Below are 144179 nucleotides of genomic sequence, written 5' to 3' on the forward strand. Positions count from 1 at the left end.
GGGAAAGAGTGCGAAGAGAAATCAGTGAGGCATACCACACAAACGAGACGTGTGAGCCAGCCCCGTTATCAATGCATGAAAAAGCAACCTTTCTTGATGACAAGCGAACAAAATTAGTCTGTGCTTATCCACCTTTTTTAATGCAAATACTGTTTATCGTGATTTTAAGCCTTTGTATTACAACTTCTGCTTTCCCTCTGATAGGACTTGCGCAAGATATAAGCACACATCCAGTTTTATTGTTATTTTGAATCCTTCCATCAAAATAAAAAGTCCCTTTTTAACAGCATTCATGTTGTACGGTCTCCCTTCCCTCTCTGTAAATTATGTCATCAAAAGTTACGTGAACTGACCGGCAAACTCATAAGGATACTACAAATTGCACATAGCCAACACAGCTGATTCTCAGAAAATGCACAAATATGGGGACAGGTATCTGTTGGCATACTGCAGCAATAGTGGGTGCAAGCTTGCTTACACATTGTTGCAATACTTCAGTTGTCACATGGCTACAATGCTTAAGACACCACAGCAGTAAGTGCACAACAAAAACAGGCAGGCACAGCAATCATAAATTTGACTTCAGCAGTCACAACATACGCTCTTTCATGTAGCTAAAATACTACCTAATACGTAGAAAGTATATGTGCAAGTATACTTAGCATAGATACTTGCCTACCCAACTTAACACTATAAGAGTTGCAGTGCATATGGTGCTTATTCTAGACACCGGTATTTTTGTCAAAAATACGTTTAGAATTACATATAGCACTTTGTATTCATACACCCAGTAATAGAAGTCTTACCGATAGCATTATAATTTGGACTTGCTGGTTAACATTTTCCACCTGAACAGCGCCAAGTAGAATGAATAATTTTAAAGGACTGCCCACTGTGCTGATGAAACACAGGATGAAACAGAACACATGGAAAGGACCCCAAAGTATTAGAAATAATTTTTGAGAGCTGTAGAATTAAGCCTTGGCTGACTGATTATCGCTATTAAAATTACACTAGTGTCAATCAATGTTCTGTGTGGTCATGTTGAAATCAAATGCATTTGATGAGCAACATTGCAATAACCAGCAAATGCCATAAGAGCAAGCAGACATTCAAGCACTATGTGCGAAGTAGTGTGTTTCTTTAATGAGACAGTATCAATACACTGAACTATCTACCAGCTAACTCTGTGGTCTATGCTGTATTGACGTAAACTGAAAAACAATGTAACTAGACAGACTCTCAACTGCTACAATGCCACTTGCATGCATCGGAATAGCTTGCCATGAATATAAAATAAAATAGCAAGCTTACTAGAAAACACCTCACTGGTGTAGTAGCTGCAGCACAGTGAATACTGGCTTTCGTCTATCATTTCAAGAAGTTCCAAGCTTGTCAAATGTGCATTTGCCAGTGGTATTTATTCTGGGAACAAGACAAATAATTGTAAATATGTTAAACAATGCTAAGCACTCCGTGTGCTTAGACCTGTGACAAATTTGGCCCACTACACTTTGAATTCTTACATACGCAGATACTGCACGAGCGTGTAGCATAAACAGATGAAAATCGGAAATAAAAGCTACAGCATAAAAAACAGTTTCAGAACAATGAAACCTAAATAAAAAGTAATGAATACACCGTGTACTTAGCAAAAATGAAATGTTAATCGCAGCCAAGTGATTGTTGAAAGAAAAAATACTCATCACAACATGTTGGGTCTAGTTTTCTTATAGAACGTGATAATGTGTGCAAAACAGCTATGAACACAAATAAGCAGCAAGTTGCATAAATATTTAGTCAATTTAGTAAGCTGTGTTGAGTAATACGTCGACTAACTTTTCGACGAATGATACTGAGATCCTACTATTTGGAACACGTACACTTCATACATACCTGACTCGACCATCCAGATTACACGTTGCACCACGGCAGCCATAGCCAAGGAGTCCGCTCCGTTATGTGGTCACAGCCTCGCCACTACAATATAATTTATGTGTTGACTTATAGTAGTAGCCCATTAAAGCTGTCACATGGTGAACACATGCGAGGAGCACTTAAAAATAGTCACGAAAACAATGTTTGCACTAGTGCAGGGTGGCAACAGTGCACATGATAATAGGGCCCCTTCATCTCAGTAAAATTTTCAACACACGCAGGAGCAGCACATCACAAACAAATGTTTCTTTACACAACAATTCATTTCTTTTTCTTTCATAAGCAACTTTCCTGTCATGTTTAGTTGCGTATAAGTTATGTCAACAAACCTTGTCTTAAAAAGTAAGCTGTACTAGTAGCAAGCTGTGATTTTTTCTCATAAACTGCTCGTAAACCGAAAACCTCATAAGCAGATTATTTACGACGTCGAAGCATTTATAAGCGAGGAAACGGGATTGCAGTAAGAATCGGTGAAGCACATGGGTCGCTATTATGCAACTTCAGCAGAAAAGCTCAGGTGCACATGATGATCATGATTATATCCGAACGTAATATTTCTCATCGGAAGAAGACGCTTATCAAGATTTTCAATTTCGCATTGAGGCAATAAACTCGCATAACTAAATTCTGCCAACCGGCGCTCAGCAAGCATCAGCACAGGTATTACTGTTGTCGTGGGAGTACCATTTCCTACGTTCACGCATTCTGTGCACACATGGGGAGCACGCACAATACGCGTGTAGTTAGCAAGCACGATTACTTACCTTTCAAACGGTACGACGCGGTCGAAAAGCGCTCTCCAAGTTCCCGGTGCTGCATCGACGATGTTAGTCCCAGCCAGCGCCTCCTCTATTTTTCTAAAAATAAAGGAGGCGCTGTCGCAGCATACATGCCGCTGCGTAGTGGACGAGCTCAGGCACGCTAATAATTCGCATGCTTTCTTTGCGACATGCACCCAGCACCCAACTTTCCACAACCATGACACAAAGGCAACGCACTACCTGGCACGAAAATCGTTCGTCCACATTTGCCTGGCGCGCCACGCATAAGGCGAGTTTGCAGCAAGACACAAGCTATCTTCTCGCACTATTATTGAAGCTAACTACGTCACATTTCATTACCGCAAACACAAAAACACACGATCAAACGCTGGCACATCCAACAAGCACGTTGTAGACGGAGGAATGACAACGGCGCCACCTGCACACTAGTGAGGCTGTGGTGGCCTCCGTGATACATGAATATTAACTAGCCGTGTTGCGCCCAACTATGTTGCGAGACAAAAAGGTTTAGCGTAGAAATAAATTCTGTAATGTATTTTCGAGGTTCTTAAACGTGCATCCAATGCACTGTACAAGCGTTTTTACTTTCTGCCTAAAAGCGGCCGTCACATCCTCGAGCCCAGCGGTAGGGTGGCTAGCGTCGCAACGCCGTAGCCACGGGACTACGTTAAAACCCTGTAATTAAACTGTTCAAAATTCTCCATCTTTATATTAAAAGGTCTGTGTGCATTGCCTGTACCTATCATCCCACCTAATACGTTTAGGTTTGTCTTACCAACAATTGTTCAACTTGGCAGAAAACTGATTTGCATTCCGGCACAATTGGGGGGTCGCATTTCGTGCCTATATAAGATCGTACGCGAGTGCACAAAGCATGTATAAAAAAAAGATGCAATAAAGAAAAAAAAAAAAAGGTGAACGATGTCGTTATATGCGAATGTGTGCGTGTTCGTTCTGTTAGTACTCCATGAATGGTTGTGTCAATGAATATGTTCATGATTACGTCTGTGTGTAAAATGTCAACGTATGCTTGTTAATGTGACCATGTGTATTTATATATACCGAACAGTGTTGATTCTTAAGTGCTCTATGAACTGAATGCGTATGTGTACAGTTGTATACTGCTCTAAGTGTATATGACCATTGCGTGACCTCTATTAATTAAGTGTTATATTATAATCTCTGAGAATGGATAGAATGTTATATAAAAGATGTGTGTCATAATATTATAATAATACGGTTGACACATGTTTCGCATGTGGCAAAAATGTTTTTGTACATACAATTTTTAAAAATCTTCTATTGTCTGTAGCCTCCGAGACCATAGCTCAGAGCGTGCGAATCTCGAAGCCTTGTATTGGCGCCCCTAGTAGCTTCAATCCTAGTTGTTAAGCCTATAGTCGTGTTGCTGGCTTCACTTGCCTGGAGTCGGCCATGTTGGTTTTGGAGAGGGAGTAACAGTTGCTCCCAGCCATGAGGGAGGAAAGTTCCTCATTTAAAGACGAACATAGGGGACATCGCCGTTCCTCCTTTAAAGGAGCAAGGGTCACTCCTTTTTTTTTTAGAGTGTACTTTCTCAACAGTTCAAATGTAGCATAATACCAACTTCTTGTCAGACAAAACTGATGGATTGATTTTAAGGTGTAGTGAGACCTTATGTGAACTTAGTTTGATTGAGGGATATGTTCTATGTGTATGTGCATGCATGTGTGTGTGTGGTGGTGTTATGTTGTGTGCCATGTGTGATGACTCATCATTAGTGCTGTGTGTATTGAAAATATTGGGAGATGACAGGATGAACATTCAAATAAAACAACACTGTCTTACAATGGGGACAAGTGGTTGAATTTTTATTTTTTGGGCTTACTTTCTAGGTTGTATATCTGTTTTTAGGCAACATTATGTCAACTGGTGGCGTGAAGCAGAGGTAGAACACCCGGCTTCTAATCGGAAGGTCGTAAGTTCGAATCCTTCTCCAGGGCACTACATTTTCAGGCATGGAGTTGCACCTGACACCGGGAAACAAGATACATCGCTGAGAGCTAGTGGGGCTATACTATTCCAGGTGCAACGAAATTAGGAAGGCCCAATAAGCTTCGACAAGGTCACTCCCTCACCAGAACTGTAATTGGCCTCCCTGGTGCAGTATTCGGCCACTAGCTCCCCTCATGACTCCTTCAATTAACCCATGGGCTTCAGTCCCCAGCGGCTGCGGAGCGCCTGACCACTGCGGTGGTCAGACCTAGAGCACTGCACGGGCCTGATTTTTCGGCCCGAGCCCGGCCCGGGCCCGCTTTACGAGGCCCGAGCCGAGCCCGGGCACGTAATACAAAGCCCGAGCACGGCCCGGGCCCGGCCGGGGCCCGGGCGTTCAGTACTGCGCTTTGCTAGCGCCCGCGTGTGCATGACCAGGCCCGGCCTGTAAGAAAAAAAATATTGTTTTTACTTACAGATTGCACCGTATCTGTCAGCCTCACCTTCTCGAGGTTTAATCAGCTGCAGTATATAAGCAATAAAAGACCGAAATCTTTGTTTCTCCCACGGGAACATCAGTAATCCGGCCCATTGCCTGTGCTACTATTTTTCCGCTGGTGCGCATGCACTTACCTTGATTTGTACGATATGGTTCTGTGATGACATTTAGCATGCAAATATACAGGGCGATTCACTTTAGCTAAACGAAATTTTTAAAGATTGCCTGTGCCAGATAGCACAGTTATAATCCTTGACCTAAACTGCTCGATGCGGCGGCCATTACTTCCACGAGAAATCAAAACGCCTAATTGAAGAATTAACATAATTACGCCAATTAACATTTTAAATAATTATTTTATGACACATCTTTCAATCTATGAAATATAGCCGCCGAGTTCGCAAGGCGTATCCACTTGGAACGAATTCTCAGGACTAAACCAGTTTCGAGATAATTTTCAAAGTACCCGACGAAATCAATCAAATCAATTTATTGTCCAGTTTACATGCTGGACGGTCAGTTTGGACTAAAAGCTACATATGTAGCTTGACGTGACGCAAAAGACCAGGTAAGGCAATAGTACAGCAAACAGTGTGCACACATGCACAATAATTCACCTATATTTCCAGCTATCGCTGGAATCCCTCATAGATGAAATAGCTATGAACGCAAAGACAAAAAATAGTTGCGTCACGGCGAGTTAACAGAATTGGAAAACGTTTTAACAGAATACATTTTAAACAACACTACGATAACAATACTAGCTATACAAAACAACGCAACACCAGCTATACAACATAGCATGAGACTGAATTTTACAAGAATAAAATCTGCTAAGAAAACGAAACAGGATTTGCATTATATACTCAGAATCATACACAAACGCAGAATAATAATCACATCAGATACATTACAAGCGACCAAAGTGTCAGCTGAGTTCTTTCTTACTGAAATTACCGCCATTTTTGTATCTGTTCAAAGTGAATGGTAGGTAATGTTTTAACGACTGATGCTTATAGAGTGTTTTGAAGTATGGAATTGACCATATGTCAGGATTTCTTGTGTTCGCATTAATGCGACGGCGCTCTAAGGAGGCTAATTGTTTTATGTAGTTCCAAGCTAATTCTGACATGGATGGCCTAATGGATGGTCAAAACGCCTAATTGAATGTTTAACATAATCACGAGAATTCACTTTTTAATTAATTATTTTACGGCACATCTTTAAAACTACGAATTATAGCCGCTGAGTTCGCAAGGCGTATCCACTTGGAATGAATTTTCAGGACTGAACCAGTTTCGAGAAATTAATTTTCAAAGTGTACGACGAAATGCATGGGCGTTCCAGTTAACTTTTTGAGGAAAACGCTGTTGTATGCATTGAAGCACAAAAGTAACTGGCCTTAGCGCTAAAATAATGCCATAGTATCGACATTGGTAATAGTGCGATCGCAAAAGCGGTAACATAGAAATGGTTTGAGGAGTGGTTCTTTGTATCATTTATTTTTCCTTACGCGGAAACAATGTTCGTTTTTGCGGAAAAAGAAATTAGCGTAGCTTGCACTGGCGGCGCAATCCTAAAGAGACAACAGAGCTGATGGTAACCTAGCTAGTCCTGGCTTTTGGGCTAGACTAAGCACTTCCAAGTCATCCCCAGCATTTCCCGGAATTTATTTATTATTGATTGATTAACGATTAGCTATTGATTGGCTATTAATTGTCTATTGCAAAATATTGGCCACGTATTTGGGTAGGCTAAGCACTATCAAGTTATCCGATTTTATTGATTATTGATCCATTATCGTTTAGCAATTGATTGAGTGTCGATTGGCTATCGCAAGGTATTGGCCACGTATTTGGGCTAGGCTAAGCACTACCAAGTCATCCCCAGCATTTTCGGGAATTTATTGATTATTGATCGATTATCGACTAGCTATTGATTGGCTATCAATTGCCTATCGATAGGAAATTAGTCCCCACCTTTTTTAGCAAGACTTATCTAGGGTCAGCTTCGCTAGTTCACAGGTGTATGTGCCATTGCGCTTTAACCCTTTCTGCACTGCTTCCAGGATCGGCCCACATTTTCGATTCAGCGGCCACATTAGACCCGGCTGAAACAGCTCCGCTGTTAAAAATGAGAACTTCATCTGTTTTACTATTTTCTTTGATAAGATATAGTCATCTAATAAGATATACAGTCAAGAGAGCAGTGTGGATCTGAGAACAAACGGGGATAACCGATACTAGTTGACATTAAGCGGAAAAAATGAAGCTGGGCAGGCCATGTAATGCGTAGGATGGATAACCGATGGACCATTAGAGGTACAGAATAGATACCAAGAGAAGGGAAGCGCAGTCCAGGATGGCCGAAAATTAGGTGGGGTGATGAAGTTAGGAAATTCGCAGGCGCAAATTGGAATCAGCTAGCGCAAGACAGGGTTAATTGGAGATCGCAGGGAGAGGTCTTCGTCCTGCAGTGGACATAAATATAGGCTGATGATGATGATGACAGTAATCTTGCACGTATGCATAACGGTCGCGTGTGCTCGAAGGCCTACTTAGGCTCTTCAATGAGCGGGCCCGAGTCTGGCCCGGGCCCGTGGCTTCAAGCCCGAGCCCGGCCCTGGCCCGCGGCCTCAAGCCCGAGCCCGGCCCGGGCCCGCGGTTTTAAGCTCTGGCCCGCCCGACCCGAGCCTGCCGACAAACGTTTCGGACGGCCCGTGCAGTGCTCTAGTCAGACCTGCGACGCGCCAGGGGGCGCTAGGAATCTCTGGTCCGGACAGGCTACCACTAGAAACTGAAGCTGGCATCGTTCAACACGCGCACCCTATCGAGTGAGGCTAGCTTAGCAGAGCTATTTGAGGAATTATTACGCATTGCCTGGGATAATATTGGGCTTACTCAAGTTCGAACAACTGATGAGAGAGAGAGAAAAAAACATTTATCGAGCTCAAATGACGGCGTGTTCTCAGACGACGGACGGGGTGGTTCCCTGGTTTCGGGACCCATATAAGGCCAGCAGCTCCTGGCCCCTAGCCGCCAGCGCTCATGGGGTGGGGTAGTGGGGGACGGAGGGGGGATGGGGGGTATATAGGGGATTTGAGTGACATGGACTGCATCAGGATGTGGGCGAGGGTGCCTGTGTTATTTTTGCAAAATGGACAAATGTCCTCTTCGGTTTCTGGGTAGAATTTATTCATCAGGGCAGAGTGGGTAAGCGAACCCGCCTGAATGCGCCTGATGATTGTTTGTTGTTCCCTGTTCAGGGTGCGGTGCAGCCCGGGGAAGGTGCGCCGATCCTCCCTATTGACCCTTTTCCCGGCGCTCCCGTGGGCGCCTGCCATGTTTGATCACGTGGTGACGCGTCCATTGCTTGCCTCAGCTGCCGCCGTTGCCTCCGCGTTTACAATGCAAGCGCGCGATGCCGGTGCAGCGTAGCAAACCTCTGTTTCGACGCATATCTTAGACGGTGGCTTTGTGCACGACATGAAGCTTTGACTACAGCTTTAGTGGACATGTAAGTGCTTTCAAAGCTCATTACGACTTGTACAAACGGCGCGAGCAGCATATACAGTGCTTGTATTAAAAGCGGGGCCAGAAATGTATTCCAAGCTGCCCAAACTTTCCGCTTATGAATTAAATCGGGATCTGTGTGCTCTTCGTTCTTTATTTGGCAAACAATTTGAAGCAGTGGCTTGTCATGTTTCTCACTCAGTAAAGTTCCTCGGTGCGGCCATCTGATTGTTTATTTTCAGCCCAATCGCTCGCGGGTGTGCTCTGCTGCGATAGATTTGTTCTTGCTGCGCACAAATCTTGGAATGTAAATGTTCTGTACTTTGTGGTAGCTTGTAGCAAAGACGTATTATCGCTAGTCCATCGCTTACTCTGTGGACCGTCACGAAACGTTCAGCTTCCAACATTCATGTCTTGGTGTAGTCGCCGTCACTCACGCTTCAGCACATTGATTCAAGTGTGCGCACATTCACACTATTATTGATACGTTGGCGATAGGGTGCGTGTAAGTTTGCGTGCGAGTAGGGGTAGATTTGTGTAAATAACATGCGAGCAACACTGTGCCAGTAAGTGGCGTTACTTCCTTTTGTAACGAGCGGTACTAACTCTTAAGTGCTGACGTTGCGAAGTGGAAGCCCTTTCTTTGGAGGTTAGCTATACAGCGCTGGCGGATGAATTATCCTTTTTTATCCTCAAGGAAAGCCGTGCATCGCGAAGGGCCGACAACACAGGCAGTCCTTATGTAGCAGTGGCGACACAGGTTGATTCCATTCATTAATATGCGAATCACTATTTTTGCAGCTAACTACCGCACACGTCTTCCCTTTATCGTTGCACATTTTGCAGCATGAATTGGGCACAGTGCATGAGCGAACACCCACTTGCATTTCCGACAGTTGATCGCATAGTAGCAGGGCAGAAGCAGGAGTGGTTTCGTATTTGGGTGCATTCGCTGAGGCAACGTATGGCGCGCCGCCGATAGCGCCATCTCGTTCCTCTAGAGCAAACTGCTCCACGAAAAGGGTCAATACTCGGAGGCAATCTCTCTGTACGTGAGCACCGGGTTGGTGGTGTCGGCGTCCTGCTCTGCCCGGAGGGTCATCGCTCGGGCATGGTAATCGGCTATGACGTTGCCGGCTACCGCTGTGTGGGCAGGCACCCATACGAGCTCTACGGCTCGCTCCCGTGCCCTTTTCTTCGTTAATATCGCGGCTGCCTCTGACGAGATCACGCCTTTCCTGTAGCCGCCGTAAGCTCTTTTGGAGTCGGTAACCACTACCCTCGCACCCGGTTGGACGAGCGCCAGGGCTATGGCCACTTCCTCTGCTGTCGCTGACTTTCTGGTGTTGACTGCCGCGCTGTTTATCAACCGTTCCCCGTCGGTTACCACCACCGCTGCTTTTCTGCTGCCGTTGACGAGGGACGCAACCACGTATAGGACTCCCTCCAACCGCTGCATTTTGGAATTAATCGCCTGAGCTCTGGCTTCTCTCCTGCCATCATTTTTCTCCGGCGTAATGTTTCGGGGTAAGGGCTTGGTGGTGATTGCCGTCATCCATTCAGTTGGGATGTACCTCTTGATTGTTGCTCTCTCCTTGCGCCACCCTATCTTATCCAGCACCGCACGGCCATAATTTGTCTGGCTCAGGCGGAGTCGCTGGTTAGACAGGTGGGCTTTTATGAGTTCGTCGACTGTGTTGTGTGCCCCGATGGCTTGAAGGCGCTGGGTCGACGAATAGATGGGTAGGCCGAGGGCTTGCTTGGTAGCCTTTCTGATGATGGTATCGAGTGTATTCTTTTGAGTCCTGTCTAGATTGAGATACGGGGCCGAATATGTTATCCTGGATGTTATGAATGCCTGCACTAGTCTGAGGGCGTCGTCTTCCTTGAGTCCTCTGTTTCTAGTTGAAACCCTTCTCAGCATGGCTAAGATCTTCTCCGCGCTGGTCTTTATCTTGGCGATGGCGGCGTCTGCTTTGCCATTGTCTTCTATTAAGAGTCCGAGAATTCTACATGTGTCCGTCGGCTTGACTGTGGTGCCGTCAATTTGGATGCAGATGTCTGGTGGGGGCTGCTTGCGGGGCTCTCCTGCTTGGATTACGAGGAGTTCCGACTTCTGCGGCGCGCAGCTGAGTCCACAGGTCTTCGCGTACTCGTGCACTGTGAGTGCTGCCGCTTGGATTGTCTCCTCCATCCAGCCGTCGGAGCCCGCTTGCTCCGTCCATATTGTAACATCGTCCGCGTAGAACACGTGTCCGATTCCTTCGATTTGGTCTAGCAATCGTGGCAGTGGCAGTAAGGCCAGATTAAACAGGAGTGGTGATAACACTGCTCCCTGTGGGGTGCCCCGCTCCCCCAATTCAATGGGCTCTGATCGCTCTTCACCCATTGAGATTCGTGCCTTGCGGGAGGACAGAAAGTCTTTGACATATCCGAAAGTGCGCCTCCCGCACCTCGTCTCATTGAGGTTGGTGAGTATACTAGCATGAGTAACATTGTCGATCGCCCCTTTGAGATCTAGGGCGAGGATTGCCCTGGGGCTGTTTCGCATAGCTCTTTTGATTACCAGCTCTTGAAGCTGAAGCATGACGTCCTGTGTTGATAGATGCTTGCGGAACCCAAACATCGTCTTCAGAAGTTGGTCGGAGACCTCAAGGTGTTCCTGAAGGCGACGTAGTACCATACGCTCCATCACCTTGCCAACACAGGAGGTCAGCGATATTGGCCTCATACATTGCTGACTAACGGGAACTTCCTCTGCAACACTGGTCTTCCAGATAAGAGAGAATTTGCGGTAGGATTTCTAGTCCATATGGACATAGCGGGCAACATTTATGAATTCCACAGCATTAATTAGAGGGTAGCAGTCGTCGTTATGAAGCTCTATAAGAGGTAGTATAAGCCTACGCGCCAACCTGCAGTCACGATGATGAAAAATAGAAGAGTTTTATGAAGATTTTGAATTAGCAATGAGAAAGGTGCAAACGCAGTATACGGTAGTCATGGGAGGCTTCAATGCAAAAGGGGGGAAAAGCAGGCTGGTGAGCAACCAATTGGCAACTACGGCATCCGTTCTAGGAAGACTAGAGGAGACATGTTTGTAAAATTTGCACTAATGAATAGGCTACGAGTAATGAATACCTTCCTGAGAATTTTTTCGCTGAGCCATTTACATGTTTGCTCACTCGTGGTCATGACTACGACATCTACCATCATCCTTTATTGTTTCCTTCACTTAAAACCCACGTCCGAACCCATTTCAGTGGTTTTTGAGTGTTAATCTTTTTTCGCTGAGTCATTCTCATTTTTGCTGGGTCATGCTTATGACTATGACTTCTACCACCATCCTTTAGTGTTTCCTTCACTCACTACCCACATACGAACCCATTTCAGTGGTTTTTCAGTGTTAATCTTTTTTCGCTGAGTCATTGCCATTATTACTCAGTCATGTCATGACTATGACTTCTACCATCATCCTTTAGTGTTTCCTTCACTTAGTACCCACGTCCGAACGCATTTTAGCGGTTTCTGAGGGTAATTTTTTGTGCTGGGTCATTGTCATGACCAACATGACATGCATATCATGACATTTATGTCATAAAATCATTTATGTTCGCCATATATTCTTGTTATGGTATGCCAATTTTGGTACATACCAAGTTAGCGAAACGACGATGAGAGCACAAAGACGCAAGCGGCTAAATAGATAGATAGATAGATAGATAGATAGATAGATAGATACTGCCAAGTAGCAAATGTTCGCAAAGAAAAAATGCTAGGCGTAACGTTAAAAGACAGGAAGAGTGCGGTGTAGATCACAGTGAAAACGGGGAAAGCCGATATTCTAGCTGACATTAAGAGGCGCCTGCCCTCGCGCCTGTCTGGCATTGACGTTCCGTTGTATTCCGCCAGGTGTTCTGACTTGTAGCAGTTGCATATAGCAGTAACATGCTGCATGTAGCTAGACCTCGATAACACAAGCAGGCTAGGTGACAATTTGTCACTCCCTGTTTTGATGGGGATGCCAATAAAATATTGTCATCATCCTAAAGAACGGCAATGTACCGTGTCATGGGCCAAGGGATGTGACATGTGCACCACGTAGTCTGGATACCTGTGTTTGCTCTTCGGTACATGCTATGGCGCCTCCTCGCATGGCACGGGCCGCTACTGAAGACGCGAACCGCAGAGCTAGGCGCGCGGCTGCAACCAGGCAACATCGGGCTCGAGACAGCTTTGCAGAGGGCAGGACAAGCCGCAGCTCGCCGTCGACGCGGGGCGGACAGTTCAGGTCGTTCTCGTGAAAACGACACCAAGAGATTTCGCCGCGAAGGCCCTGTAGTACGTGGGGCCGGAAATAGTGCTGCAATGGAGCGATCCCTCAGCTTGTGCTGTGACTGTGCTGCGTGTGCCGCGCAGGCCTGTGACTTTTTATTGCGGAAGCAATTATATGGACGCTCCAAAGCGGACTTCTGCCGTCGGCGTCGCCGTCGCTGTCGCCGTGAGGATCCGTATGACGTCAACGGCAATAAAATCGTCGCCGCGCACCGTAAGCTGTATGTGCGAGTGAAAGGGTGCGAGGGACGTGCGCTTTCACGGGGACCGAGCGCACGACGGAGAGCAAACGTGCGTGCGGCGCCGTGCTCCATGAAGGGCTGCAGAATTTAGCGTCTCATTCCTCCTTTACAATAACCATATATACAGAGCAAACGCGACTTCTTCCGTCGCGCGAAAGGCCGTGGGGGGGACGGGAGGGAAGGAGGGGAGGCGACGTTTAGCTGCGGCACCAAATGCCTATTTGTATAAAAACGTTGCGAGGCGAGAAGGTGCTAAAAACTTCCGACGCTGCTCGACGAGTGTCCCGTTCTGATCTCGTCGAAAACCTGAGAGGCGCCCCCAGAGGCACCGGGAACAGTCACCAACGCCGCGCGTGTTCAGTGCGTACGCGGGCAAAACGCCGATGGCGTCGACAACAGTTCTGCGCGGTAATGGTGCTGCTGCAGGTCCAAGTTTACACAGCTGATAAAACTACTATCCTGACTCCGTATAGCTCTCTACTAATTTTCTATCGCAATTGATGCTTCGCCTTTCGGGTGAAACTGCAATAATTTTTCATTCAGAGCGGATTGCAGGTTTCCGAAAATGGTAGAGAGGGTACTGACGTTCCGTCCTAGAATTTAGCAATATATTCATCCAGCGCTTCTTCCAGATTATTTATTATTTTATTATAATTGGCTCTCTTATACATTTATACTTTTCTAATGTCCTAGCTAAGCGGAATTAGATGCGGAAGCATGAACGTAGCAGTGACTATATTGTGGCCGCTAATGCAAGGAAGGACACACACCTTTTCATTTCATTTCATTTCATTTTATTACCTTAAAGACCCCGTTCGGGGTATTACATAAGGGGTGGTTAACATGTTTACACAAGAAAATGCAGGTGTTAAGGTGAAATACAGGTTGGAACAGTTTCCAAGAATTCTGAATGACATGTGATGGCAGCGGCATTGAAGGGTAGGTCGTTCCAGTCTCTGGCAGCCCGAGGAAAAAATGAAGTCTGAAATATGACAGTTCGTGTGCGAGGACGAGCAACTTGCAGTCGATGGCTGGTGCGCTGTGACATGCGTGAGGATGATGGCGTGATGTAAGGTGGGCGGCTTAGCGAGCTGTAAAAGAATTTGTGATAAAGAGAGAGCGTGGCGATACGACGACGAAAAGCAAGAGATGTCAAACTAGATTCTGTCTTTAAGCGTGAAATGCTGATGTTATATGAATATGAAGAATGGATGAATCTAGTCGCACGATTCTGAACTGATTCGAGTGCATTGATGATATATGTTTGGTGAGGGTTCCAGATGGCAGCGGCATATTCCAGTTGTGGTCTGACAAATGATTTGTATGCGAGTACACTCTTAGCATGGTAACGTCTATGTTAACCTATATTTGCGAGTAACTTATAACATAAAGATTACTCGGTGACTAAAAAAATTTGATCTTTGTGTTTTCATGAATTTCCGTCGCGGCTAGAGGTTACATGTGCCGAAGCGTATATTTTAAAGATTACTGCAATGCCAAATGTCTTGTAACCTTTAGATTGTAACCTCTAAACGAGTTGGCATTCGTGCCTCAGGGGACCTACTGTATGGATTGGAAGTCTACTTATTATTGTGTCGTATTGCGATCCTGATGTTGTGTTTTTAGCCGGGACTAATACGATATACGATATGTTGTGCGACCGAGGGAATGAGGCAGGTTGGACTAAATTAATATTTTATTGACACCAGTGGGGATCTTTGGTTTCGCAATGTAAAAAAGAAATTTAAATCTTGCACGAGCGTATGCTCAAGACAGACAGCAGCGATTCATTCATCTCTGATCTCTACTGCATACGTGCCATTATAATTTAAAAGGAAGCCACAGAAACAGTGAACATACATCGGAGAATATTGTGGCGAACGATGTTGTGGCTTGAATTATCACTACGGTTCAATGTGATGGAAAGCCCTCCGCTACCGCTGCAGGCATTTTAGGCTGTGGTATAAAACATTGACTTGTGTACCTGCACAAAAACGATTGAATGTATATTTGTATACGATTGAATACGATTAAGCGATTGAATGTATATTTGTACCCAATATTTTTTTACTATTTCCTTGTGTATCAATGCTCCCTATATTCGCGTTTGTTTTACATTCTCCTGAAACGCGACACCCACTAACAGCGGGCGCACACTGAAGGTCGCACGTGGGCGCCCGCTAGAGTATTGTAAAATCTCGACGACCGACAGAATCAAAGCGTAGAGCAGGTCGAATAACTAATCCGCAGGGCGAGAAAGATGCTTCGCAATCAGACTTACTTGTACGCTGCAAGTGAGGCCACCGCGCTTTCTTTTTAATCTTTTCTTTTTTTTTGTATTTTTGACGTATTAAGGGAGTGGCTCCTAAAAACAGCAAATATTGGGTTCATTAGAGAACGCCAGACACACACCAATTTTGCCCGCTCACTAACACGCGAGAAAGACGCCGTTTCATTCACATGACAGCGGGCGACAGCCGCTCCAGTAAGGTCTCGTAGAGAGATGAACGTGCGCTCGCGGTGGGAGGCCACAATGGCGGCTGGCCAAATGAGCAGGGAGAAAACATACAAATACAAACGAACAGCAACACCCTGAAACATTAGAATATTAGCGTATTGATATATATATGGTCCTGTGATACATTGACGGAACTATAGTTTGATTATTATCTTTAGTTGCGCTAGATGCGGGGCGTAATCAAACGCGATTCAGCTTCAGCCAAACATGAGTGCTGTCATATCTCCTTCGCATTGCGCAGCTCTCGCGATGCATGCCGGTTACAGTATTGCCGGTGGTGTCGTTTTAAAACGGTCGTGTCGCGCTTTGTTTCATCGCTTTAAGCACGTTTTTCCGCTCTAGGATTTGGTGGCGTGCTCTTACCAAGCGTGTTGTGTGTCTGAGTCACTCGTGACGGGTGGTACAGTTACCAAAAGGACTCCTAAAGGCGCGCGCGCCGCTGAAAAGAAGCCGTGACGCCGGGCGTGGAGCAGGGACATGTTTGGCGTGCTGCGTGGCCGCTGCGACGAGACGCATTGCCGATGACCAATGGTAAAAGTTCTTCGCTTACCTGAGAATGGTGAGCATCGTTGGTGTTGTGACTGCTGTAATGAATGCCGAAGACAGCAATAACTGTGACCTAGGTAAGCAATGCTTCCTGTTCAACTATTTATTTGCTGATGTGTGTCTGTCGTAAACTTCACCGTCAAGTCATGCTCATGCTCGCACTCTTCAGTTTTATTTAAGTAAACTACTTGCTCGCTTCATAAACAGTATTGTTTTAATATTTTTTATCACTATCAGTCACCGTGTTGGTTATTCTTACAGCTCAAGTTTATGTTGCACTTTTGTGCGGACGCACAACATTGCCCTCATGCACGGAACTCGTGTTTTGTGCTGATATTCAGTTTGTAATCACTTGATATTGCGTTTTGACTGTTAAACTGTCACATTATTGCGGTGTTGACTTTTGTACTTGTACTGGAGGGGAGTACGAACTGACTTGAGAATTCATTTTCGTTCAGTTTTGTAATCTTTCATTTTTATTGTTACCGACATTTCCTAGACAGAAGAGTATGTTCACCTTAGGCGTGTTTAATTATTTGTTCTGTGGTAGTTTTTCATCTGTTTGTGGTTTATTTATGTCTCTTTCATTACATGGTAATAGCTGTTGTTTGCAGGGCGAGGCTAATAAGTAACTATGAGATTGTGAGATTACTTTTCTGTCGTTGTAGGCTCCACTACACAGCAAGGAGATCGGAGAATTATCAACTGACATACTAGCACCAAAGAGACAGGATTGTGCTCGCAACAGGGATGAGATCGTCCTCCTCGTGGAAGTCTGAAACTTATATGTATTTTTATTTGAACATATTGTACACGAACCTTCAATATTTCTCTTTTTTTGCCTCATTCCTCGTGATGCTGTAGAAATTTGTGCTGCCAGGGAGCGCTGTACTCAGAGGTTTTTTCATTACTGCTTCATGGCCGTGACGAAGAAAACAGACCAAGGCAAAATGTAATTTTGCTTGTGAAGGGAAAGCTTTGAGTTACCTTGTTTTGTATATGCGAATAAAGTAATCATGGCATTTTCACTAAATGTTTTGTGTCAGCTTTCCTTCTCACAGCTGCTACTCACAGCATTTCCAGAATGTGGGTGCTGCCGTCTCATACCTCTAATTTTTTTTTTCGATACAAGAGATGTTACAGTCTGAAATGCGTATTCATTCTAAAATGTGCCGCCTTTTCAGGTATACTTTCCACTTGTGCAAAATATAATTATTAGAAATCTCACTATCATGGGATGACAACAGGATACTTTTTGCAAAAACCTTTCGACATGGCCCTTAGCAAAGAATTATGTTGTGGGACGAACCTGTATACGATGCATTCACCTATACAAAAAGCAACATACTGTGTATTTCATCAATTATTTTGTATGTTGCACATTTATTCCAAAATTACCAAGTATGTGCCAGCTTATTTCAAAAGGTACAACTATCTTGATGCAACGTGCATTCTATACTAATGGAAGCTGCCTTGTGTAAATGACCTGCGCTGTAAAATAGCAAGGTGGCAAAGGTTTACACGTTGTTTACCAGCCTGTCCTTGAATATTAAAAAAAAGAATTTGAGACGAAATGTTGATTTCTGTGGAACAAGTTTTATAGTCATCGCAACAGAATTTCAGCTATAATCATTAGTACGAATTGTGCCAATAAACTCAAAACTCGAATAATCATCATTAGTACGAATACTAGCAGTGTTTGACTGATTAGCATGTAAATAAACAATCGTGGTTAACGGCAGAGCTGGTCAATCAGCACTCCATACCCGGTTGCTGGAAGCATTCTGCCACAGAACAGTCTCAAAAACACATACTGCGAACATGCCATAAAATGCATTGCTGTTCCAGTTGAGGTATTTACAGAATTCTCCGGCAAACATGCCATAAAATTCTTTGCTGTTCTAGCTGAGATATTTCCAGAATTTTGCTGCAGGCTGTGCAGAAAGAATAACTGAAACAGCAACGCACTTCATTGCAGATTCAATTTCTCTAAATTGGTGCCAGGCACAATTATGGCAAATCGGTATTCTTTCAGTACTGGCTGCCTTCAATATGCAATTACATGTCCCCAAAGAAATGAAAAAAGCTAATTAGTAAAATTTTGTCCCCAAATGTATTGACTATCGTGAAAATGCTGTCTGTCGCCGCTATGAAGTTTTCACAGCAATAAAATGTCATTTTTTCCTAATACCTGAATATTTTTTTAGTTTTTGACAATGAGTCATGTCCAAGAAATTAGGGCATAACCCCTGCGGCCATTTTTATGAACCTTTTTTTTTTGTAATCTTTCGTATAGGCATCCAATCTTGCATGTTGTCACCCGCGCGTCCTTCTGCGCATGCACATGAATTCTGCACATTGCTCTTTCGGCCACTCATTGAACTTCACTGCAGGGCACTAGCGTAACTCACTGAGCAGCGTTTTCAGAAAAATTGTATTTCGGAAGATCAGCCGAAGTTCAACAACTTTCCGTTAGCTACGTCGAAAGGATACCTTTTTTCCGATAACATAAGCTTTTATGACACTTAGTCGTAATTTCCCTGCTGAGTTATAGCAGTGCTTTAACCTTCACCAAAGCGCTAATATAACGCAGCAGAGAAGTTATGACTAAGTGCCTTAAAGGCCTATATTTTCAGAGGCGAGTATCCTCCTGACGTTGGTAACCGAAAGTTGTAGAAATTCGGCCGATCATTTGAACTAGAATTTTTATGAAGTTCTTCTCAGTGAGTTACGCTAGTGCATTGCGGTGAAGTTTGGTCGTTGGCTGAAGAATCAATGTCCTAAATTCATGGACATGCGCAGAAGGACGCACGTGTGAAGCCTTGCAAGACTGTATGCCTACACGAAAGGTTACATACATAAAGGCTACGTGTACCTATACTAAAGGTTACTATATAGTAACCTTCAGTATAGGTACACGTAGTCTTTTATTTTATAGGTGCACAAAATTGTGAGAATATGCCCCTTTATTAAACGTTACTTAAGTAAAGGTTACAATTTTATGTCCAACTTATGGGTTACAAATTTGTGAGAGTATGCCGTTTATTAAAGGTTACTTAAATAAAGGTTACTACGTAACATTTCTTTATATGTGCACAAATTTGTGAGAATATACCCCTTTAGTAAACGTTACCGTGTTAAGAGTGTAGTTTGACGTGCTGCGGGGCTTGACGAAGGTGACGTTTCATGAACCCCAGTATCCTCTTAGCTGACGAGATTACGTTAGTCGCATGCGCATTCCAGGAAAGGTTGTGGGACAGGGTTATACCTAAGTATTTATACGCTAGAACTGATTCCACTGGGACGTTTGCGATTGTGTAAGTAGAGAGGTAGGGATTACGACGGCGGGAAATTGACATAAGTTTGCATTTGTTAGGGTTCAAAGACATTTGCCAATGGTTGCACCAATTTTGCACGTTATTAAGGTCATTCTGCAGAGATGCTTGGTCAGAGCGGTTAGTCACAGTTCGATAAATCACACAGTCGTCAGCGAACATACGAATAGAACAAGATACATGCAGCGGAAGTTCGTTAATGTATATTAGGAAAAGAAGCGGTACCAAGACTGAACCTTGAGGGACGCCTGAAGTGACAGGGAGGATTTTGGAGGAGTAGTTATTAACAAGGACGAATTGGGAACGATTTGTTAGGAATTCTTTTATCCACTGTACTACGTGAGGATCTAAGTTCAATCGGGATAACTTTATTAGTAAGCGGTTATGAGGCACTGTGTCAAAAGCTTTAGAGTAGTCCAGAAAGATTACATCGGTTTGAACGTTGTTATCAAGGTTAACGTGTAGATCATGAAGGAAGATAGCTAGTTGTGTTTCGCATGAGAGCCCCTTACGAAAACCATGTTGAGAAGGATGAAAGAAGTTTACTGCGTTTAAAAGTTTATGATATGCGAGTATATGACATGTTGCATGATTTTGCAAGGGACACTAGTTAATGAAATGGGGCGGTAGTTTAAGGGAGAGTCTTTGTTACCTGCTTTGAAGACTGGAACGACCTTCCCCACTTTCCAACCACATGGTAAGGCACCTGTAGACAATGACTGTGAGAATAATAGACTGAAACATGCCGCGGATATATGCTTAGTATTCTTCAGAATCTTTGAGTTAATTTCGTCTACACCAGAAGAACTACTTAATTTGTTTTTTTCGATGATTGACAGTATGCCATCTGTCGAAAACACAATGGGCGGCATATGCGATGATATGTTAGTAGATAGCGGAAAGTCTGGGGGGGGTTGTTTCTTTTGTAAACACTGAAAAAAATGCTTCATTGAAAATATCAGCGCACTCGGCATCTGTGGCTGTTTCGCCTGCTGCATTCGTCACGCTGATAGTGCGAGCTTCTTGAGGATTTAAAACGCGCCAGAATTGCCGAGGATTTCGAGTAAGTAGTTGTGGTAGGTCGATGTTAAAAAAAGATTTTTTAGCAGTGCGAACGGCACTCAGGTAGGCGTTCTCTGCGATGTGGTAGTTTGACCATGCCTCGGTGCTTCCAAGACGCGTGGCTAGTCGGAAGCGACGTTTCTTCTTGTTTTCAAGCGTTCTTAGTGCTTTGGTGAACCATGGCTTATTTTGATTCGTGTGCATAGTTATTCGTGGTATATATTTGTTAACGAGTTCATTAATTTTGTTTCTAAATAGCGTCCAGTTTTCTTGAAGTGAGTGCATAGGGAATAATGTCTCGAAAGTTGAAAAGAAGTCGCCTAACTCAATATTAATAGCTTCGTAGTTTCCTTTACCATATAAGCATATAGTTTTGTTGGATTTTTGTTTTGGTATGGGTTGAAAAGTGAAGGTGGCATGGATTACTTTATGATCGCTTACCTCACGCAGGTAAGTTATCGATGATAGACTGTCGGGATGGCTGGTTAGTATAAGGTCGAGTATATTAGAGGTGTCTTCTGTAACCCGCGTGGGCTCTAGTACAAGTTGAGTTAGACTGAAATTAAGGCACACATTAACAAATTCTTTAGCAGCATCATTCCCTACGATTAGAGCATTATTGTTAGTCCAGTTGATTTGCGGAAAATTAAAATCACCAAAAAGCAGGATCTCTGCGTTAGGGTGTTTTTCACTAATTTCGCTCAGGATGTTATTAAGTTTATGCGAAAAATCGGGAATGTTATGTGGTGGTCTGTAGCAAACGCCCAAAAGAACAGTCTGCGGTGAAGCGCGGCAGATTAGCCATATCATTTCCAAGTCAGTCTCGATGGTTGCTAGCGAGCACGATAAATGATGATGCGCGGCTATGAGCACACCACCGCCTCGTGAGATTTTGCGGTCTTTCCGGTAAAGGCAGAAGTTCCCCTTACAAAAATGTTTGTAGAAAGTCTATATAAAGTGTGTAGACATCTGTCTATGAAGTCAACAGACTTTTTGTAGACATTTCTTTAGACTAGTCTACAGTCTATGGACTTATGGTCATACACTAATTGTAGACTAGTCTACAAAATGTCTGAGTCTATAGACTGACTATAGACTGTCTATAGATCAATGAAATTTCACTTTTGTAGACAAATGTCTATAGAATGTCTATAGACAAATGTCTATAGACTTATACAGTTCTGCTTTTGTAGAAATAAGTCTATAAAATGTCTATAGACAGATGTCTATAGACTATCTATAGACTATTCCTATAGAGCAGTCCATAGACAGTCTATGGACTTATGGCCATACACTATTTGTAGACTAGCCTACAAAATGTCTGAGTCTATAGACTGACTATAGACGGTCTATAGATCAATGAAAATTCACTTTTGTAGACAAATGTCTGCAGAATGTCTATAGACAAAAGTCTATAGGCTTATTTAGTTTTACTTTTGTATACATAAGTCTATAAACTATCTACAAACGTCTATAGAGTATCTATAGACTATTCCTATAGACCAGTCTATGGACAATCTATGGACTTATGGCTGTACACATTTTGTAGACTAGTCTACAAAATGTCTGATCTATAGATTGACTATAGACGGTCTATAGATCAATGAAAATCCACTTTTGTAGACAAATGTCTGCAGAGTGTCCATAGACAAACGTCTATAGGCCTATATAGTTTTACTTTTGTAGACATGTCTATGAAATGTCTACAGACTATAAACTATTCCTATAGACCAGTATATAGTCTGCTATGGACTTATGGCCTTACACTTTTTGTAGAATGTGGTACAGTCTGCCTACAGAGAGTTCCTGTAGATCAGTCTATAGCTAATCTATGGACTTCAGCCTTACAATTTTACAGGGTGTCCCAGCTAACTTAAATTTAGTGAAGCTGTTCAATGAAAAATAATATTAAGAAAAGACGCTGCAATAAGATCCGATTTTAAGACCTACGGCGTGCATTCGGCCGTGAATTCAGAGGTCTGACCTGTAGGTCTTTTTATGATCATATATCTTGCACCGTGTTGTTTTTTAACCTTTCATTTTCATTGACCAGCTTGGCTAAAATTACTGGGACACCATATATACTAGATAATACACCACATTTTGCCAACTATGTTTCGGCAGGCAATGTTATTCTATAAACACTCGCTGCTGGGGTTTGCTAATAAGCAGTTTATTGGAAATGTCTACAAAAATTTATTGTACCCAGTATGCATATGGGAACATACATAGGGAACTGTACATAGAAAAGCATGCATGCAGATGGAAGCAGTCAAAAATCTAAAATGTATGCAGCCGTGAATCATTATGTAAAGCTGCATGAGCATTTGTGTAATTGCACATTGAAGAAAGTTTAGTTGCATGCAATGCATTCACTTGAATGAAATCTACTATCTGCAAGTTAGTTAAAATTTTTGTTTACATGTGGCAGCAACAAAATTTTGGACGTATATTATGCATGTGCACTTGTTGCTTCCCATCTGCATTTATGTATTCATGTTAATAGATTATTAATGATTCTGAACCAGCTGCACTCTCATATGTTGCAGAAACAAATATTTCAAGCAATTCCACTAGTGCAGACTCATGCAGTGCAACAAAGAAAACAAGTGCACCGATATTGAATTAACCGTTTTTATTGAACGATATAATACATTAATTTATTAAAATGCATGTCTTATGCTATCATCACAAGAGAATATTTACATATTTACAGCTGCTTCCCCTTGGCGAGCATGGTTGCCAGGCTGGCCTTGACCTTCGTGTAAGCCGTTCCGAAGGTGCTGCAGGTGCATGCTGCAAATATGTAGATACAACAATGTGAGGCAAAAATAACAAATGTGTATTTTTTTACGTTCATTAAGCAGCCTAATATATTCGCTCAAACCACTTAAGTCAATCCTTAATACGGCTTAACTATACCTAATGGCTGCTTGTCAATACAAAACAGTACCATCGCATAATGTTTCATTCTACCGCATGGTGAAAAATTAAACTGTTACAATTGCTGCTGGTGCCAGCAACAGTATGTTACATCTTTTGACAAGGCCATATGACACATAATGTACTTAATTAGCCCAAATGACCTCTATATTAATTGCTGAAACTAGGCTACCCAGTTGGACTGCTTACGTTTTTGGCTGGTAATTAAATATACCCGCGCGGAATGATATGCTCAGAAGAGTGACTGGAGTATTGAACGTATCATGCCAAAGATTGTAATTTATTTTCCTTAATACACATTTAAATGTCTTTTAAATGTGTATTAAGGAAAATAAATGTCTTTCTCGTACTCTTAACTGATACATCATTGGCCATAACTTCAATACAAGGCAGATGGATTGATTGTGTCGATATGGTCACTTAGTTTCCTATAGATAATCATATCTTTCTGGAATGCTGACACGGTTGCAAGTTAGGTATACCACATGAGCACAAGAAATACCCCGTGAGCACTTTCTATGCTGTGGCATGACACATATGCACCTTCTGGAAAGCAAAACTGAAACTGTCATTACAATGAATGCTATCACAGTAAATAATTGAAGGCGCTCTGTAACATAAGTATTTTTTCTAGAGTTTAGAGGTTCAGGACACTTACGTAATGCAAAAAGATTGAGTAAGAAATGCCCCCCCCCCCATGTCAGCATGCTTCACTTTCAATTCTTTTTCAGAAAATCGTACCTATTTGTAATTTTTGGGAGGTGAAATGCTTCAAAAATATGTTTAAGACAGCGATTCTCTGGCAACATTGTATGGAAATAACAAGACAGCATACCTATGTTGACATTTTCAATTTCCCTGGTGTTTTTCCAAGCTTTCCCTGGCTGTTTTCATGAAAATTCCCTGGCAGTCTATGACACCCGCAGTTTAGGGGAAATAAAAAATATTGTGGTTTAATGCATGCCAAATTACTGCCAGTACATAATTATATTTACAACGAATAACACGTCAGTCACTTGAAATGCACTATTAGATTCAGCTGAGTTGAATCACTTGCTTAATAAAGCTGACAAGGGCTTGGCCAAGTTCTCAATTCATGGCAACACGAGCACAGTACAGAAAATCCTCAAACTCTCCTCAAACCAATGGCTTCAGTTTCAAACGTGTAAAGGGTGCTTCCCCGAACCACTAATTTATTGTTCTCCAATTCTTTCGGTTAAGTTGCGAAGCTGCGATTGACTGGGCTTATCGCGAGTTTCGTGCTCTGAAAGCCTTTGCGGTTATATATATTTATACTGGTTTCCAGGAGCCCCACAAATACTCCTACTTTTGACTTACGAAAACGGCAGCACACGCTGCTGATGCATGCCCCGCAAACACGGCCTTTCATCTGAGTACGCTAGCATTTATTCAACTGTACGTCTCTTTTAGACAATTCGTCACTCTAGCACAATTTCGAGGCATATACATAAAGCGCTTTAGATGAGTTTTATTAGACAGGCAGCGCAGCGTTTATGGCCGCCGATCGAGCCCCACAAAACGACACCTGCCCACAGTACGCCGCTTAACACACACAATCCGCGCTTATTTCTGCTCAGTATCCACGTTAAACATGGTGTATTTCCTTTTTCACGGACATTGACAATGATGGTAAAATGAACAAGCGCGAGCGATCGCTTGCCGTTAAACATTCCCTATAGTGGAATCGAGAACCCGAGCGCGTTTACAAACCAAACGACAAATCGACAGTACGCCCGAGTCGCCTACATTACATGCAGCCGGTTCGCGCTACGAAATACGCTCACCTAGCCATGAGCTAGTGACGGAAAACATCTTCGTTAAAACTTACCGTTCAGTGTAGTTGACGTGTGATGCCACGAAGTCGAGACGAATACACAGACACAAAGGTGCAGGCAGCTCACCAGCAGCAACAAGCGTTGACTTGCCTGGCGCAGCCGTTGAGAATTCGAATCGACGCGGAGAGATCGCGCGCCGCCGTTGCTGCCGCTGCGCATGCGCAAACGCTGAGGCCGCCGACGGCGTACGTGCTCCGAGAAACCCGAGCGCCTTTGCCCTTTTCTTTTCTTCTTCTTCTTTTTTTTTTTTTTATGGTCGCTCTCTCTCTCTCTCTCTCTCTCTCTCTGCGTTCCATGCGCGCGAAACCGGTTGCTTTCACCTTCCATTTTTCAGTTCTTTCCATGGAAGACAGAAATGCCTTGGCGCGCTGTATTACAAACGCTGTGGGCTATCGCATAGAGCAAGAGCGCACACTTGGATGAACGCAGTGTTTGTAAAAACCGTTAGCACGCAAGTCAGGCGCTAGCATTATGGCCAACGACGATGAGTAATGCAGTGCATTTCTAGCATAGCTTCCAACGTACTGCCAAATAAGATACCTGCGCACATGTTAGTGCACATTTGTCTGTTCCGGTGATATGTCAAAGCAATCAATACACTAATGACGTACGCATATGCTCGGCCGCACAGGCATATAGCGCCTGGAAAGGACTGGGTGGGCTCAGAGTATCTGGCGCACATTGTAAGTGAACGAGAAGCTTTAATGAATTTATAGCGCGGGATATCAGTCTGCGAAAAACCACGCGATATTAGTGATGCAGCCTAGATATGGGGAGAACATAAAGAGTATCTGAGAATCAGACGACACATAAGGCGCACACCTCATGCGCGACATCGGTTCATCGCACACTAGCAAATTCTGCGTTGTCAGCTATACACATTACAAGTCTCTGTGCTGTTAGCTTGATGCCTGTTTGTAATCCGCTTCTTGCTAAAACTGGCATTCATAACATCTATTTACATGATTGGATCGGCAGTTTGTTTTCTTTATTTTACTGCCGCAAACGTAATGCTATGAAAAACAACTGTAAAGACTGTCTTGGGATTGCTGAGAGCGACTACGGAGGTCATATAATGTGGTGAACAAATGCGGAAGTACATACACCATATCTATAATAAACTCTACAAAAAGGCTCTAAAGAAATGTCAGCAGTATATACAATCCCAGTGGCTTATATCAAACGTTGCTCCGTATTATCCGCCTGTACCCCCACTTGGTTACAGCGTACACGGGTTGGGCCGAGTTTAACGACTTTTGTCTATAGACGGCAAGTAAATCTGAAGCAATAAGACGTTTACAATATCGGCTGTCCTTTAGTTCATCTCACAGCTTACCGCAATCGGTATACGGTCTGTTCGCTCGAGTTAACATGATCTTTGGTGATGTCCCACCCTATAGCGTTCATCGGGGGGGGGATATAGGAAACCATTAAAGAATAATTTCAATCACATAGAAGTATATATTCCGCCTCCGTGTGGTTCGCAAGGAAAAATTATCGTCGGGGATGCATTCCCGACTGACTAGGGTGCCGGGCCCAGAGGTTACATGTTTAAAATCAGTGCAATACTGGATGAAACTCGGCGCGCAGACTCAAACACCTAATTATCTGGTAAAATAATTATTAAGAACTGCGTAATTCAATGACAGAGATGCCATGGTGACCTTTATTGCTTTTCTCTGTAGACATTCTATAAACTGGCAATCGGCTAAAGAAATAGCAAACAGAAAAACTTTTGCGTATAAACGGTGTATATAGACTAGAGCACTGCACGGGCCGATTTTTTCAGCCCGGGCCCGGCCCGGGCCCGTTTTTACGTTGGGCAGCCCGCCCGAGCCCGATCAAAACTTTTATGGCGAGACCCGGGCCCGGCCCGGGACCGGAAATAATCCATGTTACCCGCCCGGCCCGGCGCGCGCCACCCCTTTAGCTTAGGCTCGAGCCCGGCCCGAGCCCGGCCCGAGCCCGACTCGAAACCGGCCCGAACCCGGCCCGAGATCGAAAAATAATGTTTTTCAGAGTTGAGACGCCCGAGAATAACTCGCTGCACGTTACATGCACACTACCAGAAAGCCCGAGCCCGGCCCGGGCCTGCGTCAAAAAACCCGAGCCCGCCCCGGGCCCGGGTCAAAAAGCACACGCCGTGCCCGAGCCCGTGAAAAAACTGTTCTACCCGGCCCGGCCCGGCCCGTGGGCCGGGCCGGGCTCGGGATTTCGGGTAAGCCCGAGCCCGTGCAGTGCTCTAATATAGACCGCTAATATAACAAAAAACACAATTTAACGACTTTTGTCAAGACTACATTTATAGACGGGGAATAGATAAAAGAAGTAGACACCTTATCAACTTTCGCCTATAGAAAATCTGTAAACCAGGCGTATACAAAAATAATCAACACCTTATCGACTGTCGCCTATAGACAGTCCTTAAACACAGAATGAACAAGAATAATAGACACGGTATCGACTTTGGTCTATACGTAGTCTATAGAGCGGAAGATCACAATAAGAAACAAGCAAATTATCGACTTCTTTCTGTAGACCGACTATAGAATGGAAGTAGACAAAAAGAAACAAAAATCTTAATAACCCTTGTCTATAGACAGTCCATAGACAATGAATAGACAAGAATAAATAGAGACTATATCAACTTTTTTCTATGGATAGTCTATATATAGGAAGTAGACAAAAATAAACAGACAACTTATCAACTTTTTTCTGTAGACCGACTATACAATGGGAGTAGACAAAAAGAAATAAAAATCTTACTAAATTTTGTCTATAGACAGTCTATAGACAATGGATGGACAAAAATAAATAGAAACTGTATCGACTTTTTTCTATAGATAGTCTATAGAGAGGAAGTAGACAAGAAGAAACAAACATCTTATCGACTTTTTTCTATAGACTGTCTATAGAATGTGAGTAGACAAAAATAAATAAAATAATATCAACTTTTGTCTATAGACAATCTATAGACATTGAATGGGCAAGAATAAATAAAGACTGTATCAACTTTTTTCTATAGATAGTCTATAGAGAGGAAGTAGACAAGAAGAAACAAACATCTTATCGACTTTTTTCTATAGACTGTCTATAGAATGTGAGTAGACAAAAATAAATAAAAATAATATCAACGTTTGTCTATAGACAGTCTATAGATTATTTATCAACAAAAGAACAAATCTATAAAAAGGCAAAGTGGTTTACAAGTAGTCTATAGACATTCTACAGACAGTCTAAACTCATTTTTGTAAGGGTCGGCAGATCAGCAAGAACCTCGCTATCAGTAATATCGTCAGTTAGCCAGGATTCAGTTATTATCAGCAAATTACTGTTAGACGATAACACGAGGTTAGACAGAATATCGCGTTTAGGAAGGAAGCTGCGTGCGTTGGTGAAGATAACGGAAAAGCAAAGGTTAGCTCGTGTCGGTACTGTAGGGCAGGGGGGTTTCCCGCGGCGAGGTGGCTGCTATTGCAATTCTTTCACACTCTGTGTGCGTTCTTCAAAAACGTAGCGCTTATTACCCATGAACAGGGTTTTAAAGCGCAAGGAATAAGGTGCCGATTTGCTTTTTGCGAATGCAACTAGATGTCTGCGGGCAAGTTGAACAGGACGTGTAAAATCCTCGCCAACGCTGAAGCCTGTTCCCTTAAACTTGCGGCCGTTGGAAAGGACTTGTTCTTTTGTTTTGTGAAATGTGAATTTCACTATTATGGGGCGGTTACGATTACCTGCACGATTGCCCAAGCGGTGTGCACGCTCGATTTCTTTCGGGTCAAGCGTGATGTTCATATGTTTACGACAGTGGTCAATGATTATGTCCTCCGAGTGCGCGAATGACTCCGCCCCTGAAGACTCAGCAATACCATAGAAAATCAGATTGTTGCGCCGCGAATGGTTCTCGGCATCATCAATACGCGCTTCCAGCCTCTGGATTGTGTGTGCTGTGCGGGAAGCATCACTTTTCACGGTTTCTATATCGGAACGCAGGGGCGCTAGGTTTTGGTAGTGGGTCTCCAGGTCAGTCATACGCACGCTCAGGTCGGATATAGCTTTGTCAGTTGTTAGTAACTGAGACTTGAGACCCTGAATCTCGGCGATTAGTTGCGATTGACCTGCGGATAGATTCTTAAGTTCATTTAGGACGGCTTGAATATCAGGTCCAGGGTTAGTTTCGACGTCACCTGCCAGCAACAATAAAGAGATAACAACATCACAGCACTGAACAATAATGGAAAGGCAGCAATGCGGGCCCGGCAGCTGCAGCAGAAAGTAATTACTTGACCGTTTTGTAAAAAGACTGTATGGTTTACTAACCTGCATGACGAACATAAACGGATTAGCGTGCTGTGTTGACGCACAGCAGCCGGGCCCACAAAGCGCCTCCGTCCGCGCCTGCACTTTTATAGATGACGGGTGAATTGATGTCGGTGGTGATAGGTATTCCTCTCGCAAGTCAAGTGACGCTGCCGGGTGCAGTGGCGCTGCCGGACACAGGAACAGTGCCAGTGGTCTGGGAGCGATGCTGGCATCGCTTCCACAATGTTTGGACAATTAGTAAATATTAAATATAGGATGTAGTTTCCGTGTGTATGCGAAGAAACGTATTGGTCGAGGCCGTATTTATTGGTTACATCATAAACTGGCAAAGAAAGTCCTGCTACTCGTGGTGTCTGTTGATTCCATTGTATGTTCGGTAGGTTGAAGTCTCCTGCAAGGATGTGCGGTAACGGGAAGAGTGGCCAGATTAGATTACAGCAAGCTATTTCATCACTGCGATCCACGAGGACGATAGAATAATCCCAGAGCAGGGGTACTCCCTCTGAAGTCCTCGGGTGACACCATACCAATTCTGTTTCATTAGCGGCAATGTCAATTTTCGTACTGTGCAAGCATTCCTTAACCTTTGCGAATACTCCTCCGGCTCGACGACTCCTGTTGTTTCTATAAACTTGATAGTTTAAAGGAAATATTTCGCCAATCTTAATTGACGCATCTAGCCATGACTCAGTCGCAAAAACAATGTCGGGATTAAGTGCCCCCAGTAGCGCGTTAAAGTCATAAATTTTATTTTTCTTACTTTGACAGTTTAGTAACAGAACTGAACACTCTGTCACACTGTTTCATGGGTTCTTAGCCTGTTGTCCCGTTTGTTTATTTTAGCTACAGTCTGGTCATTGTTATCCCCAGTATAGCCTTCACCATTTATGATCAGCTTATCATGCACAAGTCACACTTTGTCCTTTCCATTATTCTTCCTTCGTTTTTGAAAGGACCACAAGTTGCGTCTAATTTCCCTCACACGTGGCGAAAAGTACATAGAAATGCCGCAATCTGAGTTCTTCAGTTTCATGTCATTGCTGGGAATTGCTGCAACTGCTCCGCGCTCTTCTTAATTGCAATTCCCATGAAGACGGGTAGCGGAGAGGGGGAAAGAGTGTGGTGACGGTGCATATGCACGTGGCCTGCGCTTCCGTAGTTTTATCGATACGCGCGTTGGAGGTGCCGGCGCGCCTGCAACAGCGGTTGCGGCAGATGCATGGCAGGTGCAGTGACCGCAGCGGCGCTTGTGTCGGCGTAGTGTGGTGCCGAATGAAAAAAAAATGAATGCTTTTATAGTGTACACTGCCCATGTATGCAGCCTAAACAGCTTCGCTGGTAATCAGTCCCCATATGAATTTAGCGGCCCCACAATTTTTACAGCGAAGCTCTTTATGCGGACCCCGTGCCGTCGTTGTCGAACTTCGCAAAAAAAGGAGCCACGTGACCTAGCGGGAGAGGAGAGGAAAAGTAGAGGTCAACAGGGGAAATAGGGTTGGAGTGACCCCTTTCCCTCTTTGAGAATGCTATCTTATACGCGAATCTTATACAGCTTTCGGTCAATGATTACACGCTGCCGCGAAAGAAACAAATGTTACGGTGGCGGTTTGCGGCCAGCGAACAGTGCCCAGCTGTTGAAACGCGATTCCAGAAGCGCGTGGCTGCCGGCACTTCGTGCGCCAGCGGCTGGCACTGGGAACACCGAGCTGTATTATGACTGCATTCAGCCCACCGTCGATCACCCACTACTCATTAGTGGAGCAAAAAGCACCGGCCGATATATTATATAGTATTGCGTATCATTCGCTGAACACTGCACGTGAGCCATCGTCCAACGTCGTATGCTGTTCACTGAACTAATAAAACAATCAGGTGGTTTTTATTTCACGCCAAAACTTGCTCTCATTACTGGCGTGCAAGAAAGGGGCGGCGCAACTTTAACGCGAAAAAAAGCACAGCAAAACAGAGAGAAACCTCACCTCAGAAAAAAGAAAACACTGAGAGAACCGAAAAAAACAACACTCCTAAAGCATGGGCACCACGCGCAGCACGCAAAAGCGAAAAGGGGGGAAAAGAATGGCCTAATAGAATATTTACAACATAGACTGCTTGCGAAATGGGACTGGCATGGTGTAACACTCAGTGTAACTAACACAGCTTCGTTGTTCGACCTTTTTCACGGAGTGTAAGGGGTGGTTATTTTTATTTTATAGCGATAACAATTATATGGACACTGTAGGCGAAATTCCGCCGTGAGGTTGCCGTGAGGTTTCGTATGGAGTGCACGGGCGATAAAATCGTCGCCGCGCGCCATACGCTGTATGTTTGATTGAAAGCATGCAACGATGAGCTGGGAATCGTGGCTCGTGCACAGAAGGGCGAGAAGCGGGAAGGAAGCGCAGTCTTGCAGTCGCGCACAACGTTCCTGAGGGAGGTGGAGGGGCCGCGCTTTACTGCAATCGCGCCCTCCCGCCACGCCGGAAGTCTCCCATGGGAGGGTGGGCAGGTGGAGGGGCGATGCTTTACTACGGCCGCGCGCTCCCGCCGGGTCCGAAGGCTTTGAGGGGAGAGGGGGCGTGGGGAGGGGGGCGTCCGGCGCCACGAGCGTCCTCCTGCGCGGCTGTATCTCGAAAGCCATCTGCGGCGGGGCAGAGTCCGCCCTCCCTGTCTTTTCATGGCTAATGGCGAATTCCACTGGGAGAACAGGAGCACTCAAAAGCACGCTGAAAGTGCTCGTTCCAGAGGCGACGTGTTTCAGTGGTCGAACAGGAGTGGGAGAGCCGTCATGCAGTGGTAGAACAAGAACAGTTTCGCTGCGCCGAGAGCAGCCGGGAGCAGTCCGGACTGCTCTCGCCTGAAAAGCGGAGTGCGGAGGAAGTCACGTGATTTAAAACGTCATATCCTCCTCATTTCTTTTTATTTTGCTTCAGCCGGCGCGCGCGGCGGCAATGGCGGCAGCCAAGTGTAGGTGGTGTTTTGGTACCGCTGTTTTTGACGTGGGTGATACGAGCGAGCTTCGCAGCGATTTAGCGACAGATCCTGGCATTTCTAGTCCGCCTTGCTTCTCGTTGGATGCGCGGGGGACAGCGGCAGCAAAGCGTCGTCGCCTTGCTTAAGTGCTTGAGACGCTCGACGGTGAAAGCAGCGAAAGCTGCTGGAGCTCAACTTCAGATTCAAGTTGCAGTTTCAGATGATCTTCGCAGGCGGACACTTTGTGGGATGCGTCAGCGCTGCACAAAAGTATGTAGTACGTGGCCGCAAACGGTGACATGGTTACGCCCGACAGATTACAAGACGATCACGCTTGTTCTGCCGCTGTCCTGCAGAGAGTGGTGGGACGTCGATTTCTTTAGTCACATGGTACATTTCTCCTCACACGTCCCCCTCCCACCTGCTCTCCGAATGCTCGCCGTATTCCAGTGGCGGGTCGAGTGTGCCTGCTCTCACTGCACTGTCGCCCGCCTCCGCACTGCGCGGCGCCCTGCTCCTGTTCTCCCAATGGAATTCGCCATAAGATCGCAGTGATGCGAGCACCGGCACGAAGCTGTATTCGCTCGCTGCTGCTCCTGCTCCTCCAGCATTTTTACAGCCAGTTTCGGCGGTCATCGAGTGAGATGCGTTCATGTTTGCCTGTGGACGCATGACAAGATGCTTGTTAATTTAGTTAGTATGCGTGTGTTTACCAATTTGTACGGCTCATAAAGCTACTATCCTTACTTTCTATAGCTGTCCACTAATTTGCTATCGCACTCGATGCTTCGCCTTTCGGGCGAAATTGCGACTTTTTTGTTCTCAGGTACCCGCTTTTCACCGGCAAACATACTTCGAACGTTAACGCTGAGCGGAGGACGCGTCTGCGTGTATCGGAAGTTTTTCGAATGTTATCGATGGTTCTACTCGCAGTCTGTTGTCCCCGAACCTTGTGTTGTCGGATTGTACGCACAACGCGCGACTTTCTGGAAGATACGCGGGCACCAGATACTACTCTGGAACCTTCGACGACTTATGTGTAAAAGCCAACGCGCTTTACGCGCTGATCATATTTTGACGAGCGCCGACTTTGCTGCCCACTATCGTTGTGTTTGAATGTTACTTGTTTAGCTGGGTACAAGTTCGCCCAATAAAGGGTTAATTTCGCCATGCACAGTTTTGCTACCGTATTCTTGACCGTCACTACAACGTGGCATCTGGTGGAGGAGATTTTAGGTTCATGTGGTGGAGGTTCATGTACTGGACTCCCTGGCAAAGTCGTGAAACAAGCACGAACCGCGAAGACAACACTAACGTCGTTTCGGACCATCGAGCTAGCCTCAGACTACAAAACCAGCCTCCAGAGTACGGAAGACCAGGAAGCGCACGGCCGCGACAGCATCAACAATGACAGCCCCAGTGCGGTCTACAGTGATCGTGTTGCAGCACCCCAGGTAGCCACCGACGTTCCGCGGATCAACACTAGAGGAACCTGAAAGCTGGCTGGAGACGTATGATAGGGTCGCTACGTTACGCAACTGGGACAACGACGACAACCTGCACCATGTCTTCTCATTTGAAGACGCGGCCAGGGCGTGGTTCGAAATTCGGGAAACCACCTTAACAACTTGGGGCCTAGAGACCTTCACGAGCGTCGTGTGCAAATAGCGAGCGCAAGCTCTGCTGGAAGCCCGAGGGCACTGCCCAGTGAAACAATCGCCAACTTCGCGGAAAAGATGACCCGCATTTTCCGGCACGCCGACCCGGAAATGTCCAAGGCGAAGGAAAATCCGCTTTCTGATGTGGGTCGTAAAGCAAGAACTTAATCGACGCACATGATCCAGAACTTGCCGAAGACCGTAGCTGAGTTTTTTTGCAGAGACAAACGGTGACTGAGAAAACTGTAGAAATGCGCACTACACAATATAGCCACCAAGTGATCACGCCACAGTGCGCAATCTAAGTACTGGCCACCGACTACCTCCATGACACCATCAGGGCCATTGTGCGCTAAGAATGTTGGAAGATGTTACTATGGCGAGCTGTCAGCGTTAGGGCGACGACGATGAAGTTAGCAGATAATATAGCAGAGAAGAAGTACACCCGGGAAAGATCGAGGGATACCATGGCTGCCTGCGTTCAAGCGACTATAAATAAAATATGTGGGACAAGGAACGCCTCGCGACTCCACAAAAGTGGTGACCCGGACACCAGACGGCAACGCCCCACCTGCTCATCCCTTTTCCATCACTCTCCGGGTGACGACAGCAAAAACCTTGAGTACCGTCCTTATAGGCAGATCATGGACACAGCGCCCATCAACGGTGCGACGCCGAAAGTCACGGCAACCGACCCTGTCGTCGCTACAATAAGGTTACCAGAATTCTGGTAATCGGACTCGGAAATCTGGTTTCTGAGCGTTGAGACACTTTTCTGATGACACCGCATGACTTCCGATGCCAGAGCAGAGAAGAGAGAGAGAGAGACAAGTTTATTCGTCACAGTGCAGAGTTAGTTCATGGGCTTCTCAGGAAGGCCAGATGGCCGTCAGGCGATGCGTGACGGCGACCTCTTCGGTTCGCTCCACGGCTCGGAGATGCACGCCCGCGCTGGAGCTAAGCAGAACTTCCTCCCACGACGAAGATCGGGTGGAGGGGGATCCTTCTCGCAGTCCCAGAGGATGTGACTGCGCGTAGCTAGCTCGCCGCACAGGTGACAGTACGGACTCAATCTGTCCGGGTGAATGCAATAGTATACGTAGGGGTTCAGCTATGAGTGTGTCTATAACCTGCGCCAGGTGACCTCCTGACGCTTGTTTAGTTTACTGTGTGGTGCGGGCCTAGAGTGCGTGTACGATGGTAGTACTGGGTTATGTCGTGATATGAGTGCAGGAATTCATTTGAGGTCTCTGGGTACGGGAGGCCCACCGCTCGGCTGACGAATGCTCGAGCATGTTGGTGGGCCACTTCGTTCCCTGCATACCCCGCGTGAGCCGGGACCCATATCTGCTCCACTGAGCATGGTTTTTCACTGTTTTGTAGCGACTGTAGGAGCTTTAGTGTAGTGTGTGCCACTATTCCTCGCGCAAAGTTTGTTATGGCGGTTTTGGAGTCGCTCATAACTATACAGGTGTCAGTTGAGGCCACGGCCAATGCAATGCCGGCTTCTTCTCCTTCGGTAGGTGTGGCTGCGCTTGGCGTGCTCGTAGTTGTCTGCACCTTGAGCTCTGGGTCTGCAACGGCGCAAACGGCATAGGTGTGGGGTAGATCAGAGTACTGAGCTGCGTCGACGTACACCACGACGGAGTAGGTCCCGTACGTCACGCGTAGTGCCTGGGCCCTCGCTCTTCTGCCGTTGTGGTGGCCCGCGAGTGTGTTTTACAGCGTAAGCAGTTATGGGTTCATTGTAACAGCCGTTTCGCTTGGCGATGCTCTCTGCCGCCGCCGCCGCCACCGGTGATGTCCGCTGTTCGTAGCAGCTATCGCCGGAATTGACAAAAAGAATTACCCAGTTCCCGCCGGGCTCGAGCCCCGGCCCGCTGCGTGGCAGTCAGCTACTCTTCCACTGAGCCGCGGCAACGCTTCTAGCATGCAGTGGGAAATGCCCTATAAACACGCCCTAGCGCGTGAGGAAATACGCGATGAGACTAGCACGCTGCGTGGCGTCGATACGTGCACACTGTGCGTTGCATTCGCATGTTATTACTTCAGGTGGCACGCCATGTAGCAGATGCACACATAGAGTTAGTATACTCTCTCTAGTGAAAAAGCTGGGCGGGAAAAAAAGCTGGAGCCGCAAAAACGCCGACATGTTGCTAGGACTCGATTTTGTAGAACTAAAATATTCAAAATTTTACACAAAAGCAAGCACTTACACGAAGCACGTAGGCCCGGACAACCGTATGACGTTTATTCCGTATATTTTTCAGAAAGATCAGATGGCTATTTAGAAAATTTTGATGTAAAATTTACGATGTTTAAAACGCTGCGTTTGCAGGCGCCTTAACCAGATGGCGCTACCATACTGACAGACGCTCGGGATCGCGTTCATAACGTGCTCGTCTGAATCGCATCTCGTCGTCTGTGCCCGCGCGCCTGCATAGGGTATAGCAACATGGCCGCGCCCTTGCGGTTCCCGATTTCAATATATGGGTACTATGGGGAGCTTATTCTGTAGAGTTAGTTATACTAACTCTATGGATGCATAGGTAGCGGTACAAGGTATAAGGTTTGAGAAAGGAAAATAAGTTTATTGATATGTGTACAAAATTTACAGCAAATATATATATTGTGTACCTGATTAAATCAATCTGGCATTGTCCCCGCCGCGTTTTAAAGGGTATGCCAATAAATATTAATCATATTCATGACTAGCTGGCTAGGTGACTCTTTGTCACTGCTTTGTTTCAAATCTGATGCCAATAATTTCATCATTATCTCATCATTAGCAACGTAGCGCGCCTGTGGTCATCCGATGTGAGAAGCGCGCCGCATAGCGACGTTGCGTGAACAAATTATAGCCCTGTTGCATATTAATACACCAGGCGCGTATGGACGTGGAGCAAGGAAGAGCCGAGCCAACAGCGGCTATCGAGCGGGAGCATGGGGTGCGCGCACATCGGCGACAAACTCGGTGACATTGGAAAGCCTCGCGTTTGACCTTCGTTCCGAGAGGCGGAAGAAGCGGTTCGCATTAAAAATATTGGAGAGCTGACACACATGTTGTAATCAATCTGAAGCCGAGCTTTCGTCAAACGGTTAATGAAATGCTGCACATTTACTCATTTCATTCCTGCTCCTTTGGCGTAAATTATCCCGCGCATGCGCTCTTGTGTACATTTTCTACGCAATGCGAAAAATCTTAGATTGGCATACGTTGCAACATCTTTCCAACACTTATTCATTCTAACATGAAATTTGGCATGCTTACGTTTTAGCATGTCCTGAATTCAGACAAACAACTTTCAGAGCTTTACACAAAAATATTCAGTAAGATAATTTCAAAAGCTTCTTCGTGGAGTATAGTTAAACTGAAACTCTGCGTTGCAATTTTTCTCTAGACTAAAACACAAGAGTTACATTATGCTTTTTTTTGCTTTATTGAATTCTACTAATTATTGGGAGCAATATGAGCTGTTATTTAGTGTTTTTTTGTGTTCACTACAGTCGCCTAAGCTTGCACAAGAGTGCTGGCATTTTACAAATGCATGGTGTGCGAAAAATTAACTAAATAAGCTGTCGCAAAACTTAAAGCAGTATTAAAAAGATGAGTTCAAACTCTGTGAATGGTGAAAGTTTCATTGAACTTCCAGAAATATTAAAAAAAGGGGTTTACTAGTAGCAACTGCCCTAATAAAGAGTGTGGTGGGGGATAATGCTGCCTCCCTAATCTGTAGAGTTTGGTGATTTCATTACATTAACCATGCGGTCTCTCCCAGCACTCGGACCCCGCGCTGTTCCGTTGATTTTATTTATCGGCGTGGCGACAATGACATGAGGACAATGGGCTGAGGACGTGTAGGAAGACGATGGCATGAAGACGACGGTGCGATGGTATGTCGGCGCCTGCTCGGCTTGCGAATTCTCGAGCGAGGGTGTGTGCGGCTTCGTGGCCCGGGAGGGAGAATGGGCGGGCGTCCATATCACATGAACGTCACGCTCCCCGCGAAAGTTAGTCGTGATCCTTAGCACCTCTTTCGAGACCCTTCCCTTAGCGAAGTTATGAAACGCGGTTTTAGAGTCATTGATTACGACGCTGTACATTGTGGAGGCGAGCGCAAGCGCTTTGGAAATCTTTCTCCGCGAATTTCGAATCTCCTGTTTCAATGGTGCCGCTCGACAACGGGTGACCCGCTTCATTTGAGGCGACCACTTCCATGGTTCGACCGTCTGCATATTCCACCGCGTCTACAAAGACCACATCCGCATCGCTTAGAAATATTCGCTCTTGCATTCCTCAGCTTTGGGTGATGTTCGGGGTTCATGTTTCTGGGTAAAGGGGGTATAATAATGCGCTCTCTTGTTTCTCTTATGGGACGTCGTATTTATACCCGCTTTGCCCAGCGTACGTGATACCGCGCTTGTGTAGTGTGTCTCTTCCCGTGTTGTTTTGCGCGAGTCTTTCGCAATGTGCTATTGTATGACCCTCGATGAGTTCGTCTAGCGTGTTGTGCATTCTATCGCTTTGAACTTCTCGTTAGACGTGGTTATTGGAAGGCCGAGGGCTTGTTTATATGTCTTTTTGATGATGAATTCTATCTTTTGTTTTTCCGCCACGTGTTACTTGAGTTATGGGGTCACATGCACTATGCGGCTGACGACGAAGGCTTGGATGAGCTGCACGAGGTTGAGTTCTTTCATAGCGTAGTTGTTGTTAGCGATTCTTCGAATCAAACTGATGGTTTGCTGGGTGCTGTGTTATCCAGTATTCTTATTGCTTCTCCGTTATGTCCGCTCTCAGCTATTTGAAGTCCCAGTAATCTTAGGTGCTGTATGTGGGGAATTGGGAGACCGCTTACCGAGAGTGTGATGTTGGGTCGTTCTTAATTGCGCTTGCGTCCTCTGCTTGTAGGTTTGTAGAGCCTGTGAAACTTGCAAACACGCTCCCATTTTTGGGTAGAGTATTTTAGTACCTTTCTCTCCACGTATCTCTCTACCGCATTGACTGCTTGCTGTAAAATCTCTTCGGTGTGGCCAGCGCTTCAGCCCGTCACGCACAGGGTGATGTCACCCGCATACATACTGTGCCGAAGTCCATCGATACGTTCCAGCTCTGCCAGCAGGCCGGGCTTCGCCACATAACATAGGAAGGGGGAAAGCACCGAACCTTGTTGTGCTCCCTTCTTGTCTAGTTCTATTCGGATTTCGCGTCCCCGACTGTGAATATGGCTTTACGGTTAGCGAGGAAATCTGTCACGTAGTCGTATGCCCCTTGGTCTACGTGGAGGTTTTGCAACTCGTGACAATCGTCGTCGTTTTAGTGCACAAAGTAAAGTCCTCAGCACCACGATCGACAAGATAGACAAAAATTCCGCCCCTATACGGAAGCCAGAATTTTTGGTCGCGCTGGTCCCAGCCGACGTCGGAACGAACTGCTTTAAAAGCGCTAGTACGCTTTTTAAAAGGTACAGGACTTAGTGAAAAACTATAGAACGTGCGGACTGATGTGTTTCTTTTTCTTTTTAATCTGCTCTTGTTTTCTAATCATTTCTTCTCTTACCCCATCCCCCTGTGCAGTGTAGCCAACCGGACACTTAACCTGGTTAACCTCTCTGCCTTTCACCTCTGATTTTCCTTCCTTCCTTGCAACTTGCGCAACATGGCCCCTTGGGTGACGTTATCAAAATGTGTTCTTTACGTCGAGACCCAGGATGGCTTTTGTATCCAGGGTGTGTTTCAGCGTCCGTGATTTAGTTCTTTAGTTGCACCATGACGTCTTGCGTCGAGAGTTTTGGTCTGAAGCCAATCATGGAGTGTGGCTATTTGGGGCGAGCTGCACCACTAGAAAAGCTGGCGCCATCATCGGCGTGACGTGGAATGAGGGATCACGTGGACACAGCGGCCGCGTCGTCTGCTTCGGAAGAGCCGAGGCGAAGTGAAAACGAAACAGTCCCACTTGCGCTACAATAGTGATTAAGTGGGGATGTTTTCCCACTTCGGCTGTCTGCTTGACAACCCTTGAAAGCACTATAATAGGTGATGGCTGCCTTTGAAGGTGTTCGACATGGTACGCTATTGTTGCTCGGTACCGCAGGGCCGGGCGCGTACTCAAGGGAGCCCAGTGTCAGCCTTCACAGGCACCCGCAGGCCAAGAAGCTGTGTACAGCTTGGATTTCAAAACTTAGAACCGGCAATCAGCCATCGGCTACAACTCGGGTGTGTATACCAAGCACTTGCGCGAGGAAGATTACTGCTATGGCATCGGGGCTGCGATGTTCAGTGAGTAGGTGAAAGCGCGCACTAAGAATTAAGCTCACCCGCGCGCACTGCCTCGTTATTGTCATGAAGGTTTGGTCTATGAACTTGTTGATGTTAGATGCTGTCAAGTTCAGCAGAATGGAAAGGGAACTATATGAAGCGCATTAAAAAAAGGCATGGCATATTCTCATGTTTGTGTTAGCACCAAAGAATGAATGTACTGGAGTAACAAAAAAAAAAAAAAAAAACTAAAAACACCGTGCGGCCAAGCCGTCACTTATATTATTGTAGGACATGCTTGATGATGCCTTTCACCATGAAGTATTAGCATTTCTTACTCTCCCTCAGCAATGCGGCCATTATAGACGCCTTTCTTACTGTTTTAGTTTTTATTAGTTGTTACAGTTAGCACGAGTTAAGTCGTAGGCTCGATTTAAGCGATGCATTATATTTAATGCGTAATTGTCAAATGACCCAGTGAACTAAATTCGGTTCCACTAACGTGAAACATGGGGGGGTGCGAAGCATGCAGTCATGCACCGCTAATGCACCCATTGCCTTAAGCAATGGCTCATAACCCCGTAAGCGCGGCCTCCCCATTACGACGACAGAAGAGAAGTGAAATGGAATGGAGTAGCCGCAACGATGACAGCTGTGGCAGACGATGACGACGACGAACGCGGGAGCGCTCGGCACGCGCTTGTGACGACGACGACAGGAGACGCCGATAGCGTGGGCGCATAAGGTGCTTCGCACCTAAAAGAAGCATAGGAAATTTCCTCGCTGAGAAGACCGATAAACTTACTGTGCGACGCAACTTGATAAATAACGATACTGAAACGTCCAAGAATTTAGAAGAAAAGAAAAAAATTATTGAATCGTCGCGATGGCACATGACGAGCCGCCGTATAGCGTCGAAGTCCCTAGTTATAACGAAATTATTTTTGAACAGCACTGATAGCGTCCACGCAACAATGGTTGCATGTGTACTGTCCTATGTTCATATGCTGCGGCCCAAAGCTCACGCCACGGTGCGCAAACGCGCTCGCAGCGAAAGCGAAACTTTGTGCGCGGACATTTATGCAGACGCGCAGTCGGTCGCTGGGAACCCGTGCGATGGCTGCATTGAGGCTTCATTCTGTTATGCTCCATTTGGTTATACAAACAGCACAGTATAAGAACATATTTCTCAGCGACTGCCTTCCTTTCACGTAAGAAGCTGGTTTGGAGGACTCCATCGCGGCGACCGCGCGCAGCGGGCGTTCACTGTACGTATTGGGTAAAGATATAGCGCCTGTAAACTATTCTGCGCGTCCTGTTTGCGCAAGATTATTATTTTAACAGTAAGAAACTTCCTTCGTTTGGAGAGTACTTACACAAATGGCCAGGAGGGCTCCCGCGTCATTTTTTTATAGAGCGCAGAGAGCCAAACCTATGAGGAGCGCGCCGCGTTATCCCTCATCTACGCAAGCTAGGCGCTGCCGACAGATGGCGACTCCGTAAGTCCTCGCCCCCAATAGCCCGTTGTCGTCCATGTATCTGGCGAGACGCGTTATAACTACTTTTTCCATAAGCTTTCTGATGCTGGACGTAAGTGAGATGGGCCTGAGATTTTCTATGTGACGCCTTTCTATGTGTCCCTTTTCTTTATTATTTTCTACATTCCAATTTCAAAACACTCAATTTCCCCGATGCTTTCCTTGACTTCATTGTCTGTTGGCTTTATGTGGTTATGATTAACAAAATCGAGTCCCTCGGTTCCCCTTCTTCTTTCGTTTATTCATAGCGAGCGTCTCGAATCTGGCAGCCTTGATATCATTAGGTAGCATCCGAGGGTTTATTAGCCACATGCCTGTTCCCCAAGGTCACGTGTTACGTGACGCTATCGGGGTGAAAAGGATGTTCCACATCCGCCCACCATGGTCTTGAGTGGCGCTGGTTGACACACCTAGGGCTAGATCTAGTAAACGTAAATACCCAAGTTAGAGGACGAATTGATGGCCGTCACCGTAGCACAATTGGTAGTGCAACGCCCACGTAATGCGGTGTTGCGGGTTCGGCTACCGCCGGCGACAAGTTATATTTTCGTCCACTTTCATTCCCCTTTTGTTCATTAATTTCTACATTGCAATTTCAACCACAATTAATTTCGCCCATGGTTTCCTTGACTTCATTGTCTGTTCACTTTATGAGAAAATATTTAGCAAAATCGAGCCCCTCAGTTCCCCTTCTTCTTTCGTTTTTTCCCAGGTTTGTGTTTTAGCATGATTTGGGCGGTTTTCCATTGCAGGGGCATGGTCCCCTTCTCCAAACATTCGTTTATGCACTTTGTGAGAGCGTTGACCGATTCGTCGTCTAATTTGCGTAGTGCTTTACTTGTTACACCGTCGGGACCCAGGACAGACTTCGGATTGAGTCGGCCGAGTTCGTATCGAATCTCTGCCTCCGTTACGGGATCGTTGAGGTCGACGTTATCCTTCCGTGGGTGCTCTGCAAGTCGTGTTGTTGTTGCATCTCCTACGTCTATCTGGCGTAGCTCTCATAGGAGCTCTACCTCTGAGCCTGCGTGGCTGTGTAGTATCCGTTGAAGGTTTTGTCTTTGAATTGTTTTCGTGCCTTCTTGGTCGATGAGGCCTCGGAGCATGTTCCAAGTTTTGGGCATTCCGAACTGTCGGTCCATTAGAATGCACGTGGCTTCCCACTGCTGCTGAGATAGCCGATTCACGTGGTCTCCTCTCAGCCGAGCGCTTCGATTGTCTTTCTTAGGCGCCGGTTGTGCTTATGACCTTTGCAGCGCTTTTGTAAGCTGCGTTTTGGCTCCCACGTGTGTAGGAGTTTGCTATCTATTTCCTCCATGTCTATTTCTTCGGGAACGTTTTTGGTGGCCTTCTGCACGCTACGCTGGAGTGTGTTTGTCCACTTCTGTATGCGTTCGATGGTTTCTCTCGCATCGTCCTCACGGAGCTTACGAAAGGTGTCCCACTAGGTTAGCGTTATTTTCCTTTTTTTTTTTTACGCGGGCCTGCTTGTAGCATTGTGTTCACAATGTAGTGATCGCTGCCAAGAAGCCCATTTCGGTTGGCTATGTTCTTTATGAATGTCAGGTCCAACGTAGTGTCTCTGTTGACGCAATTGCCCATTGCGCTAGGGTTCTGTCGGTTAGTTATTAGCGTGAGCCACTCGTGCTGCGCATTGTTCCACAGGTTGCGACCTTTAATGTTCTCGATGATGTAACCCCAGGCCACATGTGGTGCGTTAAAATCACCAGCGATTATAAGTGCACGTCTGCCAATCACGTATAACAATTTGTGGAAAAGCGAGCAAAACTTTACCTTTTGTCGTTTTGCGCTGTATACTTTCAGCACGAATAGGCTTCCCTCCTTTTTTCGGGAGGGTATGACTTCGAGTAGTACGTGGAGTATGTTTCGTACGCTGGTGTGGTGTTCTACAGCAGCTATGTTTCGGTGCATCAGTGTGGTTACTGTTGCTTTTTCATCTAAAGTCCTATAGTAGTTGTATCATGATAATTTTGCAGTCCCCCCATTTTTCTGTAGGGTGATTACGTCCGGCGCTTGCTTCGTTTTTAGGAATTGCTGCAGGTTACACCTGTTACGGTGAAACCTACGACAATTCCACTGCCACATCATGCACTCGTTACGCAGCGCCATGTTGGTTACTCGCGTTCTCCATGCAGCTGTTCTCAGCCACAGGTGGTCTGCTGTACGGCTTGCTCTTTACCGGCCGCGTTCCTGCGGGTTGGGCGTCTTTCGACGCGTTTTCCAGCTGCGCTACTCTACCCTCGAGGACGTCGAACCGCTGCGACATTTCTGCTCGCATCTGAGTTATCTGCTATTGTAGATCCGGGCGCATCTGCATAAATTTCTGTTGTAGCCCTGCGAACATTTCCTGGAACATTCATTTACTTCTCCGAGTGTAGAGTCGCTATGCTCGTCTGCATTTGCCTTTGCCCTTTGCTTATGCGGCGGCGTCTCTCCACTCATAGGCCTGGGTGCGGCGTCGGCGGAGCTTGATTTGGTGCGGACGCCTTACTAGCTGTGGGCATCTTAGAGGTTATTTATGTCTTTTTTAGATTCTTATGTTTTGCGTTTTCCTCTTTAAGCGTTTTAAGTGCGAAGCATTTTAGGGGCCCGAGCTGTCGGCATCACCGCAAGTCGCGCGTGATCAGTCGTGTCCGTTCTCAGAAACAAGTGCTCAAAACAGTGTCAAAACAAGGGCAGAATTGAGCAAAAACCGGTCCAAAATAAACTAAATTGATTCAGAATAATTCAAAAAACAGGAACAATGAATCATTAGGCGCAATAATTAGCAAGAACTTGTTAAGATCGCTTACGAAACGCCAGGATGGTACCAGCGTAGCGCAAGAGAGGACGCCACCACTCCACAAGCGCTCGATTGCTTCTCCCACCAGCGCTACTCCAGCACCAGGGCATCACTGCTTCGCAATTGCCCAGGTTTCACGTTAGTGGAGTTTCATTAGCGCTGAATTTGAACTACACAAGCGCAGGATTTTTTATCTCCTGCCTTAGCGTCGCGTTTTCTCGCGTTGTTTCTTGTGACATCTGTCTGATCTGTGCTATTTCCTGTTCTAAGGTGGACCCCGCGCGTTATATGGAGCAGCAGTGCAAGAGACCGCGCCTACCCAGCTCACCTTTACCCGGGTCGCTGGCCTCTCCTCGGGTGGATCCATATCTTGGACGTGTCTTGGATCTCGATTGGGTTCTCGAACGGGTTCTAGACAGGGTCCTCGACCTGGCCCTGGGACCGAGCGGTCCCCGACTATTCCCCCCGTGTAGTTCCGTTCCACGCGTGTTTCGAATTCTGCTTCTTTCCTTCATCGCTCCCAGCGCCTCCGCCGGACCAAAAACGGTATCTTCTTTTTTGCCTTGCAGCGTCTGTCTCCCATAATGTAACCTTGCCCGCATAGCTGACATCTTGCTTCACACTTATGTTCTTGCATCGCCTTGGCCACGCCACATTCTCTACATACTTTTTCCTCTGGGTTGGGGCAGACGTTTGCTCTGTGGCCCAGCCTTCCGCATTTCTATCTAATGTCAATATGCTTCCTGTAGAGCGAGCACCAGACGATGAGTGCTCTGTAATTCACGTATCTCGTGCCCGGGAAGTTCGTCGAAGAATACCATTAAATTATCTGTGTTGCCCATACTCTTCGCCTGTAATATCTTTTGGTTTCTTGCAGTCACTGGGCTGTCGATCTGCGCTTTCTTCTTTAAATATCTCTCATATGAGTCCCTTAGACGTGTTTTCCGGTGCGGCTCTGTAGGCGCTGGCTTTGTGTTCTTGCTATCCCACTCGCATCTTTGAGATGGCTCAGTACCGCCTCGCTCGCTCTTCAGACATCCAGCTTACGACTATGATATGTCGATTGTAGTTTATGCATAGGCTGTCTTCTTGCGCTCCTTCGTGGCCGACGCCAGCGGCGTTTCTCAGGCAGCAGTTTATGCGTGCCTGCCTGTGGTCCAACCCGCCGTGGTTGCTCAGTGGCTATGGTGTTGGGCTGCTGAGTACAAGGTCGCGGGATCGACTCCCGGCCACGGCGGCCGCATTTCGATGGGGACTAAATGCGAAAACACCCGTGTACTTAGATTTAGGTGCACGTTAAAGAACCCCAGCTGGTCCAAATTTCCGGAGTCCCCCACTACGGCGTGCCTCATAATCAGATTGTGGTTTTGGCAGGTAAAGCCCCATAATTTAAATAATTTAATTTTAATTGCCTGTGGTCCGAAACGTTCAGTCCTCCTCTGTTGTCTTCGGCCGGTAGATGAGGTAGCCGGCTTGCCTTGTTAAGCTGGCGTATGCTTCGTTCACCTTTCCACTTGCTGTCCCCAGGCGCGCGCTTCGACACAGCTTAGTCTCTTCGCACGCTTTTCGTCAGGCCTGATATCACTCCGGATATTCTTGCGATGTTTCTTCTGCGGTTTTCACACCATCGCGCGTCATTGTTAAGGTCCTCCTGTTGCATAACTTCTCCGCCCACGCGTATGACCTCCATCGTTGCGCTAGACGTGCTGTCAAGGCGTTCCGGGGGACCTCTGGGCGTCCTCGATGCGCGGTAAACCTAGCTCTCCTTCCCACCTCGGCAGCGGCGGAGGCAATGGCCAATCGGCGTGGCGACTCAGAATTGTCAGTGTAAGTGCCGAAAAAGCAGGCCCACCTTGTAAAAGTTGGTATCCAGGTGTTCCGCTGAACTTACTTCGCCGATCGGAGCAGATATTTTATCCAAGTTCTGCGAAGTACTGCGGAGCCGACACGGCGTCTGTCTGTCTGTCAGTCTCCCAAACTTTGACTCGTGCCCACAACGGGGGGTCGGGCTAACGCCAATTAGCTCATGAGGTGGTCGCCGCGTGTTGATGAAGATTACTATTTCCATACGATGGAGTATACCCCCAACCGCGGATCGGCCAAGAAGCGCACACGACATGCGTCCGCACTACGTGGCCTTCTTCCATAGTATGCAAGTAAGAATAATGATAAAAACTTGGTGATCCTCTCAAAGTGCGTGTTGGCACGATGTGTACCGTCTGCTTCTTGGACAATCCCCCATTGTGGGTATGGACCATTGTACGTAAATCATCATCATAGCTTTTACATGAATTTAGGTGCAAATAAATTGAAGAACTGTAGGCTCGAAAGGAAGTGCTAGGCGAAAGCGATATCCTATTCGGCAAAACATACGCTACATCCAGAGAACAAGAACAAATTATGGGGAAAATGCTTTTGCTTAAAATAAATTTATATTTTAAGCATTCTTCAATAAAAGATAAACTTGAACTGCCCAGAAAAAGCGTTGAACAGGCATGTTAATGAAATCTTAATGCAGGAAAATATAAATTGTTATGCTAGAACGCAAGATTATATTTAGGCACAGTACCTAGGCGCGATACTATATATAGGCAAAATAGCATTTATGTATCTAGGTATGCAAGGTGGTATGATGTATTCAGTTAGTTTTGGTATTTTCAGTGTTACTACGTGAGATCGGGTTCCACGTTATATGGGTAAGCTATGTGACCTACGTGTATTGTATTCATTATACTAACTCTATATTACTTTTCTTCGTTTTGTCTCATTTTATTTGTCATTTGCTGAGTTCCTTTTTGTTTTTGAACTAGATAAACCTTTTCTATTGCCCCGGTTGTATATATGATATTGCGTCGGTACATTTGGGTTTGCACGCGAGAACATGCGCTCTGCAAGCGGTTTAAACTGTTTTACTGAAAAAAAAAACCTATTATGCTACCTATACCTATTTTCTACATATACCTAACTGTTGGCATTGGCCTCATTCAAAGGAAGTGCATGAATATGGCAAGCGAGAATTTGCCAGATATTTATCGGCCAATGCGTTTGTTGATAAAGGTTTAGCGTTGAAAAGCAGCAGAGTTTCGCCTATCTTTCTTCTACTCATGCTTACTTGCAAGAGCTTAGTCACTGGTTTCTGTTGTCTCCAGACTCAGGCTTGCGCTAATTTTTCACTGTTTCTCTTGTCAGTTGAAGCCACCTATGCAAACTCACCGATTTGATTCTGCATATAGCCGCTGCTTATGGTGTAGACTAAAGTACGCAATAAAAGGCTTGTTTGTTTGAATTATTTCTCTGTTCACTGGTGTAGCAAAAATGGTTCACTTCTAATCACTGTTAAAGTGCAAAGAACTTCATTCGTAGTAGACATTTCCAACCCTCGGCAAGAGTATGCATTACGTCTTTTTTAATTTCAGTAATGTGGGTACGCTACACACCACTCGACAATTCTAGTTCTTTTACTTCCGATGTGTACGACATTCATGATACTACTTCAGCCAAATTCCGCAAAGAAAATGTCTTCTGAATGGGTTATTTCACCTACACGGCATTAACTGGTCCTCTTTCATATGTCTTTCGCTTCTCCAAGGAATTATTTGACGTCACTCTTGACATTTTCTAAGCAAAGCTATTTCTCCAAGGAATTAGTTGACGTCATCCTTGACATTTTCTAAGCAAAGCTAATCGACGCATCAAGAGGTGCTAGCACCCTCGCCACCATTCTAACGTCAAAACCCACGGGTTCTAGTGCCCTCTCCGTTAATAGATGGAAAGAATAGCGTTGTTGTTAAATCAGAAGTTTGCAGTTTCAGCAGTAATCAGATTGCAATAAACTGAACATTCCTTATTGTTTAGGGATGTCACGATTTCGTGAGACGGCGGCATCTCTACACCACATAGGAGCCTGTGGAAAAATGCAGCCTGAGCAGCCCAACAAGGAATCTGATCTGCTTGCTTTGACAAGGTGTGGTGAAAACGATCACTGCCGTTTATGAGTTCTAGGTTCTGTTGGTATAATTCGTACCTGCCATCGGTCCTGAATCTTTTGTTGAGATTTACCAATTTGGGCTAATTCTGCAATTTTACCATTGTTGCATTGAGGTATGAGAATGAAATTCTATTGGGGATATGTTTTAAGAATCTTGAAAGATGGGGTGATATGAGATTGCGAAATTGCATGTAAAACAATTATTAAATTGTAATGGCACTCGTGCTGCTTTATTAGCAATGCAATATCTCTAGCGAGTATACCAGAGGGGCACTTCCTTAATACCGGTGGCACACGTACACTTCTGACCGCGATCAAGCCCGATCCAAATCGAAATTATACTGCAATTGGCTTCCTCGCACAGCTTGCGCAAAGGAACCAATCAGAAGCGAGAAATTTGATCCGGAGTGGACTTATTCGAGATGACAAGTTCACTGTATGACACCCGTATTAGACGAGCTTATTGAGATGAGTTGGTGAAGCCGGCTAAATGGGCAACAGCAAAAGCACTGAAAATAGCTCACTGGTCTAAAAACAATGTTGTCAGTTTCTGCTGTTCCAAGTTAATGGTTAACAATGTGTCTGTTGAACATTGTAGGCGCTGAGAGAAAGTTTTAAGAAAATACGTGCTGACTTTCCAAGACAGGATTGTGTCTAGGATTTTAGCAAAATATAAAGTTCACAGGCTGGCAGGTTTAGTACAATGTGCAACACTTTTGCTTTACATGCCATATTCATAACTTGCAGTTTCAATATACGATTCAAGTACTACTTGAAGTGCATATTTTAAAGTATCGCCTACCTTCAGTTTAATCAATATACCTAAGTAGCCTCCTCTGAGTTAAGCCTAATTGAGGGCTTGAGTAGATATGCATGATATGCTTCTTACTGAGTGTATAGTGACATATTTTTTAGGAACTGTGTTTTGAGGCAAACATATCCTTTTATGGCTTGTTATGAGTTCCTTGACGAAAGCAGACGGGCATTCCAAGATATTGCAAGTATTGCATCTAATTCCTAACATACATGCCTTCACAGATTGTGTGTTCCTCGATTTATTTCTTTTAGTAGTCAAAAATCATGTCTTACACTTTTTTTTTTGGGGGGGGGGGGGCTATTCATTTATTCCCATTCCGAAAGGGACGTCGAAAGAAAAAGCCACGAAAGGTGGCTTGAAAGTGCTTCAATCTTCTATTTAATATCTTATTATTTCATCTTCTAAAGCAAAACCAGCATGGAAACATTTCTACTCACTTTTATAAGCTAGCTGCCATATGAGTAATCACAGTGTGAAAAAGTATTTATTTCTTTTTTTTACTTGTTTTATTGAATATTCTTTTTTGGCTCACAATGTTCTTCCTACCACCTTATGCAGTACTCCAGCTTGAGCCTGTGAGGTTTGTTTATAAATAAATAAGTAATTTCCTGAAGCTTGCAACAAACCATAAAGCATAACATTTAAATGTAGTCAGTTCGTAATACATCCCTAGAGCTGCCTAGCATCAAGCTTGAAGCTGATCTCTGATGTCACATAAATTACAGGTTTGATAATGTGGTATCACAAACTGCTGGTTAAGCATGTCAGTCAGCCTTGTGCTGTGGTCGCAGGTGAGAGAGTAACCGAAAGCTGGGTATGCTTTGCCCTTCCGCATATGACATGGGAGAGAGCTTGAACTCTGCTATTGCTTCTCTTATAGTGGGGACCATCTCTCTCACCTTCTGCTTATTATTCTGTCAACTTGCTAATATGCACTTCTACAAGCTTAGTTATGATGTTGACTGCTGAACTTCGATGATGTGCGTTTCGATAGTTGGCGGTAGCCTCGAAACCATGCTGTACTTTGCGTGCATTTCAAATGGTCGATTTGAAATATGCGATTGTCTGACATAATCAATGAAACAAGGTTTTTGTTGTGAATAAGGCGTAGACTGCTCCCCGAAAGAGTACCAGAAACAATACTTTCTCACCTAACAAAAGTGTTTAGGCGAAAAATGTACGAGAAATGTATGCGATTATTGCTGCGTAGACTGTACGAGTTCTCATAGACTTAACGAGTTTTCGCGGACTGAACGAGTTTCTCGCACACTCTAAGGAGCAATAATCGCATACAACTATTTTTAGTACATTCTCGTTCACATTTTTGCAACTGGGTAGGATGCTGACGTCATTTAGTAGAGTTCATTTGCTCTATGCGTATAGAGTGCTGCTCAAAGGTTGACGCTTGGTGACGTTCGCGATTGCAAGCGCATCCTGACCTCTGGACAAGAACTACAGCTGCCGTTTGAAGACCCTTGCATATATTTATCTGTCCACGTATAGGTATCTGACAACGTATAACTGTCTACGTGTGTACGAGTTTGTGTGTGTGTGTAAGTGTATATATATAAAGAGGGTGGCAGCAATTGGTAAACGAGAAGTACGACGCCCACCAAATAAGGATCAGCGTATATATCCGAGAAAACAGCTTATTTTGAGTGGAAATCGGCACACATATACACAGGTATTTTTTTGTATTTTTTCTGAACAAAAGAGTACTTACTGTCTTATATGAGTACTGTGTTAAATGAATACTTGCTATCTTATACCACAACCACCGCTGCTGCTGCTCTTCGCCCTTGTGTTTTCACCAGGTTTCCAACTTGTGCATTCGCAATGCCTACGCAAATCGGATTAGGTAAGAGAATAGATGGCCTTGAAGCAAAACTTGGCGATCGAATGACAGACAAAATTGACAAAATAGTAGTTGATGTCAAAATAAGCTTCGAGAATCGGTATTTGATCGGAGTTCTTTCAAATCGGAAGTTACGAACATAGGATGCCAGACTCAAACTGCTTAATGACATTTTTTAGCCAGCCCGTCATCCACAGCAAGAGCTTTGTTCTGCTAACGCAGCTTTGAAAAATGAGAATGAGGCTCTCAGAAGGAAGGTGGCTGACCTCGAACAGCATAGTCGACTCAACAATGTTGAGATCAAGGGTGTCCGCTCAATGCAAGGGGAGGACTCTTTTGCCATAATGCAGTCTCTTGGAAACAAAATTACCTGTCCTGTATCAAACACTGATATTAATGTTGTTCGCCGAGTGCCAGCACAGTCCGGACAACAAAATAATGTGGGCCGTTTCTGCTATCGTTAGAAAAAGATTGCCTTTGTTAGGAAGGCACTTAAAGCTCGGCATAACTACCGTTCCATTGGATTGCCAGGGCAAAATACCCAGGCTGTCTTTGTCAACGATCACCTTTCGCCAGACAATAAGAAGCATTTCGCTAAAGCCTACCATTAAAAAGAAACATTGGGCGTCTCTCTGCGTAGATAACTGTCAGAAAAAAGCAAGGAAGTCTGCTGACAGCAGGGTATTTCGCATCAAGATCGGATCTCGGCGTATCTATATTCTGCTAGATATATTTACAACCCAGCGTCTGTAGCCTGTAATCAAACGATGGCTTATGTTTCAACTACTGCACTTGCTTCGCAACAGCCTCTACCACGTCGGCCATTCGCCCATTTGAATTCTCGAAGTGTAAGAAGAAACTCTGATAATATAACAAACTTCTTGTCGTTCATTGGTCGCCATTTCTCCATTATAAATATTAGTGAAGCATGGCTGTGTGAAAGTGATAAAGACCCATCTACGTTTCCTTCTTATGCTTCTGAATTTTGTCACCGGAGTGATGATGCTCATGGTAGTGCAGCTGTTCTAAATCAACATGCCTGCCATCTCATTGGCCACCAGTTTTGGCATTAAATGTTCACATAGAGTCCGTGTGGATAGAACTTCATGAACTGCACTTTTTGCAAACCAGTAAGAATTTACTTGTTGCCTGCATCTATCGCTCGCCGTTATCCTCTATCACAGGTTTCTGCTTTAGCTTTAGGTGATGTGTTACTAGAAGGAAAAATTCAGAGCCCCTCCACTACAGTGAAGATAGAAGTCAGCAAAGCTGTGACAATTATTTGTTCGCTGTAGTGAATATTGCTATAGTGAATTTGTATATGATCATTATTGATTATATCGAGCATCTTCGTCATGTTCGTAAAAGAGCAAGGATACCGGCGTCTTGTTCTCGCCCGGCGCAATGGAAGTAGTGTGTTTGCTGCGCCAAGTCCGCCCCGTCGTCATAGACTAGCGTATGAGCCACAACAGTCATAGCCGCGGCACACTGCACGACAGCTCAGGATCCTGTGAGTTATCTCCCGCTCGGGCTCTCGGCGGTTCATACCCGCATACCCAAAGAGAGTATGAGCCACACGTGATTTCTTTCCTACCTTGCTTCTTTCTTTCTCTGTTTCTTTCTCTCTTTATTTGTTTCCTTCCTCTTTCTTTCTTTCTTCTTTCTTTCTTGTCCCTCGCTCATACCCGCATATCCAATGTGGGTATGCGACACACGTGACTTTATTACCGTTAATCGTGACGTAACTGACGAGCATGCGATGTTATTGATGTCATGACCTATGAGTCGAGCGTTTTGACACTTGTGCTAAGGCACGAATGGCGGGAAACCGCCAAGCACGTGTAGCCGAAATGCTGATGATGATAGTCTTTTTCTACACGCACACACGAGTATGAGGGAACAAGCCCTTAACAGCTTCACTGCAAAAGGGTAATTATTTTAGGTGCGCCCAAGCTTCTAGGTGCACCGAGAGCCAATAGCTTCACGTACGCTACAGCACCCATATAGCTTGCGCGTTACCCGCGTTCAAGAAGTGAAACGTCACTGTACACTTTTTACGTGCAAGCATGCATTGCTCGTCAGTGAATTTTTCGGCCCTGTTGCGAGTGCGAAAAGGCTCGTCACTTCTCAGAGACCACGCCGACCACGCTGCGAGCTGGCCGCAGCCTAGTTTAACAAAAACGGACTCTCCGTGTGCCATGGGTCGCAATGCTGGAAGCAGAAGGAATCGGCGACGCCGATCCGCATAGACCTAGCTCAGCGGCAAAAAAGCGTCACCGTCGTTACTTCGTGAGCTGCCGCGAGCAAAAAGGCCTGAATCCCAACGTCAGATTCTACCGTTTTCTTTCAAGGCCTCACGAAGCAGAGCGTCGGGCGCGCTGAATAACTTCATTACCCCACTATGAGCAGCACAGATTTTAGAGTTCAATGTGCTCATCCTTGACCTCACGCCAGCACGTTCGAGGCAGCGCAGCAAGGCAGTACCGATTACAGCAGATAGATGTTCGAGCGCTGTCATTAAAAGCTACATCAAGCGAGCAGCGCACGAGCTCGCGCTGCCGCGCGATTCGCACGTTGTACGTTACTGCGAGCTCATATGCATTGCATCAGTTACTTATCAGTTGCTAAAGGGACAGATGGCCCTTACTACAGCGCAGGCATGACTACTTGTTTAACGGCATGCAGTCAACAAATATTGCAGGAGACCCGCCGTTTCGCGGCATGCTGAAGGAGCGGTCGCGGCGCGTATGATCGTGCGCTCGAGACCCACATGATGTCTGCATGATGTACACATAATGTCTGCTTATCGCTGCTGTCAATTCATTTATAGCAAGCATTTCCTCGCGTTTTTGCGCCGGAATCTAGCAGTGTGAAAACCTTACCTGAAGTTCAACTTCGTACGTGAATCGCTTCACTTGCAATTGATTGACACCGCGCTAAAACTTCGCCGCTTATTGCTTGAACGGCGTACACGTATTCGGCGTTGCATAATTTCTTGCCTTTACGCAGCGTGCCACCCCTTAAAAAATCTTCGGCACCCCATATTCGCTGCAAGCCGTGGTACAACACAGCCGAAAGTGGCGGGTCCATATTGTAAACGTGCTTTCCGAAGCAGACGGCCGAGCTTGGTACTACCCAGTTTCGGATTGAGGGCGCTTTTTAGCACCATTTTTGCACCGCCCCCTGGGCAACGCAGAAGGCCCATTCGGCGCGGCTTCCTTTTCTTTGCTTCTACTGTTGAAGGGTGCGAATCTGTGTAGCGAGCACTTTCATAACGTAGACACAAGACGTCTTGTGAAATGACGAGGTATTTATTTTGCTCCATATAAATGCTTGTCTCGAGCTTTTTGTGTATTCATCCTATGTTGTGGCACCAGGTAAGCAACTGTAGTTTCCATAAGAAGCTCTACCGGACGGCATCTACTGAAAAAAGTAAAAACAAGCATGTGTCATTTTTGTATTTAGATCTTGTTGGAATACAGTGTTGCCAGGTCCGACGAGGTGGTGTATCCAAAAGCTAGAGAAGTTGTAGCCCAAATGTAGCCGAACACAAAAAAGTGCAAAATATTTCGTAGCCAAATATAGCCATTTTTGTTTCAAGTTTTCTTTGTGCATGCATTTTCACATTCGACTACGGCAATCCTTTCTTGCACAACCCGTCGTAACAAAATTTCCATGCCACCGTGACGGTCGGCCCTTGACATCGTCAACAGCGACATCACGCTTGCACAGAACACTTTTTGGTTCGGCCCGGAAGCTCTTAAGTTCCAGCGAATCGCTGCAGAGGGCGAAATCAGTGCTTTTATTTTATGGCAGATAGTACTAAGTTATTATTTTTAGTTATTTACAGTAATAATAACTACGAACACTGCTTTTTAGCTGTCGTGAGCGCAAAATAATGTTTAGCAACATCGAACTCTCGCGTCATATCTGCCTACGGCGTAAAAGTTAAGATGTTCAGCGATCTGCGACCTGCTCACGGCTTCTTTTTTTATGAGTTAAAACAAGTCGCTCGCGCTATCATATCTCTTGTTATTTGGCTCATCGTCCTATCTCGTTTTCTCGTTTTGTTTTCAATTAGCTTGGCCAGGGCACCGCTGTCTGAATCGGTGTAAGCGAAGCTTTAAAAGATTACTGCGCAAACGGCACACCAGTGTAAGAAGCGCGCAGTCGTTTTCGGCGACGAGCACGTCCCGAACGTAACTCGTTCGAAATGGTAAAAGCCGCGACGGCGCACAAAGAGCAAAGGTAAACAGCAAACTGATAACAGTGGTTATGCTGTGAAAACCGGTTACTGTCAAAAAGCGAACCATGTTGATGTGCTAATAAAGATTTAGAATAGGGGCCCCCAAAGTTAGGGGCCCCAAAGAGCTTTGCGGGTGTAAGCGTTGGGGCATAAATATTAAAATAAAACATACCATTTCTTGATAAGAAGACTAATTAAAATTTTCGTGTTTAATTACAATTTAGAACTTAATCTATTGGCAGCAAGCAACTTGTTGCTTTTAGTTTTGAGTAACCAACTTTACATACCTTCACCCAGCCAAGTCAATCCGTGTTAGGCCTACGAGCCATGAAATCGACAATTGAATGCGGAGTCTAATGAATCAAACTTCATTACACATGTTAGTTGAGAGAAAGCGATAACCGCAATCACTTCTCCATTACGAACTTCACGCGTTACCATGAATCGAGCACAGTTGGGTGCTAGGTTAGAGCCGTCGCTTCGATGGGCACTGCCATGTTTGTTAACGAAAGCTTTTGGGGCAGCTTCTGGGTTTCCCGCTAAATCAATGAAATAGCGTGCCCGATGCAAAACCCAAACACAGTTCGCGTCTTGGGCATGCGCAGTGGTTTCGACGCTATTTCTTTGGGGCCCCAAAACGTTTGAGCCCCCTGTTCGAACTTCGTCTTTCATAAGCCTAGCAGATGATCGTTCATCATCATCGTTTTGCGCCTCACGAGCTCCGCTCGCTCGAGGGCATGAAACCATTCTTTTTCATAATTTGCTGTTCCATTAAAAGAAGAGTACGCGCTTAAGATGTGACGTCTCTGCTTGATAAAGACAGCGTGGTAGCCGGCGGACCTTGAGGTCCAATAACACCCCCTATTCTAAAACTCTCCAATAATTGCTGGGGTTTTACGGACCAAAACCACGGTATGATTAGGTGGCATGACGCAGTGGGGGACTCCGGATTAATTTTGGCCACCTCGGGTTCTTTAACGTGCACCTAAATCTAAGTACACGGGTGTTCCTGTATGTCACCTTGATCGAAATGCGGCCGCCATGGCCTGCAATCAAACCCGCGTTCTCGAGCTAGCAGCGCGACGCCTCACAGCTAAGCTAACACGGTGGGTGAAGTTCATGTGACGTGGTGAACTCATGTCATCGTGGCAAACATGTTTTGATAATCGCAGAATGGGTATCTTCATCCGTGACGTTACGGGCAAACCATGCATCTAGAAGTAAAAGCACCAGAACCCACATTTGGCTCGGGGTCTTGCTCCCATTTTTTTTATACGTTCTCGCATACTTCGCCCACTTACCCATGGTTGGATTCTCCTCTTGGAGGAGGATCCAATCTTACGTCTAACTTATCGAAATGAATCTCGAATGTAAGCACGGAACAAAAATTCATCTAGCAGGAGAAGAAAAATGGCAGTAAAGCTTCGCGCGAGATACGTGAAGTAGGTCGAAAGCTGTGCCCGGCGCGATATTTCACCCAGAATTAAGACATGGCAATGAACACACTGGGGCGTGTCATGCACCTGTGCTTCCCTTCTTTCACGTCGGCGCCACGATCGCCCGACGGCCCCGACCCTATGTTACTGCTCTCCCTTCCTGAGCATAGCCATGTTAGTACAGTGTACTGTTAAAAACCCACTACTCCCAGGTTTATCCCGATGCCCTGCGATCTGGTGCATAACGGTCAAGCGGGGTGTAAGTTTAAGTGCATCAAAGATCAACGCCACCGGCTCAGACAACGGCGCAGAGAGGGATGGGAAGGGGAGGGGGGGGGGGGGTCATTACGCGCACGCACACACGCACAGCCACGCGGCCGGCCCAGCCAGCTAAAACACAGCTTTCGAGATTTGCTTCTACCCGATCAGAGCCACTTCTGGAGCGTGGATTAGGGCGCCACTTATAGCCCAAACAAAGCCAAGTCGCAGATTTTCAGTAGCCCAAATACAGCCACATAGCCAACTCGTCCAAGTTGACGCCACTTTTTTTTTTCTGTAGCCCAATTTGGCTATATATACCCAAACCTGGCAACACTGCCCACGATAAGAATGGGCGTGTCGTCGTTCGGCATCAGACCACCAAATATGTCTGTTATGAATGTTTCGATGTCTTTCGTAGGCGTTGCAGGGGGAACGCACACACTCGCTATCACCGTACCATCAAAGCGTTTTATTAAAGACGGCTACGCCAATCCCGACGCACACACAAACGCTAACGCGCTCACGTGGTCGCCAGGGTGACCTAGGTCACGTAATGAAGAAGCAAACGCAAGATCCGTCGAAACCCGCGGTATAATGCACACTTTTTCACAATCATAAGTTTGAAAACGCCGTCATCTCGGCGTTTGCATACGATCCAGGAGGTGGCGCGTCGTGACTGAAATTTTTGCTGAACGCTACACTTCCGGTTTTCTACGGACGCATTCTCCTCGAACCTGGCCTATTAACAGCATCGTTTTAAAACAGCTGTAAAGAGTGCCTGGGGTGGCTCGTTAACAAGGCGTGTCCAAGGATCGAAGGAAGGGGGGAAGGGTACTTCACGCTTTATAAGAGTTATTAATGCGATAGCATTACATGGCCGATGAAGCGATAAATACGGCGTAGTTGTCAGCGTTGGTGTGATGACGACGTCCAAAAAGGCCACGAACCCTCAACTTTTGGTGATAGTCGAACCCGCGACCTTGCGTTGTGGCATAATGTCCAAGCATCGCGCGGTGGTCGCAATGCTTTCGCATTCATCTACGTGGGGATAACTAAGTGCTGCCTTGAATTTTTTTTTAAATCGGACCCCGACGTGAATACCCGGGGCGTGTCAGCGACCCCACCGAAGGTGCGGTGTGACTCACGCGGACATTGCGTCACGCGCATCCGGCCGTCGTGTGTGGTTGTCAATAGTGGATAAGCCGACTCACAAGTTCTATATCTTTTGTCCCCGCACGGACTGCGTCTGAAGGCCGTATAAGCAGATAGATAGCAGCGAAAGACGCCAGTATACCGTGAGAACAGAGAAAAGGGCTGTCTAAATCATACTCAAATCGCAGAGGGCCTTTCTCTGTTGTCTTTCTGCTATGTAGGCCCAAAATGGCACCTTTTAATCAGCCTCGATAGAAAACATTTTTAAATACCATCCCAGCACGAATGAAAACAAGGGCGGGAAGTGTGAAGCGTGCTCAGGCAGTCGAAGAAGATAAGACAGAATTCGTAGTAAGGGGGCTAGGGGGCAGAGTAGAATAAAGGAGAAGTTAGCAATGGCGACGTGAAGAGTATACTGTTCATTGTGAGCGGGCTGGTTAAAAAATATAGTCAGTAACTGTCCCAGTGCATTGCGAAAGTCGCCTACATTAAGAAAACTGAGTAGCGGTTACGTGATGGTCAGTGGAAGAAGCTCTGCTATGACGGGAGGAAATGGGATGGAGAATAGGGACGATGCGGAAAAAGAGGCTTCGTTGCATAAAATCAGGGCCTCCTGCAACTGAGCATATTTTTTATGTGTGCGACCGTTATATCCAACAATACAATCCCTGCCTTCCAACATGAACATCGTCCTTTCCGCCCCGCATGAACTGTGTGACCTCTCGATACTCTGTCGTGCTACTACCCTCCTCGACTTCTTGAACGAAGGGGGGGGGGGGGGGGGGGTTGCGATAGGAGTTGAGAATAATATTTGAATTTCGCGGTCGAATGCGCGTGACTATTGTGGTGCGGCGACGGACGAAGAAGAGGAGAAGCCGGTGTCTGGCGCTGAAGGGGCAGTCCATAGATATTCAGAAATTCATCCTCCATATTAATTTGGAATAATCCACCCATTTCTTGGCCAATCCCTCACCGTGGGTAGGAGCCACATACGTGATAGGCACCACCACCAACAACAAGAATAGTCATGCCACCAGCCTGAGGTGCCTGGTCTGTGCTTTCGTGCCGAACTAACCGAGCAGTCCATCTATCCAAGGCCGGTGTTCCTGGGTGAGCTGGGAAAGCAGGTCGGGCTGTCCCTGTGCCTAAACCGGCCTGCTGCACTGCTGTGCGAGCATCCGATGCCGACGTGTCCCGATGCAGCCGAGCCTCCGAACGGTCTTCCATCCTGTGGTGGACAGACGTTCCGACCCAGCTTTCAGGCAATTGGCTCGTCCTGTGCCAAGCCTCCACGCCGGCTCCCATCCCCTGCGCCAACCACTGCTAGATTAATTGTTGCGGCACCTCGTGCCGTGAGTGTGTGGTAACGACACGCGATCAGACGTCATCCTACAGTGACGCTGTGCATGGCTATCTAAGCGACACGCAACCATGAACTGAATTGTGTGTGGTATAGGTGTACGTTGCCCTAGTCCCGTCTCCGTGTCCCGTGTCCCGTCAATATTTGGAATTGTTATTAAGAGAAACTGTTAACCATGTTTCATACAGCTTTCACAGTTGCATTTGTGTCCCGACCTTGCTACAGCCATATATATAAAGGCTAGCAGTATGTATTAAACAAATAAACTTAATTAATTAATTAAAGCCTATATGTGTTCATTGTGCCATCCTTGTATGTTTGAGGCATGGGCCCACATCATCATCACAATTTACCATCTACCGTAACCGTGGGATGGGTTCTCGTCGAACTAAGGTGGATCAGCTTGAAATCAGCATGCGAAATCAGCTCTAGTCACCTGATGTCTTGGTTCGAACACAAGTTTACCTTTGACTTGCCTTTCACTACTGAATCAATAAAATATGCCGTGCGCAACTGTACTCTATAAAACGCAGCTGTGCCCGACGAGAACGGTATCCACATGCTGCGACATTTACAATTACGACAGCCCGTGAGCTTGCTACAACAATGGCACGTAGATAGGAAGACGAGAAACCAATATTGAGAACAGCTTTCTCAAAGCGAACCTCGAGTCTTATCATGTCCGTGTCACTCTGTCTCTTAATTAAGAAGGCTTCATTTTGCATTTTAAGTTATCCTAATATAAACGCGTGTTGTTACAGATGTATTGCAATATTCGGGTTATTCTCGTAGTCTCGACCCGTCTTTCTAGTATATGTGAGTACAGTAATGGACATGCAGTAATCTCTGATATGGCGAGTGCATTTTAGGCAATTACACGAGTGTGATAGCACATATCTTGTCTAATATAGAAAATGTAAGGTACACATACACTTCCCTTTATTACGCTTAGCCCCAATGCCAAAAAAAAGCACGACGGAAAGATTACGGAATATTCTATCAACGAAGAGGTTATACATAAAACAAAAAAGAACATGCCCAGAAGTTAGCACCAATAACACTCTTAGGTATGCCATAGTATACACAAATATTATGACTGTGACATCTCGGTAGCTTCGCACGCTCACGTCATGGGCGCGCTTGCATGATCTCCTTTAGGAAAGTCACGTTCCTATAACATAATATCTTATAATCGTGCGATTTAGTGCACACTGCGCCGTGAGCGCGTACGCTGAACAGACCACAATTTACCTGCTTGATACCTCTAAGATGGGTGAGGCCGGCCTCAATTCTATAAGTAGATGTGCGACTTATGATGGCATGAAAACGAGATGTCTTCCAGCAAAACGTCCCAGTGTGATAAACAATAGGCCACCCATGCACGCATGTTCTTTCTCGTGCCAAAGCCGCTCTTTGAAACGCCTGGCACGTACATCACGTACCACTTTTCTTCATTCTTCCCTGGTGACAGCTTTCGCTTTCGCGACCGCGGAGAACGCGTGTGGAGGGAGCATACAGCTCTAAAGTTCGCGCTGTGTGCTTCGGTCGCACAATACTGTGCCAGAGCCAGCAAATCATTAACCATAAGAACTGTGGTCATACTGCCAAAGCCGATGATTCCTTGGGTGGGATATAAGGTTCGTTTAAAAAAAAAGCACTTTGTAGCTGGCGCAACAGCCAATATATGCTGGATGGGATTAGAGCCGATGTCAGTAGACGGCACCGGGGGTCCACGTTAGGGGGTATATATTTCTTACAGCGAAGCTGTATACCTCTCGTTGGTCAGAAAATTTCGTGGCGTAAACACAAAACTCCATACCCCATACCAGCTGTGCGATAGCTTCGCCGAGCTGGGAGAGAGAGAGCTGAGAGAGAGTGAAAGCAGAGTAGAAAAACAGCATAGCGCAGAATAGCAGATACGAGGTGGAGAGGGGGACTGAAGATATGTAGTATTTTAACGCGTAGAGCTGCTGCCGACGCCGATCGCGTTTCCCCGCGTTCGCGCCTAACGCTCCCGGCGTCCGTGACTGCAGCCGATGCCTCTGGCGGCGGCTCTGCAGGTTTCGACCAGACAACTGGACACTAGTTGTTTACGAAAGGCTAAAGCGAGAGCTAGGGTAGCTGAAACCAAGCGTCGCAGAAGAGAACATCCTGAGTTTAGATTGAGGAAAGCCGAGAGTTCGCGAAGGCGAAGAAATGAAGATCCGGAGGCTTGTGAACCTGGCCGGTTGAATTCATCGTGATACTACGCAGAACATCGCGAAGAAACCCTGAGAGCCAAGAAAAACTAAGTCTGTGGTTTTCCACTACTTTACTACGCTTTCCCAAGTTCCGCTTGTCTCTGGTGTTTGTGGTAGCAGAGTCACGCATAATTTAACGCGATAGCGTTAAGGGCCCCATGTCGCAGAAAATCCGGCGTCGGCAACCGGCGTCGGCGTGTGATGTCGGTGGGTGGCGGAGAAAGTTATCCCCGACTACGCAAGCCCTCCGGTTATGTTTCATCACCATCATCATCATGATCATCACCATCATCATCAGCCTTTATTTATGTACACTGCAAGACGAAGGCCTCTCCTTTCGATCTAAAATTACCTATTACCAATTGCGCTAGCTGATTACAAATTGCGCCTGCGAATTTCCTAACTTCATCACTCCACCTCATACACCGGCAGCCTATGTAGACACGGCCTAATATTAAGACCGGCCAGCTTTCGCATTAGCCGTTGTAGACGGATTCCAAAACCCCATTGTATGTGCGTCGATTCCCAATTTGACCGAATCCCTAGAAGCGGAAGAGGCAGCAATTGCCTTAACAACTACTCACTCCTCCTCTAAGTACATTTTCTCAGATTCTAAACCCGAAATCAGTAATTATGCCAATCGCAAAATCCACTCCCCGGCTGCTCAAATACTCGAATTAACTCCCCCTGCTAATCGCCTTATCACCCTCCTTTGGGTCCCTGCACACAGCGAACACCCAGGTAACATGGCCGCTAACACCCAGGCCCGAGCACTCGTCCACCGGCGGAGAGCGACCCGCCTTCGTCTCCCAGTGCCAGGGACCGACTCCTCAGCTACCATGACCTCACCCTGTTTTACAGAAATTCCCGCCTAATCTAGCCCCCCCCCCCCCCCCCCCGCATAAATCTCTTCCCAGAAGTGACCAGGCTTTGTGGCGCAGACTTCAAACGGCCACAGTTACAACCCCTTTCCTTTGACCACATCTTTCTAAATTGCCTGAACAAGGCCAAGCCCCCGAGGTGAGGGTCAGAACACCAGGAGCGATGGAAGGCTGCTCTGCGCAGCTCGCAACCGGAGCTACAGCTTCGGACAGTGGGCTGGGTCAGAGGGGTCGCCGAAACACAAATGTGCCCGGCCACCTAGAGCAGCCCGAGGGCCCATCGTCGTCCTGCTTCCTTTTCTCCCCCCTCCTCATATGATTCTCGCGTGAATCTATAAAGTTTACCCATCCTCCCACCTGGTTTTGTGCCGTCCTCGACTGCGCTTCCCTTCTCTTGGTATCCATTCTGTAACTCTAATGGTCCACCGGTTATCCATCCTAACCATTACATAACCTGCCCAGCTCCACTTTTCCCGCTTAATGCCAACTAGAATATCTGCTATCCCCGTTTGTTCTCTGATCCACACCACTCCCTTCCTGTCTCTTAAAGTTAGAGCTTCCATTTTTCGTTCCATCGCTCTTTGTGCGGCCCTTAACTTGATATCGAGCTTCTTTGTTCACATACAAGTTTCTGCCGCATATGTTAGCGCCGTTAGAATGTAATGATTTTACACTTTTATTTTCAACGACAGTAGTAATCTCCCATCACGATTTAGCAGTGCCTGCCGTATGCACTCCAACTCAATTTTATTCTTCTGTAAATTTCTTTCTCATGATCAGGGTCCCCTGTGAGTAAATGACCTAGATAGACGTACTCCTTTACAGAATCTAGAGGCTGACTGGTGATCCTGAATTCTTGTTCTATTGCCAGGTCATAGAACATTATGTTTGTCTTCTGCATATTAATCTTCATTCCCACTCTTACACTTTCTCGGTTAAGGTCCTGAATCATTTGCTGTAATTTGTTCCCGTTATTGCCGAATAGGACAATGTAATCTGCAAACTGAAGGTTGCTGAGGTATTCGCTGTTGATCCTCACGCCTAAGCCTCACTCCTAAGTGAATACTTCTAAGCATGGAGTGATAGCATTGGAGAGATTGTCTCTCCTTGACTGACCACTGTCTTGATAGGTAACTTTCTACTTTTCTTGTGGAGAACCAAGGTAGCTGTGGAATCGCTGTGGATATTTGCCAAGATATTCACGTATGCCTCCTGTACACCTCCATTACTCTATGTCTTTATGAGTGCTGATATCTGTACTGAATCAAATGCTTTTGCATAATCTATAAAAGCCATATAGAGAGGTTTATTGTACTCCGCAGATTTCCCTATTACCTGGTTGATGACATTGATATGATCCATCGTTGAATATCCCTTTCTGAAGCAAGCTTGTTCCCTTGGGTGGCTGAAGTCAAGTGTTGCCTTCCTTCTATATGAAATTACCTTGGTAAATATTTTATACAATACTGAGAGCAAGCTAATCGGGCTATAATTCTTCAATTCTTTAACGTTTCCCTTCTTGTGGGTGAGTAGAATTTTGGCGTTCTTCTAGCTTTCTGGTACACTTGAAGTCGTGAGTCATTGCGTATAAAGGGCCGCAAACTTTTCAAGTATGATCTCTCCTCCATCCTTAATTAAATGGACTGTTATTCCACCTTCTCCAGCAGCTCTTCCCCTGATCATGTCTTTCAAGGCTCTTCTAACTTCATCGCTAATTATAGAAAGGGCCTCTGTATCCTGTTCATCAACACTTCGAATGAAAGTAGCTTGGCGGCTCTGGGAACTGTAACATTCCACTTATTCAAACATAATTAATCTGGTCGCCTCTTCTACCTCTTCTATTGATCTTCCTTGTGCGCTTCTTCATTCTTTTTCACGAGCGTTACACGGGCCTCCCCTCTGTCGTCAACCCTCCTTGGTTGATATGGTGCCACGTTGTTCACAGATGATGTTTCAATAACACCTAGTGACCCACTGAAGCAAAATGTCGTTAAAATGCCTTGCTGATGGGTGGTCTTCACAACCTTGTAGGATCCTGTAAAAGGAGCCTCTGATCCTTGCAGACCGCTCCGAACAAGCACGTATGTATGTAGCTTGTATGTAGCTTGTATGTCCGGAGATTTGACTGAATGCCGGCGGTCGTAATTTCTTTTCATTGCGGACTTGTATATAGCACGTTGATCTTCAGACTTCTTTCGTTCTTGCAGCACCAAGAGATTCGTGATTCCCAACAGGTGGTCTGCGGGAAGCCATTTCGATTTGCCAGGGTACGCGAAGTACGGTGTGCACCCCAATCCAGCCGTGTGTGAGCGATTGTGGTGGTTGACAGCAGCTTCAAGGGTACATTTCCAATCACCTGGAAATCCCGGGTAGATCGCAGTGAACGGTTTGACATCTCGTATCGCTCTGTCGGCGAGTCCATTCGCTTCTGGATGGTATGGTGCAGCGAAACGAAGCTCTATGTTCCTCTCGTCAGTCCAATGTCTCAAGCGATCTCTTATAAAAGCTGGCACCATTGTCAGGTATGATTACTTTGGCGTGTTTGAACATGTCTCGGTTAAGCAGCGAGATAACGCTGTTGGAATCTTTTTTTCCGGGCTCAGAAATATTGTCACAGACCCCGGTGAACGAGGCGCAGACGCCGGACCAAATTCCAAAGCCGACTTATCAGCTTCCGAAAATAATCCCACGAAAGCAAGGACAATTAATAGTGGGCCCTCTGGTGCGCCAGCGAACGCCGGTTATTATATATTCACACAAGGCAGTTACTATAGGTTATTATATTACATTAGTTACAAGGTTATTATATTCACACAAGGCAGTTACACACACACTTGCACACTTAGGCTAGACACAACACAATACAAATCAGATGGGTATTAACAAACACAAGAAAATAATTCACGACAAGCACTAAGAGTCCAACACGTAAAGTACAAAATAAATAGGAACACTAAGTGTCCAATCGTATTCACCGTGCTGGTCTTGTCAGACGATCTCGGCGTGGCTCGGGGCAAATCTCGATGAAGGAACTTCTTCCGGAAATGCAGACGCTCGATGAACTCGTCGACTAGCTTGCCGGGGAATCCCCTTCTTCCGCAGACGCTCGGTCTTCACGTTACATCACTTCACCGGTGCGGACTGAACTCCTGAATTCCACTAAACGATGCTCGTACGGCGGTTATATAGCTTCCACAGGCGTTCTCGAACATTCTTAGCGGCAGGCGCGGATCCAGGGGGGGTGTCCGGATGTCCTGACCCCCGCCCCCCCCCTCAGATTTCTGTATCGCCCCCTCGCTGATAGGGGTATGGCCCTGTCACAAAAAATATGGCCACCAGCATTCTTCAAAATTATTTTTCGTGAGTACCAGTGGTAATAGCCATGTAGAAGTAAAGTTAGCTCGCTCACAAGCTTAGTTGTACTCCGTAGGCGTGTGGTGTCGCGAAGCTGCCGTAGTTATTTTTTCTCATGAACACCTTGGACCTCCTGGCGCCGGCCGTGCCTTACTCGTCCCGTCGGTGGCGTCGAATGAACGAGGGGACGTCCCTTTTGCTAAGCACGCCGATGTCCGCGCGAACGCTTTCGCGCTTGATCAACTTAGTTCCGCATTGGGGTGTCATCGGTTGCCTCATTTGCTGTCATCGGTCCTGCGACCAACCTGCTTAATGAAAGAGATCTCTCGCTGAAGTGTTCATATATAAATAATAACAACTAAGAGCAAAACTAAGAACTACGCATAGGCAACTTTTTTTTTAAACTGTAGCACTCATTGTGATCACAGTTACACGTTGACAATATCCAGTACGAGCACAGTACCGTTCGTACGCTACAAGTTTTTCATTGTAACTTCGCAGTTTTATTGTCGTACATTAAGCATAGGAAGCTCAAAGCCGCCGGATCCGTTTATCTGAGTGGGCGTTCTCGCGGAGCGGGGTGAAGCCTCGAGCAGCGGCTGGATGTGGGGGAGCGTGACGTCAGCGGCCAACGCCAGCGCACGGGCCTAGGATGGCGTCGCGTGGTTAGAGAAACGGGAGCAGATATGCGCCTTGTGTAAAAGGATGACGTCGCGTGGGAAACAAAACATGAAGACGCTGGCTCGCGCTCTCGGCTACTACGCCACATCGTTCTTATTGTAGGTGGCGTCGTGAGTCTTCATACGCGGTTGTTCGCATATCGTAAACAACAAGCGTAGTGGTTGCCGCGTTGGAGCGGAGCGTTACGCCCGTATTCAAGAACGTTCCTCTAGTCAACACAACACCTCGACTCAAGAGGAAAGATAGCACCGCCATCCCTCCAAAGAAGTGATCACTGAGCTTCATGATCATTCATGGGAATTCTTGAGAATTGTCACGTCTTTATCACTCGAGAGGCGGCGCTGTGCTCAACAAGGTGGTGTGGAGGAAGAGCTTCGGGTCGAGGGCTGTTTGAGAATTAGGAAGTTAGTCCTCCAAAGCAAACGAAGGTGTCTCAGCGTAACACAAAGAATCTTCTTAAGGAAATCAAGGTGTCCCAACAGAACTCCAAAGATGGACCCGTGCTTAGCATTTATAACGAACCTGCGACATATCATCCCAAATTTTACTTTAAGAAACAAAACAGGCTGGATATACCGGGTGTTGAAAATTAAGCTTTATGGTTTTCTTAAAATTAGGCACTGGGAGGCACGTGTAGACCACCTGCGCAAATAAGTTGTGTGGCCAGGGGGACACAAAGTGAGATAATTATAGCTGTCAGCAGCCGAATTAACTAAAATTGAATAATTAACTTTTTATTGACTGCAGTAAGTGTGTATGTTTGTATTCAAAAGTTAGATGCAGTCGTGTTTCTACACAGTTTCACTTGGAAGAATTCTTCTAGCATGTCTATGCTCCGAGATATACAACTCCAAATTTTAATTGTCGTTCACATGATTAAGCATGCAAGAAAGTGAGGATCGGCGCAAAGCTCCTCCCTGATGTGACGCGGCTGTTGGGTGCGGCGTTTAGTCTGACAACGCGGCGGAGGCATTGGCAAAAATAATAACTGCCCCCCTTCCCCTCACGTCTCGCGAAATAAAAAAAAATCGAAGAACTCGTAACCGCTGTCGTAACACGCGACCGCGCAGCCTGTAAAGATGGCGGCAGCTGCCATGCCGAGATAATGGCGCGAGCGGAGAAGCCGGAGGGCAGTGCGCGCGCGTGGGCATGGTCCTTGTTTGGGCTACGCAAATAAAGTGACTGCTGATTTCCAAGTATTGTAAGTTTTTTATTGCGATAGCAATTATATGGACACTTCAACCGGATTTCTGCCGTCGGCGTCGTCGTCGCCGTCGTCGTCGCCGTGAGGTTCCGTATAGATAAAATCTTCACCGCGCGCCGTATGCCCCAGCGGAAGCGTGCGGGGACGCGCGCTACCACGGAGAGCGAACGCACTTAATCTCCCACGCGCAGGCAAGGAAGCGGAAAGCCAGCGCCGGAGGGAGCAGGGGGAGGGGGGGGGGGGGCACTTCTCTGCCAACAACCGCGCTCGTCGCTCGTCCGCACAGTCTCTTATCTCTCCCACGCGCAAGCAAGGAAGCGGGAAGCCAGCGCCGGAGGGAGCTGGGGGGCGCACTTCTACACTGCCAACAACTGCGCTTCGTCTCACCCGCACCGTCTCTTATCTCCCCACGGCTCTGGCCTTTATGCGCCGTACATTCGCCGCTCAGTTTCCGTTGAAGCGATAGACCGCACGTACCTTCGCCGCTGCGGCGTATATATGCGCTTGCTGCCAGCGTTTTGACAGTCGTTGTCTGCAGTCATTCAGTGTGGTCTCTTCATGTTTGTTTGTGCGCGCTCACACCATGCTTGTTCATTCAGTTAGTAATAGTCGGGCCACATTTTCCAACGCACGCTACACATGCAATGCTGCCCGGATCGGCAGTGCAGCGCTACAGGTGTGTCCCTTCGCACGCGTTGCCCACGGGAAGCGCTTCTCATCAACACCACCGTTTCACACGCGCCTTCTCGTGGTCATCGAGTCTCTCTTCATGTCGCTCTACTTACGCCGCAGCACACCTGCTTACTTAATCAGCTCATGATTACTACAATTTATATTGCTACCAGAGCCGCTCACCTTACATCGTATGACATTACTGTGTTGCTATCGCATTCATTGCTTCGCCCTTTGGGCGAAACTGTGACCTTTTTATTGAAATCAAAAGCAACAACTGCACCATCAACAGCAGAAACCTTTTTAACTATGCTAACGAATATTTCATACTGCCGCTTTAACTTTGGTGTTGTCATGCACAAATGTCATGACAACACTTCACCCATCAAGATGTCAATGCCCTAAAAATGTTCAAAATGCCTCCCTTCCGCAGCAACGCAAAGCCTAAACCGCTCTCGCGTCGAGTCGATAACTGTGCGCAGTACAATTGAAATTTGGAGTCAGATATCTCGGAGCACGAACACGCTAGAATAATTCTTCTGACTGATACTGACACACGACTGCCTCTAAGTTTTTAATACAAACATACCCACTTACTGCAGTCGACAAACAATAATTGTTCAATTTTAGTTAATTGGGCTGCTCACAGCGTAATTATCACCTCACTTTGTGCCCCCCTGGCCACATAACTTATTTGCACAGGTGGTCTTCGCGTGCCTCCCAGTGCCTAATTTTAAGAAAACCATAAATCTTAGTTTTGAACAAGCTGTATTATCAGGCACAGCCGCCAAGCACATGGCTGTATTGGGTAACGTCCTTTTCCTATAAGCTCGGAGAAACCGATAGCTGGCTTCGCTATAGGGCTTCTTCCTCTTTCTGGGGTTTTACGTGCCAAAACCAGTTCTGATTATGAGGCACGCCGTAGTGGAAGACTCCGGATTAATTTTGACCACCTGCGGTTCTTTAACGTGCACTACAACGCAAGCACACGGGCGTTTTTGCATTTCGCCTCCATCGAAATGCGGCCGCCGCGGCAGGGATTCGATCGCGCGATCTCGTGCTCAGCAGCGCAACGCCTGAGCTGACATGAGCCACCACGGCGGGCTACAGGTGTTGCTCTAGCCGTATAAAACGCGGGTTTATCGTGAGCAGAAACGGTGAATTTCGGTAAATGATAAAGGCTACTATCATCATCAGCAGCAGCAGCATCATCATCATTGACCGAAGCTGACCCCCCCCCCCCCCCTCAGAAAAAACCTGGATCCGCCCCTGCTTAGCGGAGTCGTGATCTCGTAGCATGGCCAAAGCTTGGGAAGCTTCTACTCTTTTTCTCGCACCTTCGACCGCCGCTGTTAGAGTGTTGAGGGGGGGGGGGGGGGGGGTTGATGATGACTCATGCTGTTGGCGCGCGCTCACGCTGTAGTTATCTGTTTGGACTCGCCGGGTGAGAAGGTGTCTCGGCGCGCGCGTGTGCTCTCTCTCTCTCTCCATCCGGTTAACATCGCTTCGTCGAGGCTCTTCTATAGACGTCCAGGCGCCGTTCGCGTTGTTGTTTGAGGCGTCTGAGCTCTCCCCCTCTGTTGAAGTTGCCGCGGGGCCGGCGTGTTCTTTCGCTGGCTTGCGTGACACGCGGCGCGCGCTTGGATTACGCGCTCTTTTGTGTCACATGCCACCATGCGTGTGCGCTCATCAGTCGCCAGTAAAAAAGCTTGCGTAGTTCGTACTCCCTCCGCCTTTTTTCTGAGCTCCGCGAAGTCAAGGTGTGTAGTCTCGATTGGCTTTTCTGAATGTTTTTGGATAATCATTGCGCTTCCATGGGGCCTGAACTTCGCTTAGCAGAGCTGGAATTGATGGCACTGCTTCACATATTCTGAAATATCTTGTTTCATCGTCTTCCAGTAAAATATTTGTTTAATATTCCAGGAGGTCCTCCAAAATCCGTCATGGCCACCGGATTCCGGAGAATCATGACACAGGCTTAAAATTTTTCCTACACTCGTTGTAGGCACGTGTAGCCTACCATTTTTGAGAGTCATCTCTTCCGTGCCGTCCCACAACACTTGGATGACATACTTGTCGTTATCTTGGTTCCTAATTAGCAGTCTTGACAAGGCGTCTGCATCTGTAAATTTTTCTCCTGGCCTGAGGGCGGCATCGAAGGCTGACTGTTGTACTTCGCTCACCCACCTGGCCAATCTTCCCTTAGGTTGCGAGAGATTAAGAATGTATGTCAGTGCTTCGTTGTCGGTGAATAGGCTGAAGTGTTTGACTTCCAGGTACGTCCTGAAAAAAATGGAAGGCCATTACGACTGCCAATTATTCTTTTTCCGTCGTTCGGTAGTTAACTTCTGCCTTGGTGAATGCGCATGAATAATAGATGATCACTTTGAGCTGTCTCTTCGGATGCTCACTCTCGTCCCGCTGGTATAGTACAGCGCCAGTACCATAATGGGAAGCGTCGGTGTTTAGCTCGAACGGCTTCGAGAAATCCAGTACTGTCAGCACAGGGTCAGATGATATAATCTTTACAAGCTTCTGATACTTCTCTTCGCATTCATTAGTCCACACAAATGGAGTATCTTTTTGTGTCAGCAACGTTAGGCATTTGGTCTTCAGGGTGTAGTCTTTTATAAAAGCCGTAAAATGTCCAGCGAGACCCAGGAACATGCAAATCGTGCGGTTTTGTCAGCTGGAAGATGCATTAGACGGACTCTTCTTTCGTGCTTTTTTTTGTCCGTCAAATGTTCTACCTAGGAAGACAACACTGTTCTTAAAGAATTCGCTCTTCTTAACCCCTTAAGGTACGCGAGAAATATGTGTCCCCAAATTTTAACCATGTCTCGATAAATACGTTTTTACCCCTACAAACCTGCTGAGGGCAATTTACCAAACTAAACAGATTCCATTAACGAAATATATAATTTCGGTTGACAAATCCATGACAAAACACTGACGAGGCTTGGGTGAAGTCGCACCTTAAAGGTGCGCTTCACCGCCGTCGTATTAAGTACATGTTTTGTAGATTTTTCTCACCAATAAAGGAATAGAACATGTGGAATATAAAGTGTCGTTATCAAGGGTTTGTAACAAACCAACCTTTTTGATTTTAAGCGAGTAAAAAGCACTTTTTTTTAGCGACAAAGAGGTGTTGGGACATATGTGTCCCAGTGTACCGTGACGGAATTCTGGATGCCATTTGTCGGCGTTACCTTGAGGGCAGCACTTCCATGTTCCAATAGCTGCTTGAAATGAATAAACTTGTATACGTTGTGCCTTTACGTATAGCCTGGTTTATTTAGATAGAAGCTTCTATTTTCCGGAATTATGGCAGAAAAAAACGATGGAAATTCCTAATATCGGAAGAAAACATTCTTTAAGATTTTGTTTCATGACAACGATGATGAGTCTGTTTTACAGCACAACGAAGAATATGTTGACAACGTTAGTGCAGCATAAACGCAAAACACCGAAGAAAGCCATAACATTCACAGCCACCGATAAAGCGAATAAGGGAAGGTCAGTTACTGCTCCCAAAATTTCGTGTTCCGTAAAAAGGTCATTAAATAGAAGAGGACGTGCAAAACTGCGAGTCACAGCTGATTCCGGCGTGAAACAATGGGAAATGAAGTGTATTCAACCATGCAAGGAACCAGCGGATCTTATAAAACTAAAATATTTTCTGTTTTGAAGTTGTAGATCTTCGTAAAAAATGCTTGTGAAAGAAAGCACTCGTTATACTGAGAAAAATGCGAACGGCAGAAGAAATAAAGTCCTTTCTAGTTATACTTTTGATGAGCCAATCACGTCCTGCCAGCTCAAAGAAGGTAACCTACGATGTTGACCGTAAGTCAAAAATTACATACTACCTCCGAGTGTTCTAGAAATTCCGGGAAATTGAAGCAAACATCGCGTACATTATGTAGGCGATGACGAGACCACTATGCCCGCTCTGACCTCCCTGCATTTCTGCCAATCAGTCGCATGGATTCTTTGTGAAATTTTTTGAGCCGAGATCGAAGCACAAGTCTTGAGAAAATATGCAAGCGCATAAAAATGTGTGCAAGGCAAGACACTCCTGCACACTAAAATACAGAATCTCCCGCTCGAAAAAGGTGCCCGGATTGCTCCAACTGAACGCTTGAAATCCCCACATTTCCCTGCTGCAGCATTTGCAATTTCACTTGTGCTTTCCTACCGCAAGCAATTGCTTGATGCAGTCTTACGGTGGAAGCAGCTAAGAAGCCCACGTAATTTCTCGGTTCCCTTAAGGTACATAGGGACACATATGTACCATAGTGTAACTTATAAGCTATCAGAAATATACTTTTGAAAAGTGTTTCAATGTTGTTTGAAAGGCCAAAATAAAGCAAAAAATGCAATGCATCGATAATTTCGCGGCCGATTGGCTTATGTACCTGAGGGGGTTAAAGTTAGTCTTTAGCCCAGCTTTGCTGAGTGCTTTTAGTACCCGTGATAGGTGCGAGCAGTGGTCGTCACGAGTCTTCGAATAAATGGTTATGGCATGCACATACACGTTGCAGAAGATTCCGGTAAATTGGTTAAGTACGCTGTTCCTGATCTTCTGAAACCATGCGCCAGAATTGTCCCAACCAAAAGGCAGTCGGTTGCATTAAAAAATGTTGAAAGGAGTAACAAACGCCGTGAATGGTTTGTAGTCTTCTCGTAGCGGTATCTGCCCATATCCTTTGCAAAGGTCGATGCGGGAAAGCCATGTACATCCGCCTGTCTCGTCAATAATATCGTCGATCCTTGGCATCAGGTATGGGAATGAATCAGTCTGACGCTTTACAAGTCTGTAATCAGTGCACATCCTGAAAGTGTCATCATCTTTGGGCACAATTGTAATCGGAGATGCAAAGTTAGATGTTGATGGTCGAATAATTTGAGCATCTAGCAAGCCTTGTAACTCTTCTTTTCGCCATTTCTTTTCTTCATAGGACATCCCATAAGGCTTTCTTTTAACATCTGTTGTGTCACTGAACTTGATGGGACCTTCACTTTTGCTGCAGGAGAGTAAACTTCGATGCATGTGAGCTCCGGGAAATGTGTCGGTACATGCGAACTCTCTCTGGCCACTTTGAGACGTGTTTCAGAGCCTGCACACACATTCAACTGGGATGTCTGAACCGGAATGTCAACAACGACTTCATCGCGCCATGAGATGTTTATCTTTAATTTCTTCATGGCATCGCGTGCCAGTATAAAATTAAATGCGGCGTCATGAACAAGCAGTGCTTCTACAGTTGTTTTGCTTGTGTTAAACTCCACACACACGCGTGCCCACTTGTTTAGCACTCGAGCACTCCCATCGTAACTGTGTACTTTACAACTATTCCACTGAATATTTCATCTTGCGCAATCAATAGCGAATTAACTGCGCTAACTGATGCTCCAGTGTCAATTAATACTTCAATAATGTTTCCATTGACGCTCATCTGCGCGTACAGTAGGCCTGCCGCAGACTTCACCAAGTAGACGCTTTCTTTCGGTGTCTCCAAAATTAGAAAAAATCGGGGCTTACCAGCTCTTTTAGTTGTTTCGGGTGTGGGTTCCTCTCTTTGGCTGACTCAATTTAAGCATAATTCACTATACTGCTTTCGCCATAGGAACACGGTCTTCCGGGGATCCGATGGCAGAGCTTCGGCTACTGATGTTGCTCTCTTGGTCGTTGGTTAGTAAAAGGTTGTCGGGAACGTCTTTCAGTGACTGTAGGAGTTCATACAATGTGCTAGGTTGTCTCATCATGATTAGACGCGGATAATCCTTTGTCATGCCCAGAATAACCAGTGGCACGATTTATGATTCCCGCAGGTCAGGGCCGGCGCATTGCAGAAGCAAACGTTTCTCGTAAAGATAGTCGATAACCGATCCTTCTCGCTGCTTGTATGCAATGGCCTTTTCCCAGCATTCTATGCCATAGATGCCGTAGTTGCCAATTGCTTGCTCGCGAGCCTGCTTTTTCCCCACTTTTGCATGGAAGTTGCCCATGACTACAGAATACTGAGTTTGCACCTTTCTAATTGCTCATTCAACATCTTTATAAAACTGTTCCATTTATTCGTCATCGTGACTGGAGGTTAGGGCGTAGGGTTGTACAACCCTCATTCTATACTTCCTATTCAGCTTTATTACGACAACTGCTACCATCTCATTAATACAGTAGAATTCATCAATGTTGCCTGCTATATCCTTACGGACTAGAAGTCCCACTCCGAATGCGCTTCTATCTGGAAGACCTCTGTAGCAGAGAACGTGGCTGTTACTCAGCACTTTATAAGCCTCACCAGTTCTTCTCACCTCACTAAGGCCAATAATATCCCAGACAATACCTGATAATTCTTCAAATAGCCCTGCTAAGCTAGCCTCACTCGATATGGTGCACGTGCTCAACGTTGCCGGGTTCTGTTTCCATTGGCGGCCTGTCCGGACCCAGAGATTCTTAGCACCCTCTGCCGCGTCGCAGGTCTGACCGCCACCCGAATATATTTAGGTACATGTATATGCCCCGCCTTCTTATATGACATGCGGTATATGCGAGTTATACTGCCACACCACTGTATAATTAATGTTGCTCATACCTTGTCTTACATTCTTGGCACAGCTATTCCTCGGAATTTGGGGAATAACAACCCACAAACAAATGTCATGAAACAAAACACCCACAGCGCATACCTTTGATGTTAAATCTTCTCAGACTGAAATATTAAAAGTAAGAAACAAAAATGGAAACCAGAAAGTTATGCAATTTTTTGGCGCGGCTCGCCCCACGCAAGAGACTGCGTTTCTACCAGAAAGCTCGCCTTCGTGCATAGCGTTCGCCGCCAGTCTATTCCGGCAACTGTTACGGTTGCTTAAGCTGCAGTTGTCGGGAAGCGTTAGAAGCAGTCAGGGAACTTTGAATGCTATCGCGTTCCGCTCTTAAAAGTGAAGCTTAAGCGTCCTCCAAGTTTTTTACAGGGAAACTGTATACCTCTCGTTGATCGGAAAATTTGGTGGCGTAAACAAAAACGCAGGTGAGCAATTGAAGGCAAACGGCTGGTCTTCGTTTACTATCAGGCATATATATATATATATATATATATATATATATATATATATATATAGTGAGCATTATTCATACGCTTCCTATTCTCATCTGTACATTCTCACCATCACCGTTAGTGGGGATCTCACTCAAGAGATTAAATGAGAGTCTGACTGCCTAAACCTCGTCTCACAACTGGTGGAGTGTGCTGTCCGGTTCCTTCGTCCTCTCGCTGTCGGTCTCTCTCCAGCTTCACCTACGCTACATCCCTGGAGCTCCGCTCGGGTGGCCGCCTCTACCAACTGCACCACCAGGCCACTACCGCGACATCCACCTTGCCTGCTCCGGCGGGAACCCCTGCTTGGACGGTCACCACCCCTCACAAGGATCCACCGGTGTTTGCTGGACTTCCCGGTGAAGACGTTGAAGACTGGTTGGAGCTATACGAGCGCGTGAGTGACTTTAACCACTGGAACGAATCTGAAAAACTTAGGCACGTCGCCTTCTGCCTCACCGGCGTCGCAAGAACTTGGTTTTATAACCATGAGCTCGGTTTCGTCAATTGGAGCACCTTTAAACACCACCTACGCCAGATTTTCGCGAACTCTTCTGTCCGCTCAGATATCGCCAGGAATAAGCTTGCTGAGCGTGTCCAGCGCTCGGGCGAGTCGTACACTCAGTCGTACACCGAGGACGTGCTCACCCTCTGCCGCCGCGTGAACACCTCGATGCCAGAGAGTGACCGTGTACGCCACCTGCTCAAGGGTATTGGGACTCTGGCATTCAATGCTCTTGTAGTGCTGAACCCCACTACCATCGCTAACATTATCAGTACGTGTCAGCGCCTCGATGAGCTTAATATGCTTCGCTTACACCCTGACGCATCTGATTTCAAGGCATCCAACGACAGCGAACTACGTGCTCTAATTCGCTCCATCATCCGTGAGGAACTGCACGCCCACGCATCGTCTACCTTTCCTGAGGTCCATATGACCCCATATATATATATATATATATATATATATATATATATATAGGAAAATCAGAAGCACAACTTCGCGGTTATCTTAGGTTTATTATTTTCCCAACAGTTTCGGTCGGTGGACCGACCGGTCCACCGACCGAAACTGTTGGGAAAATAATAAACCTAAGATAACCGCGAAGTTGTGCTTCTGATTTTCCTAAATACGCTTGGCCCATTGAAAAATCCAGTTACTACTATATATATATATATATATATATATATATATAATAAGTGAGGTTATGCCCGGATCCGGTAGTTGAACAGAAACGTGTAGGTTCAGGACGCATCGTGTTTTTTTTTCGTACGTGGGTCCTCAACCTACAAGTTCCTGTATATATATATATATATATATATATATATATATACAGGAACTTGTATCTATATATATATATATATGTATATATATATATATATATATATACAGGAACTTGTAGGTTGAGGACCCACGTACGAAAAAAAAACACGATGCGTCCTGAACCTACATATATATATATATATATATATATATATATATCATGAGAAGCCAATAAAAATTGACACCAAGGACAACATAGGGGAAATTATTTGTACTTTTCTAATTGAATTAAAGAAATGATAAATTAACGGGGAAAAAATTGATGAAAAAACAACTGTCCGCAGGTGGGGAACGAACCCACGTCTTCGCATTACGAGGGGAGGTGAAGAGCATGAGGGGTGGGACGGGGGGGAAGATAGGGTGTTACGTATCAGGGGTGGCAGAAAACTATCGTCTTTCGACGTCATTTGCAGCAAAGCAAGCATATATGCGGCCAATGTTTTTATTTGATATTTGCACTACATTTGCGTGCGTTTGACTTTTGTTTCGACGCCTATGCGCTTTCAAGCAGCGCACTGGGCACATTTCCCGCGTCACATGACTTGGGATATTGGGAATACAATCAACGAATACAGTGAAAACGGAAGAAAAGTGTCAACTGTTGAGAGTGCGGTTAGTGCAGTACCCCAATTGATGTTTGTAATGAACCCCTGTACGATAATGCCCAACTCAGGCGCTGTAGGTATTTGCTAAAAATAAATACTAAATAAATTAGAAAAAATAAATATTATTACCGTCCTCCAAACTACTGCGTTTTTCAAGCATTTCCACAGAAAAACAAATGTGCAACTGGCCGTTGGGTTTTAAACTTAAAAAGTGCACCTTCATATTGCAAATAAAACTTACTTGTTGAGAAATATTTCAGAATTTGTTACTGTAAAGCATTATATAGCCATCGTGTATACATCGCTATTATTAAATCCGCTATTTTGCCTAGAAGCATAAAAAATAAACAATGGCACATCTTTCTATATGCGACTACTTTATTCGAGCTGCGGAAATCTCTGATATTGCGAGTGCATTTTACGCAATTACACGAATGTGATTACGTACTTGCACGGGCACCCTTGCATTATGTCCTTTGGGAAAGTTACGTTCCCATAACATCCTGCTGCGTTATTGAAGCCCTTCTACAGAAAAACAAATGTGCGAGTGGCAACTAGTTAAGGAACTTACTCGAACTGTCGGTAAACAAAAACCCAAATTTGAAGCAGTTTCCGGGTTGTCAAGTGACAGCTATAAAATGAAAAGGCTCAGTTTTCAATACTAGGTGTATTTCTACGCAATCACCAGTTTTCGTTCAAATGTTTTCACATGCGCAGTTTATCACCTGAAAATGAAAACAAAGTCTATGACTATATTTTGATGGTGTTTAACTATGTAAGGCGCAAAGTATCACAAATCTTACACTGGTTTTGCTACCTCGAAATTCTCATTTAAACGAAGGAAACCAAGTGCATAGCCCATAGTAAGACTTTTGACTTCCGGAGCCACTTTTCCCCTTCTGGATAGTTCACCAAACGAATTCCCCGCAGGGGCGTCTGCGTAAGCAGGCGTTTGGTGTGTTGCGACACCACGGACCCGAGCACATGAGGGTCGGACCCTTATCGCGTTTAACCGTACGTGGCTTAGCCGTGTCCGGGGAAAAGATGATCCTGGGGGTTGAGCCAATGCCGGGTGTTCGGACCTTTATGGCCCCTCGGCGGAGGCAACACACCTCTTTGGCCTCGGCTTCACGTAGACGGCACCCCGGAGTGACCCACCCGGGGGAAATCGGTAGTTACCTTTTCCTGTCTCTCTCTCCCTCCAACCTTCGTCTTTCTCTCTCACTTTCCATCTCTCCGTCTTCCCTTCACTTCGTTTTACTTCCAATTTTCCAGGCAGCAAGGGTTAACCTGGTGTAGTTTAGCCTTTATCCAGCCTTGGGTCTATTATTTTAGGTTATAGTAGCTATGTACAGCTGGCGTCTGCGTCTCCTTCAGGTCTCGTAGTGTCCCCTTGTTGGGCTCGGTGGTGGGCGGCGGGCATAGTTACCGAAATCATTGTTACCTTTATGGCTCTTTCGTCATTCCCCCGACTCCCTGATCGCTCTCACAAACGAGGGCGCACCGAAGATATTTTTCAATTTTATGGCAACCGAACAAAGAACTTTCCACGTTTTCAGGTCATCCACTCTGAGAAACTTGAAAAGACAGTGAGAATAATCTCACCCTTCCTCGTCTCGAAATCTCTAACCGAAGTTTTCGGTCCGGGATACAAAGCATCGAAAATGGCCAGTGGTGATCTGCTACTCGAGCTCCGTGATCACAAACAACATGAAAAACTGCCCAATCTAGTGTCCTTTGGGGATGTTCCAGTAACAGCAACCCCGCACCGTACCATGAATACCACCCGCGGCGTCGTATCCGATGCTGATTTGTTGGAGCTATCTGAAGCTGAACTCCTGGAGGGCTGGAGTGATCAGAACGTCATCAGTGTCAAACGAATTAAGATGAGGCGAGATGGTAAAGAAATTCAGACCAAACACCTAGTACTTACTTTCGACTCAAGTGTTCTGCCCGAGTCCATCGAGACCGGGTACCTTAAGATTCGAGTTAGACCATATGTGCCAAATCCTCTCAGATGCTTCAAGTGCCAAAGGTTTGGTCACAGTTCGCAGAACTGTCGAGGCCAGCCGACTTGCGCCAAGTGCATTGACAACGAACATTCCACTGAAACATGCCAAAACACTCCACACTGTGTCAACTGTGATGGCAAACATGCCGCATACTCTCGGTCGTGCCCGTATTGGAAAAAAGAGAAAGAAATTGTGAAAATCAAAGTAAAATAAAATATTTCATTCAAGGAGGCACGCAGGCGGGTGTCACACCTGCCGAAGAGCAGCTTTGCCGAAGTGGCGCGTCAGGGGGCAGCGTCGCAACGCCTTCCGGCGGCTGTACGGCCCACACACAGTGAGACGGCAGTGACGCCATCCGCCCCCTCGGTGGCTGTAGCTAGCGCTGCTCCGCCAACTCACAAGGCGCTATCGACCTCCGGGCTGGTGGGCTCCAGGGCCTCGTCCCTCGAGACGAGGCCTTCCCGTCACACCAACCGCTCGGCAAGGCCTTCCCGTCAGACGAGGCCTTCCCGTCACACCAAGAGCGCGTGTCCAGTGCCTCGCAAGAGGAGATGGACACGACAACCGGCCAGACGGCGCCGCAAGCGCCTCATGAGCGGCGAGAATCCTGCGATCGCTCCAAAAAAGAAAAAGCCCGCATCACAGGGCCCGACAAGGGCTCTGTAAGTTAAGTTAGTTTCTTTCAAAGACACAGCACAAAAAACACTTTCAACATGAATACACGAATAATACAATGGAACGTCACAGGACTCCTACACAACCTCGATGATGTCAAAGAAATCCTACGCAAGTTTAATCCTAAGGTGCTGTGTGTTCAAGAAACACACCTCAAACATACACAAACAAATTTCCTTAGACAATATGCTACTTTTCGCAAAGACCGCGATGACACTGTTGCACTGTTGCGTCATCCGGTGGTGTGGCTATCGTAGTCGACAGAGGTGTTGCCTGTCGGGAAATAAAACTTCGTACGCCCCTAGAGGCAGTTGCTGTCCAAGCGGTGCTGTTTGGAAAGCTAGTCACTATCAGTTCTATATACATCCCTCCCAGTTATCAACTTAATAAAACCGAATTTCAAAACTACATAGATGCACTTCCGGCTCCATACATAGTTGTCGGAGATTTAAATGCACATAACTCATTGTGGGGAGACTCTCGTTGCGATTCGAAAGGTCGCCTGATCGAAAACTTTCTTTTTTCCTCAGGAGCATGTATACTTAATAAGAAAGAGCCAACGCACTATACAGCGTGGCGCACAACACATACTTCTCTATAGATTTATGTATCACGTCGACGGTGCGAGCACGAATGGGCTGATATGGCCCATATACTTTGGGAATGTCAACGCCCTGAAGAAGAAGGACCAAGAGGAAGGGGGAAGATAACAGCAGGACCCTCTGAAGCGGGGCGCCTCGCTGAGAGATGGCAAGCCGCCCTCCTCAGCGAGGCACCCGAGGACCAGGAGTGGGCCGTCCAGCGGGCCAGGGCCATTGCCGAGGATCTCGAAAGATTTTTCTCCGGCGATGGACCCCTGGCAGCCTAGCCCCGGGCACCAACAGCCTTAACCGCTGGACAAATAAAGTTTATTCCTATCCTATCCTATCACGTCGAGTACACTAATGCCGTACCTGGAGTGGTCCGTTCTCAAGAACCCTTTTGGCAGCGACCACTTCCCAAACTTAACAAAACAAGACATATGCTCACCACACACTTCCCGAGGGAAGGCTGGCACAGCTAAATGGGAACGTTTCCAAGAAATTACATATTTAAGCACGGATGATATTGCCTCATTTAATATAGAAGACACTGTGGCGTATATAACAGCTTTATAATTGACGCTGCCACGAAATGCATCCGTCAAACTAACGGACTTACGAATAAACGTCGCATCCCGTGGTGGAATGAAGAATGTAAACAAGCACGGAAAAATCAAAACAAAGCTTGGGGACGACTTCGAGACTCTCCAACTGCCGAAAACTTGATTAGTTTCAAACAAATAAAATCCCAGGGTAGAAGAACGCGTCGACGTGCTAAAAGAGAGAGTTGGGAGAAGTACATCTCCGATATAAATTCTTACACAGATGAGACAAAAGTCTGGAATCGACTTAATAAATTAAAAGGCCGGGAGGTACACCCATTACCCTTAGTCAGTACCCATGGTGAGAGCCTGGAAGACCCGGCAGGTTGTCTGGGCGAACATTTTGTACATGTATCCAGTGCGTGCCATTACGCACAAACATTTCTCAGGTTCAAAGAACACGCAGAGCGAAAGCCCCTTGATCGAAAATGTTCACAAAATGAAGATTACAACTGCCCATTCAGCCTAGTTTAACTTAAAGCTTCTCTTACTTGCTGCAACAACTCGGCGCCAGGTGGCGATCGCGTCATGTATGAAATGATTAAGTACCTGCATCCTGAAGCGCTGAAAACACTCCTGTCTCTTTTTAATGCCATGTGGGCGGCTGGGTATATCCCGTCCTCGTGGAAGGAGGCTATAGTCATCCCCGTGCTTAAACAAGGCAAAGACCCGTCCCTAGCCAGCAGCTATAGGCCAATAGCGCTGACAAGCTGTCTGTGCAAACTGTTTGAAAAAATGATCAACAGGCGCCTAATCTGTTTCCATGAAAATAACAAACTACTAGACCCCTTCCAATGTGGTTTCAGGGAAGGTATGTCCACAACAGACCACCTTGTTCGCATTGAGTCTTGTATCAGGGATGCATTTATACATAAACAGCTCTGTCTTTCAGTGTTTCTTGACCTAGAGAAAGCTTACGATACAACATGGCGCTACGGCATTCTTCGAGATCTTTCTGCGATGGGTGTCCGTGGCAACATGTTAAACGTAATCGAAAGTTAACTATCTAATCGCGCATTCCGCGTAAGAGTAGGTAACGCTTTGTCTAAGTCATTTACCCAAGAGACAGGTGTGCCACAGGGAGGCGCGCTTAGTTGCACACTATTTATTGTAAAAATGAATTCCCTGCACACAGCCATTCCACGGACAATGTTTTATTCCGTTTATGTCGACGATGTGCAAATTGCCTTCAAGTTATGCAATATTGCCATCTGCGAACGACAAGTGCAGCTTGTAATAAACAAATTGTCCAAATGGGCAGATGAGAACGGTTTTAAAGTAAACGCCCAATAGAGCACTTGCGTACTCCACACAAACAAGAGAGGCATAACGCCAGTTAAGTTCTGAACAAAACGTCGCTTTATGCATCGAAGAACCAAATTAACTGGAACGCCAATGCATTTCTCCGCATAGTTCGGGAATTAATATCTCGAAACTGGCGTCATCCCGAGAATTCGTTCCAAGTGGATCCGCCTTGTGAACTCCACGGCTACAATTTGTAAATTGCAATATGGGTCATCAGGTAATTAGTTAAAAACATAATTAGTGAATTTCTGTTAATTACTCGATTATGCATTTCAAATTTTGTGCAACTAATTTCCGCCTCTTTGAGTTGACCAGCGCATTAGCTAGAATTGGGCTATCTGCCACAGGCAACCTTAAATAAATTTTGAAAGTGTTCGCTGAAACACCCTGTATATACAGACTCTCAAAGTGTCGTGAAAGCCTTGATGTCACTCTGCAAACTAAGAAATCCTGTGCTGATTGAGCTCTATTCTGTTCTTTGTAGAGCTTACGCAACTAACCAGCATGTCATTATATGCTGGGTGCCTGGGCATAGAGGCATCGAGGGCAATGTTCATGCCAACCAAATGGCCACATCAGTGACATCACCCGCTATTAACTCTACAGCTGCTGTTTCTGCAACAGATTCGAAACCTTTCTTGCGAAAGAAACTGCGAAGCCACTGGCAACGCTTGTGGGACACAGAAACAAGTAATAAGCTTCATTTGATTAAGCCACAGTTAGGTTACTGGCCCCCTATAACAATAACACGACGAATTGATGTCCTGTTCTGCCGTCTAAGAATAGGACATACATATGGCACCCACAAGTTTTTGCTTATTGGTGATGAACCACCAACCTGTGGTAGATGTGGTGAGAGGCTGACCGTCCTCCATGTCCTCGTGGAGTGTCGGGAAGCCGAAGCCGAGAGAAGGAAACATTTTCCTGTAGCATACCGCTACAATATCGCTCTGCATCCCAGGATGTTTATTGGTGAAGAACCGCTTTTTAATGCCAAAGCAGTCCTCGATTTTTTGAATGATGTTGTGCTACATGTTATTAGCCCAATAAGTTCGTAGCGCATCCTCTCTCCAGAGGATGTTGCTGTGATAGTTTTTTATAGCACATGCCTCCAGGCCCTTGTGGTTCAAGGGCTTTGTTTAGGTAGTAGTGCTTCTTGTCAATTACTGCATGTATCTTAAATATTTTAAATATATTATTCTTCTTTGTCAATGCATTCCTCATTTCATAGTACGCATAATTAGTCATTGCCATAGTTTTAGTACATGTATATTTTACGCACTTTACAGCGATTATTTTAGGCCCCTTTACAGCCACGTTTGATCTACTTCTCAGAATTCATTGCTCGACTGCACACTCACAAACACTGGCATGGCGCTCTTTGGCCATTACTGGCCCTTGCGCCATAAAACACCATACATAATCATCAGCAAACGAATTGCTAGTACATTATGCACTTTACAAATTAGATGTTATTTATTCTAACATTTTATGTTTTTTTATACAGATGAACTCGATCTTCATGGCCTAAAAGAGTTGTGCTAATGTTCGCTAATCGAACTATGTTTGTGCACTATGGCCTAAAAATTACGAGCTGTCAAAATAAAACTGGAGGCTGTGACGGTAGTAATGCGACATTTCTTACGTGAGCTGAAGGTTTAATCATCATTTCGTGATTTCAAAAGGTGCGCTATCCTGTTTACTATTTATTACAAGAAAGGTCATTCGTCCGATTCAAATTGGCGGGCTTTCACTAGGAGCGCTGGTTACCTAGTGTCCAAGAAACCCCTACGTTGTCCAAGTTCTTGCCATTAGAAGCCATTTAGGCCACTATCTCGGATCTATCACATGTTTCAGTCGATTAATTCTCTCGCATAATTTTGCTTATGTATCTCTGCCAGAAACTCAAGACGTCTGCATTATAAGCCTCTGGAATGTATCGTTTCTATAGTGCCCTGCTACCCTTGCTGCTGTGTCTTTTCCTGTTCGCTCAACGGTAAGAACAAAATTTATGTAATAGATGTATCTTAATAGGTGAAGTAAAAAATACGATAGCTGCAGAAAGCTAAATTTTGAAAAAGAAATGCTTTTCGTACCTTATGAACCAGTGCCTGGTTATGCTTGGGTTGGTAAGTCAGTCACGTTGTCGTCCTCCTCACTCTTAAAAAAAATAAACAAGCGCGTCCAAAGGCGGGAATCAAACTTGGACCTTCCAGCGCACCATCCCGACTCTGTAACGATTAGACCACAATCGCAAGTATGCTCACCTCGCTGCAGCACCTACTCGCTCATACAGAAGGTCCACCACGTGTTGAATATGATGATGGTTTGATGTCCAAAACAGGCGATCGACCAAGAAGCGGGTGGTACATGTCATGACTATATACGCCAACGATCTTTTTCAGGTGATTGTGGCGGGTGGATGATTATAACTTCCATACTATGGCACATGCTTACAAAGGTGGTTCGACGAAGAAGCGTGTCCCCGTGTTTAATATTATTGTCATTTCCGTAATCTGTCGCGAAACCACAACGGAAGATGGTTCAAGAAGCACGCGGTACAAATCGCAAGTTGAGAATATCGCGAGGCGTAATGATGATGATCATTTGCATACCCACAAGAAGGTTTTGCCTAAGAAGCAGGCACTACAATGGCACAGTCGCTGATTGGTCAAAGAAGTCGCAGTTTCGCCCGAGAGGCGAAGCATCACTTGCGATCGCAAAGTTGCTATTAGAGTATACGGAGTAAGGATAGTAGTTTTATCGGCTGCATAAACTTAGACACATTAGCTTACTATCTGAATTAACATGCATGGTGTCAGCGCGCACAAGCAAACATGAATAGATCACACTCGATGACTGCAGACAAGCACTGTCAAAACGCTGGCGTGAGCAAGCACGCCCGCGGCAGCGGCCTGTCGCTTCAACGGAAAGTAAGCGCCGAAAGCAAAGTGCATACAAAGGTCAGGACCGTGTGTAGGTCGCTTTCAAGATACGGTGCGCGCGACAGCCGTCAGCCGCACAAAGTACAATTACGCAGTTGCTGGCAGAGTAGAAGCCGTGCCCCCTCTCTCACGCGCTGCCTTCCTGCTTTCCTGCTTTCGCGTGGGAAATAGAGTCGCTGTTCCCATTCGAGTGGTCGCAAGATACGCATTTAGGTGCCGCAGCTAAACGTTGCCTCCCCTCCTTCCTTCCCATTAGAGCACTGCATGGGCTGATTTTTCAGCCGGGACCCGCCCCGGGCCCGGTTTTACGTTGGGCTTCCCGCCCAAGTCCGACCAAATGTTGGGTGGCGAGACCCGGGCCCAGGCCGGCCCGAGCCCGGCTGGAAACCGGCCCGAACAAAGCCCGAGACCGAAAAAAACATTGAGCGTCAAGGATTGCTACGTGAACTGCGCTCTCCTGGGAATACTAATATATTTCTCATCTACGAGGCGACCTGGGGCTCCGGAAACAGAGGGGGGGGGGGGGGGGGGGGCGTCGAGCTCATCCTGGTCTTGTAACGGTTTGACAAGTCATGGCTAAAAACACAAATGCTGGCTGTAGTGGTGCAGAGCTCGAGGCGCAATACGATTGAGTCATTTCGACAGAGCACACGTCCCGCTTTCCAAGGCTATTCGTTATTTAATGTCCTTGCTACTGACGCCTTACTCTCACTGCAATTTTGCTGTTCCTGTATGGGAAGTAAATGATTGCCTTGAATTTGCTTCCCATAATTCCATTCACGATTTCGATTATGTAACACGTGAAGGCGCTTGCAGGGGAATTTCGAGTGCCACGCATAGAGTATACGATTGCTCTTCTCCAACCAAAATTGTGCGAGGGCGCTGCGACCGAACTGGATTGGGGCCGAGACGCGCTCCGGGGCACATTCAACGTACTTTCGCTGCGGGCGCCGAGGCCGATTGCGCACAGTATGCTCTTAAAACAGTGCTTTACTTCAATTGCCAATTTATGTTTACACCATTTTGCTGTCTGTCTGAAAAACTTTATTGAATGTACACGGAGGAAGCTTGAGGTGGCCAGGAGGGGGCCACCTCTCACACTCACTAGGTGGGCTCCTCATTACAGGCGCGGCTTGTGCTCGGTCGACCAGGGCTTCTGACTCGCCAGATCGGAGCAGCCGAGCAGGGCTGCCTCCCAGTCCTCCCGGGTGGGGCTTGGTTTTGGGGTGAGGTTCGGGGTTGATTGGCATGCCCACACCATGTGGAAGATGTCCGAAGACTTCTCTGCATAGTGCGGGCATTTTCCTGTACAGGCAGAATCAAAGTGCTTTAAAACTGCCGGGCACAGCAGTGTTTTGGTGTAAAGGCGGAGGAGTGTACGTTCCTCTGCCTTTGTAAGGCCCTTACAGGGCTTAGGACAAATTGCGTGGCCGAATTGGTATAGTTGAGTAATTTCTCGAAAAGTTAGGGCCGGATTGGGTTCGGGTTCCATTTCGGAAGGGTCTGAAGGCGTTGCCCGGAGAGTGAGCGCGCGGGCAGCGGCGTCTGCCGTTTCGTTGCCTTCGAGGCCCATATGAGCAGGAGCTCATACGATCGTTCGAGACCCGGGGGCCCCGAGGTAGTCACTGTTTTGAATGATGCGAGACGCAATGAGAGGAATGTACCCTTGTTCAATATTTCTGCAGGCCCTTCTCGAGTCGGTAATGATGACGCGCGAGTCCTGGTCTGCGGCAGCTAGCGTGATGGCGACTTCCTCCGCATGTTATGTCTTGAGCTCTGAATGTTAGGCCATTCACCGCGACGTTTTCATGGACGACTGTGGCCGTGTACCACCCCTCATGGTGAGGACCGGAGGCGTCCACGTAGAAGATTCCGTGTTTGTTCCCATAGTAGCGGGCCAGTGCCCCCGCCCGCGCAAGGCGCCTGCCACTGTGGTCGTCTCGTGTCAAGTTGGCCGGAAGAGGCCGCACATGCAGGGCGTATCTCCAGACTTCGGGGATGCGTACGCGCTCTTCCGTCTGTGTTGGGTGCTGGATGTGTAGTCAGGCTAATAGGCGGCGTCCCGACGGCGCCTTTGAATGTCTTGTATATTGATTGGTCAAGTGTGCCTCCTGGAGCTCCGCGAAAGTGTTTACCATCCCCAGACCCATGAGGAGGTGGTTGGACGTGGTTATCGGGAGATCAAGGGCACGCTTGTACATCTTCCTGAGAATCACCTCGAGGGCGTTCTCGTCATACTTGCGCAGGTGGAGGTAAGGAGTCGAGTAGAGGACTCGACTGGTCACGAATGCATGCGCCAGCCGCAAGGCGTCTTTGCACAGTAACCCCCCGCGTTTGTTGGAAACCCGGCGGACCATCCGGCCCACCTGGTCCCCCACCTTACGCAATTTGGCTGTTGTCGTATCAACTCGTTTGTGTTTGTGTATAATGAGATCACGCACTCGAATCTCATCGTGTTCGGGTATCGGGCCGCTGGCCAGGAATAGCTCCATTTTGGTTGTGCACTTAGGCGACGGGCGAATGTGCACAAATTCGGATTTGAATGGGGAGCACTGAAGGCCACAGCGGCGGGCGTAGGCGTCCACGATGTCCGCCGCTTGCTGTAGGTTTACCTCAATGTCTCCAACCGATCCGCGTTTGGCCCAGATGGTTATGTCGTCGGCGTACAGTGCGTGCTGGTCGCCTTCGACCTTCGCCAGCTGAGCCGGAAGCTTCATCATGGTCAGATTGAAAAGTAACGGCGAGAGGACCAGCGCCCTGTGGGGTACCTCTCGTTCCCAGTTGATAGGGGCCATGTTCTTCGTCTTGTATTCGAATGAAAGATTGTCGATCCGAGAGCAATTGCTTGACATACTGGAATGTGTTTTGTCCACAGTTGGTCTGGGAGAGATGTTGCAGGATAATTTCGTGTGTGACATTGTCGAAAGCCCCCTTCAAGTCTAAGGCGAGTATAGCCTTATCGTTAAGGGGGTTTTCGACAAGGTTGAGAATTTCTCGGTCGAGTTGATGTAGAACATCTTGTGCGGACCGGTGCGGGCGGAAACCAAACATGGTGTCTGCGAATGCATTTTGGGTTTCCAGAAACCCAGACAGCCTGTCCCGCACCATGGTCTCTATCAGGTTTCCCGCACAAGACGTGAGGGAGATGGGGCGGAGGTTGTCTGTGTTTATGGCTTTGCCGGCTTGTGGAATGAAAGTTACCAGAGCGGTCTTCCATTCGATTGGGAGGGGTGCCTCACGAAGCCAGATCGAGTTGATGAAAGCGAGGAGGGTATCGTAGGTGGGGTCGGGAAGATTGGCAAGCAGTTTCACGGTTATCTTGTCCCGTCCCCGTGCCGTTCCTCGTTTCATTTTAGCTAGGGCCGCCTTCAGGTCATGCAGCTGGAACGGCTGATCCAGCTCCGCATTCTCTGAACCTGCATACGAGTACGCGGGCCCTCGGGGGTCCTGTTGAGTGCAAAGGTACTGGTCGCGTAATTTGTACACTAATTTTGAGGTATCTCCATCAAAGCTATGAATCGCTCGTTGGAGATGTTTTTGTGTCTCGGAGCGTGTTTGAGTCGGGTCTATTAGGGCGCGGAAGAGGCGCCACGTGCTCTGGCTAGACATTTGTCTGGCCGCCGTGTTACAGCGGTCCACCCAGTTCGAGTCGGCGAGCTGGGCCGCGTACTCTGCCGCTCGCTGGGTGAGCTCGGCAATGCGAATTTTAAGCTTTCTATTATGTTTTTGGCGGCGCCATCTGCGGACGAGGCTGTGCCGCGCCTCCCAGAGGTGCAGTCGGTGGTTGTCTGCCTCCGGCGTTGCCTCCGAGAGTTGAATTTGGGTTTCCGTCGAACGAAGGTGTGTAACCAATTCTTGTGCCCACGCGTGGTATCTTTGTTCGCGGATAGAGGCCGAATTGATGTATCCTTGCCGGAACTTATTCCAGTCGGGGAGCCCAGCTTCTGCGTTGTGGTCTTGCTAATGGTTTAGTCATTACGGTGCGGTAGTGATAAAGCAGTGGTGACTCCCGAGGGTTTCCTCGGTGTTGGCCCATTCTGCGTGTAATGTTTTTGGTAAAGGTAAGATCCGGACACGTATCCCGGGTCACGGAGTTCCAACCAACTAGTCCAATTCCAATGTACCAACTCGCCCAAAAAGAAGTATTGATGGAGTTACCCAACTGCGTTGGATATGCAGGGTCGATGTGGAGAGTCAGGACCAGCGTGGACGCAAGTTCCGCTAGCTTGCGTCCACGCTTCTCCTCACGCACTTACCCCCAGAGAGTACTGTGGCCCACAGTACTCTCTGGGGGTAATCGCCCACAAATCACCCACAAATATCAGGGGGTCCCTGCCCGCAGCCTTAAGAGCGCGGCTAAAGAGCGCTGCGAACGTTAAATTTTTGAGTCTGGGGGGAACAGTATATGTTGAGTATGTGTAGTGGTGCATCGTGTTTCTTCAGCGGAAGAAGTGTCACCATCACATACGAACATTCAGTTTCAAGTTCCAAGTCGACTAGATTAGCTGTATAATTTTTATGCACACAGACGCAGGAAGAGGGGTCCTGCTGGAAGGTGGTGTAGCTTGTAAGGGTGGCGCAGCTACCTGGCTCCTGGAGGGCAACCACCGCCGGAAGCGAGTCGAGAGTTGAAAGGAAAAGTCGGAGATTCGCCGGCTTCGCACGGGACCGGAAGCCCCGAGAGTTCCACGGGACAATCTGAACAGGGGTGGCCGAATTGGTTTTTGGGAAGCACCTGATCTTAGGGCTGCTCGCCATGGTCAGTAAGGCTGAGGTTGGATGGTAGTGACGCTGCTCCGAAGCTAGCACTCACAAGGAGGGCGAGTCCTCCATACCGGAGAGCGAGCAGCTGTCGTCATCGTCTACCTCGGGGGTGCGTCTAGAAGTTTTGAGAGGGAGGCCGGATACGTCCTTCTAGGGACCGCCAGACCTGCGCGAGGGGCGCGAGGAGTGCGCAATTTGTTGGGCAATCATCGCGGGGATTGTGTCTTGCAATTTTGAGATGGCGGTAACCATCATTTTGATTTCGTTTTCCAAGGCGGCGAATCGAGCGTCTAAGGCCCCGAAACGGGCCTCGAAACGGGCCTTGAATGCGGCCTGTTTCCGCCTTCGGCTCCACGAGCTCAGTTTCCATTACCTCAGTCGTGGGGAGGGAGGGAGGAGAAATAGGCTGGTTGATTTTGGATTCCAATTCGTTAATTTTCTTTAGCAGCATCTCGTTTTGGGCCCTGAGTGCTGCTATTTGATCTTGCTCGGCGTTACGCGCGCTTGGGAGGGGATTAAGAGGTGGGGAAGAAGCAGCCCCGCCCGAATTGCTCACCTGGCGTCCGTTTTTGACGGCATTGACACAGGCCCCGGTTTTGCCGTGCGTCTCCGGCGCTCGTGTCTCCAGGCCACCGTGTGGTGGCGGCTGGTCTCTGGGTTTCCCAAGATGGCGGATTTTGTTCTTGGGTTACTTGGGCGTCATTTTCTTTTTCCCGCCCTTTTTGGCGGTCATCTTGGGTGTGCGGAATTTTGCCGCACAGTCGCGAGAGTTGGTGGCATGGGCACCACCACACACAGAACAACGGGGAACACAGTTGTGAGGGCCCCGCACTCCCTCCACTAGTGGAGCATGGAGTCCGCAGAGTCCACACGTGTTCAGCTGCAGGTTTGGACATGCATCCGCGCGGTGTCCGACGGCCCCATACTGACCGCAGGCCGGGATAGTGACAGAGACGACCATGTTGTCGTAATGCACGTAACGGGGCTTCTCCTTACCCGCGAAGGTGATGCGTGCCTTATTGGATGTTCCAAATTTTCGGATTTCCACGATGGTACCGGCACGCCAGCACACTCGGTGTTGTAGAGTTTCCGTGGTGTCCGTGTTACGGACCACGTTCACTCCGTGGCACCTGTTGTCGCCGTCTTGTCTCAGGTAACCGCGAAGCGGGACCGATCCCTTCTCGGTATTCACTGCAAAGTCCGCGATGAGCCGGTCGGCCGCCTCGATGTCCGGGGTATGCACGATAATGATGTTTTGGTCTCGCGATGGCAGAACGGAGGTGGCGCGGGCCCTTTCCGGCCCGAGGTACGCCGAGAGGCGGTGCCGGAGCCGGTTTCCGTGAATGCCTCGTGAAGAGAAACATGTTCTCAGGGCTTGATGACTAGAACGTAGTCTTCGGGAGCAGGTTTGATCATTGGGCGCGGCTTCCACTTCGTGAACGCCTTGCCCTTGCGTCCCGTGGCGCGCGTCGCGGGAGCGTTCGTGTCTCCGACCGATGAGCCGGCGGCGGGGGTGGCGTTGGACGCCGTCATCTTGGCTTTGTCCTGGGAGTGGTGTTCGGCCGCTTGAAGTAAAGCTTGACTCCGAATTTTCGGAAAACCGTCGAATTTGCACCACCGGTGGTGGGAACCGGGGTCCACGCCATCGCCTCAGGGTCGTACGCGCGCAATTGGAGCGCGGATGCCGCCATTTTGCTCTCGGAGAGCCGATTCCACCCGGCTGGGCGTCGGCGTCGCTAACGTCGGCGTCGCTAACGACGGCGCCGACGTGGTTGGTCGAAAAACGGCCGTAAACTTGGAGAACCACCTGGAAGAATTTGGTATCCAGTTGTTCAGCTCGATGTTCCGGATCGCTTGATGCCAGTTTTGCCTAGGTAGGGTGATTTGGGCCGCGGCCCCAACCCAAAATCGGCGGAGCCGACACAACACACGTTTGCTGGCGTCACGCGCTCGCAGCTCTCCCCCACCATTTTGCCAAACATATATATTTGAGGCACGGATTATAGAACGCGACGTCTTCAATTTTGCTGTCCTTGTCAAGCGCGGCGTCTGCTAACGAGCGCGCGTTCGCTACGCGGACGCTGGCGGATGCCCATTTTTTTAGGGGCGAAGCTCCTTAAGGCGGCACCCGTTCCTCCCTCGTCGTAGTAGTAGTGTGTAACTAGTCTGGGAAAAATGAGAAAAAAAATTCCGAAGTTGTGTCCGTAGCGCGGAATCGAACCAGGGACCCCTCGCTTCCGAGCGCGCGGCGTTAGCCCACTACGCCACGAAGCACACATAGACACAAGCACCACGATGGCAATAAATACCCAACATTAACGAAAGGCAGCGTTTTTAGCGCGTTTCTAACGCGTTTGTGCTAGCGCGTTACGGCCCGTGTAAGAAGCTGGTGTAAGACGCTGTGGCCTCTCCGCCTTACCTTCAACGCGTTTCGAACGCGCTGCCCAAGGCGGTGGCAAGTCAAGTTCAAGTCGAGGAGCGTTTATGAATACGGGGGGTATACTCTCTCAGCAGTCATGTGATGGTGTCGGCAAACGCGGTGCACGTTCCGGCATGTGTAAATGGCTGCGTAAGACGCTGTGGCCGCTCCCCCTTACTAGAGAGTACTGCACGTCTCTAACGCGTTTGTGCTAGCGTCCCCTTAAGCGGGAGATCCGATGATTCCCTCCGGAGCTTCGCCCACTCATCATCATTCACCCCGTGGATATGCTGTGATTTTTTTTTCGCAGACCGTCTGTGCAGTACATTTTATTGCGATAGCAATTATATGGACACTCCAAAGCAGATTACTGCCGTCGTCGTCGTCGTCAACGTGACGTTCCGTATGACGTCAATGGAGATTAAATCGTCGCCGCGCGCCGAACGCGGTATGTGCGAGTGAAAGGGCGCGAGGGACGCGCGCTTTCACGGGGAGTGAACCCACGGCGGAGAACAAACGCGCGTTCTGCGCCGTGCTCACAGACCGTGGCTGAGTCTTACTGGGAGACTCTTTTATTGCGATAGCAATTATATGGACACTCAAAAGCAGATTTCTGCCGTCGGCGTCGCCGTCGCCGTAGCCGTCGCCGTCGCCGTGAGGTTCCGTATGACGTCAATGGAGATGAAATCGTCGCCGCGCGCCGCCGAACGCTGTATGTGCGAGTGAAAGGGAGCGAGGGACGCGCGCTTTCACGGGGAGTGAACGCACGGCGGAGAACAAACGCGCGTTCTGTGCCGTGCTCCCTTAAGGGCTGCAGAAGTAGGCGTCTCTTTCCTCCTTTACAATCAGCATATATGTAGAGCAAACGCAGCTTCTTCTGACGCACGAAAGCCCGTGGGGGGGGGGGGGGGGGGGCAGGGAAGGGAGGCGACGTTTAGCTGCGGCACTAAGTGCCTATTTATATCAGAGGCTCCGGCAACAGTCACCAACGCCGCACGCATTTTGTGCGAACGCGGGCAAAACGCCGACGGCGTCGACAACAGTGCTGTGTGTTGCCGGTGCTGCTGCATGTCCAAGTTTGTACAGCGGATAAAACTACTATCCTTACTCCGTATAGCGCTCTACTAAGTTGCTATCGCAATTGATGCTTCGCCTTTCGGGTGAAACTGCGACAACTTTTTGACCTGCACTTCCCCTCAAGACCAGTGCTGGATCATCTCCAGTGCTATGAGAAGGATTGCGCTCCAAGGGCTCTCCTTCGCTTTGTAAGGGTGCGTCCTCACAGTAAGGGAGCACCCAAGTGCCATGTAGGGGTCTTCGCCCCCACCATCAATGGCAATAAAAGTTTCTACCACCACCCTTAAGGGCTGCAGAAGTAGGCGTCTCTTTCCTCCTTTACAATCACCATATATGTAGAGCAAACGCGCCTTCTTCCGACGCGCGAAAGACCGTGGGGGGGGGGGGGGGGGGGAGGGAGGCGACGTTTAGCTGCGGCACCAAGTGCCTATTATTGCGATAGCAATTATATGGACACTCCAAAGCAGATTTCTGCCGTCGGCGTCGCCGTCGCCGTGAGGTTCCGTATGACGTCAACGGCGATGAAATAGTCGCCGCGCTCCGGACGCTGTATGTGCAGGTGAAAGGGCGTGAGGGACGCGCGCTTTCAGGGGGAGCGAACGCACGTCGGAGAGCAAACGCGCGTTCTGCGCCGTGCTCCCTGAAGGGTTGCAGTATTAAGCGTCTCTTTCCTCCTTTCCATAGATAGAGAGCAAACGCAACTTTTTCGGTAACGCGAAAGGCTGTGGGGGGACGGGAGGGAGGGAGGGGAGGCGACGTTTAGCTACGGCACCAAATGCGTATTTATATAAAAAAGTTGTCGCAGTTTCACCTGAAAGGCGAATCATCAATTGCGATAGCAAACTTGTAGAGAGCTATACGGAGTAATGATATTAGCTTTATCAGCTGTATAAACTTGGACATGCAGCAGCATCGGCAACACGCAGAACTGTTGTCGATGCCATCGGCGTTTTGCCCGCGTTCGCTCAAAATGCGTGCGGCGTTGGTGACTGTTGCCGGAGCCTCTGATATAAATAGGCACTGCGTGCCGCAGCTAAACGTCGCCTCCCTTCCCTCCCCCTCCCCCACGGCCTCTCGCTCGTCGGAAGAAGGCGCGTTTGCTCTACATGCATGGTGATTGTGAAGGTGAACAGAGACGCCTACTTCTGCAGCCCTTAAGCGAGCACGGCGCAGAACGCGCGTTTGTTCTCCGCCGTGCGTTCACTCCCCGTGAAAGACGCGCCCCTCGCGCCCTTTCACTCGCACATACAGCGTTCGGCGCGCGGCGACGATTTCTTCTCCAAATGACGTCATACGGAACCTCACGGCGACGGCGACGGCAGAAATCTGCTTTTGAGTGTCCATATAATTGCTATCGCAATAAAACGTTGCGAGGCGAGAAGGTGCGTAAGATTTCCGACGCAGCTCGACGAGTGTCCCATTCTGATCTGGTCGAAACATTGAGGGGCTTAAGGTCGAAAACCTCCGAGCCGCTCGCCCCTAGAGGCACCGGCAACAGTCACCAACGCCGCACGCGTTTTGTGCGAAGCAAAACGCCGACGGCGTCCACAGCAGTTCTGCGCGTTGCTGGTGCTGCTTCATGTCCAAGTTTATACAGCTGATAAAACTACTATCCTTACTCAGTATAGCTCTCTACTAATTTGCTATCGCAATTGATGCTTCGCCTTTCGGGTGAAACTGCGACAATTTAAAAAAAAAACGTTCTGAGGCGAGAAGGTGGTAAAGACTTCCGACGCTGCTCGACGAGTGTCCCGTTCTGATATAATCGAAAACCTCCGAGCCGCCCCCAGAGGCTCCGGCAACAGTCACCAACGCCGCACGCGTTTTGATTGATGCTTCGCCTTTCGGGTGAAACTGCGACAACTTTTTTTTAATGTTTTAGTTGATTTGGTGCGCCCATTACTCTTCACGGCCGGCGCAGCTGGTTAACGGGTTTTTCAGAGTCGAGACGCGCGAGGATAACACGCTGCACTTTTCTTTACATGCACACCACCAGAAAGTCCGTGCCCGGCCCGGGCCCGGGTCGAAAAGCACATGCCGTGCCCGGCCCCAGCCCGTGAAAAAACTGCCCGACCCGGGCTTTCGGGTAAGCCCGAGCCCGTGCAGTGCTCTACCTCCCATCCCCCCCACAGCCTTTCGCACGACGAGAGACGTCATGCTCTCCGCCGTGCATTCCCTCTCCGTTAATGCGTGCGTCCCTCGCGCGCTTTCACTCGCACATACAGCATACGGTGCGCGGCGACGATTTTATTGCCGTTGGACTTTATACGGAACATCACGGCGACAACGACGGCGACGGCAGGAATTCGCATAGACTGTCCATATAATTTTTCTCGCCATTTAAGATGGCTGTACATATTGTATCAATGCCAACTGGCTTCCTGAAATTATAGCGCCGTGTATATTGACAAATTTTGCCGTGCTATGGCACATACCCACAAGGAGGGGGGGGGGTCTCTGCCAAGAAGCTGCCAGTGGATTTCCATATCTGCCAACAGGGTATTCCTTAGCTCTCTGCAGAAACGCGTGATGTGCGCCTCGATTCCGCACTGCCCACACATGGCGGCGCACCGCCGTTGTGGGCAGTCTCTCGGCGCAGTATAACCTTTGGGCTCATCTCATGCACCCCAGCGATGTGAACTAAGGTAAGGCTCCTTTTTGCGTCTCGGAAATGCAGCTTTTCATCCAAACGGCGTTCCTCCCAATCACTGGGAGAGGACGCCGGTCGCCACAGCGAACAGACGCGACTCCACATCGCTCCGTCCATTTCGCCCTATTTATGCCGCAAATCTACAGGATTTCCACCGAAGTTTGTTTGCAGAGACTTCCTTACATCTGGAGACCAAGTGGATCAAGTCTGAAGCCAGCTGTGCTGCCCCAACCATTTCTTCGGCATGTTTCACCAGAACCGCCTGGGTTAACCCTGACGAAGAACAGGGAACGCTGCGACGCTCTTGCGAGCGCGGCCCCGACGCGCGCCGCGTCGATACAGCATGCCTCCTAAACTCGTCACAGACGCCGACGGCTGGACCTCCAAGGCCCCGCGCACACCGAAGGGTAAGCCCAACCCCCAGAATTTCCTGACTCTTATCTTGCGGCCACCAGCAGCTAGTCTGGCCCTATCGGCAGGCCTCACGAATTCTGAAGAAAGCTCGACCACCCTCAAAATACGCAACGAGAAGAACTTGGGCGTGATAGAATGTGCCGATGTAGCCGCAGCCAGGAAGTTGCAAAACGCTGAATCATTCACCTACGACAATCAAACGTACCCTTCGAGGATCTATGCCATGCCGCCACCTGACTCATGCAAGGGAATTGTACGCAATATCGAACCCACCACATCATCGGCGGATCTAATGGAAGGACTCCGAGCTCCCAACTACGAAAAAAGTTGTCGCAGTTTCAGCTGAAAGGCGAAGCATCAATTGCGATAGCAAATTTGAAGAGAGCTATACGGAGTAATGATAGCAGCTTTATCAGCTGTATAAACTTGGACATGCAGCAGCACCGGCAACACGCAGAACTGTTGTCGACGCCGTCGGCGTTTTGCCCGCGTTCGCTCAAAATGTGTGCGGCGTTGGTGACTGTTGCCGGAGCCTCTGATATACATAGGCACTTGGTGCCGCAGCTAAACGTCGCCTCCCTTCCCTCCCCTCCCCCCCCTCCCCCACGGCCTTTCGCGCGTCGGAAGAAGGTACGTTTACTCTACATATATGGTCCTTGTAGAGGAGGAAAGAGACGCCTACTTCTGCAGCCCTTAAGGGAGCACACCCCTCCCCGTTGGCGCTGAGCCGTGCTCCCTCAAGGGCTGCAGAAGATAGCGCCAACCTTTCCCTTTCCCTCAAGAACCACTTATCATCACAGCGCAGAACGCGCGTTTGTTCTCCGCCGTGCGTTCACTCCCCGTGAAAGCGCGCGTCCCTCGCGTCCTTTCACTCGCACATACAGCGTTCGGCGCGCGGCGACGATTTCATCTCCATTGACGTCATACGGAACCTCACGGCGACGGCGACGGCGACGCCGATGGCAGAAATCTGCTTTTGAGTGTCCATATAATTGCTATCGCAATAAAACTTAGTGCATGCATGATGGGTGCCACCGCAACGGCCCTCGTCACGTTTCGAGGCACGTACATCCCATATGAAGTTATCTACAGAGTGGGCATCCTCCGCTGCGTTCCACACCAACCCCGAGCCCAATTTTGCACCGCCTGCTTAGCTATCGGCCACAGACTGGATGTCTGCCCCAACAGCAATGTTAACCGTTGCAAGATTTGTGGGCACACAACGACCGACTCGAACAGCGCACACCACTGCAAACCTGGCTGTCCCAACTGCGGAAAGGACCATGCGGCAGATGATCCAGATTGCGAGACCCGTAAGGCAGCAGACCAAGCGGTGCGCCGGGCAGCCTACCTCAAGCGACTAAGACATAGACAACATGCCAACCCAGAGATCCATGTTCAAGGTGAAACACCACCTGCACCTACCCACAAAGTCGTCATTGTTCGAGAGGAAAGCCAGAGCCCAGAACGCAACAGGAACCGCCACAAGAGCCGCCACAGGAGCCCCAGTAGCAGCCGCAGTAGAAGCTGCAGCAGAACCGGCCCCGCTGTCCAGGGACCCATAGTGCGCAACACCTCTATAGCCTCTGTGAAGGCCCTCTCTGGGAGCCCCAGTACAACAAGGGAAGCTAAGGTGAGTCAGCCACTCGATACCCCTCCTTCCCAAGGCCCCTCTTCAACCCGTACTGTTAAATCACTCACAAAGCAAGAAACACTCGACTATCGACGCGCTCTCATGAAAACGAAAGTCGCACCGCCACACCCTAATACACAAGAGGCACGAGCTTTATCCAACACAGCGGACACGCCATCAGACAGCATGGACACAACAAACACAGACAACCCGACAAATTCTACTGCTGAAACTGCACTGCCTGCACAAGAGGTTGATGTAGATACACAATCGCCGGCACCAAAACGAGCACGATGCCAAGCTACAACGAGTCAGACACTCGAACAGCGCCTTGAACAGTTCGACGCCATGATAGATGCTAAGATTACAGCAGCCTTAGAAGAGTTCATGACGCGCCTTATGCCAAAGATCGAATCCCTCATCGACACCATTATAACCAGGAAGTTAGATGCTCTACTCATGCCGCAGTTAGAAATCGCACTCCAGCCAATAACAGCACAACTGGACGTGTGCAGCAGCAAACTGAAACGCTACGACGAAGCAGAACTTACTAGGTCGCGTAGGCAAACAAGCGCTACGCGCACCACTCCATACCCCTCACCGAATGCAATCCAAAATGAGTGATAGCACCATGGCCGATGATCTCACTGTGTGGCAGTGGAACTGCAGGGGCTTCTCTAAGAAGCGAGGCTTGCTCACGCAGTACATTGCCGCACAGGATCGTCGCCCAGACGTTTTACTCATTCAGGAAGCAAACCACACACCCAACTTATAAGGCTATAGAACTTTCTGCACCCATAAAGAAAATGCGCCCATCGCTATCATGGTTCGTAAAGACCTCACGGCAGCACATGTTCATGACACACCGCAAAGCCTAACCATTAGGATATATCCCACACAAACAAATAAGCCAAGTAGCTCTCATCACCTGTACATAACAAATGTGTACAGTTCACCAAAACAGAAAGCAGATTTTCTCGCGGAAGTAACACATATGCGCCCTGCAAGACATTTCACACATTTAATTGCTGGATATTTTAACGCGGCCCATACGTCTTGGGGGTACTCAAAAAATACCGAAAAAGGCACCTACGTCAACCGGATCATACAACAGGAAAACTTCACGGTGCTAAATGATGTCGACTCACCCACGCGACACGGAAACTCTGTCGAGCGCGACACCACCCCAGACCTAACACTACTTACAAGCCCCATAAATGCATCGTGGATCAATACACACGACACGCTTTCCAGTGACCATACCCTGATAAAAATAATACTGCACACAGGATGTTATAAACGAAGAACACGCAAGCGCCGCTTAACAGACTGGACTAGCTTTAGAAAAGAACAATTGGGAGATATAACGAAGCATACACTACAGTCATGGAGCGAGTCTCTGAAGAAGCGCGTGAAAGCACATACCACAGAAATTAGTGAAACAGAACACACACCCAACATAGATACGCATCTTCTTCACATGTGGGAGGCGCGACAGGGCCTGATAAAAAGATGGAAAAGAAGCAAAACAAATAGGCGACTCCGAAGGCGCATAGGGCTACTAAACGAAGAGATTGCTGCGTATTCAGACCATCTCACCCTCGAAAGCTGGCATACTACATGTGAGAATCTGAGCAATACACTACACCTGGGGTCGGCCTGGCACCTTATAAGGGCTCTTTTAGACCCAGCACAGACCAAAACCGAAACAACAAGCTCACTCTGCAAGCTGCTTAATGGCTACCAAACACCGGAGGATCTATTCCAAGAACTACATAATAAGCACATAGCCACAGCATGTAAACCTCAGTATGCCGATTACACAGGCCCAGAGCCCACTAACCCTAACCTTAGTGGGGAAATTACACTTGAGGAGCTCAAGCAAGCGATAGCCGAGACAAAATCCAATAAAACTCCCGGACCCGATCAAATCACAACATCGCAGCTTCGAAATCTCACCAATGACGACTATGAATTCCTCCTTCAACAAATGAACAAAGCATGGAATACAGATCAGCTCCCACAGGAATGGAAGACGGCTAGGATAGTGTTCATACCGAAACCGGGAAAACCCCTAGCGGTTGAAAATCTCAGACCAATTTCTCTTACCTCTTGTGTGGGGAAACTATTAGAGCGTATAATACTCAATAGGCTCCGTACACATCTAGATAGAACGGCATATTTGCCACACTCCCTTATAGGATACCGGCAGCACATATCTACACAGGACGTGTTGCTCCAACTACAGGAAGATATCACCCGAGAACCCAGCATGGCCCAGCTAAGAGCCATCCTTGCAATAGATCTTAGAAAGGCTTTCGATTATGTTACACACGACAGCATGCTACAGGAAATTGCAGGTACTGCATGTGGCACAAAACTATACAATTACATCCGTAGCTTTCTGGAGGAACGCACCTTCACGATTAGCGTAGGCAGCATGACGTCAAAGGCTTACCCGCACCCTCAGAAAGGCATACCGCAAGGATCAGTCATATCCCCCACGCTGTTCAACCTTGCATTGTGTGGAATACACAGGGCACTACAACAAGTTCCAGACATAAAATACACAATTTATGCCGATGACATCACAATCTGGATAAAAAGAGGATCCCCAGGTTTTATACAAGACACCCTTCAACAGGCTTTCAACAACGTTCAGGCTGCGGCGGCACAAATCGGACTTGGATGCGCTCCCGAAAAATCAGGACTTCTCCTAGTGCACAACCCCAGGTGGAAACCCCCATGCATCACAATTATGTCTGAGAACACACCCATACCTCAGCCCAAATGTCTAAGGATTCTAGGGCTCCATGTACAGAAAGACGGTGGCCCCGCCGCTACAATACAACACTTGCCTAGACAAGGAGAGCAAGTTCTTCACATGATGCGAAGGGTATCTAATAGAAACCGGGGACTAAAAGAAGCAGACAAGCTACGCCTTCGCGACGCGTTACTGATATCCAGACTTCGATACCATTTGCCTTACACCAATCTCCGCAAACAAGATACGGCACGCATCGATGCGTTAATTCGCAAGGCTACCAAGCTAGCATTGGGACTCCCCGTCAGCACGAGCACACAACTACTTACCGACACGGGTTGTCACAATACCATCACCGAAATAATCACCATTCACAAACGGAGGCAAGAACTCCGACTGCAACAGACTGCGCAGGGCAGACACATACTTGACAGTGTGGGCTTTCAACCATCACCCACACCCATACCAGCCACACTGTCACTTCCACCGTAAACTAGGTCACTGCTCAAGATCGCGCCACTCCCCAGACACATGCACCCCTTGATTAATAAGGCTAGGCGGACACAGCGAGTAGCATACTTCAAAAGATACATAGGACGCAACCCACATGGCACATATTACTATACAGATGCTAGTGTTCAAGACAAAGGCACTGCTATAGCGGTGGTAGATAACACACTTCGGACGATACACAGTGAATTAATTCCAAACACTGATACGACCACAGCAGAACTACAAGCGGTAGTAGCAGCGATACAACATCTCCCAGTAACACTCATCACTACACCCATCATATTTACTGGTTCAATGTCAGCATGTAGAAAACTCATACATGACGACTTACCTAAACATATCACACAACAGTTACAAGAATGTCTCCATCGGCAGGTAGAGATTGTCTCGATTCCTGGTCATGAGGGGATGTTGGGGAATGAACGAGCTAACCTGCTTGCCTGCGATATGATACTCCAGGCTCCCAACATCCCCCGGCCAAATCTATTCATCTCACCAACGCCTCCACCACAATTGCACCCATTTAGGGACGAGCGCAGGATATACCCTAAGCTACACCAAGACATTACAAGGACACAGGGCACACTCATCAGACAAGCCCAGACGAACACCCTGCTCACTCCAGCACGGAAACACCTCCTCCAAGGCATAATTACTGAAGACCTCCCTTGCTGCAGCCACTGTGGTGCCTATCCTCCCAACACATCACATATCCTATGGCAATGCCATCCAAAACTACCCCCCCCCCTACCCAAACCTTCATCCCTCCCACCTACCCCTTCCTCCGACTGGCTGATCGCTGCAACCACCCTTCACGACCAACGATTCCTTGCGGACTTCATCGGCCTAGCGCTGAAGCACGCCGCAAGTGACGCCCTGGACTGATGGCGTCGATGCTTTTGTTTTTTTTAATCGCAGAATAAAGTGATTTCTCTCTTCTCTCTCTCCCAATCACTGCTGGTCGCATGGTGTGGTGGATCCGGCGAAGTTGCGTTGCTGCTCGCTCTCGGTGCGTTCGAACTCGGCTATGTCGTGGAGCAGATCGTCGAAGTCGTCGTGTCACCTACGCGTTAACATCGCCCTCAAGGTACGGGAACGAAGTGTAATGATCACCTGCTCTCGGCAGCAACAAAAATGCAGAATATCCAACGAGTTGGAATCTATATACAGCGAAGCTTTGTGTGAGCGCATAAAGAGTCGAAGCACGAGTACACGCGCGCGCGCGCGCGCGCGCGCGCACGCACGCACGCACGCACGCACGCACGCACGCACGCACGCACGCACGCACGCACGCACACACGTATGCACGCACAAGCGCGGGCGCACACAACATATACCGAGCCTTTTGTTAATCGGCGTTGCTGACTACTAGCAAATACGGCGGACGCCTCGAACGCGTCATGGTTTCAAAGGCAGCATGCGCCTACATATGTTGCGCAATCGGATTGCATTCTATCCGCAAGGAGAGCTTACTTCAACATTACCCTGCAGCCGCGGATGTGCGAAGGCGAGCTCTCTGGTTATTTTTCCCCCGCACAGCCGCAGCCGCCACTTCCGCGGATTGATCTTAAAGATGATTATCATTTAATGGCATCCCCTTTGAAACGGGGCGGTGACAAATAGTCACCTAGCCTGCTTGCTTTAATCAGGTTTGCTATACAGCTAGCATTTTTGTAGACATTTCATTAGGCTTTTTTTTCCCTAATTATCTACCTTGTACCGCTATCTATGACTGTAAGAGATCAAATCAGGTCGTATCAATCTCTTCCCCGCTTTTTTTCCACCAATGCTGTAAACGTCCCTTGCTTATCTCGACTGCTGTCCGGTTGACGCTTCCGTCCACTGTAAACCCAAGCGCTTCTGAACGATGTACGTTACTTACAGGTGTCAATGGATGAATCTCTTCACATCCCATTAGGATGTGTCTGAGTGGTCTCCGGAGTTTTGTTGTAGCATACACATGTCTCATTTAGTTCCGAATATAGGTTGTAGTATGTTTGGTCCTTAGGCAACGGCTCGAGCCTCAAATAGCAAGGCACTGCCGTTTGTGTATTCATACAAATTTTCCTTTCTAATTTATTTCTTCTCATTCTGGTAAATATCTATGGTCATTTTTTCTCCAATTTTTTTAATCTAATTCACTGTCTCTATTTGTCTCTCTTTCCTATATCTCAGTCTTTCCTTAAGTCTCCGCAGATGCGCGCAAGTCTCAGTAAGTCTCTGTAATGCGCGTAAGCCTCCGCGGATGCGCGGATGCGAGTGCCATCTGGTGGTGGTGCAAGCAACCCAGCGGCGCGTGCTCTCCGCTGTCATTGGTTTGCTTATTCGGCAAGAGAACAACGAGGCTGCCGCCAAGGTCACGAAATGCGGCGAGGTTCCCAAAGAAAAGCTGTGCGTTTAGCATGTTCCGTGCGAAGAGATGTACGATTTGAGCCCGGGGACGTGGCAAGATCACTGAATGTCGCAGCGGAGGACGTGGAGGGGCTGTCATCATTAACATGGTCATTGCATTCAAAACCGGCAGATTCAGCTCCAGCTGACATCTCCGTAAAGCGAAGCAATCTTGGTGGGAGTGGCCTACATGAATGGTGGTATACGTGGAAATGATGTTGTTTTGAGTAAACTTTAGAGACAGGTTGGATGGTATATGCACATATTTACATATCATTTATATATATATATATATATATATATATATATATATTGTAGTGGGGAATATGCATGTAGGCGCCGTGGGCACTGCCATCGCTTCGGCGCGAGACCCGAGCTCGAGCTGCGGATGCCAACAGCTAGGACTGTGGCTAAAAAGCCACTTGCGATCCCTCGGACGAGTTTCAATAAATCCCCCTTTCATTTGGTGGAAGTGCTGGGTAACCTCGAAAACTGGAACTCCGAAGCCGGACGCTACCCACTGCTACGACCATGCCTGACGACACCGCCCAGGAAGATACACCTCAGCCTCCAGCGGTCATCGTTTCTAGTGTGTTGCGCCAGCGTGATCCTGCCGTCTTTAGCGGCACCGATGATCATGACGTGGAGGATTGGTTGTCATCGTACGAGCTGGTAAGCCGGCACAATAACTGGGACGACGCCACCAAGTTGCACAACGTGTTGTTTTACCTTACGGGCGTCGCGAACCTCTGGTTCCGAAACCACCAGGGGCGTAGCCAGGGGGGGGGGGTGGTTGGGGGGTTCAACCCCCCCCCCCGAAATTTTTTCCGCAACCCCCCCCCCCCCCAACCCCACTTACCCGCCCTTTGTTTTCGTTGCTTCGCGCTGACATAATTCATGAAACCGGTGCTACTATCCATTTCATTCCTGGGCGCTTCCGTTTGGGTTGGTAATTTACAGCGAATCATGTCTGCATATGGAAAAAACTGTCACGGTTTTTGTCAAGGCTTTGACACTCTGTGAAGTTTTGGGCGAGAATGTGGCGGCCGCATTCTGAAGCAACAAATGCGCAACAAATGCGGCAGCCACATTTTAGATGATGGCGAAAACGCTCGAGGCCCGTTTACTTAGATTTAGGTGCACGTTAAAAACCCCAGGTGGTCGAAATCTCCGGTATACATTTCCGCCGCTTCCCTACAGGTGCCGATTAGGCCGCGCTCGCGCAGGATCTTAGGCTACGTTCACACTTGGTCTCGAAGCTGTAGGAAGAGGCAAAATCTTGCAAAAATCCGCCCGCCTAGGCGGCAAAACAGGCAGAAAAACAGGCTGCGAGCCAAAGCGGTCTGGGGCCGATTTTTTCGCCATGGCGATGCGGACACGCGGCGGAAAGTCGTTCTGCTTCACTGGAAGCTACACTAGCATGTAAACAACCGGTCGTAAAATTGAACATGGCTCCAAAAGTGTAGGCTGTATATAATGCTGATCGACGCGATCAAGAACCAGCCCTTGCTCTACGACAAGAGTGGCACTAAAACGTATGTCAGCAACACTGGCGATAGTATTCAAGGTCGTGCGACCGGAGGTGCGGCAACGAAGCCTTGGCGTGATCTAACTTCTCGCGCTTTTGCAAAGCCAGGCGAACCCACCAGCGCCGTTTCCGAGGTGTCCGCGTCTTCCGTTTATTCATTGTCCATTTCTAGAAAACAAGTAGGTAGAAGTATAAAAGCCATTTCTTCTTCCACTTCCACGGCAGACAATAGTTAGGCAGATTCCTCGTTGGCGCTCCATAATTCTCCTCGCACGTGTACGGTATGTTGCAGAAGTCGCGGGATGCTTTTCTCGTCGCGACGATAGATTGGGAGCGTAGGTCTCACGTAGGACGCACAGGCTTTGGCGAGCCCCAACACAAGGGCCAGCCCGGGTTTTAGCTGTGGTGTTCCCATTGCCCCTTTGGTGTCCTGGAGGCGCCGACAATACGAAATGATGAAATGTTATTACAACTTGTAAATAAAAGCTATTAAAGAAATATTATCACGCCTAGGCACCAACCTGTGACTCAGCGCTACCGCGCCCGTGTGCGGAGAATTACGGAACGCCAACGAGGAATTTACCGAAGGTCGCAGATGACACTGGAAGTTGCGTAACATGATCACTTTTGAGGACGGTACGTGGGTGAAAGAATGAACATACCGCTCGAAATAATGCGATAATGAGCGCCACCACGCCGACAAACTTACACAGACTAGATGGATCTGGACGAAAAGGGCAGCGGCGGCCGCGGCGGTAGCAAAACAAATGTGAACAATTTGGACAGGCGCGGAAAAAATTTTCCGGCCGCTTTGGCCTTTCCGCCCGCTTGCCGCTTCCCAAGTGTGAACGTAGGCTTAGCCTGCGCGAGAAACGTCTCTTGTTTGCGATTGCGCCCCTACGGAAGGCTGGTAATTACTCTTGTGTTGTTGAATCCCAAACCAGCAATTACGGAAGGCTGGTAGTTGCTGTTTTGCTGTGGAATCCCAAACCAGCAATGTATACACGAAGGGGTTGATGACAGCAGTGAAATTCCACCGACTCGCAATAGAATGCACGAAACAGACAGCCGACAAGCATGAATTACTGCTGGGCGCAGTACAGCGTAAGCAAACTCTTGTTGCAGGCGCTGACAGTTCTCTTCGAAGTTCACGCGTCCTGAGAAATTAATTATGTGCACTATGCACTGAACAATACTGGAGTTCATTCCTGCATCCTTAGTACACCAATCAGTCGAGATTCTGTGAGGTACAAGGCCGCTTCCTGTTTGCACCGGCGTTAGTGAAGCAGAAATGAGTTGCACGCACTACTTAAAATGCGTACTCATGCCATATCTATGCTGTGCGGTGAAATATTCTGTACAATTCTGAATCTGTTGACGTAAAGGCAAATGACGGCTGCACGCTCGCACACAGCGAAAGACACAGCGGCCCATGCACTTGCCGCAGGAAATGCAACCCACTCGTATGAGGGAGCAGGGCGACGAAAGCTTCGAAAAAAAAATTCTTACGCGTTTTTGCGCGCATTTAAGTTTTCTAGCGCAAAGACGCAGCGAACAAGCTATTGCTATGGGAGTAGGTATAGCCTGGTCACACGTGCATTTTCACGCGTATAGCCGTCCTTGACTTGTGAAACGCACTTCGCCCCGACGAGGACGACGCCATCTACGCTTAACGGAAATTAAGAATTAATGATGTCTTCTCCGATCGCACAGGTCGTCTCAATGATGCGTTTTCGAAGACTGGTCCATTCAGTGGCGCGATGAGAGACCGTTGCTCCAAACGCCCACTGTGCCTGTTGTACTTACTGTATTTACTGAGCTTGCTTTACTTTTTACTTAATTTCTTCACAAGCACACGCACATGCGAGGGGGTCCCATGTCTTTGATATACATGTATAGAGTCTGCTTCAACTACCGATATTTATTATCGATCACGTGACCTAGAGGAAAGCAGAACATTCCCCCCCCCCCCTGTCTGGCCGGCGAAACCCCCCCCCCCCCCCCGAAAAAAAGTTTCTGACTACGCCCCTGGAAACCACGAACACGATTTCAGGACATGGACTGCATTCAAGACCAGTTTTGCAGAAGTGTTCGGGCGTCCCGCTGTGCGCAAGCTTCGCGCTGAGCAACGCATACGTGGGCGCGCGCAACTTCACGGTGAAACGTTCACCAGCTATATCGAAGATGTCATTGACCTGTGTAGGCGGGTGAATTCGTCAATGGCAGAACACGACAAGATAAAACACATTATGAAAGGCATTGATGAGGACGCCTTTCAAATGTTGTTAGCGAAGGATCCGCGTACTGTGGCTGACGTCATCAACTTGTGCCAAAAATTTGACGAGCTACGGAAACAACGCATCTTAGCTCGACGCCCACCACCCACGGAAGATTCGCTAGCAGCATTGGTGATTGGCGACAACCAGACAACTTTGCTGACTCAGATAAAAGAATTTGTGCGGGAGGAGGTTGCGCGACAGCTCTCCATTTTGCCGACCACGGAGAAGCTTTCTCACTCTTTGGCTCCAGCGATCCGGCAGATGATTCAAGAGCAAGTGAGCGAAGCTCTTCCATCTTCGTCTCAGCCGGCTCCCGTGGCCGCACCTCTGACGTATGCTGAGGCGGCTGCACGGGCTCCTCGCCTACCGGTGTTCTCTCCTCCGCCTTCAGCGCCTCGCCCAGCCGCTGTTCTCTCCTGCGCCTTTGCCTCGGCAGCCGGCGGCTCACTTCTTCGGTGCACAACAGCAGGATACAAATGCTTGGCGCACTGCTGATAACCGCCCCATATGCTACGCCTGCGGCACCCCGGGACATGTAGCGCGCTTCTGGCGCCGGCGTTTCCCCGCCTTCATGGGCACCACGCGAGCCCCCAACTACGGATTCCGACCATTTCGTATGCCACAACAGCCGCCACCGGAAGTCTACGTTGCTGATGACGTACCAGCTCCGGAGTACCAGCCCTTTGGTGCTCGTCGCTCGCCTTCCCCTCGCCGCCGCTCCCTCTCACCTATGCGTCGTCGGCCCAGTGCCAGTACTGAGGCGGAAAACTGATTTCCGCAGTTCCTGAGACACGAACTGCGTCGTCGTCGGAAAATCGAAGTCCTCGCTTCTCCCCCGCTAACGTTATTGAAGTGTCAGTGGATGGCATCAAATCTTTTGCGCTCGTCGATACAGGTGCCGCCATATCCGTGATTAGTAAAAAGCTTTGTCGTTTATTACGTAAATGTGACCATGACGCCTTCGGTACTATCGCTTCGAACAGCCACCGCTCAACAAGTTCAGCCCGTCGCTATGTGCACTGCCAGGGTGCTGATTCGAGACATTTTGTACTCTATTGGATTCTTTGTGCTAACCTGTTGCTACCACGATGTGATTCTCGGCTCGGATTTTCTGTCGCGCCATCATGCCGTCATTGACTGTGCACGTGCTGAGGTTCAGTTCTCCGTTCTGTGCGATTTGTCATCTCACGACTTGCAAGTTCCTGATGTTAGCAGGATCTGTGTAGCTTCAGATAGTGACCATCCTCCACACAGTGCTGTATTTGTGTCTCATGCACATCGTTGGCCGACGCGACGGTCTTGTTCAAACCCGCTGCCGTCTTCAGTCGCCGCCACCCTATATCGTTGCCTTTCGCCCTCCTCACGGTTCACCATGGTGCTGTGGAAATACTGGTTTCTAACCCAATTCGCACGTTTTGGCTTTGTGCTGTGGCGAGACTATTGGCACCATCCAGACTGTGGACGATGAAGTTATTGTGTCTTTCCCTGCTGCCGACGACCAGGCTACAACTAACGTAACAGCACTGACGCCCCATGTGCCATCTGACCGGATCTCACCAGATCTTTTTTGTCGCTCTATTGCCGATGACCTCGACCAGACACAACGTGAGCACCTACTTACCCTTTTAACTGACTTTCACGCCTCTTTTGACTTGAACCAAGCGTCATTAGGCCGCACTAGTACCGTTTCTCAACACATTCATACGGGCGACACGCACCATTACGCCAGCGGCCGTACCGCGTGTCATCCACCCAGCGTCGTGTCATTACTGAGCAAGTTGCGGACATGCTTGAACGTGGCGTTATCAGACCTTCATGTAGTCCTTGGTCGTCTCCCGTGGTACTAGTTAAGAAAAAAGATGGCTCGAGTCGTTTCTGTGTGGACTATCGTCGCCTTAACAAGATTACACGAAAAGATGTCTACCCTCTACCGCGTATAGATGACGCCCTGGATTGTCTACATGGTGCCGAATTCTTTCTTCTTTGGACTTGCGATCGAGTTATTGGCAAGTCCCGATGGATGAGTCCGACCGCTCGAAGATAGCTTTCATTACGCCTGACGGCCTGTATGAATTTATGGTGATGCCATTCGGCCTATGCAATGCACCTGCGACATTCGAAAGAATGATGGACAATCTTTTGCGAGACCTCAATTGGAAGACGTGTTTGTGTTACTTAGACGACGTAGTAGTTTTCTCCCCTGATTTCACCACTCACCTCACTCGTCTACGCGAAGTTCTGACTTGCCTTGCCACCGCCGGCCTTCAACTTAACTTGAAAAAGTGCCGCTTCGCAGCCCGCCAGTTGACCATACTTGGTGACGTCGTTTCCAAAGACGGCGTCCGCCCCGACCCTGACAAGCTTCGTGCTGTCGCAGAATTTCCGCGGCCGACTACAGTGAAAGAGCTCACAAGTTTTGTCGGTCTCCGCTCTTATTTTCGTCGCTTTGTGCGCAATTTCGCCTGCATCGTCGCACCTCTGACGAAGCTCCTGGCTGGGCCTGGTGACCTTCGTGATTGAACTCCGGCATCTGAACAAGCCTTCATCACTCTGCGTCGTCTACTTACCTCACCGCCCATTCTCCGTGACTACGACCCGAGTGCTCCGACCGAAGTTGACACGGACGCCAGCGGCGTTGGTCTTGGAGCCGTCCTTGCGCAACTCAAGCCTGGCTTCCCGGAATATGTGGTTGCCTACGCTAGTCGTGCCCTCACAAAGGCAGAAACCAATTATTCTGTAACAGAAAAAGAGTGTTTGGCTATAGTTTGGGCTTCAAGCAAATTTCGCCCTTACTTGTATGGCCATCCCTTTGACGTTGCGACAGACCACCACGCGCTGTGCTGGCTTGCGTCACTGAAAGACCCGTCGGGGCGTCTTGGACGTCGGGCTCTTCGACTCCAGGAATTTGACATTCGCGTCATCTATCGCTCCGGGCGTCAACATTCTGACACGATGCCCTCTCCCGGTCACCCATGCGATCCGACGACACGCAACCCGCATCCACAGACTGCCCGGTTGCTGCACTTACTGTTTCTGACATCCCTTCTGAACAGAGAAAGGATCCGTGGATTGCGTCTCTCATTGACATTCTAACTACTTCTTCAACGGATACATGCCCTCGAGCCCTTCGCCGCGAAGCCACCCATTTTGTGCTGCGGAACGCCATCTTGTACCGCCGGAACTATCAGCCAGACGGTCGCAAATGGCTGCTCGTCTTCCCTCGCCATTTGCGTTCCGACATATGCACTTATTTCCACGCCGACCCACAACAAGCACATGCTGGCGTCCTGAAAACGTACGAGCGGCTCCGCCAGCGGTACTACTGGAGAGGCATGTATTCTTATGTGCGCAAATACATTTGGTCATGTGCAGCCTGTCAGCGACGCAAGACAACTCCTTATACGACAGGCCCACTGCAACATTTACCGTGTCCTGCACGTCCTTTTGACCGAATCGGGATCGACCTTTATGGGCCCCTTCCATGCACTGCTAACGGAAATCGTTGGATAATTGTCGCAGTAGACCACCTTGAAGATACGCCGAAACTGCTGCACTTGCTTCGGCTGCTGCTCGCGATGTCGCAGCATTCCTTTTACGGCATTTCATCTTACGGCACGGCGCACCGCGAGAGCTGCTCAGCGACCGAGGCCGCGTCTTCTTGTCGGACGTTATTAATGAGCTACTGGCAGCGTGCCGCACTATTCACCGCACCACTACGGCGTATCACCCACAAACTAACGCTCTAACGGAACGGTTCAACCGCACTCTTGGTGACATGCTCACAATGTACGTTGCGTCGGATCAGTCCAATTGGGACGACGTCCTCCCTTTTGTGACTTACGCGTACAATACCTCCACTCAGGCTACCACAGGCTTCTCACCATTTTTTCTTCTTTATGGACGTGAAACATCATCTACCCTTGACACCGTACTTCCGTATCACGCGGACGCCTCTGAATTTACCCCGCTTTCAGAAGTTGCTCGACATGCTGAAGAGTGCCGTCAACTGGCTCGCTTATTCACGTCGGATACCCAAGGCATCCAAAAAGATCGCCGCGACCACGATGAGCCAACACAGTCCTTCGCCGTGGATTCTCACGTTTGGCTTCGGCTGCCATTCCAATCTCCAGGCCTTAGCCCAAAGCTTGCTCCAAAATATCAGGGTCCGTACCGGATCGTCGAATGTACATCGCTGTCAACTACGTGGTCGAACCGGTGACACCAACTTCGGACAAGCGCCGCCGTGGCCGCGAGACGGTTCACATCAGCCGCCTGAAGCCGTACCACGACCCCCTCATCGTGTAATCACCTTAGGTCGCCAGGATGGCTCATCTTTGCAGCGGGGGCAATTGTAGTGGGGAATATGCATGTAGGTGCCGTGGGCACTGCCATCGCTTCGGCGCGAGACTCGAGCTCGAGCTGCGGATGCCAACAGCTAGGACTGTGCCTAAAAAGCCACTTGCGATCCCGCGGACGAGTTTCAATAAATCCCCCTTTCAATATATATATATATATATATATATATATATTGTAGTGGGGAAGACAGTCACGAGCTACTGAGAGAGGATGAGGAAGTCCGGCAACCCGGAGAGCGCAAGACAGCGGCCGACGCTCTTGGGCTAAGGCTGTTGTTAAGTAGCCCTGCTTGTAAGTAAACCCCCTTACAGTTTGGTAGAGGTGCCGGGGTACGACTTCGTAGTTCCAGGTTGGGAGACTACCCAGCACCTTTCCAGCACACTGCAAGGGGGTTTATTTACAAGCAGGGCTACGTATATATATATATCGCTATTTGTTTGAATTTTCAGCGGTGATTTATAGTGTCTTGTTGCACTCTAGATGTTTCTGGTGTGACGGTTTCTTCTAGTGCAATTGTGGATCGAAATGCGCCAAGTGGCTGAACGCGCTGGCTTGCCCGAGAGAAAGGGTGTTCTGTGAAGGTTGTCGATGAATGCGCCCTTGACGTAATGGTTGCAATAGCAGGCTTGTGTGCTAGAGGTCTTCTGTTCGAATTTTAACGTCGGACAATTTTAATACTGTTTATTTAATTATTTATAAAAGCCTATCTTATGGAAAATGATTGGTTTGGAAATCACAATCGTTTGAAGCCGTAATGACCAAGTTTAGGCAAATTCATGTACTAACCGTTATACCCATGCTGGCTTAATTGCCCTGCTTCTAGCACCCGTAGACACTACAGTCACAGTTACCTTTGTGCTCGCTGTGCTGCAAGTGTGCGTCAAATAGCTTTTTCGAACAGTGGTGCCTACCCAATCCCACATCTACAGTGACGGTGTGAAAGTGCTGCGTTGAAGAGAGGCACCTATGGCACACACTCAGTGACGGAAGTCACTTCAATGGTTGGTGTGGAACCATGCTACCTCAGCACAGCAGTCCGAAGCGCTAACCATTCCATCGCGGATTATCAAGCGGCCTATCTAGGCGGGAGAATGGTTAGATGAACCAGGCACACATAAATAGACACCTAGATAGATAGACAGATACAAACATACATACGTATAAATTAAATACATTGACAGATACCGCATTATCATTTTTCAATGTTCAGATATTATCGCAGGAAGTTCTCTTTTCACAATATAACGTATTCAGTACACAACCCAATTTTTTTTACTACTCCTTGGACAATCTTTCTTGTCGCGATCAAACACAGACAAGTGGTTTGTATAAAGAATGCACAGTGAATTCACACCTGCTATAAAGACGAGACTTTCAGCATAGAAGTTGCATTCTCAATAATCTCACATACTGACCATGCGTCCCCTTGTACGTCACTTTATGCGTCACTATGCAGAATTGTGGTAGTAGGGCGATATTTCGAGTGCTTGTGCTGCAGTGTTTGTTTTTCGGTCTGTCTGCGCGATGACCCCCGGCATCCATTACGAATTACAGGTAATAAATTGCTGAGAACCGGACAACGTCTAGCAGCAGTGCATCAAAGACAGCGACAATCACCGAATTCCCCGGACTGCAGTTATTGCTGTATCGCGGGTCTGCAATAATAGCAAGAAACAGAGACAAGAGCAGTTTGTGCTTTTTGCGTATTAAGACAGAGTAATAGGGCAAAAAGTACGAGAGGTCAGGGCTGGAGTATGGTGTGTCCCATCTTCTTTGTCCAGGGTTCATTTTTGCCCATTACTCTGTTACTTCTGCGAAGAGATAATGCAGGTACGTTTTATAATGTCGAAGCTTTACAAGGATTCACGCGATGAACTGTACTTGCGGTGCAATTTTCCTTTCTATGAAATTTATCCATTCGATGCTTCATATTATTTCACTTACTACGGCGACAATTGAAACTGGTACGTACTTCCAACGAACATCAGCTACTTTCTTATATAATGTGAACGGTTGCCCGAACCTACATATTTGTTTGAAAGGGCGCTATGTTAATATTTTTCGCTGAGCCTTCTCTAAACTTGTGTTGTTATATAATTGTGTTTCAGACTTCAACATAATTTCTTAATTTAGAAGGAAACTAATATATATATATATATATATATATATATATATATATATTGTTGCGGATGAGATGGGTTTATTTACAAGATGATACAGGGGGCATAGAGACGGGATCGCAGGCAGTCAGGCATTCTCTAACACACACGCAGTTCTTCGATCTCCTCTTCTTCGGCTCCACCGCGCAGCGTAACATCTTCCTCCGGCGTAGACGAAGCTCGCCGAGCGAGTTAAGGAACCACATGGTTGGTATCGCTTGATTCGGGAACCCTATGATGGTAGGGCTTCAGGCGGGCCACATGAACCACTTGTGTCTTCCACGACCGGCGATTACTGGAGGTCAGTTTTGCTATGACGTAGTTGACGTCACTTAATCGGTTTAGTATCACGAATGGACCGCTGCACGTTGAGATAAACTTGCGATACAAGCGTTTCTTCCGTAGAGGTGTCCACCGTAAAATGTGATCGCCTGGAGCGAAAGTGACAGGTATATGCCGGGCGTCATAGCGTGCCTTGGTTGAAACTTGCGAAGAAAGTGTTCGTAGTCGAGCAAGCCGGCGTGCTTGTTGAGCACGACACAATGTTTCTGCAATGGATGTGTATTCGTTGAGTGTGAATGGCAAAATTGTGTCCAAGAAACTTTGGGGAGTGCGAGCATACAGCAGATAGAAAGGCGCATACCCGGTTACTTCGTGCTTGGCTGTATTGTATGCGTACGTGATGAAGGGCAGCACGGCATCCCAATTCTTGTGATCAGCCGAGACGTACAATGACAACATGTTGGTAAGAGTATGATTTGTGCGTTCGGTGAGGTCATTTGTTTGTGGGTGGTATGGCGTTGAATGGCGATAAGCAGAACCGCAAAGGCGCAGCAAATCTTCAACAACGTCGGCGGTGAATTGCCGTCCACGGTCACTTATCACAACACGTGGAGCGCCGTGGCGCAGAATAACAGAATGAAGGAGAAAGCACGACACATCGGCGGCAGTGGCATAGGTAAGAGCCGCAGTCTCAGTATAGCGCGTCAAGTAGTCGACGCACACAATAATCCAGCCACGGCCAGTAGAGCTCTTGGGAAAGGGGCCCAGCAAGTCTATACCAACTTTTTCAAAGGGTAAAGCAGGAGGTTTCACTGGTTTCAATAAGCCTGCAGGAGGCGTCGCCTGATTCTTATGACATTGGCAACCTGGACAACTGGCAACGTATTGTCTTGTGCTCTTCCATAGATTCGGCCAATAAAAGCGCTGGCGTAATCGATGAAGCGTGCGGGCAAAGCCCAGATGACCCGATGTGATATCGTCATGCATAGCGCGAAGAATCGCAGTACGCAGTCACTCGGGAACGACTAGGAGCAACGAAGCGCCGTCAGCAGAGTAATTCTTTTTGTAAAGCAGGCCGTCACACAACGTGAACGGCGTGGTCTGACCTGACGTGCGGGCAGCCTCCAATAGGGGTATTAATGTAGGATCTCGACGTTGTTCACATTTAAAGGTACCAACGTCAGGAAACTCGGTAATGCTGGCAAGATAGTCGTCGAAGTCGTCGTCGTTAGCATTGGAGTGTGGCGACTGGAAACGAGACAAACAGTCGGCATCGGTATGACACCGACCACTCTTGTAGGCGACAGAAAAGTTGTACTCCTGAAGGCGCAACGCCCAGCGTGCCAGCCGTCCAGAAGGATCCCGCAGTCCAACAAGCCAGCAAAGGGAATGATGGTCCGTCACTATCTGGAAATGGCGACCGTACAGATATGGCCGAAACTTCTGGATGGCGAAGACTACTGCCAGGCATTCCAATTCGGTGACAGTGTAATTTCGCTCCGCTCTCGTCAGTGTCCGACTTGCGTATGCAACGACGTGCTGGCGCCCATGGTGAAGTTGAGCGAGGACGGCGCCAACGCTCACACCGCTAGCATCAGTGTGTAGCTCAGTCATGGCCTCAGGATCGAAATGGCGCAAGACTGGCCCAGAGGTGAGTAAGTACTTCAGCTGACGGAACGCGTCCTTGCACTCTGTAGTCCATACGTACGGAATGTCTTTGTGAAGGAGGCACGTGAGTGGGTGAGCAAGTTGGGCGAAGTTCTGAATAAACTGGCGGAAATACGAACAAAGGCCCAGAAAACTTCGGAGGTCTTTCGCTGTCTTCGGTTGGCTGAAATCGCGCACTGCAGCAGTCTTGTCAGGGTCAGGTCGTATACCATCTTTCTCGACGAGAAAACCGAGAACGAGAGTCTGGCGCTCACCGAAGTGACACTTCTTTGAGTTTAAAACCAGCCCTGCGTTTTGTATGCGGTCCAGTACGACGCCAAGTCGCTGATTGTGCTCCTCGAGTGTTTTTCCAAAAATGATTACATCATCGAGATAGCACATGCAGATCTCCTATTTTAATCCGCGTAGCACTGTGTCCATAAACCTTTCAAAAGATGCTGGCGCGTTGCATAAACCGAAAGGCATGACATTAAACTCGAGGAGTCCGTCCGGGGTCACAAAGGCAGTTTTCTCCTTATCAGTCGGGTGCATCGGTATTTGCCAGTATCTCGATCGTAAGTCAACGGAGGAAAAATAGGAGGCTGCATGAAGGCAATCGATAGCATCGTCGATGCGTGGCAGAGGGTATACGTCCTTCTTCGTGGCGGCGTTAAGTGTTCGATAATCAACGCAGAACCTCCAAGAATTGTCCTTTTTCTTAACTAGTATCACTGGAGCTGCCCAGGGACTGCAAGACTCCTGGACAACACCTTTCCGTAGCATTTCTTGAACTTGCTCGTCAATTAATTTTCGTTCTGCAGGAGAGACGCGGTACGGCTTCTGGCGAATAGGCGTCGCTTGGCCCATGTTTATGCGGTGTTACATTCGTGAATCAGGAAGCGAAATGAGACGCTGGTCTTGCGCGAAATCGAATACTTGCGCATAGCGGACAAACACCTTTTGCAATTCTGTCCGCTCAGAAGAGGATAGCGACTTGTTCGTCATCCGGGAGAATTCCAAGGTGTAGTCGCGATTCGCTGCACTCGCGTCGGTAGAAACGTCAACGGCATCAATAGTGACAGTTGCCTCTGAGTCAAAGGTGGCCAGCTTGAGTCCAGTCGGCAGTAAAACTTGCTCCATAGACGTGTTCACCGCCCACACGTGAGCACGACCATATACATTCGATAATGGATCGAAGAACCAGTGTATTTTTCTTCAACATGGTAGGGGAGTAAGGCTCAAATAAACCATGACAGCGATGCGGAGGGCCATCCGTCAAAATCACTGGAACAAATGCCGCAGCTTGAGCCGGTAAAAGGATGTCATGGGACACGGAAAAGACTCCCTGCGTGTCCACGTCAGATACTTCTGGTATTGGTGATATCACATGACTTCGAAGAGAAATTTCACCAGCCCCACAATCTAACAATGCACCACATTCACCAAGAAAGTCAATCCCAAGGATGATGTTGTGGGTGGTGTGTTCAAAAACAATAAATTCAGTTGGAAAATCTTGTCCACCAACACTCACTAGAGCAGAGCAAACACCAACGGGCCGCAGGGTTTCACCCCCAACTCCATGAAAAGTAGTCTTTCGGTCCCACGCGAACATAACCTTGTGTCCAAGACGATTTTTAAACAACACACTCATCACTGAAACTGTAGCACCGGTATCCACTAAGGCATGAGTACTTAAACCATCAACAGAGACACACACTTTGTTTTTGAGCATGGCGACAGGTGAAGGACTACGTGACCGTCCTGCGACCTCACCTCCATCGGTCGCACCAGCTAGTTTCCCAGCTGGAGTGGTGGTGAAAGTGAGCGACGGCGAGGCGATGGCGAGCGGTGATAGCCGGTCGGAGGTGGAGTAAGGCTGCGGTCGGAAGCTGGAGACTCACGCCGAGATACATGTTCACGCAGATGTCGTCGAAGAGGCGCAGCGGTCTGCCACGGCGTACTGTAGTGCACTCCAGATTGATACTCGGGGATGGCCGAAACGTGCTGCTGCCGTCTGCGACAATACCTGGCGATATGTCCACGGATTCCGCAGCTAAAGCAAATGGGTGGCTCGCGGTACACAGGGTTGTCATAAAATGGGGTCTGAGGCTGGTTGTATCGGGGTGAAATGCGTTGGGGTGGTGCGGACTGACGGCGTCCGAAGTTACGCAAAGGATGCCGGAACTCCGTCGTGTCGACGCGGACACGTTCGTCAAGCAAAGGCCGATTTTCGTTGTTAGTTTGCAGTTGGCAAAGTACCGGCTCTTCAGGACAGCGTGCGTGAAGTGTACATTGCTAGTACTCCCGTCCTGTGTCTCTTCCTCCATCTGGTGCTTGAAAGTGCGCCAGTTCTTCCTTAACGAGTTGGCGTACCAACAAAGCGATGTCGTGGGAGGTGGAGACGTTCACACTTGCGACCGTGGTGACGTTGTCAAGTCTACCAAATTTTGACAATACTCGTCGCGTCTTCAGCGCCTCAAAAGCACGACAGTGACGTCTTAGATCAGAAGCAGTACGCAGGTCTTCCTTGGAGATAAGAAAATTGTAGACATCTTCAGCGATGCCCTTCAGGAGATGTCCAACCTTATCTTCATCCGACGTGCCCGTGTTGACAATTCTGCACAGTTTCAATACTTCTTCGATGCAAGTTGTGCATGTTTACCCGGGAACTGCGCTCTCCGCGAAAGCGTGTGTTGAGCCTTCTTTCTTTTTGAAAGTGAGTCCCCGAAGCAGCACTTGATTTCCTCAACGAACCTTTCCCATGTAGTCATCGTGCTCTCGTTGTTATCGAACCAGAGAAGTGCGGTTCCGGTAAGAAAGAAACGACGTTAGCAAGTCGCGCCGAAGAGTTCCATCCATTGTGACCGCTTACCCTGTGATAATACTTGAGCCAATCGTCGACATCCTCATCAGCTTTGCCGGAAAATGTGCGTGGTTCTTTCTGAGGAATCCAGCAGATGACTTGCCTTGGGCGCTCACTATCATCTTGCATGCTTGTGTCATGGCTGGCGCCAGCTGCTTGCGGTTCGTTCATGTCCGTGTCTTCAGGCGGTAGTCCGACCAAGCGCCGGCTTCGTCGGAGGGTGCATAGAAGAAGGTTGTCCAGAGCGATTACCCCGCACCGTCCACCAAAGTTGTTGCGGATGAGATGGATTTATTTACAAGATGATAGAGGGGGCACAGAGACGGGATCGCAGGCAGTCAGGCATTCTCTAACACACGCGCAGTTCTTCGGTCTCCTCTTCCTCGGCTCCACCGCGCAGCGTAACAATATATATATATATACAGGGTGTTTCATTTTAGCTGCACCAAATTTTTAAAAATTGCCTGTGGCAGATAGCACAACTATAATCCTTGATCTAAACTACTCGATGAGGCGGCCATTACTTCCACGAGAAATCAAAACGCCTAATTGAGTAATTAGCATAATTACGCTAGTTAACTTTCTAATTAATGATTTTACGGCACATCTTTCAATCTACGAATTATAGCCGCTGAGTTCGCAAGGCGTATCCGCTTGGAACGAATTCTCAGGACTGAACCAGTTTCGAGATATTAATTTTTAACGTCTCCGACGAAATGTATGGGCGCTCCAGTTAACTTTTTGAGGAAAACGCTGTTTTATGCATTGAAGCAAGAAGTTAACTGGAACGCCCATGCATTTCGTCGGACACTTTGAAAATTATTATCTCGAAACTGGTTAGGTCCTGAGAATTCGTTCCAAGCGAATACGCCTTGCGAACTCAGCGGCTATAATGCGTAGATTGAAAGATGTGCCATAAAATCATTAATTAAAAAGTTAACTAGCGTAATTATGCTAATTACTCAATTAGGCGTTTTGATTTCTCGTGGAAGTAATGGCCGCCTCATCGCGTAGTTTAGATCAAGGATTATAATTGTGCTATCTGCCACAGGCTATTTTTAAAGATTTGGTGCAGCTAAAATGAAACACCCTGTATATATGGGACAGACAACAAGCGAAGTTATTGGATTCTGGCTATGGAAGAAAACAAGTCTATTAATTGCTTTATGTCATTGCCATCAATCACCTATCTTGAATGACCACTTAATTACATTCTGATGAGCATATTGTCACGTTTAATGAAGAGGCGACTTCTAAAAGAGGCCGTTAAGGTAAGTCCGAGTCGCCAAAGGGGCAGCGCAGCACCGACAAAAGACCAAGGCGCTAGCTCGTGCACAAGACTGTCCTCGTCTTCTTCTGGGAGCAAGTGGCACAAGCGCGTGGCATTACCCCTCCTCCCAGAAGAGCATCGACTCGATGCTAAACAAAGCATGGACGGGCAGAAAGACTTGTCCCAGGAGAAACGTAATGGTCCGGAAACCACGACTATTGTGGTGTGCAATATGGTTTTAACCGCACTACGTGCACAATCTCGGGCCGCGGTTGTCGGCGTCGTGCTGGCTGGGTGCCGTCAGGAAGGACTTCATAATTGAGGTCACTTACTCGCCGAAGCACTTTGTAAGGGCCGAAGTACCGACTGATAAGTTTTTCCGAAAGGCCTTTACGGCGGACGGGGGTCCAAACTAGCACTTGGTCACCCGGTTGGTACTCAACTTGTCGGTGGCGAAGGTTGTAGTGTCGCGCGTCAATACACTGTTGTTTCCTGATGTTCACGCGAGCCAGTTGGCGTGCTTCCTCGGCACGTTGCACGAAACGCTCAGTGTCTTCATCAAGATTGTCAGAAGTGTCACATGGTAACATGGCTTCTAACATCGTCTGCACTTCACGACCGTAAACAAGATCAAAAGGCGTGAAGCGTGTGGTCTATTGCGTAGCGGTGTTGTACGCAAACGTGACGTATGGTAGGACTTCGTCCCACGTCTTATGCTGCACGTCTATGTACATCGACAGCATGTCGGTCATTGTTTTGTTAAGCCTTTCAGTCAAGCCATTTGCTTGAGGGTGATAGGCAGTTGTCTTTCGGTGCGTGGTGTAACTCAGCTGAAAAACTTCTTCAAGCAGCCTTGCCGTAAACGCCGCTCCTCGATCCGTGATGACACAGGATGGGGCGCCATGACGTAGTACGATGTTCTGTACGAAAAACTGTGCAACCTCAGAAGCTGTGCCTTTAGGAAGTGCCTTTGTTTCAGCATAGCGGGTTAAATAGTCCGTGGCGATAATTATCCACTTGTTTCTGGAAGTAGACAACGGAAACGGGCCCAGGAGGTCCATGCCGACTTGATCGAAGGGCCCTCGAGGCGGTTCGATAGGATTCAGCAATCCCGCAGGCTTCACATTCGGCGACTTTCGGCGTTGGCATTCACGGCAGGCTTGGACGTATCGTTTAACACAAGTGGCGCGTTTCGGCCAGTAGTAAGATTTTCGTACCCTGGCAAGGGTTCGAGTGAAACCCAAGTGGCCAGAAGCAGGCTCGTCGTGGCATGCGAACAGGATTTCATCACGAAGCGCTGTGGGTACGACCAAAAGATAGGTGTTGTTGCTGGCAGCAGAATTCTTCTTGTATAGGATGCCCTGCCGTAAACAAAACTACGACAAACCTCGAGCAATTTGCGGGGGCAGAGTGACGTTGCGGCCTTCTAGATGTTCAATTATGGGGTGCAATTCACAGTCTGCTCGCTGCCGTGTCGATACGTCTGTCCCGCTTATGGCGCCAAGAAAAGCGCTGTCGTCTTCGATGTGTTGATCGGCAGATTCAACAGGTGCGCGCGACAATGTGTCGGCATCGTCGTGTGTGCGGCCGGACTTGTACACGATGGTCACGTCGTATTCCTGCAGGCGCAGGCTCCACCGTGCCAGTCGTCCAGAAGGGTCTCTTAGGTTTGCCAGCCAGCATAAGGAGTGATGATCCGTCACGACCTTGAATGGGCGGCCATAGAGGTAAGGTCGAAACTTGGCAAGTGCCCATACGACGGCAAGACACTCTTTCTCCGTGGTAGTGTAATTGGACTCGGGTCGTGATAGGGTGCGCCTGGCGTAAGCTATGACCCTTTCGTCGTTCTCCTGCCGCTGTACGAGCACCGCACCCAGACCGACGTTACTGGCGTCGGTATGAATTTCTGTTTCGGCGTCCTCGTCGAAATGTCCAAGAACCGCGGGTGATGCCAGGCGATGTCGAAGCTCGGCGAAAGCTGCTTCTTGTGCAGAGCTCCAGATGAACGGCGTGTCTTCTCTAGTGAGACGAGTAAGTGGTGCAGCAATTTTAGAGAAATTGCGTATAAAGCGCCGGTAGTATGCGCACAATCCCAGGAAGCGTCGAACGCTTTTCTTGTCAGTAGGAGTCGGAAAAGCAGCTACAGCGGCAGTTTTCTCGGGATCGGGACGGACGCCTTCCGCACTCACGACATGACCAAGAAACTTCAATTCTTCATAACCGAAGTGACATTTCTGAGGCTTTAACGTGAGGTTAGCCGATCGGATTGCCTCGAGCACTTTCCGCAGTCGCTTAAGATGTCCGGAGAAGCTGCCTGAAAATACGACCACATCATCCAGGTAGACGAGACAGGTTTGCCATTTTAGGTCAGCGAGCACCGTGTCCATCATCCGTTGGAAGGTTGCCGGAGCAGAGCACAACCCGAACGGAAGTCGCGGAACTCGTAAAATCCATCCGGAGTGACAAAGGCTGTTTTCTCCCGCTCGCGCTCGTCTACCTCTATTTGCCAGTACCCACTTTTCAAGTCAAGGGAGGAAAAATACTTGGCTCGCCGTAGCCGGTCAAGAGAGTCATCTATGCGCGGCAACGGATAAACGTCCTTCTTTGTGACGTTGTTGAGTTTTCTGTAATCAACACAGAAGCGGAGAGTGCCGTCCTACTTCTTTACCAGGACAACCGGTGACGACCACGGACTGTTTGAAGGCTGGATGACGCCATCGTCAATCATTTCCTTGACTTGTCGTTGAATTGCTTCTCGTTGTTTCTGCGAAACACGATATGGCTGCTGGTGAATAGGACGTGCATCCTCGTAAGTAATTATCCTATGCTGCGTGATGGGTGTCTGACTGACTTTCGACGATCGAGCAAAGCAGTCCTTGAATTCACGCAACAGTCCCCGCAGTGCCGCCTTATTGTCCTCCGACAGCTCGTTATTGATGTCGATATCTGGGACGCATTCTACATCGCTGTCGCTTTCTCCACACGCGAAACACTCAATGACGTCCTCCCAGGCCTCAGCGTAAGCGACGGCAGTGCCCTGGAAGAGGTGTCGGTGCTCATTTGTGAAATTGGTGATCAAGACGTCAGCTTGGCCATCCCTAACGTCAATGATTCCTCGAGCCACGCTAATTCCGAGCGTAAGTAGAAGGGAGACGTTACACTCTGCGAGGACTTCGCCTTCACGTATGCCCTCGGACGTTACCGCAATCATTACACTAGCACGAGGTGGTATCGTGACGCTGTCGTCGGAAATTCGAAGAGCGGCTGTGCGGCGGCTGGCATCTCGTGTCGTCGCTTTCTTTGTAGAGAAAGAGATACAGCGTCGGCGGAGGTCGATGATGGCGCCCTACTCTCGAAGAAAGTCTATGCCGAGTATTAATTCACGGGAGCATTCTCGGAGAACAAGGGAGCTGACCGGAAATGTAGAATTTTGAATTTGCACCCGAGAAGTGCACACACCAAGCGGTTTGACGCCATGTCCGCCAGCTGTCCGTACGTGCGTCCCTGTCCATGGCGTAATGACTTTCTTTAAATGGCTTGACAGTTTTCCGCTGATAATCGAATAGTCAGCGCCAGTGTCGATTAAGGCAGTAACATTTCGACCGTCGATCAGCACAGGTATGTTCATGGAGAAGTCTCCAGCCTGAGATACTGGCGTCGTCAAGTCTCCGTCGGTCTGAGGTCGCTTCGATTGGAGGTCTTCGGCACGTCCAGTATCAGCGGCCTCGCCTCGAAAGGTCGCTGACGTTAGTTTTCCAGGCGAGGGCTCGGAGATCGTCCTTGCGACATCCGCCTTGCACCTCCCGAATAGGATGGTCGTGGTGACGGCGATCGCGACTGGCGCCTTGATGACGGTGGCGCACGCTGTCGGGCGAGAAAATCTTCAATCTCGAGTGGCCGTTGTCCGAAACGGGGTCGGGGTGAATTGACAGGAAACCCCTGGAGTCCAAGGCGGCGGTACTGGCACTCTCGGTATAAATGTCCCGCCTCACCACAGTGGTAACAGAGCGGTCGACGATCAGGCATGCGCCAAATGTCCGATTTACGCGCGGATGGCCGAGCCTCTCCAAAATAAGGAACCGCCTGCGCTGACTGAAGCGTCGCATACGGGGTGACGGCAGGTAGGGGCGCTGGTGCAGGGATAGGGGGCCTGAATGCGTCGGCATAAGCCGCACGCTGGTAGTCGCTCATGGTAGGAGGTGTCACCGGCGACGGGGCGGGGCATCTTAAAACGTCAGCGTATGTTGCCCGTCGAGGTTCACTTGATGTTGTGAAGGCCTCAACTGGTGGAGCGGCCTGAAGTGCTGCTTCGTAACGTGGTGCGCCGAGCGCATGCTGCACTTCGTCACGCACGACGCTAGCTATGAAGTTGGCTGAAGGCTGTTGCGTCTGATGCAGCTGTCGCAGCTCGTCGCGGACTACCGCTCGGATAATCTCGCGAAGCGACTCGACGTCGGTCGTGAGAGCTCCTAGGCCACTGGTAGCAGAGGAGAGATTCACTTGCCGATCGTATTGGTGCGAGCGCTGGTGCAATATTATGCGTGAATAAAGCAGCGAGCGAAGCGAAAGTGGCGCCAGTAACCTTCAAGCACTCGTGCATTTTATGTGGTATTGGCCTCGTGCGCTAGCGATGGCAGCACTGCGAACGGCGCTCTCGTGAGAGAGGACTCGATCGCCTTTGTCTTCTGCTACGCTCCGGCTAGAATAGCTTCATTTTATTGCGATAGCAATTATATGGACACTTCCACCGTATTTCTGCCGTCGGCGTCGCCGTCGCCGTCGCCGTGAGGTTCCGTATAGATAAAATCTCTGCCGCGCGCCGCATGCCCGAGCGGAAGCGTGCGGGGACGCACGCTGTCACGGAGAGCGAACGCACTCAATCTTCCACGCGCAAGCAAGGAAGCGGGAAGCGAGCGCCGGAGGGAGCGGGGAGGGGGGGGGCGCACTTCTACTCTGCCAACAACCGCGCTCGTCGCTCGCTCGCACCGTCTCTTATCTCCACACGGCTCTGACCTTTATGCCCGTGTATTCGCCGCTCAGTTTCCGTTGAAGCGATAGACCGCACGTACCTTCGCCGCTGCGGCGTATCCGCTTGCTGCCAGAGTTTTGACGGTCGTTGTCTGCAGTCTATCAGTGTGATCTATTCATGTTTGTTTGTGCGCGCTCACACCACGCTTGTACATTCAGTTAGTAATAGTCGGGCCACATTTTCCAACGCACGCTACACATGCAATGCTGCCCGGATCGGCAGTGCAGCGCTACAGGTGTGTCCCTTCGCACGCGCTGCCCACGGGAAGCGCTTCTCATCAACACCACCGTTTCACACGCGCCTTCTCGTGGTCATCGAGTCTCTCTTCATGTCGGTCTAATTACGCCGCAGCACAGCTGCTTACTTAATCAGGTCATGTTTACTACAATTCATATTGCTACCAAAGCCGCTCACCTTACGTCGTATGACATTGCTTTGTTGCATCGCATTCATTGCTTCGCCCTTAGGGCGAAACTGTGACATTTTTTATGCGTTTGCTCGCGCTCTTACTGCGTGTTCGCGTAGCACGGCGCACTCTGACTGCCATATGTATGCTTTTCTAGTGTTAATTTTATCATTGCCAGCATTATGAAGACAAAAAAACCACCCGATGTGATCGCCCAGTGGATCTGGCGTTGCATTGCCAAGCTCGAGGTCGCTGATTCGACCTCTTCCGTGGCGGCTGCATTTAAATGGGGGCGAATTGCAAACGCCCTCGTGTGTACTTAGATTTAGGTTCACGGCAAAGACCCCAGGGGGTCCAAAATTACTCCGAAGTCCTCCACTACATACATGATAATCATATGGTGGTTCTGGCACGTAAAATTTCTGAATTTGTTTTTTACATGTGTTTTTATTTTTCATATGACCCCATATCTCGCGGACAGGGACACGATCTCGTGACACAGACGCAAAACATCACGCCGAGCCAGTAAATGAGAGTCTACGCAACTCTGGAAATGAAGCACGATCGCAGGGCTCACGCGCAAAATGAACGCCTCGGGCAGCCCGGGACTGTCATGGACGGATAATTGAACAGGCCAGAGCAGCTTCCTCTGAGTAACAGGAATTGACCAATTTTAGAGGCAATGCTTTAGCGTCATTTGTAGGACGAAAGCATTAGGTAGTGTCCTAATATCACCCGCAGTGATGGTTACCTCTATGAGAACGCCGAAGACCATGATTGTTAGCGCCAGAAACGACTACAACAACCGAAAACGCGTCACGCAACCATAACATTACAGGTGCCAATGTCTGTGTCACTATGCGACTGCGTACCAGGGAGAGTAGAACGTGTGTGACGTCATACAGTTCGCACGGGAACGCTTCAAGTGAAGTCATAGTGGTGCAAGAACGGCGTGCAGTGAGTTTATTGTTCTGAAACTGTATACACCGCTTCGGCTATGAGAAAGCATGCAAGTATGTGGCAGACATTATCAAAGAACGTCAGCTCGTCATTATGGTGAATTGTGATAGGATAATGTTCGGGTGAGCGGTCACAGGGTTACCTCGTCCAGTTCTTCCGCTGCGCAACTGGTCCAGGAGGGCTGGCGGTCCTGAGCCTGGCTGATCGAGCGTTCGGGTGAGCGGCCACGGGGCTACCTCGCCAGCTGTGGACGTGACCTGGTGGGCTGCCGCAGTGTTCTCCGGAACGCAAACCCCGCCATCGAGTAATCGGGCACGCGGAGGCTCCGGTACATCGACTGTGGCGCAGGGTCACCTGAGCTCCTCGAGGCGATCTGACCCTGTAGTTAGACCCTGCTGTCCAACCAGCTGTCCGACACTGCTGTCCGAGACCGGTTCTCCGACGACTCCGACATGGCGGCAACTACTTCTACATGAACTGTAGGCCGACTACCTTTTGACTAATCTATATTAGCTGTATATCTTCTTGAACATATTTTGGGGAACTGTTGTATATGTGCTGTTTTAATGTATTACGTGTGTCCAATATACGTCTGATGTGTGTTTGTGCTCCCGCGTACTGCTCCTATCTCTTTCTGGAGTGATCCTGCACCCAATAACATCACAGCCTGATAACATTTGTTTTGTTCTGTTATTTTTGTTTGGCATCAGTGCAGCAGAAAAGTACACGTCTATATATCTCGTCTTTTTATTCTTTATTTTCGCGTCAAAAAATTCCAATTGTTGGTTTGCTGCACCGTGGCTACATCCTTGGCTACAAATTAAAGCTTTTGCCGCAGTTGGCGACTTTCTTGGCTACTATTCGGAATCTTTCGGCTACTTTTTCTCTCTATGACCTGGCAACCCTAACAACGAGACAAGGTCTGGTCCAATCAGGAACGCAGGCGCAAGATCGGACCATAAATGGGCACAACCGTGTCAACCGCCTGCAAGCACCTGGCGCGAACTTGTCGCGTTGGCAGACGGGAAGAAGGGGTGAGTGTCCGAAGGAAGAGAAGGCGCCGTTGGTAAACACACGCACGCGCACACATACCTCGCGTGAGTTCGAATGGTCGTGTCTCGCCGACTCGTCGGAGCCTCCCTAAAGCCGACGAGCCTTACGCATCACGGCACTTTGGCGCCGTCTGCAAACGGCTTCGGATGCCTGATTTTTTATGTCTGCGCTTTGCGCTGGCACTAACGGTTGCCAGAGAAGCGCAGTGTAACATTAGCTATGGTGGAAATGAATGGACATGCTGAGCAGTTTCTGTGGAACAATTTCTTTTAAAACCTGTATCGGGATTTTTGTTGAATAATCTGATCGCATCATGCGCATCCTATCATTCTGGTGATTTACATATTTTACTCATACCAAGCTACTAATGATTTCATGTATATAATTCTGCTAGTGTTTTCGTGCTTTCCATGTATAAATTACTTGATTGTGCTTCTTTTGTGTTTATATGTATGCCCTCACTGCAATGATATCTCGAGATTAACTAATAAATAAACGCTACGCGACTTCTGTTCGCCTGCTTGAGTGCATTTCAGCCGCGCTCTTTTCGCTGCAGGAATGAAAATATTCTTCCAACCTTGTCCCGCCTAACAACGTGAAGGATTCTGTGGAAGACCCATTCGCACAATAAATGCCGAGAACAAGACATAACTATAAACTACACCAATGTAGAACGCGCAAGTTTTGCAGGGCTGGAGAAAGCGACCTGGCGTCAAAACACTTCCGAGTTGCAGCAGATAGCAATCACAATTGGACAAAAAAAAAAAAAAACACGCAGATATTTTGCTTAAATACACTAAACTCACTTGCTTCACGCACGTCCAAAGCGTTTTCTCACTGTTTCTGAAGTATTACACAATATAAAATATAATCTACGCCAAAATCGTGAGAGACTTGAACGGTTCTTGGAAAGCACCGAGAGGACGTCTGGAACCTTATCCATGGTGCAAACCCATGCGCAAACCGTACAGCTTGTTTAATGTCCAAACTTACGAAACTTTATGGTAGCGGCTTCACGCTTCCCGAGCAAGCGCCGAAACTGGGAGGGCGAGTGTCAAGTGACGAGCGGAAGCGGGGTCCCGCTACCGCTCGTCACTTGACACTCGCCCTCCCAGTTTAGGATGAAGTTTAGGATGAGGGTGTCTCTGTGCTTAGTTTTTTTCAGCCCTCAAGGAACTAGTGAATTGGAACATTTTGCTGATTTTATTTCACTTTGCTACCAAAGCAGTTTTGGGGGGAAATGTCACAAACATGATGAACTGCCCAGAATACCTGTAATCCTAGAATTTACACCAGTAGACACGTTAAATTGAGCGTAACAAAATCCGCCGGCTATTGGCTTTTGTGTTTTTGCGATCTTATGGGATTATCCTTAAGGTTCTGCCAATTAAGCGCCATTACATATGAAAAGTAGCACTGCTAGGCTCATGGACATGGGATCGATCCGCGGCCGCGGCCCCCATTTTGGCCCCCACTTCGATGGGGGCCGAATGCCAGAACCCCAGGTGCTCAAAGTTAATCCGGAGTCCGCCACTACGGCGTGCCTCTTAATCATATATTGTAGTTTTGATGAGTAAAACCCCGGAAATTATTTGAGAAGTTCGCTGAATCATGTGTAATTATTCATGCACCACAAATGCCAACATTTAAAATACTTTAAAGGACATTTTTTAATATCACTCCGGTTAATAAAGGTATAAGGACGGGATCTGTCATTTCCTTCAAGGGCCCCTAAACCACCCAGAGGTCGAAATTTAGTTGTGGTGTTGCAGCTGTGCACGAGTCTACAACGAACACGTGGCCGCGAGAATTTTTCGAAACGGTGCCATAATAGCGGAGTTACATACGTTTGATGATCAAAAAACGGCCCTCGCTCGTTTCGCTCTTTCCTTTGCTACTCTCCTCGTCGGCTGCTCTCTCCTCCTCGCCGAGTGCTGCTCCAAATGTCACGTGACATACGTCATCGCCAACGCGCTTCTCAAAAACTCTCCACTTCCGGTTAAGGCACGTCCACGCTAGCGGCAAATATACCGACGGCGAACCGGCCTCCAGTGCCGTAGAACGTCTACCGCGTGAGAGGTGTCCAAAGTAGACGGGAGTTGCACCGCCCGCAGCACGATCAGCGAGCCAGTGGACGACCACGAAGCTGCGCGCCTCCGCCACTGACGACGAAAACATCGGCTGCAGCTCAGCTACAGTGCACGGCTACCGACGGGAGACAACCGGCTCGGCTGTGCTCGAATCGCGGCCGACGGCGCCGCTAATATCAGCGTATCTTTCTTCTTTGTGTACACTTATTGCGAAGAGCGATAACAACGATAAGAAAATATTGCGGCTTGTGAGCGTCCGTTATTAAATCCGTTGCGCCGTCCGCGTTAGCTTTGAAATGAGCCGGAAAAGGCCTAGCGACGGTATCGGCGCTGTCTAGCGCTGTCTAGTGGCAGTGAGGCTACCGCACAAATGGGTCCCGTTCTCATCCTCTCCACGGCAAGGAAATCTCCAGCCGCGACCATACGCACTGCCGCGCGGCCGGCTCAGCCAGCTAACACAGCCTTTGACATTTGTTTCTACTCCATCAGAGCCATCTCTGGAGCGGGGAATAGGCCACAACGTATATAGCCCAAACAAAGCCAAGTCGCCGATTTTTAGTTGCCCAAATATCGCCACATAGCCAGCTCGTCCAAGTCGACGCCAAAATTTTTTTCTGTAGCCCAATTTGGCTATATATAGCCAAACCTGGTAATGACCCTTTTCACGGCGATCCCGTGGGCGCTGCCATTGCTTGCCTGAACTGCCTCCGTTGCCTCCTTGTTTACAGTGGTAGTGTCTGATGCCTGCGCGGCTTAGAAAACCCCTGTTTTCGGAGATATGGTAGACGGTGACTATAGGTAGACGACACGAAGCTTTGATCACAGCTTCAGAGAACATGTAAAAGCGCTTTGGGAGCTGATTAAGTTATGTTCAAACGGCGCAAGCAGCGTATATGGTGCTTGTTCTAAAAGAGGGGGCTAAATATGTTTTCCAAGCTATCCAAGCTTTCCGATTATGAATTCAGTCAGGATTAGTGTGTAACGAGACACGAGGTGTTCCTCCCAAATAGAAGATGACATTCGCTAGCATAATGGTAGGGTCCCAGCGGTTGTTTCGGCTAACACGCTCATACAAGCTGAGCCAGTAATAAACATCGACATTATCTTGGCTGGAGAATATGCCAGGATCGCGGGGAGTGGCAACCGTGACGCACGTTGTGTTATAAGTCGCAGGAGTAAAAGCAGACGAGGTGTGGTCACCGGGAGCCATGGTGGAAAGCTGGACGGTGCGGCCGCTGCGGAGTTCTGTGGCGAAGACGGGGAACGGTGCTCTCCACCAAAATGTTACGCGAACAAAGGATTAAGCACTGGAGGCTATTTACAATGTATATTTACAAACGACAACTGGAGCGCTGGCCAGCTCAGCCGACAGCTCGAGAGCAAGGAGCAGTTCGTCTTTTTCGTCTGGTACCCGCGCGCATCGTCCACAAGAAGCACGCAATATGCATGTATCAATATCATGGCCCACATAAGATTGTAGATGCCTACAGCGCGGAACCGAGGAAGACGAAGACAGGACAGGCACACAACAAACACAGACACAGCGCTGAATTTCAACAATAATGTATATTTTGCCGGAGTACAGGTAAGTTTATAGTGAACACTTGACAAAAAAGAAAAAAAAAAAACAAGAAGATCACACATGGACACAGAACCTGCTTATAACGCTGTCGTAGCCTAGCCTTTGAATCTAGGAAGGTCAGCTCTTTTTTTACACAATGATATCAATGGACCGCTGACGCACTTATTTCCCGCATGTGCAATTGCGGCAGCGTCGATAATTTCTCTAGACAGGCTGTATTTGCTTCTAGATAGAATTTAAAATTTTTTGATGACAGGTCTGCACCAACAGTGGCGACAGTGCACACCAAGACGACCTTGAATTGTGTTGTAAACATTGTTGTGGTGTTCTCTTAACCTATTGTTAATGCATCGGTCGGTTTGCCCGATGTACACTTTACCACATGAGAAAGGTGTCTCATAAACGACGCACTGGGTACATCGTGTAGGGCGCTGTCTGTGCATGGTTTTACACTGGACCATCTCTTGGAAGACCGCGCATGTTTGCTTACTTGGTGACACCAGCTTTCTAGGTGCCGAAAAAAACAACAACATTTACATTTGCACACCGGCCAACCTTCTTAAGGGTGTGTGAAATTCCGTGAAAATACGGGATAACGGCTTTCTTGGCGTTATCAAGACCTTGCCCTTCTGTAACCTATGTCCGTGCGCAACCAGGTCTTTTCACTTTCTTAAGTATGCTTTCCGCGACACTAACCTGCAAACATAAGGCATATCCAGCTGCACGGGGGGGGGGGGGGGGGACGAACTATAGAAATCTTAGTCCTAGGGCTTCTTCAGTCGATTTAAATGACGTCTTTTATAGCCTGCCCCGCAACGGGCTTTTGTCTTGCGTAGAAGAGCCAATTGACACACATGGCGTTGTTGCCTTTCAAAATGACGCAGGAATCAGTGCCGTTAGGTTTTTGGAATTGTTGAACGTGTACTTGACGTCTACCTATGCAAATTGGGACAAAGGAACTTACCTACAGAAGTAGGGCATCTGTATTGGTTCGTCGATAGCGCCGGTACTGAGTGACCTATTTTTAGCCCAAATGTAATAGACATCTTAACAACCAGTTGCGTGGTGTAAATGTTGTTCGTATTTTTAGATACGTCGAAGATATTTTAGTTCTTTGTGACGTTCCAAATAACACCGGTGATTTTACTGTAGCAGTAGAAGGTGTGCTTCATGTTTTTAAAGAAGTCTTAAGTTCACTAACCGATACGCATGAGCTCTCTAAACAAAGTAACATTCGGTTTTTAGACCTGCGCCTTCAGTTTTTGAGATAACACGTGTGCTGGTTGTTTGAGCCTAGGACGAATAAGCCTTCACTTCCATATTGGTCTGCACACTCAAAACTCGTGAAGAGAAGTATCGTTGTCTCTTGCGACACAAATGCCTTGAAAAAGTCCTGTGTCCATTGGGTGGAATAAAGCTTTCGCTCGCAGATCTCCCGCCTCAGTCCAGCTGGAGATGCCTTATGTTTGTAGGTTAGTGTCGTGGAAGGCATACTTAAGAAAGTGAAAAGACCTGGTTGCGCACGGAGACAGGTTACAGAAGGGTGATAACGCCAAGAAGGCAGTTATCCCGTATTTTCACGGAATTTCACACAACCTTGAGAAGGTAGGATGGTGTGCAAATGTAAATATTGTTTTTTTTCCGCACCTAGAAAGCTGGTGTCACTAAGTAAGCAAACCTGCGCGGTCTTCCAAGAGAAGGTCCAGTGTAAAACCACGCACAGACAGCCCCCCACACAATCTGCCCAGTGAGTCATTTATGACATACCTATCTCATGTAAAGTCTACATCGGCAAACCGGCCGATGCATTAACAATCGGCTAAGAGAACTCCACAGTAATGTTTACAACACAATCCAAGGTCATCTTGGTGTGCACTGTCGCGACTGTTGCTGCAGACCTGTCGTCAAAAAATTTTAAATTCTATCTAGAAGCAAATCCAGCCTGTCTATGGAAATTATCAACGCTGCCGCAATTGCACGTGCGAGAAATAAGTGCATCAGCCGTCCATTGATATCATTGTGTAAAAAAGAGCTGACATTCTAGATTCAAATGCCAAGGTACGATAGCGTTTTAAACAGGTTCTCTGCGCCGGTCTTCGTCAGTGCCGTGCTGTAGGCATCTACAATGTGCAACCAACAAGCCCAACTGGTTACTCTGCCCACATAAGATGTCATGAAATCCATGTCATTCATGTCATATCGCGCATGTCATTGATCTTGTGATTATGTCAGGTCAACCATGCATCTCATTTATATTTTGATATATATTGCGTTAAAGAAAAGACCACGACAGCAGCATGTCATTCATGCCATTGATGTCATGACGTATCATTCATGATATATATGTATGCATGCCATGCCATGCCCCACCCCCCTATACCTCTTCTTATATAAACCCAGTTGAAGAGACGACCACAATATTTCACGCATTTTTTAGCATCACGACGTAGAAGGATAGATATATAAATAGACTCAATGCCGCTGAAATTGGCAGTGCTTCGCTTTAAAATTTGTGAAGAAGTCGGAGATCGTAAACTTTGTGGTATATATTGCTAGAAGTCTAGCAGTTTGGTGTAAGACTGTACTTGGGTCGCCTATGACGTGTGACATTTCACACATAGTGGAAGGTGGTCAGTTGTACCCTAATAATGTTAGCAATCCCGAAGCACCATTTTTTTAGAGCAAAAGTGGCATTAGGCGGTGTTATTTTCTATAGTTTAATTTGTGAGACTTGCCATCTATTTGCATTAATACATCATCCTGTATATGTAAACACATGTATGCGACAATGAAACCAACCGGCCCCTTTTTTTTTTACAGTGCGGGATCCAGCTGTGTCGATAAAGAGAATCCACCAAGCGATATCAAGTATTGTAGGAATGACAATGGAGATCGCGTGGTATGGTCTATTGCACTTATACAGTTGCTAATACGTGATGCATGTATACTAGCAACTCTAGCACTTGAAGAGTACAAATTGGGCTAGTTGGTAAGTATTCATTTTTCTTCCCCTAAGTACTGTAAGACGCAATAGGGAGCGTTCATATCCATTGTTCATTTCATCCCTGTTGCATCCTACAGTACTTAGCGCAAGAAAAATCACATAAGAGTAGCACTTGAACTACCCCTATTTACGTATAGTTATCACATACGTTTCCCTAAATGGAATGAAGTGAGGCCAGCGAAGCAGTTCCACTTCCGACCACGTGCGCTACCCGTGTATTTCGAACATCAGTCCGAAATAACATCGTCCCGATGCTGTAAACAAGTATTCAGGTAAATATATAGCACACTGGACTTTGTGAGGAACACAAAGTACGCAAAGAAAGAAAACGTGCAAAACAAGCTTTCTAACGTGCGTAATAAGGCTTCAGGCGCACAACATGAACAATTTCAGCCCGTGCGTGCCGTCGCTGAGAGTTCTTAATCTGGTCAGGAATAGCCTCATAGTTCATTGCACCCACGCGGCGGACAATCTTGTATGGGCCGAAATAACGTCGAAGGAGCTTCTCGCAAAGGCCTCTTCGGCGAACTGGTGCCCATACCCAAACATGCTCGCCAGGCGTGAATTCGTGATGGCAGTGTCGAAAGTTGTAGTGCCGGGCGTCAGTCGCTCGCTTTCTTGTGGTTCGGACTCTAGCGAGCTGCCGGGCTTCTTCGGCGCGCTGCTCAAAAGTCACCACGTCGGGATTTGGGTCGCCGTCATTTACATGTGGTTGCACGGCATCGATTTTTGTTGTCGCTTCCCGGCCGTAAACAAGAGCGAACGGTGTCAGCCCAGTTGTCTCCTGAATGGATGTGTTATAGGCGAAAGTTATATAAGAAAGTATTTCATCCCACGTTTTATGTTCAACGTCAACGTACATCGACATCATTGTCCGCCAGGGTTTTGTTTAATCGTTTCCTGAGACCATTATATTGCGGATGGTATGCGGTAGTTCTGCGGTTAATGGTGTCGCTGTACCTCAAAATGGCCTACATCAGGTAACTACAAAATGCTGTCTCCCTGTCAGTTATAATGGCCTTTGGCGCACCGTGGCGCAGGACAAATAAAAAATTTGGTGGCTTCCTCAGCGGTGGCTCTTGAAAGTGCGCACCTTCCTGCGTAACGCGTCAAGTAGTCCGTCGCAACAAAAATCCATTTGTTCCCTGCGGTAGATGTCGGGAAAGGCCCAAGAAAATTAATTCCAACTTGCTGGAACGGTCTTGTCGAGGGTTCGATCGGTTGCAGGAGTCCGGCAGGCTTCGTTGGGGGAGTCTTGTGGCGCGGACAGTCTCTGCACGTACGTACGTAGTGCTTGACTTCTTCGGCAATGCGGGGCCAGTAATAACATCTGGAATACGCGTGAGTGTTCGTGTACAGCCGAGGGGTCCGGTTGTTGCTTCATCATGAGATGCCAGGAAAATGTGTTGACGTAAGGACGATGACACAACAAGCAGATAGGCCTTCTTCGTAGGATGGAAGTTATTTTTGATTAGAACACCATCTCTCAAACAGAATGCGGACACACTGAGCTTGCAAATTTGTGAGACGCTGTCACTTTGTGCGTCAAAGTAATCAATGAGGTCACTCAGTCCAGGTGAGACCCGTTATGCGTGGCGAAATCGGAGGGGGTGACCATGCCTAGAAAAGTTGAATTGTCGTGTGTACACGGTGGTGGTTGCTCGACGGGGGCTTGGGACAGACAATCTGCATCTGAATGCTTTCTTCCATTCTTGTAAACTACATAAATGTGTAACGCCTGCAGCCACAAACTCCATCTTGCCAGGCGTCCAGACGGGTCCTTCAGGTTTGCAAGCCAGCACAAAGCATGGTGATCGGTAATGACAGTAAACGATGTGCCGTACACATATGGGCGGAATTTTTATGTTATGTTGCCCAAACATTCTTTTTCCGTTGTGGAATAGTTTGACTCTGCCTTCGATAAAGAGCGACTGGCCTAGTCGATGACCTGTTCTCGTCCGCTCTGTCTCTGAACAAGAACGGCGCCGATACCGATACTGCAGGCGTCGGTGTGGATTTCAGTTTCCGCATTGTGATCGAAGTTCGCCAAAATGGGCGGCGATTGGCAACGGCTCTGGAGCTCTCGAAACGCTTCCTCTTGTGGTGCATGCCATACAAATGGGACGTCCTCTTTTGTCAGGCATGTCAGCGGCTCAGCGATCCACGAAAAGTCTTTGACGAAGCGTCTGTAGTAGGCGCAAAGTCCGAGAAACCTTCTGATACTTTTCTTTTCACGGGGCTGCGGGAAGTGTCGCACGGTAGCTGTCTTCTCTGGCTATGGTAAAACGCCTGCAGAGCTGACAACGTGGCCCAGGAATTTCAGCTGTTTGTAAGCGAAGCGACATTTTTTAGGTTTGAGCGTAAGTCCGGAAGACTCGATAGCAGACGGTACCACTTTTAGCCTACCAAGGTGTTCCTCGAACGTAGAAGCGAACACTATGACATCATCGAGATACACCAGATAAGTCTGCCATTTCAGGCCAGCCAACACGGTGTCCATTACTGCTTGGTAGGTTGCGGGGTCAGTGCAGAGTCCAAATGGCATGACTGAAGTGGTATAATTCATCTGGTGTAATGAACGCAGTCTTCGCGCGATCCCTTTCGCCAACCTCCACCTGGCAATAGCCGCTCTTTAGGTCCATGGACGAGAAGTATCTTGCATTGCAAAGGCAATCCATGGGTAGACGTCTTTTCTCGTGACCTTGTTGAGTCGGCGGTATCAACACGGAATCTTAGGGTGCTGTCTCTTTTTTTCACGAGCAGGACGGGGGCTTTGAGAGGGTTCGATGACGTCGTCGTGCACCATTTCTTTTATCTCTTCCCGGATTGCTACGCGTTCTTTCATGGACACGTGGTACGGTGACTGGTGAATAGGCCGTGCACTTTCATCTGTTATGATTCGATGCTTCGTAAGCGTCGTCTGGCGAGTCTCGGACGATGCAGCGAAGCAAGCCTTGTAGGTATGAATCAGTTTCTGCAGCCGTTCTTCTCTCGCTTGCGGCAGCGCAGGGTTCACTTCGAATGAAACGTCCCAAGGTCGAGGTGCGGGTTAGTTTTTGATCGTGAGGATGTTGCCTATGTCCGGAATAGTATCGAAGAGCGCCAGCATGGTGCCTTTGGTAAGATGACTATATTCAGAGCAGAAATTTGTTATCAGTATGTTGGCCGTTCCTTCGATCAGGTGGACGAGCCCTCTTGCTACCGACAACCCCGTTCAAAGAGCAAACTTGGGTTCGTTTCGACCAATCCCTCGACGCAGCTGCCTGTGTTGGTACCCACTGCGATCATAGTACTCGAGCGGGGTGGCAACGTGATATGCTCATCCAGGATCGTGAGTGAAGCAGATAATGCAGGACTTATATCTTGGGGGATGGCGGTGTCTGGTGATGGACTTATGGTCTGTGCCTGTAGATTAATGACCGCGCTGTTCTCCGAAAGGACGTCTACGCCGACAATGACGACATGGGAGCACCGTTCTAGGACGTTGAAAACGGTAGGGTACGTGTGTCCTCGCACCACTACACGAGCCGTACATCTTCCCTTTGGTGTTGCTACGTGACCGCCTGCTGTTCTTATCAGTGGACCGTCCCAAGCAGTAAGAACTTTCCTTTGCTAACTGGCAAACACGGCGCTCACGATGGAAAAATCAGTACCGGTGTCAACCAGTGCAAACACAACATGGTTGTCTACCTTCACGGCTAGGTCCGTGGATATTGTTCTGGTATTGCAGGTGTGTCGTTGTGTGGCGTCGCGGCTTTGTCGGGACTTGCTACTGACGTATTGCTTGGTCTCGTCGGAGGCGTGGAGATTATGCTGTCGGGCCGTGTGATGCATTTTGTTCGTACGCTGCAGGCGTAGTTACATCACTGGAACGTTGCAGCGGGGGAGACTCTTCGGCAGTGCGACAAGCAGCAACCACGCCTCCATCGGTTGCCGGCTTCAATTTCCCAAGCGAGGGCTGGGGGACCTTCCCCGCGCTGCTCCCACGTAGCTAGGGCGGGGTAAAGCAGAACGGCGTGTTGAGGGCGACGACGACCTGTAGTGGCTCGTTGGCGAATTCAGCGTTTGTAGGTAGTGCTCGATCTCAAGCGGCCTTTGGCTAGGGTAGGGAACCCACGGATAGGGAACCCACGGATGCCTATGTTCCTATAATAGCAGCGACTGTATATATGGCTGGGCTCGCAACAGTGGAAATATAGAGGACGCTGGTCTGGAGTCCTCCAGTCGTCGAACTTATTGGGGGCTACGTGTTCGACCATAGGCGCGCGGTCGTTTGGCCGCAAGCGTAGCAGTGTTTTGTACGTCGGTCTGGTCGGGCGCACTTGGTTTTGCACAGCGGAGGCATATGACATGACCTCAGGGGCCCGAGAGGTGTATTCAGGTGCTTGGGGCGGCTGAATTGGTTGCCCCGTTCCCAGTGCCTGCTGGACGTCTTGTTTGATAGCGTAGCTAAGCGCTGTGACTTGAAGAGCGGAGCTAGGGAACATTTTACGGAGTTCCTCTTGTACAGTCGTGATTGTGTTTCGAAAGTTGCGTATGCTCATGGCTTCGAATTCCGTGGGAGAGAGAGAGAGAGAAACGAGAAGGGAAAGGTAGGGAGGTTAACCAAGGACGTGCCCGGTTGGCTACCCTACGCTTGGGGAGAGGGAAAGGGGAAGAATAGATAAGGAGCGAGAATACGAAAAAAAACACATGAAGAGTCAGTTATTCACACAGTCAGTCGCAGAGGAAGGTCCACTGTCACAAGCGCTCATATAGTCCAGTCTCCTTCAAGAACTGAAGAAGAGCTTTTGTGGCCTTTCGCATGCAGGAATGCGTAAGCCATGGTCCCAGAATCTTTTCCTCTGACAGCACTCTGCTATCTAACATGCTGAGTTGAGTTTGAAGAATCCGTCGTTGAGCGTCAAAAGCTGGGCAATGACACAGAAGGTGCTCTAGCGTCTCATCGCAGCCGCACAAATTGCATGCCGCACTTTTAGTCATTCCTATTAGGAATGAATAGGAATTTGTAAATGCGACGCCCAACCACACGCGACACAGTAAAGTTGCTTCACCACGGGAGAGTCCAGGTGGCAGGCGAAGTCGCAATTGTGGGTCGAGAGAATGCAAGCGTGAGTTGCTGAAACCTGGTGAATTCCATCTTTGAAGTGTGATGTGGCGAGCAAGTGATTGAAGTTGCCGCGCAGCGTCCGTTCTTGAGAGTGGTATAGGCACTCGCTCATGTTTTTGATGAGCCGAGCGAGCAGCTTCATCGGCGCTGTCGTTGCCAACAATTCCGCAGTGGCTCGGCAACCACTGAAATACGATGTCGTGTCCTTTCTCAATCGCATGGTGATGAGCTTGTCTTATTTCGTACACTAGCTGTTCGTGTAACCCGTGACGTAGGGCAAACTGCAGAGTTTGTAGGGCTGCTTTCGAATCGCAGAAAATGGCCCAGCGATTTGGTGGTTGCTGGAGCACGTAATGGATTGCACCTTGAAGAGCCGCAAGTTCTGCTGCTGTCGACGTGGTGTTGTGAGAGTACTTAAATTGCAAAGAGACGGCGTTCGATGGAACCACCACTGCTCCGGTTGAACTGTTGGAATTAGTGGAACCGTCCGTGTAAATATGTATTCGGTCAAGATAAGACTCGTGTAGGCAAAGCAGGGACAACTGCTTCAAGGCTAAGGGTGACAGGTCTGATTTCTTAGCAATCCCAGGAACTGAGAGGCACACGCGAATTTGCCGGAGACACCACAATGCCGATGTTGGGCGTTTTGCAGGCTTGAAGCCAGAAGGTATCGACTCGTGTTGTCTCGTCACAATACTACAGTATGTAGCCTGTGGTCGTCGCGCTGGCAAACTGGCTAAATGGTGGGATGGTAGTCGTGAAAGGTGTCGAATGTGCGCTCTTAGCGTCTCTGCGACGATATGGGTGGTGATCGGATGCTCCTGTGCAATGACAATCGTCGCAGCTGTCGAAGAACATCTCGGGAGGCCAAGACATGTCCGATGTGCTTGGGCTTGTACGCCCTGTAGTGCAAGGAGATTAGTCTTGCATGTGTTCGACAAGACTGGAAGACTGTAGCGAAGAAATCCGAGATATAGTGCCGTGTAGAGCTGTAACATAGAGCGCACGGATGGTCCCCACGATTTTCCAGCTATGAACTTAAACATATTCTCAATACAAATGAGTTTTTTCTTCATGTTGTAGACATGGGGACTCCAGGTGAGGTCTCGATCCACAATAACGCCTAAAAACCTGTGAGTTTTCTTATATGCAATTGAGTGGCCCTCGATGCGCACTGGGTAGAAATACATCGGTTTTCGTGTAAATGCCACTAGTGCACATTTTTCCGTAGATATTGTCAGACCTTGTCGGCGAAGGTATGCCACTGTCAGGGTTGCTGCTTTCTGTATTCTAGCGCGCACTTGTGGCCGTGTCACGCCGGACGCCCAGATGCAAATATCATCTGCGTAGAGCGAGACATTGGCGGTCTGTGGTAGCGTTTCGGTAAGCCCCACTAGAACGAGGTTGAAAAGAGTCGGACTCAACACTCCGCCTTGTGGGACACCACGACTGGAAATATATCTATTTGTCGGGCCATCTTCTGTAAGAACAAACACTGATCTCCTTGAGAGATAGCTCCTAATCCATCTAAAAACGTGGCCTCCAAGTTCTGCAGCCTCAAGAGCTTGGAGAATGACTTCGTGGGTTACGTTGTCGTAGGCACCTTTTACGTCTAAGAAGAGTGCCACAGAGAGACGCTTCATAGCTTTTTGGTGCTGCACGGAGGTCACAAGATCAATGACGTTGTCTATTGAAGACCGTCCACGTCGAAAACCAGCCATAGCATCAGGGTAGATGTTATAGTATTCAAGGTACCACTCCAGACGTCTCAGCAACATCCTCTCCATGACCTTACCGATGCAACTCGCAAGTGCAATCGGTCGGTACGATGTAAGGTCCAGCGGAGACTTTCCAGGCTTCAGTAGAAGCACCAATCGGCTGCACTTCCACTCGTCGAGGACTATGCCGTCATGCCAAGACTTATTGAAGATATCCAGCAAACAGCATTGCGCTGTTGAACCCAAGTGTCTTAAGGCAGCGTAGGTCACCCCATCGGGACCGGGTGATGACGACCGCCTGCACATAGCCAAAGCCGCTTGCATTTCTTCCATAGTAAAAGGCACTTCCATACTTTGATCTCTCGCGACAGGGACGTCATGTAGCGAGAGGTCCATCAGTGGAACGATGTCACCAGTAACCTTTGCACAAAAATCACCAGCGACTTCAAGCTCTGGTCGGCTTTGATGTAGAGCGAGTGCTGTGAAGGGACGACGTTGTTGTGGAAGTGATCGAAGACCCTGAAGAGTTCTCCACACGGGGGATAACGGCTTGCGAGGATCCAGGGAATCGCAGAAGCTCTTCCATCGTCGGTCCTGAAGTTTGTTCATCTCACGCTGAATTTTCTTCTGAATGCGTCGGGCTTCCCTCAAGTCATAAATAGACTTAGTACGCCTATATCGTCTCTCGGCCCGCCGGTGTATCGCACGAAGCCTCTCCAGTTCTTTGTCGAAATCTGTGCGTCTTGTCGATGGTGTATACGTCCGCGTAGAAGCCTGCAGCGCTTGTATGATAATGTCTTCAAGGGGCTCGGGATGTTCCTGTCTGCACTTGTCCTCGATCGAAAGTTGGTATGCTTGCCAGTCAGTGTGTCTTGACAGCATAGGCGAACTAGAACTGTCAAAGCCTCTGACATTAATGTAGGTAGGCATATGGTCACTGCCATGAGTTTCAATGTCTGTGAACCATTGAACTTTAGAATGTAAACTATGAGACACTAATGTCAAGTCCAAGCAGCTACTGTAAGTCGCCCCTCGGAGATAAGTCGGACTGCCATCGTTCAAAACTCTCAGTCCGTGCTCGGCAGCGAGATCAACTAGACTCGTGCCTCGTTGATTAGTCCTGAAGCTTCCCCAAAGTGGATGATGGGCGTTATAGTCACCCATGATTATCCAAGGACCTGGAGTTTTCATGAGTATGTCGTTTAGTCTCTGACGATCAAGTCGACGTGATGGTGATAGGTAGGCGCCTATTAGTGTGAAGGAAACCTTCTTCTTTTTGACATGGAGACATACGTAATGATTGTCGTCGTGAGGCTGCACTTTTTGTTGAACATATGTGAGCTCCTTGCGAATATACACAACAACTTGACTTCGTTCAACACATGATGAAGAAACAAATGACTCGTAACCCGACAGTCAAATTGTTCTTGAAAAATAGGGTTCACAAATGATGATAATCGGGAACTTGTTCTCAAAAACATAGTGCCGAAATTCTGACATCCGTGACTGCAGACTTCTGGCATTCCATTGAAGTATGGAAGCGCACTTGACTTGTTCCCGGAAAGGTCGCAGTGGTTGTGGATGGCAAGCCATCTTGTTACTGTAGACCTGCAAGTACTGGTTCAAGGGAGTCCAGGACTTGCAGTGCGCATTTAGCGGATGGTGTTTGCATGGTATTCAGAAGGGAACGGATAACACTCACCAGGGACCTCAGAACAGCAACGACTTGGACATATTGGGCAGCTTGATTATCTGCTGCCGAATTAGCGCTCGGCGGTAGTCGATGCTGTCGATCCTCTGAGAAGTGTGCCTGGGATAGAGCAGGCCAAG

The 144179-nt window shown here is 47.9% G+C and overlaps 1 pseudogene; it reads right to left on the bottom strand.

The window, feature by feature from the left end:
• Positions 1-35967: 35967 nt before the first annotated feature.
• Positions 35968-92843, bottom strand: LOC125947705 (uncharacterized; annotated as a pseudogene).
• Positions 92844-144179: the final 51336 nt, after the last annotated feature.

The sequence above is a fragment of the Dermacentor silvarum genome, chromosome 8 (assembly GCF_013339745.2).
Source record: "Dermacentor silvarum isolate Dsil-2018 chromosome 8, BIME_Dsil_1.4, whole genome shotgun sequence".
In the NCBI taxonomy this organism is placed as follows: domain Eukaryota; kingdom Metazoa; phylum Arthropoda; class Arachnida; order Ixodida; family Ixodidae; genus Dermacentor; species Dermacentor silvarum.